The 138201-nt window shown below is 45.6% G+C and overlaps 3 protein-coding genes and 1 pseudogene across 6 annotated transcripts; 2 read left to right on the forward strand and 2 right to left on the reverse strand.

The window, feature by feature from the left end:
• The first annotated feature begins 538 nt into the window (after nucleotides 1-538).
• On the forward strand, nucleotides 539-8496 carry LOC122922050 (annotated as a pseudogene).
• Nucleotides 8497-23906: 15410 nt separating this feature from the next.
• Nucleotides 23907-32286, reverse strand: LOC122921958 (protein max-like). The gene is made up of 2 exons (XM_044272306.1): nucleotides 32166-32286; nucleotides 23907-24445 (listed from the first exon to the last, which is right to left on the reverse strand). The coding sequence occupies exons 1-2, from the start codon at nucleotides 32239-32241 to the stop codon at nucleotides 24258-24260; spliced, it is 264 nt and encodes an 87-aa protein (XP_044128241.1). The 5' UTR covers nucleotides 32242-32286; the 3' UTR covers nucleotides 23907-24257.
• Nucleotides 32287-60693: 28407 nt separating this feature from the next.
• MAX (MYC associated factor X) lies at nucleotides 60694-93904 on the forward strand. 4 transcript variants are annotated; one of them, XM_044272314.1, is made up of 6 exons: nucleotides 60694-61037; nucleotides 70919-70945; nucleotides 85187-85294; nucleotides 87740-87757; nucleotides 87871-87994; nucleotides 90810-93904. In XM_044272314.1, the coding sequence occupies exons 1-6, from the start codon at nucleotides 61002-61004 to the stop codon at nucleotides 90995-90997; spliced, it is 501 nt and encodes a 166-aa protein (XP_044128249.1). In that variant the 5' UTR covers nucleotides 60694-61001; the 3' UTR covers nucleotides 90998-93904. The 4 variants fall into 4 exon arrangements, with proteins under 4 accessions (XP_044128249.1, XP_044128251.1, XP_044128250.1 ...); XM_044272316.1 differs by lacking the exon at nucleotides 70919-70945 and having other exon boundaries at nucleotides 60702-61037; XM_044272315.1 differs by lacking the exon at nucleotides 87740-87757 and having other exon boundaries at nucleotides 60705-61037.
• Nucleotides 93905-96699: 2795 nt separating this feature from the next.
• LOC122922104 (galectin-related protein-like) lies at nucleotides 96700-100398 on the reverse strand. Its single transcript, XM_044272576.1, has 3 exons — nucleotides 100319-100398; nucleotides 97909-98059; nucleotides 96700-97420 (listed from the first exon to the last, which is right to left on the reverse strand). The coding sequence occupies exons 1-3, from the start codon at nucleotides 100372-100374 to the stop codon at nucleotides 97277-97279; spliced, it is 351 nt and encodes a 116-aa protein (XP_044128511.1). The 5' UTR covers nucleotides 100375-100398; the 3' UTR covers nucleotides 96700-97276.
• Nucleotides 100399-138201: the final 37803 nt, after the last annotated feature.

Genomic DNA, 138201 nt, shown 5'->3' on the forward strand with positions numbered 1-138201 from the left:
CAAGTGTCAGAACGTCCACATCCCCTGTCTGGACAGTCACAATCGATCGAGAACTCTTCAGAAACGTCTAGAATAAGAACCTGGTGGCCAACCTGGGCGGTGGTGTCATCTTCTCCACGATACTACTAAATCCACTGGACCTGATCAAGATCCGCTAAGCAGGTAAAGCCACAGTGCTTATATCATCCATCATGGAGGTGAAGGACATCTGGCACATCACCACTGCCTCTATGTAGTGTTTCTGTAAACCCATGGTGGGCATGCTGGGAGTTGTAATCCTCTCTAACAGTTTAATGGTGTTATATCACAGGGAAATAATATTAATTACAATATTCGGGGGCACCTTGCTATGCAGAACGGGCAGTAACTGGGAGAGATGGGGCACTGGAAATGAATGTTTCATAAGTGACGGCCTGTAAGCAGTGCGCCCTGTCATGGCAGCAGTTTAGCGTTTCCATGGTTACGCCACGCCGCAGTTTGTGGCTGTGACTCAGCTGATCATCCCCCAGTATTAGGACTGCATGGCACAGATAAGTCTCCCCGCGCTCCTCTCTCATCCTCCTTACTGTTTATTTCTAGGCGAGCAAAAACTTTCCATCTGACATCCGCGCTGATCAGCGTCGCCAGCACCAGCCCCTCGTCATGACCGACATCTGCACAAACGTGAGTAGGGGACAATGGCGGCATCAGATCATTGACCAAAACCCAATATAAAGTTCTGCTACTCTCTATTTTCAAGATCTCTGCTTGGTGTCAGCGACTGAGAAGATTCTTGTCTACATCTAGAGGCTAAAAACCCATATAGACATAACACTTCTCAGAGCTGATGATTTGCTACAATTGCATCTTATCTAGATATTGCCAAAGTATGCCTGAATACAACAACAACTACATCTATAGGTCTGCGTTCACATACGCCTATACATTGGGATACGTCCCAGCCGTCTGTGGGAGATCCTCCTAAAATACATCTCAGGGTTCAAAGGTGGTGTGAACAGAGTCTTACCTGATATATTCCAGCAACCGGATGAAAGAGACACCTGTGCTTTGAATGGACTGCATTTAAAGGGGTTGTCCCATTTTGGACATTTGGGGCATATGGCTAGGATGTGCTCCAAATGTCTGATAGGTGCGGGTCCCACCTCTGGGACCCCCACCTATACTTAGAACGGAGCTGCAAAGTGCCGGAGGGTGCGCCGCGCATTAGCGCCGCTGTCCATTCATCCATATGGAAGATCCAAAAATAGCCAACTGCTGGCACAGCTATTTCTGTCAGCCCCATAAAGGTGAATGGAGCGGTGGCCACACTTGTCAATTATTTAAATGGAACTGCCAAAAATGGCTGAGCGTGCCACTCCAATAGGAATGAATGGAAGGTGGTCGCGCATGAGCGGTTCGCCCTCCAGCACTTTGCAGGCTCCGTTCTAAGTATAGAACGAGGTGGAACCCGCACCTATCAGACATTGGGAGCACATCCTAGATGTCCAAGATGGGACAACCCCTTTAAATGCAGTTCATTCACAGCACATTTCTTCTAAAACTGGTGCAAAGAAAAACTGGCTTAGTTGCCCATAGCAACCAATCAGATTCCACCTTTCATTATTCAGAGCTCCTTTGGAAAATGAAAGGTGGAATCTGATTGGTTGCTATGGGCAACTAAGCCAGTATACCAGGATTGTAATCAGGTTAAGCTGTTAATATCAGATTGGAGGGGGTCCGACACATCAGCTTCATCCATTTACTTCAGTGGGAGCAGCGCTGCAGTTACCAGCTCCGTCCACTACACAATGGAGGGAGCTGTAGTTCTGGTGCGGACTTCCAGCACTGGAGTTACTCTGAAACAGCTGATCAGCAGGGGAGCCTGGTGTCGGACCCCTGCCGATCAGTTGTTGATGGCCTATCCTGAGGAATGGGTCCGAATCCGTGATATGGCCGCAATACGGGCGCGGTCTGATCCCTCAGACTAGGCATATTGCTATTAGGCTGACCTCTGGTGGTTCTTTATCAGTAGGACAGGTTCATATTCACTAAGACTGGGCTAATTAGTATGAGCATAAAAATGTTGCGCAAGTGAGTTAAAAATAGTCACACGTCTCCATGAAAGGGGCGGCCGTCTAAGAACTCATGCACACAACCGTATGTATATTGCAGTACGCAAAACACGGATCCACAAAAAACACGGATGACGGATCCATTGTAACCATGCGTATCCTTGTCCGCAAAATGGACAAGAATAGGACATGTTCTATCTTTTTTGCGGAACGGCCATGCAGACATATGAAAACTGAATACGCAGTCATTTCCGGCTTTTTTGTGGACCCAATAAAGTGAATGGTTCTGCAAAAAAATAAATAAAAAAACGGAACAAACATGGAAAACAAATACGTTAGTGTGCATAAGCCCTAAAACAGCATATATCGCAGACACAATCATAAATGTGCCCTAGTGTTTTTTGTCACAAGTTCAAATATCATGTTTTTTTTGTTGTAGGAGCTTTTGAAAAAATATTTTTCTGTAATTGTCACAAGAAAGCATCAAAACCTGAGAGTAAAAACGTGGATAAACAGCGGCGAAAATGACGCGTGAATCAGCTCTGCCTTTAAAATCAGCAACATGGGCACTTGGTACTGACTCGCAAATCACCATAATCGTCAGTGGGTCATCATTTATATCAGGTTAGTCTTTTTCCCACCAGAAATAGCTCCACTTTTGTCCATTAGGTTGGGTCCGGTATTGCAGTGCCGCCCAATTCACATAAATGGGACTGAGCTGCAATACCAGGTACAGCCTTTGAACAATAGTGGCGCTATTTCTGGAATTCTCTCATATTAAATCCTGTTGGTGAAACTGCCCAGAGCTGCAGCATAAGTGACCTTATTGCCTATCCACAGTGAGCGGAGTTCCTGTTTTTCCAGTGTGAAAGGTGGAGCGTGCACATTTCCTTCCATTCAAGGTCTATGGCACTGACGAGGATTGCCGAGTACAGTGCTCGCCTCTCTGGCAGTCCCGTAGAGTCGGTAAGGAGCAGCATGGTGCAAGCTTGACCACTGTTCCATTCAAACAGAGGATGTTGGACACCCATTGACCCCGGTAACAGGACACTGCATATACTTCTTGTGTTCTTGGAGTCAAAGGCAGGGTAGGCGGGAGATTTAAAAGCTAGTCGTCCTTATCTGTGACCGCCATTAGGGGGGTGATCTTTGTCTCTAGGGCTTACCTCACTGTGTCCTCCCTAGTCTTTATTTCAGAAGAACCTAAAAACTTAGCAAGCTAAGCCCAATATCTCACCCTTCGCTCTAAAGTCCTCGTCATAGAGGTCCAGGAAGCTGAGGTCTAGGCTGCTGTATACAGGATCCTTGCACTGAAGGACTGTGAGGTGGAAGGAAAATGTTGTCACCCCGGAATATCTTTTACTGGCCAACAGGACTAATGAGACACTATAGTTGTAATGAGACTCTATAATAGAAGAAATTGGACTTTTTGTCACATGTTCAGAGAACATACACAAAAAAAGCATCGAAAATGCTTGGTTTTATGTTTGTTTGTTTTTATGAAAATTTTTGGTGGCGCTTTTAATTTAGTATCATCTTGTACATGTATTTAATTCCACTGGCCTATGGGAAAAGTGCAAAACTGTGCCATCAGCTTTTAGACAGAATTTTATTAAAGGGGGTGATCAATAACTGATCGGTGGGCGAGAATGTCCTATATAGGCAAAGAAATAGTCAGGAGCAGTGATGGTCAGTTTGCAGTGTTTGCCAGCGAACACATGCGGGCTGCCATCTTTAGTAAGGTAGACTCACCCGTCCGGCGATGCACAGGTAAGCCCTTACCTGTGCCTGTGTCGGTCTGAAATCAAGTCACCGGGAGCAGGCAGTTCTGAGAACAGCCGCCGGGGGCCTTCATCGGGCTGTTCTCGGAACTGCCTGCTCCCGGTGACTGCATTTGATTTCAGACCGGCTCCCGGCACAGGTAAGGGGTTACCTGTGCATCACCAGACGGGTGAGTCTACCTTACTAAAGATGGCAGCCCGCATGTGTTCGCTGGCGAACACTGCGAACTGACCATCACTGGTCAGGAGAAGTGGATTAAGATATGGGAGGCTTGGAAGCCCTAATCCGTCTTGCCCCCAAATTGTATGTTTCTACTATTGTCTGAGTGGGATCATGGAGGGCCTTTGAGACGCATCGCAAGGGTAGGGTGGTTTGGGAAATGGGTGATTACGGGGAATTGAAAATAATAGTAATTTTTTATTGTAATTTTCAATGAAAAATTTTAATGGTTTGTATATGTCTTTTTTTATTAATAAAGACTGCTAAAAAAAAATGATCGGTGGGGTTCTGATTCTCGGCACTCTCACCGATCAGCTGTTTGAAGAGTCTCGCGGCCTCTTTCTAGGCCAGTGATGTCACGATCATCGTTCACATGGCCTGGGTGCGGCTCAGTCCCATTCAAATGACTGGGCCTAGGCTGCAATACCATGCACAGCCACTATACAATGTATGGCACTGTACTTAGTAAGCTGCGAGGAGGCTGCAGCCTCTTCAAGATCATGGGGGTAACGGGAGTCAGATATTGATGAGCTACCTTGAGGACAGACCATCAATATTAAACTCCCGGGCAACTACTTTAAGCCAAAGCACAAAATAATTAACATGACACATACAATTACAATCATTCCCTCCTGATAAAGCTAATTCCTCAATGTATTCAAATTGAAGGGAGAAAAATATGTTGGTGATATCAAAGGAGGGATGAAACCAGCCATGAAGATCACCATCATGGGAGTTGTAGACGTCAGACCCAAGAGGTAAAAGAAAAGCAGTACATTTCATATGGTAACATCTGTCTGTAGAGTTAGTACAATTTTTTTATTAGCCTGTTTTGGGCCATCGATATACGTTGTTCTTACAGGGGGTGTATACAAAAAGGCAGGGGAGTTTTATAGAAAATGGGGCCTTGGGGGACTAGACAAATTAGGGCCCTCTCTCGCCATTTTTAGACAGTTTGAAAGGGCTAACCAGGGTTAAAAAACATGGCTGCTTCTTCCAACAACAGGGCCACTTTGCCTGAGATTTCTCTGGTATTACAGTCCACTGAAGTGGATGGGGCTGAACTACAATACCTAGCACAACCTGTGGACAAACTGAGTGCTGTTTATAGTAGAAAGCAGCCATGTTTGTCTAACCCAGGTCATCCCTTGTAAATGTAAGGGCCAAAACCGCAATATACAGCCCACTAATATAATAATTCAGTCCCTAAAAAATACTACTACAATAATACAGGATGATTTTAGCTTGCACCCGGGGTTCCCATCTTCTAGATGCCCCCCCTAATATCAGCCCTGTAAAAGAAATGGGTTAAATGGGGATAGCAAAAAATCAAAACTGGACCATCGTCCTATGTCTTGTAGGACACCATCAGTGGCAAAAGAGGGGGAGAGGCGCTCATAGGGTAATAATTTTTGGACAATTGGTTAAAAGAAGTGATTATGCTCACCTTTTGGTGTGGTGAAAGCATAGGCACAACACTAGTGTAGACGTGTATTTAAGTAATGGTCGCTGCTGCCGGTATCGTTCGCTCCTCACTTGTGGATTTGCCAATCCTCCAGAGGAGTGATGAGAGACAATAAAAGGGGTGTGGAGTAATGGGGTCCACTGTTTTCGATACTTCTTGGCACAAAAACCATGACCTCGAATGATTGGAGACGGTTGTATTTTATTAACATATATGTGACAACGCGTTTTGGAGTTGAAAAGCACTACTTTTTTAAGTCTAAAAGGTGATGAGATTCCATAAATTAGGAAAAATAATATTATGTATAAAAAAGGGACAGAAACAGTAAGATAAGGTGCACACGGATACATATATATCTGTGTTATATATATATATATATATATATTTATATACACACGTGTGCACCTTACCTTACTATTTCTGTCCCTTTTTTATACATAATACGTGTTGTCGCCTATATGTTAATAAAATAGAACCGTCTCCAATCCTTCGAGGTCTACGTTTTTTAGCCAAGAGGTATCGAAAACAGTGGACCCCCATTACGCCACACCCCTTTTATTATGTCTTTTAGGAGAAAATTATGGAAGGATTGGCCAGGAGGTGGGTTCCATTTTTGCTAATGTTGAGTTGCCTGTGCAGAAAGAAGTACTAAAAGGTGCACACCACCCACGAGGAGCCACCAGCTGAAGCAACCTTTCTAAAGTTGGTTGCTTCCTCTGGTAGACACAACTTTGATGGATTCTTCCATCAGCCCATCACTATCCCATTCGTAAGACTTACTAAGGGTATAAAACGTGATAGTGGGGGCTCCAGGGCTTAAATCTTCATTGCAAATGTTCTACAGAGGAGTTTCCTAACCAATTTCTGGAGTTTCCTTGGAACCTGCTTAGGGGTTCTCTGAAAGGCAACCAGCAGTTATAAGTAGTTTGGGGGTTCCGCAAAAATTTACCATAGGATGTCCTGCTGGCATGACCACAAGTGAGCAGCTGTAATATTTAAGAGATGACTTCAAAAAGTGTTCAGTTACTCTGTAGCATCACATAAGAAAATAGAACATTACACAATAACCAGTAAAATTAATCGGCTGTCGATGTAATACATGGATGTTCTAGATCAGTGTTCCTCAACTCCAGTCCTCAGGGCCCACCTAATGATCAGGTTTTCAGGATTTTCTTAGTATTCAGCAGGTGAGAATTAGTTTCAATGCATCAGAATTTACCACAGGTATTCATTCTGTGGGATAGTCTCAAATCTTGACCGTTAGGTGGGCCCTGAGGACTGGAGTTGGGGAACACTGTTCTAGATCACTGACTACTAAATTAGGGTCCCCAGTGGGAGAACCGCTCTATTAATTTGGTTTTCTAAACCTATGCAGATAAACAAAATGGATCATAGATAAAAAACTGAGTGCAAATAATCAGGTGCATGTTCTAACCCAAGATCTCAGAGCTTCACCTACCTGTGTATAGATGGATAGCATATCAGTAAGTGTTTAGTCCTTCATTTGGGGGAGCATTGATCATTTCAGTTCTGTCCACAGCTTTACAGTCAGTTTGCTGTGCAGTCCCGAAGATGCGAAGTAAGACGTGGCTCTCCTACTGACAGTCAACTTCCAAGACAGATCTATAATCCGAAATGCCAAGTTTGCAGGAATTTGGGGTGCAGACGAGAAAAAAATTCTATATTTCCCCTTCACTCCTGGAAACAACTTTAAGGTAAGGCTCCAAACATTACTAGATATTACTTGACTAAAAGACCACTGATCTATAGTTATGCTGCCCACATCTGAACCCTCTCCAGGTCTATGACATTGTTCTCCAGGTCCCAGTAACAGCAGCTTCACAAAATATAAGGAAAAATATGAATATTTCATGGGATTATAGGAACATGGGTTGGGATGTTTGATTCCATGGAGGAGGAGCCAAAAATTGTGTATATCGGGCTACAGTCAATGCAGAAGTTAGGTGGAGGCAAAAGGGGCAAGCTGCTGAGTAAGTGCATATAGAGGGGAGCCCTGGGGGTTGACTTAGCCTTTACCAGCACATGAGCCCTATAGAACCAGATCATTGCCATCCCCTCGTTAAACGCAAAGTATACAAAACTTTAGAAAGCTCTTACAGAAAGTAACGGTCTCCTGTATCATGTCCGTGTGTCTGATTTGCTCCCGGAGTAATAAGCTTATTGTTTTCATTCTAGATGGAGATCCTCTGTGAGCACCAACAGATGCGGGTTCTATTAGATGGACAAGGACTCTGCGACTTCACACATCGTGTCCCACAGCTCAAAGCAGTGACGGGTCTTAGGGTCACAGGAGACATTAAACTTACAAAGGTGGCATAACACTAAAGCCCGGGGCACTTGGGTTGCAGTCCCCTATCTACTTGGTACCATTCTACTACTTGCTTAGTACCAGTCTGCTATCTGCGTGGTACCACTCTACTTATTGCTTAGTACCAGTCTGCTATCTGCGTGGTACCATTCTACTACCCTTTTGGTACCATTCTACTACTTGCTTGATACCATTCTACTACTTGCTTGGCACAAGTCCAATATCTGCCTGGTGGCATTATACTATCTGATGCCAGTCCACCGTTTGCCTGGCACCATTTTACTACTTGCTTGGCACAAGTCCAATATCTGCCTGGTGGCATTATACCACCTGATGCCAGTCCACCATTTGCCTGGCACAATTTTACTACTTGCTTGGAACTTGTTCGCGGTCAGTCTAAAAGCTAAATTAACTTGGTTCATCTATGAGACATCATAGTGTCATTATAAATTACGGACCCCAGTGACGCCTATCAGACCCCATGGACTCCAGTGGCTTCCGGCATCCTGCCAGACAAAATGCTGCTGCCTGCTTTTTCTCAGAATCCACAGCCGAGGGTCCTATGAAACCTCTGCCACTGATCTGAGCCTCATGTATTTGGTCACAAATAACATAATAAACAGTTTTTGTGCTAATATCGTCATCTTGTGCTCTCTCTTAATATTGTGAATTTTTTGTACTATTACTATGCAGTAAGATGAATAAAAGAAAACCTCTTCTATTTCACTCGAGTCAATGCTCAAGGTAATTATATTAATTATAGAAAGATTTCATAATCCTAGTTGTTCCCGGGGATAAATATTGGTGCAGCAGTAATGGTTGGCAGTATGGCTGCTGCAGGAATCGCACGCCTGCTGGGCTGCTGTCTTACAATACAATGTCCTTGCCATAATTTGGATGACGGCGGTTTCCTCCCTTCCAAATACCAAGAATCACTGAGCACGTGAATGTATTTTCTGTCTCAGGCTTCGGTATTGCGGTAATGATGCTGCTCTCTGCTGTGTGTGAATGCATACTAGGGATACATTAGGGGGTAATGCTGCAGGACATGTGACTGTCATAACTGCAGGTCACCATTTCTACAAACATAGAAGCAGCATAAAAAGTAGGCATTTAGGCTAGGGCTACACAACGACGTGTGTCGCACTGCAACATGCGACTGTCGCAGTGTGACACCATAGACTATTATTATAAAAATTGTTGCGCGACACATGTTGCAGTGTAGTTGTGCCCTGTGTGTTGCGCGACACATGTTGCAGTGTAGTTGTGCCCTATGTGTCGCACGACACATGTTGCAGTGTAGTTGTACATGTCGTCACGTAGCCCTAGCCTTACACACCGGGAGCAGCCCTGCAGTAACCAGCTTCGTCCACTACACAATGGATAGGAGCTGTGTAGTTCTGGTATCAGAGCTACCCCCCAACTGCTGATCGGTAAGATCTGATCTGATATTGATGGCCTATCCTCAGGATAGGCAATCAATATAAAAATCCTGGAAAATCCCTTTAAGCCAAGGAGCATTAAAGGAGTTCTCCAAGATTTTTATACTGTTTACCTATACTCAGGATAGGTCATCAGTATCTGATCGGTGGGGGTCCACCAGCTGTTTTGAGAAGGCTGATGCTCCTGTGAGTGCTGCGGCCTTCTCGCAGTTTACAAAGCACCTGTACATTGTATAGCGGCTGTGCTTGGTATTGCAGCTCAGCCCCATTCACTTCAATGGGGCTGAGCTGCTCCTAGGCCACGTGATGGATGAACATGTCATCACTGATCTAGGAAATGCTGAGAGAAGGCCGCTGCCTTCTGAAACAGCTGATCGGTGAGGGTCTCGGGTGTCGGCCCCCCACCAACCAGATACTGATTACCTATCCTGTATCTGACGGAATGCATTTGCGGAAAAAAAAGCATCATTAAATAGTTTTTCATGTATTCCTATGGAGTTTAAATCAGTGTTGTGGATCTTCTAAAGCCCCATTTCTCCATTGATTTCAATGGGATACCATAATCCTCAAAGAAATCGCAAGAGTCTAAAACACGCTCTTGTAAACTTCAGTGTGTATGAAGGCACCATTACTGGTACAATCTCCTCTAGAAACAACGGCGTACAATGGAACAGGTATATATTTCTATATAAAGAGATATGGAGACCTCCTATAGAGTTCTACAGGTACCAAATTATGACCCCACACCGCTGAACGTAACTGTAACATCCCAGAGTTATGTTACTATACCTTTACCCCGCTACAACCTGTTAAGTGTATCTGCATTGTCATCCTGTGTAATTTAACATCACATTCTCACAAATGTGCATATTCTAAGCCTGTTACATGTAATTTGCTGTAATTTCCATGTACACCAGCAGGTGGCAGCAATGTGTTACCAGGAACTTAGTTCAGTTTAGCATTTCTAGACTGGAATAGTACATTCCAGTTTAGCTCCCCCCTCTTTGAGGAGGTGTGGAATGTTCCCACATCCTGCCTCATGGGTGGGGAAGAAAGTTAGTGTTAGAGTGTGCCAGCCACCCCGGCTAGGGGGAAGGCTGTGCTGGTAGGAGCTCCCAGTTCTAGGGATCCCAACCCAGGATCGTGTCTCGGCTGAGACCAAAGATCTTCATTCCCAGTCTGAGCCCTTCAGCCTCAGCTGGTGACAGGCAAGCAGCTACCTCCAGAACTCCAGGAAGAAGCATACCCTGTGAGCACAACTGAGAGTACCAGGAGAAGCCAAACCCAGGAGAAGCCAAATTCCTCCTCAGCTAGTCAGTCCCATACACAGCAGAAGATAGCCAGAGCAGAATATATAGTAATCCCTGCCACATATTGCCAATACCTGCTGGGACCCAAGACTATTGCTGTATCTCTTTCGGATTAATGCTGCCTCCAGTAAAGACAAGTTGAATTATATTCCAAGTCTGGATCTCATTTGCTGCTACTAAATCCCTCAATTACTCCTACTAGCAACACTCATTTTATTGCAAGTGAGCCAGGATCCAGGAGTCCAGCCGTACCAAGGTAGGAGACACCGTTGACACTATACCCTCTGCTATAGAGACATTACACCACTCTGGCATTCCTCACCTGGTACGTGAGTTGCAACACCTTAAAGGGCCCGAGACTGTACCCTGCGCACGCTGCAATTGGCGTCACAAACAAAACTATTAACTATCATTTACACCTGACCCAGTCATTGCATATTATAGCGTCAGTGTGCATTATTCCAATCCGGCTTACTGCATAACCACGAAAGAAAATCAAGCGCAGTCCTAGAAGGATAAAATAAGATTTTATTTATAGTTTTATTGTAAAGGTGAACATTAATTGGAGATGGCCAATTGGGCTTATGTACAATATACCTAGTACACTACGTGCAGAATTATTAGGCAAATGAGTATTTTGACCACATCATCCTCTTTATGCATGTTGTCTTACTCCAAGCTGTATAGGCTCGAAAGCCTACTACCAATTAAGCATATTAGGTGATGTGCATCTCTGTAATGAGAAGGGGTGTGGTCTAATGACATCAACACCCTATATCAGGTGTGCATAATTATTAGGCAACTTCCTTTCCTTTGGCAAAATGGGTCGAAAGAAGGACTTGACAGGCTCAGAAAAGTCAAAAATAGTGAGATATCTTGCAGAGGGATGCAGCACTCTTAAAATTGCAAAGCTTCTGAAGCGTGATCATCGAACAATCAAGCGTTTCATTCAAAATAGTCAACAGGGTCGCAAGAAGCGTGTGGAAAAACCAAGGCGCAAAATAACTGCCCATGAACTGAGAAAAGTCAAGCGTGCAGCTGCCAAGATGCCACTTGCCACCAGTTTGGCCATATTTCAGAGCTGCAACATCACTGGAGTGCCCAAAAGCACAAGGTGGGCAATACTCAGAGACATGGCCAAGGTAAGAAAGGCTGAAAAACGACCACCACTGAACAAGACACACAAGCTGAAACGTCAAGACTGGGCCAAGAAATATCTTAAGACTGATTTTTCTAAGGTTTTATGGACTGATGAAATGAGAGTGAGTCTTGATGGGCCAGATGGCTGGATTGGTAAAGGGCAGAGAGCTCCAGTCCGACTCAGACGCCAGCAAGGTGGAGATGGAGTACTGGTTTGGGCTGGTATCATCAAAAATGAGCTTGTGGGGCCTTTTTGGGTTAAGGATGGAGTCAAGCTCAACTCCCAGTCCTACTGCCAGTTTCTGGAAGACACCTTCTTCAAGCAGTGGTACAGGAAGAAGTCTGCAAGGTAAGAAAAACATGATTTTCATGCAGGACAATGCTCCATCACACGCGTCCAAGTACTCCACAACGTGGCTGGCAAGAAAGGGTATAAAAGAAGAAAGTCTAATGACATGTCCTCCTTGTTCACCTGATCTGAACCCCATTGAGAACCTGTGGTCCATCATAAAATGTGAGATTTACAAGGAGGGAAAACAGTACACCTCTCTGAACAGTGTCTGGGAGGCTGTGGTTGCTGCTGCACGCAATGTTGATGGTGAACAGATCAAAACACTGACAGAATCCATGGATGGCAGGCTTTTGAGTGTCCTTGAAAAGAAAGGTGGCTATATTGGTCACTGATTTGTTTTTTTGTTTTGTTTTTGAATGTCAGAAATGTATATTTGTGAATGTTGAGATGTCATATTGGTTTCACTGGTAAAAATAAATAATTGAAATGGGTATATATTTGTTTTTTGTTACGTTGCCTAATAATTATGTACAGTAATAGTCACCTGCACACACAGATATCCCCCTAAAATAGCTAAAACTAAAAACAAACTAAAAACTACTTCCAAAAGTATTCAGCTTTGATATTAATGAGTTTTTGGGGTTCATTGAGAACATGGTTGTTGTTCAATAATAAAATTAATCCTCAAAAATACAACTTGCCTAATAATTCTGCACTCCCTGTATTTCGAAGATGGGGGGGGGGGACGACAAAAGATAAAAAGTATCATCATTGTACTGGGCACAGAATTTCATGTGTGCAAAGAAATAATAAATGAGAATTTATCTATTCATCGACATCAAACCAATAACGATGTGAGCGACAAGCTCGGCCGCCTCTTAGGCAGTTGTGGTTCTAGTCGCAAAGACCAAAAAATGAAATAAAAATGAAAAAAAAAAAAAAACCTGCAGTGACCGAGTGTTTGACAACTAGACACAAATATGGCCTATGTGGAAGGAGAAGTAATATATCTCAAGCATGAACGCCGGTAGGACACACATACCGGGATGTCCTCTCAGACTTACAATGGAAAATAGCTGCCACCGATTTCATCCGATGCTATATAATAGCGGACCCCAATGGAGGATTTGTAAGCCAGTAGAAGTTCATTGCTTGTGTGTCACATGACGGCGCACCTCATACAACAAGATATTAGATATACCGATATATAGAACAACCACATTTCATTTATTTTCCAGAATTTATATTCCTATGCCGTACAGAGATGTCCAGGGCAGAGAGCCCCCCCCCCTACCAGCAAGTAATAGTCCTCTACTGGGACGGCCAAAATGGCCACTATAGGGGTTGTCACGTTGTGTAATGGAAACAAGGGGACGACACGGAGTAACTAAGCATCTTTAGCATTCAGTAGTATGGGAGAGCTGTAGGATAACCCCTAATACAGCTGAATAAGGGTAGGTTCACACCTCATTTTAACCGATGCAGGGGTTCACTGGATCAGGCCTAGCCAAATACTGCCATTCAACGCCAGACCCCATTGGCTTTAATGGGATCTATCTGCTTTCTGGCATGAGTCCCAGATGTGCCAACCCCTTTAAGAAGGGAACCTCCTCTAGCAAATGGCGGATTTCACAGCCAAAATACATCACGATGTAAAACACTCCAAAAAGACATAATAAAGAAAAAATACAAACTGGAAAAATAACATCAACATAAAGCTGTAGTTTGGAATAGACTTTTACAAGACATACGGGCAACTGCTCAAACAGCAATCCCCTAATATGGTCTAATACCAGAAAAAGCTTAGTTTAGGAACGGGGGTGAAGGGGGGTATTATATCGATATCCAAACTGCACAAAGTCAGCGGCTGCCCCCTTCACACTACAGAAGTAGCCGATCACTGATCAGCCGATCATCCTGCTTTGGATCTGACTGTCGAAGGCGATCAGACTATATTGGGGGACTGCCCTTTAAACAACCCCCTCTCTATTGAGTGGAGCTATGATTTACAAGTAGGGGGTGGGCTGCACGTGACTATAGACTTCCATTGAGGACACTCCGGTCGGCATTCGGATACTCTGCATTGAACACTACACAAGACTACTTCCTGTCACATACAACAAAATTTAATTTGGCAAATACATACAGAAACACACACAAATGGTTTTCAATTTGAAAGTTGGTCAAATCTCAGGTTTCTTGATGCAAGTAGTAGTATAATACAGTTAAAGTCTGAGGACACATCTGAAGCCGGGGCTTCCCGAGCGTCACAATGGACGACGCTCAGCGTTGGGAAGTGCACCATTCGCTGCTCGATAGGATCCAATGGATGCAGCAATATCGGTCTTGGCAGAACGGGATTCATTACAGATCGGGGGCCAAAGGGTATAAATCAATACTAAGAATCCCAAACCCCTTGTGCAGACTACGAGTGGACACCACCAATACATTCCCAATTTCATTACGGTGCCATATTTGAAGACATTTGATGTACGTGAAAAGAAATGCAAATAAAATTAAAAAAAATGCTGAAAAAAAAAAAGCGTTTTTCAAATGGATTCAGAAATGTGAAAATTAATGCTAATAATCAGCCAGGAGGTCGCCGGCAGCAGCACCAAGTACTTGGAATTTCTTACGTGGCACGGCAACACCTCCGCTTTTCTGCAAAACTGATCCTAATGGAAGCGTAAATGACTCTGTGTAAAAAATAAAAAATAATATATATATAAAATACACGTATTTGGGTGTTTTTTCAAGTTTCCCCAACCTGCTTTCTTCACCTTGTGATACCTGTCGTACGAAGGTCAAACTGCAGACAAGTATTGCGGGTAATAACGCGTCAGTGACGACGCGCCAAGTGCAGATCTGTATAATGGCGAGCATGGACGTGTCAAGGAGGTTTTTTTTTTTTCTTTTTTTTTTTTTTATTGGGAAAACTACAAAACATTTACAGTAAAGAAAACAGTTTTTACAATCTCTCAATTCCTAGTGACCCAACTATTTATAACTAGATGTGATTATAAATATATTCAGCTAATCTTTTCATAGCATTTAGAAAACCCTCCCCCCCCCCTCCCCACCCAATTTGTGGTGCGTCAAAGTCAAAGTAGGACCCCTATACATAATTCGACCTGACCTCAGCTAGTCAGACCTCCAACCATTCCATATCCTACTCCACTGATATTCAATTTCCCTCCGTCTGTATATTATTTTCTCGTAGTTCTTTACCTTATCAATTAATTTTGACCATGTATTTATATCTGGAATGGATCGGGCAAACCAGGTCCGACTAATCAGAACTCTAGCCAACATCAGTATTCTACTCAGGAAGATCTTTTGGTACTTATGATTTTTTAGTTTGAAAAATCATTAAGAACAAATACTTGTGGTTCAAAGGGAATTCTAATTTTTAGTTTACACATAATATAATTATTGATGCCATTCCAATAATTTATAAGTTTTGGACAAGTCCATATCATATGGAAAAAATCCGCTCCCACAGTATCACATTTGGGACAATTGGACGTAGCTCTTAACCCACATTTATTCATCCAAAGGGGAGTGATATATAATCTATGACAAATATAGAATTGTATTAAAACATGGTTAAAGTTCTGGGACAATAAAGATAAATTCCCAAAAATATTCTCCCACCCTTCTCCCTGTAAATTCGGACAGTCCACCTCCCAAAGTTTTTGTCCTGGTGAATGTATATCACTAAACCGTGCCTTAACTAATAACTTATATATATTTGAAATTTTTATTCTAGAAAGTGTACCCCCTACCCAATCATTCAGAAAGGATAAATTATCTATATCCAACAACCGCTTATCATCCAGACTGGATAGTACAGATCTCAGTTGAAAGTACCTAAACCATGAAAGATTTTTTATATTATGTGCCATTTCTATATAAGGTTTAATTTCTCTATTTTTAACTACCTGTGAAATATATAAAATTTTGTTCTTCTGCCAAAATTTGTCGGCTGCAATTTCATTCAGCCTTTGTAAATATAAATTGTGCCAAAGAGGCGTAAATGTGAGTGAACCCTTAACCTTCAACCATGTCCTAATTGTAGCCCACACCTTAAGGAGTAGTTTTATAGTCTCTCTATAGCCTTGCTCATACCTCTTCAATAAACCAGATTCCAACAAAGTAAAGATGTTATTGTGAGCATAGCTAGCTACCAACTTCCCCAACAATGCACTGTTCTCTATTTCATAGCACTTCAATAACTGGGCTGCAATAAAATACCCCTTAAAATAGGGGAGATTTAAACCCCCGCAATCCACTGATTTATACAAATATTCCAACTTAATTCGCACTCGCTTTCTTCCCCATATTAGGTCATTTATTATTCTTTCCATAAGTTTAAAATATTTGTCTTGTATCCAAATAGATGTATTCCTGAGCACATAAAGAAATTGTGGTAATATCACCATTTTTACCAGTGAAACTCGATCAGCTCTAGATAGGGGAAGTTTCAACCAGATCCCTATTTTAGCTCTAATCTTTACCATGATGGGGATCAAATTAAGTTCTACAAAGTTTTCAACCCTAGATGATATAGTCAAACCCAAATATTGAAAAGTATCAACAATATCCAACTGAGTAACAGGGACCTCTTTCTGTGGCAGGGGGTCTATTGGGAGCAGACTAGTCTTGGCCCAGTTTATAAGAAGACCAGACACCTCACCAAATACTTTAACCATTTGAATAATCCTAGGGAGAGTAGTTTCCGTATGATCTATAAAAAACAGAACATCATCTGCGTATAATGAGATGCGATCTTGTATTCCTAGCGTACCAAATCCTTTGACCTGATCGTCGTGCCTGATGGCCATCGCAAGGGGTTCAATATATATATCGAATAGTAAGGGAGATAATGGGCAACCCTGACGGGTGCCTCTGTTTAACTCGATACTACTACTCAAAATTCCATTAAGACTCAATTTAGCCCTTGGAGATCCATACAATACCCTAAGAGTGCGTATAAACCTTTCTCCAAAGCCCATCCTAGCAAGAACCTTCCAAAGGAAACGCCACTCCACCCTGTCAAAGGCCTTAGAGGCATCCAATGACAGGATGGAGCGGGCGGTCCCCCCAGGGGCCTGGATATTTGAAAAGAGCCGATGTAAGTTATGATGTGTGCCCTTATTTTTAATAAAACCACTCTGATCCGGATGGATTATGGAGGAGACGACCCCAGAAAGCCTTGTAGCAAGGACCCTCGCCAAAAGCTTTACATCTGCATTAAGCAGTGAAATTGGTCTATAGGATTCTAAATCTAGAGGGTCCTTGCCTTTTTTTGGAATGAGTATCACTGTAGCCTCCATCATTGAATCTGGCAGCATCCCATCCTCCATTGATTTGGCAAAAACCTCCAATAGTCTAGGAAGAATACAATCCCCGTATTTACTATAGAATTCATATGGAAGCCCGTCTGAACCAGGAGTAGAATTAGCTGAACATAATTTAATAGCTCCCTCAAGTTCATGAAGTGAGACCTCCAGTTCTAATGCCTTCTTTTGCATCTCAGTGATAGTTGAAAAGTTGATCCTATCTAGATAGAGATCTATCTTATCATCTGTAATATTAGAATCAGCCTTATACAAATCTAGAAAATAATCAACAAAGGCCTTCTCCACCGGACCCTGTCCAGAAACTATCCTACCATCCCTCATTCGAACCTTGTCTAAATATTTTTTGGGTTGTTGATTGGAGATTACTCGGGAGAGGAGTCTACCGGGTCGCCCAGACTCTGAAAAGTATTTTTGCCCTTTAAAAATAAGATTCTGTTGAGCTTTATCCAGTAGAAAATTAGCATATATTTGTGTGGCTTTTTGCATATTTTCCCTATTATTCTCCGTCTTATTTATATGGAAGGATTCTGTCGCTGACACTACATGTTTTTCTAGATTTTTCTGTGTTTTTCCATATTCCCTTCTAAGATTCGTGATATTGCTAACCATCAATCCCCTCATGTACGCCTTAAAGGTATCCCATACCACTTGAATTTTTGCTGAGCCGTAGTTAATATCCCAGAATCGGCCTATATAATTTCGAATTATTTCATGTGTCTTTATAACTGATAACCAGTAAGGGTTTAGTCTAAAGGGAGGTCTTAGTGTATATCTTTCCGGAGACAAGCATAATTCTAGTACTAACGGGGAATGGTCGGATATTGACCTTGTTTCATATTTCATTCGTTTTATCAATTTCACATATTTACTATTTATCAATACAAGGTCTATTCTGGACAACGATTTACCTGCTTTACTAAAGCATGAAAAAACCCTTTTCCCCTGTCCCAGATATTCCCAAGCGTCCTCAAATCCAGCCTCCAGGCAAAACCGTGCGAGGGGAGACCCCTGGACCGGACTGACACTCTTAGCACTCATAGAGACCCTATCACGTAGAGGATCGATGACACAGTTAAAATCGCCAATAATCAGTGTTGGACATTCTGGCCATTTATCCATAAATAGTAAAAGAGAATTAAGAACCAAAAAAGAAAATGGCGGAGGGATATAGACAAAAGCCAAAATACATAACTCTCCCCCTAACCTGCAATATAAAAAAATAAATCTCCCCTGTTGGTCGACAGAGGATGCCTCACAAACGAAGTCAATAAGTCTGTGTATCAACACCGTAACACCTCTCGAGTAGTTGGAGAGGGTAGAATGGTACCTATGCACAGCCCATCCCCTGTCGACCATTCTAGTGGACTCCTCAGTGAGATGGGTCTCTAACAGGCATACTATTGCTGGTAAATGGGCCTGAGTCAGGTCGAAAACCGCTTGTCTCTTACCTCTTTCCCCCAAACCCCGTACATTCCAAGCAAAAATTCTGATCATCGTCATCAACAATGATTAAATAGAGGACCAGGAGAGAGGGAAAGAGGAAAAAACAAGAAGAAAAAAAATTAGTAAACCAAAAAAAGGGGAACCACATCCACTCTGACGCACCACAACCCAACCCCCCCCCTCACCCCCCTCCCACACCCCCCTCCCACAAACAATCCACCACATATGGTAGTAGATTTCTTTCCTAAGACCAACCCCCGACCCTCCCCCCACTCAGCCACCCCCACACCGCCAATAAGAAGCAAAGAAAACTACATTTAGGGGTATAAGCCCCTTATAATACTAATTATTCCCGCCAGATCATAACCCAGTTATATCATCGATTGTTTCGATCAAGCCAATCCGCGGCTTCTTCTGCGGTGTCAAAAAAAAGGGTTTTATCATCAAAAACAATCCGCAATTTGGCCGGGAATATAAGAGAATATTTAATATCCCTTTCTCTTAGCTTCTTTTTAACAGTCATAAATGTGCGTCTCTCTTCTTGTATTTCTTTCGAAAAATCAGGAAAAAAGGCCAGTCTAATCCCATTATACACAACCGGTGAGGATTCCCTCGCCCTTCTCAGGAGGACATCTCTGTCCCCTGTAGTCAGTATCTTAGCCAGGATTGTCCGAGGTTGTCTCCCTGGAATTGGTTTTCCTCCTGGGACCCGATGAGCTCTTTCAATCATGAAAAGAGAAGAAAATGACTCTTTACCAAAGTTCTCAAGAATTAGTTTCTGTATGAATTGGGTTGGATTTTTCTCTTCCACACCCTCTGGAATCCCTATTATTCTCACGTTGTATCTTCGTGACCTATCCTCCAGGTCCACTACCTTTTTCTTCAAGAGATTATATTCCACTTTAAGTGTAGAAAGTTCCGTATTTATTTTTTTGGATTCATTCTGTATAAGGGTGACGGAGTTTTCAAGGGTGTTACCTCTGTCTCGCATTTTAGACAAATCATCTTTTATTGATCCCACATCAACTTGAATAAATCCAAGTTAGGTTGTGACCGCCTGTATTAGATCCCCGTTCTGTTTAACCGCTAGGAGTATTTCTTCCAGCGGGGAAGAGTTATCATTAGGGATTGCTTCCCCCATTATACCGTCTTCCTCTTCCTGGTATCTAGCGCCTTTTTGTATTTCTGGCTTAGTTACCTCTGGTTCATAATTTATTTTTGCAAAAAAATCCTTTTGTCCGCCCCTCGTATTGACCCTTGGAGACTTCAGAAACTGATCCAGTTTTGTTGGTTCAGCAGTTTGGACCCGTGTTTTCTGACTTGATAGATCAGTCGAACGCCTAGGGGCTTTTGGGCCCATATCTTATTTCTCTTTATTCTACTATATTTATTTTTTAATTTTTATTTTCTTTTGCTGTCTTTTTTTTTTTTTTTTTAAATATCTTTATTTGGTTTTTTTCTTTTTGTTTTTCCCCTTATTCCGCTTATTCCGCCTCCTCCTCTCCTTTGGGTATATATCTTTTCTTCTTTGCTCTCCTTTTCTTTTTTTTTTTTTTTTTTTGTTCCTTTTGTTTTTCTTTTCTTTTACCTTGTCCCCCTTCCCCCTTTTTTTTTTTTTTTTTTTAATATAGTGTCTTCTTAGTTCTGTTTTTCTGTTTTTCTTCTCCTTTTTTTTTTTTTTTGTCTCCTCCCCCTTTTTTTTTTTTTTTTTTTTTTGTGTCCACTCTTCTTTATACTCTTTCTTCTCTTTTTTTTTTTTTTTTTTTTTTTCCCCCCTTTTCTTCTCCACTTTATACTTTAAACTCTATAGTTTCAGTTTGTTATACTCATATGCAACTTGGCAATCTCCAGTCAAGATTAACTGGGATCAGCAGACATGTAAGATTAGTCACTATAACATCAAAAAAGGAGGCATAACGAAACGGAGAAAGAAACTTATCGTCTTCTCCTACAAACCATCAGGTATGGGGAACACAGAGGTTACTCACTGACACCCAAGGGGGGGGTAGCAGATTTACAGGAACCGGAGGCACATTCCACCAGGGTAAGGGAGAAGAAGCTCCAGACAGCAGACTGCACACACCGACACGGAGGGCAAGACCGGAGGGAGGAACAGCAGGAGCAGCAAACCCGGGAACGGCAGGATCGGGAAAGAGCCGGAGGCAGCCCCCACATCCGAACCCAGCAAACGATATCTGCAGCGTGAGGATAACGAAACCAGGGGTCACCAGCGCTAATCGGATGGTCAGACGGTCACAGAGAGGGTGCAGGGAGGATTCAACACGAAGACGCCAACATAATCAAAGCAGCGAGGTAGCGGCGTGGTAGCTGAGCAGCAGGGAAAGCCGGGGGCGCGACGTCCACTACGTCGTCACGTCATCACGTCATCGGGAAGGGTGGAGCAGACCCTTGGACTTGGCTGGACCAGATGGGCCAGATGGCTGGATTGGTAAAGGGCAGAGAGCTCCAGTCCGACTCAGACGCCAGCAAGGTGGAGATGGAGTACTGGTTTGGGCTGGTATCATCAAAAATGAGCTTGTGGGGCCTTTTTGGGTTAAGGATGGAGTCAAGCTCAACTCCCAGTCCTACTGCCAGTTTCTGGAAGACACCTTCTTCAAGCAGTGGTACAGGAAGAAGTCTGCAAGGTAAGAAAAACATGATTTTCATGCAGGACAATGCTCCATCACACGCGTCCAAGTACTCCACAACGTGGCTGGCAAGAAAGGGTATAAAAGAAGAAAATCTAATGACATGTCCTCCTTGTTCACCTGATCTGAACCCCATTGAGAACCTGTGGTCCATCATAAAATGTGAGATTTACAAGGAGGGAAAACAGTACACCTCTCTGAACAGTGTCTGGGAGGCTGTGGTTGCTGCTGCACGCAATGTTGATGGTGAACAGATCAAAACACTGACAGAATCCATGGATGGCAGGCTTTTGAGTGTCCTTGAAAAGAAAGGTGGCTAATTGGTCACTGATTTGTTTTTTTTGTTTTGTTTTTGAATGTCAGAAATGTATATTTGTGAATGTTGAGATGTCATATTGGTTTCACTGGTAAAAATAAATAATTGAAATGGGTATATATTTGTTTTTTGTTAAGTTGCCTAATAATTATGTACAGTAATAGTCACCTGCACACACAGATATCCCCCTAAAAATAGCTAAAACTAAAAACAAACTAAAAACTACTTCCAAAAGTATTCAGCTTTGATATTAATGAGTTTTTGGGGTTCATTGAGAACATGGTTGTTGTTCAATAATAAAATTAATCCTCAAAAATACAACTTGCCTAATAATTCTGCACTCCCTGTATTTCGAAGATGGGGGGGGGGGGACGACAAAAGATAAAAAGTATCATCATTGTACTGGGCACAGAATTTCATGTGTGCAAAGAAATAATAAATGAGAATTTATCTATTCATCGACATCAAACCAATAACGATGTGAGCGACAAGCTCGGCCGCCTCTTAGGCAGTTGTGGTTCTAGTCGCAAAGACCAAAAAATGAAATAAAAATGAAAAAAAAAAAAAAAACCTGCAGTGACCGAGTGTTTGACAACTAGACACAAATATGGCCTATGTGGAAGGAGAAGTAATATATCTCAAGCATGCACGCCGGTAGGACACACATACCGGGATGTCCTCTCAGACTTACAATGGAAAATAGCTGCCACCGATTTCATCCGATGCTATATAATAGCGGACCCCAATGGAGGATTTGTAAGCCAGTAGAAGTTCATTGCTTGTGTGTCACATGACGGCGCACCTCATACTACAAGATATTAGATATACCGATATATAGAACAACCACATTTCATTTATTTTCCAGAATTTATATTCCTATGCCGTACAGAGATGTCCAGGGCAGAGAGCCCCCCCCCTACCAGCAAGTAATAGTCCTCTACTGGGACGGCCAAAATGGCCACTATAGGGGTTGTCACGTTGTGTAATGGAAACAAGGGGACGACACGGAGTAACTAAGCATCTTTAGCATTCAGTAGTATGGGAGAGCTGTAGGATAACCCCTAATACAGCTGAATAAGGGTAGGTTCACACCTCATTTTAACCGATGCAGGGGTTCACTGGATCAGGCCTAGCCAAATACTGCCATTCAACGCCAGACCCCATTGGCTTTAATGGGATCTATCTGCTTTCTGGCATGAGTCCCAGATGTGCCAACCCCTTTAAGAAGGGAACCTCCTCTAGCAAATGGCGGATTTCACAGCCAAAATACATCACGATGTAAAACACTCCAAAAAGACATAATAAAGAAAAAATACAAACTGGAAAAATAACATCAACATAAAGCTGTAGTTTGGAATAGACTTTTACAAGACATACGGGCAACTGCTCAAACAGCAATCCCCTAATATGGTCTAATACCAGAAAAAGCTTAGTTTAGGAACGGGGGTGAAGGGGGGTATTATATCGATATCCAAACTGCACAAAGTCAGCGGCTGCCCCCTTCACACTACAGAAGTAGCCGTTGGTCAAATCTCAGGTTTCTTGATGCAAGTAGTAGTATAATACAGTTAAAGTCTGAGGACACATCTGAAGCCGGGGCTTCCCGAGCGTCACAATGGACGACGCTCAGCGTTGGGAAGTGCACCATTCGCTGCTCGATAGGATCCAATGGATGCAGCAATATCGGTCTTGGCAGAACGGGATTCATTACAGATCGGGGGCCAAAGGGTATAAATCAATACTAAGAATCCCAAACCCCTTGTGCAGACTACGAGTGGACACCACCAATACATTCCCAATTTCATTACGGTGCCATATTTGAAGACATTTGATGTACGTGAAAAGAAATGCAAATAAAATTAAAAAAAATGCTGAAAAAAAAAAAAGCGTTTTTCAAATGGATTCAGAAATGTGAAAATTAATGCTAATAATCAGCCAGGAGGTCGCCGGCAGCAGCACCAAGTACTTGGAATTTCTTACGTGGCACGGCAACACCTCCGCTTTTCTGCAAAACTGATCCTAATGGAAGCGTAAATGACTCTGTGTAAAAAATAAAAAATAATATATATATAAAATACACGTATTTGGGTGTTTTTTCAAGTTTCCCCAACCTGCTTTCTTCACCTTGTGATACCTGTCGTACGAAGGTCAAACTGCAGACAAGTATTGCGGGTAATAACGCGTCAGTGACGACGCGCCAAGTGCAGATCTGTATAATGGCGAGCATGGACGTGTCAAGGAGGTTTAAATAACATATAGGGGAGGGGATATAGAGGGGAAAAGAAAAATGCTGTCTGATAACTCACTGATAAGGGGGGAAAGGAAAGGCGGCGTTGGACAAACAAAAACATTAGGCAGAAGTCCTTAAAGGAGTTGACCAGGGCCTATTTACGGGCGAAGGAGGGCCTGACGTGGATAAGCTTGGTACAGGCTGCTGGTTTTATTGCTTGTGTTTGCTTAACTCGCTTCCATCCGTAGCTTCTTTCTGCTTTGGGGTTCCTCGGGTTCGGACTCGGAGCTTGAGTCGGATCCTCCGTCAAAGGCGGATATGGTGCTGCCATTGGGATTGGTGTAAAGGCTGCTGTCAGATGAGGAGTAGTTCGACTGAAGGCGAGAATTGGATTTCGCTTTCTCCAGTGCACGGACTGTAAAGACAGATCAGACGGTGAGTAATGGACCTCTGAAACCTTAGGGCAAATATTCAAAAATGTGGATTGGTGAAACAAAACAGAAACCCAAAAACCTGCCCCCCCTCCCCAAACCGCCAACAGGTTTACAATGATAATCGTCTTTCTTCTGTCGGTATCTGAATAACGTAGAACAAGAATTTCCATTCAAGCTTCCAGATGCTAGTGAAGTAGTCATGAGGACAGAGACGCTCTCCTGAGGAGTCACGCTGGCTGAACTCCTTCTTCTAGCTTGATTAAAATGCCATGACGTTAAAAAACCTCCTAAAGTGGCATTCAGTACATGCGCAGTGAAGCGGCCACATCTTTGGGGATGTGTCAAATGTGGTTTTAGAGGACTTGTGATGGTGTACCCGTCTGTAGGATGTTAATCAGGTCAGGAGAAGGACCGGCCAGCATGACTCCTTGGGAGAGCAGCTCCACCCCCATGACTCCTCACTGGCATCTTTTTCCTAATTATGGAGAAGAAAGAAGATTATGATGATAGATAACAGGTTGGTGGTGGTTTGGGTGGGAGCTATAGTCTGATGACAGGTTCCCTTTTAGAGGAGAAGTTAGCTATTTCCTCCTTTGTGTTGATGTCACTACTACGGTGACGTATCACATCTGTCTCCACAGGCATTGACTAAATTCAGTCACTGGACAGTAAGAAGGATGGGACAGATTCCAAAGAAGACTATGAGTGGGGAGACCCTCTAAGCGACCGGATCTAAGACAAACGCAGCTCCTGGACAGCCAATATGGCTACAAATCGAATATGGGAGATCTTTACTCCTCATCCCAGAAATTTAAGGCCTGGGCCTACAAGCTTACAAGACACACGTTTCACACAGTTCCTGCAGATAAGGATTTAGGAGCAAAGTCAAGTTCAAATTTCAGGAGGTTGGTAGATTTTTAAAGGGATTGTCCCATTTCAGCAAACTGCATTTATCATGTAGAGAAAGTGAATACAAGGCACTTACTAATGTATTGTGATTGTCCATGTTGCCTCCTTTGCTGGTTTGAATCATTTATCCATCGCATTATACACTTTTCATTTCCACAGTTACAACCACCCTACAATCCAGCAAAGGTGGTCGTGCTTGCACAATGCAGGAAAAAGTGCTGTTCTATGTGCTCTCACACGGTACCAGCCACCAGAGATGTCAGCGCTATTTCCTATAGTAATCACGGCCACCACTGCTGGACTGCAAGGTGGACGTAACCATGGAACCAAGAAGGGTATAATGTGATGGGAAAATGAATAAAGCCAGCATCATTATTTGTCTTCAGTTAAAGGGGTTGTCCGGGTTCAGAGCTGAACCCGGACATACCCTTATTTTCACCCCGGCAGCCCTCCTGAGCCTGGCATCGGAGCATCTCATGCTCCGATGCGCTCCAGTGCCCTGCGCTAGATCGCGCAGGGCACAGGCTCTTGTGTTTTCAATAACACACTGCCGGGCGGTAACTTCCGCCCAGCAGTGTGTTCGGTGACGTCACCGGCTCTGAGGGGCGGGCTTTAGCTCTGCCGTAGCCGTTTTACTGGCTAGGGCAGAGCCAAATCCCGCCCATCAGTGCCGGTGACGTCACCGGGCTGCCTGTCAGCCCCATAGAGAGCCCGGTATGTCACCGGAACTCAGAAAAATGCCTTTGCCCTGCGCGATTTAGCGCAGGGCAAAGGAGAGCCTCGGAGCATGAACTGCTCCGATGCTCATGTCAGGGGGGCTGCCGGGGTGAAAATGGAGGGATGTCCAGGTTCAGCTCTGAACCTGGACAACCCCTTTAATGAAATGTTGTCACTAGACTAATAGTTGGTGGCCCTGTCCCAAAAAAATAAAATAAAAAACAAACCAAACCAAACCTAGCCTATACATCTAACCTGTCCATAGACTGTTTATCTAGACGTAATCCCCCAAAAAATAAAGTGTTAAAGGGGTTTTCTGGGCACCAGCGAGTCCCACAAAACCACCTTAATTACACAGAACACACTTGCAGAAGAAAGTTTGTAATATACTTTGTTCCGATGTTGCGTGGAACAAAATACATTAGAAAGTGTCTTGTATTAACTTGGTCTACATGATACATGCCATTTGCTGACGTGATACAACCCCTTTAAGGCTACAGACACCTAAATGTTTTTATTAAAACGGTTTCTTGTTTGGCTTCTGCACCTTCTACGTTTCACAGTACATTGAAGGCTGCAGAAGCCTCGCCCCTGATAATCGGCCCAACTATCGGCACCGTGTGCGAGTCAAGCCCCCTGTTGGTCACTTGTTTAAATGCGAGAGTGAAATCTGATTCATATGTGTTGAGAGGCAAGCAAGTAACTACTGAACGTCTGGTCTCCAGGAAATGATGCTGGAAGACAGTAGATAACTAAAATATAGATTTTTTTATTACACTGAAATACCCCTTTAAAGGTTGGTGGCCCTGTCCCCCCAAAAAACATGCCCTGGTTTTTACAATGGCTGAACGTTTGAGCCATGATCAAACTGTGCCGCAAATCAAAGCATAGCTGCGGCCTACATGAAGTAATAATCGTAGCACTGAATGAGGCTAGTTTCACACCAGCGTTAGGAGATTTGGCGCAGCAATACTTGTCCAGCCGATTCTCTGCATATTTACCGGGTTGAGGCCGGATCTCGGCCGGTCTCCATTATAGGGCATTCAGGAAGCGTCCGGCAATGCTGGATCCACAGAGCCTGCCGGATCTCTGAGTGCTAGCGTGAAACTAGCCTAACCCAGATGTATTCAGGGTCCCAGAAATAGTGCCTTCACACGTGGCAGACTATACTGCAGAAATTTCCGTAACTGAAAATTAGTTCCATTCATCTGATTCACTGGCACGTGACTTTCTGGTTGTTGGCCTCAGAAATTTTGCAATAAAATCTGCAGTGTGCGAAGGCACCCTTAAGGGGTTGTTCCATGTCCTTGGGAGACTCATTAGGGAGACCGAGCTGATGTATAAGTCTTATTTACAGGCAATGGTCAATGGGAGGCAAAGATGAAAATTACTGTGTGAAGGCACCCTAAGGTGCTGACTACAGACTATGCTCCATGCAAAACAAGACTACAGCCACACCACAGACACCCATCAGTGGACAGCTATTTTGGGGTTCTTGCCCCTCCCCAATACAGAGCACTATTAGGCTGGAAGAGATGCTTGTGATGCAGCCCTGGAGTAGGGGACATGTCCAGACCAGGGGCGTAACTAGAAGTGACTGGGCCCCACAGCAAATATTTGTAAGGGCCCCCCTCAGCGCGCTTCGCATCTCCCTCCTCCTGTGTAAACCCCACTCCTTTGGCACAGTGTAGCGGTATACTGTATATTGTGAGGCACAGTGTAGAGGTATACTGTATATTGTGTGGCACAGTGTAGAGGTATACTGTATATTGTGAGGCACAGTGTAGAGGTATACTGTATATTGTGAGGCACAGTGTAGAGGTATACTGTATATTGTGTGGCACAGTGTAGCGGTATACTGTATATTGTGGGGCACAGTGTAGAGGTATACTGTATATTGTGTGGCACAGTGTAGAGGTATACTGTATATTGTGTGGCACAGTGTAGAGGTATACTGTATATTGTGTGGCACAGTGTAGCGGTATACTGTATATTGTGGGGCACAGTGTAGAGGTATACTGTATATTGTGTGGCACAGTGTAGCGGTATACTGTATATTGTGGGGCACAGTGTAGAGGTATACTGTATATTGTGGGGCACAGTGTAGAGGTATACTGTATATTGTGTGGCACAGTGTAGAGGTATACTGTATATTGTGGGGCACAGTGTAGCGGTATACTGTATATTGTGGGGCACAGTGTAGAGGTATACTGTATATTGTGGGGCACAGTGTAGAGGTATACTGTATATTGTGGGGCACAGTGTAGCGGTATACTGTATATTGTGTGGCACAGTGTAGAGGTATACTGTATATTGTGGGGCACAGTGTAGAGGTATACTGTATATTGTGTGGCACAGTGTAGCGGTATACTGTATATTGTGTGGCACAGTGTAGCGGTATACTGTATATTGTGTGGCACAGTGTAGAGGTATACTGTATATTGTGGGGCACAGTGTAGAGGTATACTGTATATTGTGTGGCACAGTGTAGAGGTATACTGTATATTGTGTGGCACAGTGTAGCGGTATACTGTATATTGTGTGGCACAGTGTAGCGGTATACTGTATATTGTGTGGCACAGTGTAGAGGTATACTGTATATTGTGTGGCACAGTGTAGAGGTATACTGTATATTGTGGGGCACAGTGTAGAGGTATACTGTATATTGTGGGGCACAGTGTAGAGGTATACTGTATATTGTGTGGCACAGTGTAGCGGTATACTGTATATTGTGTGGCACAGTGTAGCGGTATACTGTATATTGTGGGGCACAGTGTAGCAGTATACTGTACATTGTGGGGCACAATATAGAGGTATACTGTACATTGTGGGGCACAGTGTAGGCTATATGTGTATAACATAAACATATTTCATATGAACACTTACAATTTCTTGGCTTGGCCCTTGGGGATCTCGGACGCCACTTCCACACTTTGGCCGGGGGCTCGGCGGAGCTGATGTTGTGTTTTATCCTAATGAGAAAGATTTCATAATAAGGATTTGGAGAAGGGGCAGAGGGATAGCAGAGCAGGGGGAGGCCGGTGCTGATACTAGGGGGTCATACCATGGGGGAGTAATAAAGCCCACCATAATGCCCCCCAGTAGAAATAATTCTCCTTATAATGTGACAGTGCAAAAATACCCCCTTGTAATGCCCCCAGTTGAGCTAATGTCCCCATAGTGCCCCCATAATGTGCCAGTATAAAATACCCCTATATAGTGCCCCCAGTAAATTCCCCCATAGTGCTCCTCTCCCCCTTCCTGCTAGTGCCCCCCATAATGTACCAGTATAAAATGCCCCATATATAGTGCCCCAGTAGATGCCCCTCAGTGTCCGGCCTCTGATAGGCTGCCGGCCTAGTGTCCCCCATAATGCCCCCAATAATGTGCCAGTAAGTGTCCCCATAGATGCCCCCCCATCATGTGCCAGTATCAAGTGCCTCTCCCCCCCCCCACATGTCCCAGTATTATAGTGCCATCTCCCCCCATGTGCCAGTATCAAGTGCCTCTCTCCTTCCCACCCCCCCATGTGCCAGTATCATAGTGCCAAAACCCCCCATGTGCCAGTATCAAGTGCCTCTCTCTTCCCCCCCATGTCCCATTATCATAGTGCCATCTCCCCCCCAAAAAAGTGCCAGTATTAAGTGCCTCTCCCCCCCATGTGCCAGTATCATAGTGCCAACCCCCCCCCCCACGTGCCAGTATCAAGTGCCTCTCTCCTCCCCCCCCCATGTCCCAGTATCATAGTGCCATCTCCCCCCACCCCCACAAAAAAGTGCCAATATCAAGTGCCTCTCTCCCTCCCCCCTCCCCATGTGCCAGTATCAGGTGCCTCTCCCCCCCCCCCCATGTGCCAGTATCAAGTGCCAACCCCCCCTCTCCCCTCCAGGTGCCAGTATCAGGTGCCTCTCCCCCCCCCCATGTCCCAGTATCATAGTGCCATCTCCCCCCCCCCCACAAAAAAAGTGCCAGTATCAAGTGCCTCTCTCCCTCCCCCCCCACCCCATATGCCAGTATCAGGTGCCAACCCCTCTCCCCCCCATGTGCCAGTATCAGGTGCCAACCCCCCCCCAGGTGCCAGTATCAGGTGCCACTCTCCCTCCCCCCCATATGCCAGTATCAGGTGCCACTCTCCCTCCCCCCCCCATATGCCAGTATCAGGTGCCAACCCCTCTCCCCCCCCATGTGCCAGTATCAGGTGCCTCTTCCCCCCCCCATGTGCCAGTATCAGGTGCCAACCCCCCTCCCCCCAGGTGCCAGTATCAGGTGCCAACCCCCCTCCCCCCATGTGCCAGTATCAGGTGCCTCCCGCTCCCCCATGGCAGTAACAGTCGGGTATTAAAAAAATAATAATAAACACTTCTACTTACCTCCATGTCAGCGATGCGATGCAGCCTCTTCCTGTGTCCCGCCTTGTATGTCCTTATATGGAGTCAGTGCTTGTATTTGAGAAAAGATTCTGCTGGGATTCGAACCCACAACCTTCTGCTTCAGAGGCAAAGCAGCTAACCACTAGACCATACTTGCTGCGTTGCTGCTGACTGAAAAAATATGAGACTTCTACTGTTATAGCTGGCTAAGTGTACATCTATACACATGACAGCTGCTCATATAAAGAGATATAGCAGAGCTGAATGTGCTGAGACAGCTGTCATATACAGATATAGCAGTATCTCAGATATATCTCTATATGACAGCTGTTCCAGCACACTCAGCTCTGCTATATCTCTATATATGATAGCTGCCCCAGCAAACCCAGCTCTGCTACATCTATGCATATGACAGCTGCCCAAACACACCCAGCACTGCTATATCTCTATATGACAGCTGTCCCAGCACACTCAGCTCTGCTATATCTCTAGATATGATAGCTGCTCCAGCACACCCAGCTCTGCTACATCTATATATCTCTAAGTATTGCTATACAGTAGATAGATATATAGAGATATAGCAGAGCTGAGTGTGCTGGGGCAGCTGTCATGTGTATAGATGTAGCAGAGCTGGCTGTGTTTCGGCAGCTGTCATGTGTATAGATGTAGTAGAGCTGGGTTTGCTGGGGCAGTTGTCATATATAGAGATATAGTAGAGCTGAGTGTGCTGGTGCAGCTGTCATGTGTATAGATGTAGCAGAGCTGGGTGTGTTTAGGCATCTGTCATGTGTATAGATGTAGTAGAGCTGGGTTTGCTGGGGCAGCTGTCATATATAGAGATATAGCAGAGCTGAGTGTGCTGGTGCAGCTGTCATGTGTATAGATGTAGCAGAGCTGGGTGTGTTTGGGCATCTGTCATGTGTATAGATGTAGTAGAGCTGGGTTTGCTGGGGCAGCGGTCATATATAGAGATATAGCAGAGCTGATTGTGCTGGGACAGCTGTCATATAGAGATATAGCAGTGCTGGGTGTGTTGGGGGCAGCTGTCATGTGTATAGATGTAGCAGAGCTGACTGTGTTTCGGCAGTTGTCATGTGTATAGATGTAGTAGAGCTGGGTTTGCTGGGGCAGCTGTCATATATAGAGATATAGTAGAGCTGAGTGTGTTGGGGGCAGCTGTCATGTGTATAGATGTAGCAGAGCTGGCTGTGTTTTGGTAGCTGTCATGTGTATAGATGTAGTAGAGCTGGGTTTGCTGGGGCAGCTGTCATATATAGAGATATAGCAGAGCTGAGTGTGCAGGGACAGCTGTCATATAGAGATATAGCAGTGCTAGGTGTGTTTGGGCAGCTGTCATGTGTATAGATGTACAATTAGCCAGCTATAACAGTAGTAGTCTCATATTTTTTCAATGAGTTGTAATGCAGCCTTTATGGCTGTGAGGGTAAATGCTTTGCCACTGATTCACTGCTAGATTGGAGGTTGTGGGTTCGAATCCCAAGGAGACAGTAAAATTAGATCACACTAGCGGCTGCTGTGAAGGGGCCCTGAACACGATATTTAACTAACTTGAAAATAAACTGTCACACACGCTGCCGGGGCGCCGGGCCCCGAAGCAGCTGCTTCCCCGGTAGTTACGCCACTGGTCCAGACGTGGAAAACCTCAGGATGGACCTCGTGAACCTCCTGGAATACACGTCCATACCTTGTTGTTCTAACAGAGAGTTTTGTCTCTTTAGGTCATCGATGTCTTGCTGGTGTGTGTGATTTTTCCTTCTCATATACTGTATATATTCTGTTGCTTTGTCCAGTATTTGAGCCCGTGAAGCCTTGAAGGGATGAAGTAAAAGGGTTACACCTGACCACTTTTATCAACATTATTCCTCCTAAGTTAATGAAAAGTTGTCACTAGACCAATACCGTTCAGTTAACGAATACCAACCTGTCCATAGACTGTGTTAAAAGGAGTTTTCCAGGACCCAGCGAGTCCCTCAAAGCCACCTTAATTACACAGAACACACTTGCAGGAGAAAGTTTGTAATATACTTTGTTCCGAAGGTGCGTGGAACGTGGTTATGTGACACTCCTCTTCTGAGGATCCAGCTTCCGCTGTGGTCGCACCCTTTACCAGGTTTCCAGTCTGAGCTATGGGAGGGACCAGAATGATTCCTCTTCATGGCGCATACACAAAATCCTGAATCCTTATCTTCGCTTGGACCAGGGAGAGCTACAGTTCTGGTCCCGTCCACAGAAGAACGACATCCCATCCGAAGCCCAGAGGCCAAAAACTTAGTAAAGGATGTGACGTTGGTGGATCTAGGATTTTCAGAAGAGGAGTGTCACGTGGCCCGGTTCCCATGTGGCTGATCCACGCAACTTCAGAGTGGTTAAGTATATAACAAACTTTCTCCTACAGGTGTTTAACGGACTAGGTCCCGGAACACCAATTTAATTGCCATATGATTGTCTGGAATATGGGATCACATCACCGTCACTGTGCGGATCAGCCTAGTCCACTATGCTTCTAACAGAAAAAGTCCATACCTTTTCCAATGTGAGTCAATGGCGGACATATGTAAGTGTACAGACATGATATTCAAACTGTCCCGATGAGAACAATTCACAAAGCTGGCATGAACCTAGTCTGAGGCCATGTCTACATATGCTTTATGGAGGACACTGCATGGCATGGAGAACCTGCCTGCTTCCCGGAGAGAATGCAAAGGATTTGTGCAGCTACAAATAAGGGATGCAGTTATTTGGCGTATATGGCGGAAGGTTCTCCTAGCATATACACCGAGCCTACACTGAGAGGCCGTCACTAGCTGATTGACAGGGGTCTGACACCCCGCACCCCCACCGATCACCTGTTTGGGAGTAAGTCCAGCGCTAAAACTACACAGCTCATCGCTGCAGCACAAATACCACCGACTTCCGTGAGTCAGTGCTGGAGATTCGGCGGCACAGCTGATCGGCAGGGGTGTTGGATGTTGGGCCAAAGCTGATCAGCTAATGATGGCTTATTTTAAGGACAGGCCATCACGTAATAAAAGCTGGACAACCCCTTTACGCTGGGTTCAGACCTGAGCGCTCTGTATGCGCAATTGTACCGGCGTTTGCAATCGCGCATACAGAGACAAGCGAACGCCCATTGTCGCGCGTTCCCAGAAGTCTATGTACTGGAACGCGCGACAAGACGCCCCAAAGAAGCTCATGTACTTCTTGGGGCGTAGGGCGTTTTACAGCGAGATCGTACGAGCTGTAAAACGCCCAGGTGAGAACAATGCCGATAGGGAAGCATTGGTTTCTCCTTGTTGAGCGTTTTACAGCGCGTAGGAACGTGCTGTAAAACGCTCAGGTCTACAACATTCACCATTCATTTCATCCTCTGGGTCGAGGATTAGAGCGATACAAAACGTATGTAGTGTTTTATTTATGTTTTACAACTTTTGCACAATGACACCACTTAAAAAAATTATTTATGTAGCGTCATCCAGGGACCAGAATATTTTTATTTTTCTATTGATGGTGCCATGTGAGTTGATGTTTTAACTGGTACCATTTTCGGTATCATGGTACTGTATTTTTTTATCCCATTTTTTTATAAAGCACGCTAATCAAAAAAACAACATTCAAACTAGTTCCAGTGATTACAGATGGCAATATTAATTTTTTAAGTTTTCTAGAGGGGGATGGATTTTTTTTATGTTGGATTTATTAATTTATTTTTACATAATTCAGTATTGCAGTGTATTATGCCTGTCATTGATATACTGACAAGCAGGCTATTAGGACCTACCTTAGGCAGGACCTAATAAGCTAACATTTATAAGACTTTAGTAGGCCACTGGCTGCCATGGCTATTCATCAACACCCAGACATCACATCATGGAGGCTGCCAATGGACTTACAGACAGAGCACCTCCTCTGTAAAGCAGGTGGGTGCTGCTGCTGACCATGGCATCTAAAGTGGACTCGGGGTTCTGGAGATCCTGGCCAATAGAGCAGAAGCTTTGTGGTTTTTAAACAGCTTAGGTCCCTTTCACACGAGCGTGATTTCCGCACGGGTGCAATGCGTGACGTGAACGCACAGCACCCGCACTGAATCCTGACCCATTCATTTCAATGGGTCTGTGCACATGAGCGTCGTTTTTCACGCATCAGTTCTGCGTTGCGTGAAAATCGCAGCATGTTCTATATTCTGTGTTTTTCACCAATAGAAGTGAATGGGGCTGCGTGAAAAACGCATTGCATCCGCAAGCAAGTGCGATGCGTTTTTTTCAATGATGGTTGCTAAGAGATGTTGTTTGTAAACCTTCAGTTTTTTATCACCCGCGTGAAAAACGCATCAAAACGCATTGCACCCGCGCGGAAAAAACTGAACAACTAAACGCAGACAAAACTGACTGAACTTGCTTGCAAAATAGTGCGGGTTTCACTGAACGCATCCTGACCTAATCCGTCACGCTCGTGTGAAAGGGGCCTTAGCATACACTACAACCAGAAAAGGTGTGTAGAGCTTTTCTACCCATATTGATGGCCATAGTAAGTAGTGGACATACACGCAAGCTGCCTCTCCATTCAACTCTCAGGGACTGCTGTTGATGGCAGAGCTCAACTACCTCCAACAGTCCCATAGAGCTAATGAATTGGTGGCGTACATATGTGACCGTCACTTCCATTCACATCTTGTGATCTGTGGGGGACCAGTGGTCAGACCTCTGCCAATCAGACCTATCCATTATCCTATGGAATGGGGATAAGTGTTAGTAATGGGACGACCCATTCAAGGATTTTTAAAGGAAGTCAGTCATCTCAATTTACCACTACCACCTGCAGTACTAAATTACCTCCAATCAATACTTTTTATGCCGATACCCCCCACCCCAAAACGCCAGTGAATTAGATTGAGAGGACTCATGAGCTCTGCGTGAGGTCCTCTCGGTTATGTGCGCACGAGTTTGTGAGTCCAACAATCTGATCCAGTGGAGCTTTATGGCAGCAGGGCGTAGGGGTGTAGGGAGGTCAGTGTAAGCGGTCCTATTCATGTAGTCCTTAAAGGGGTTTTCCAGAATTTTTATACTAATGACCAATCAGCTTGAAATAAATCTAGCAGAGCAATAAGTCTGGAGATCTCTGGATCCATGTGAGGTACAGGGCTGGTTCTAATTAGAAAGAGACAGTCATGTATTATATGACGTCTGATTTTCATTTTTTACATTAAACAGCGGGCCCCCTGACATTACAGCTCGATGGCCCCCCTGACGTGATGCACGGGACTTTGCCGACCAGACCCTGTTTTGCTTGGACATAGGTGGTGCCAGATGTGTCTGGCAGCCACATATCTCCGCTTCCCTAATGAATTACATGTAAATTCTGCCGAGCCAAATGTGGCGGTTTATTATAAAGTTGGGAGAGACTGTACGGCCAACATCTATCTAATATGTACGGCCGGCAAACCAGCTGCTTTATTTCACCGTATGAAGGCCAATCTGGAGTGACATAGTAACAGCTAAAAAGTCTCTGCACAAATAAAACTAAAGAAAAAACAAACCGTAAGAAACAAAACAAAACTTTCACGAGATTAACCCCTTAATGACCGGGCCATTTTGCACCTTCGTGACCAGACTGATTTTTGCAAATCTGACATGTGTCACTTTATGTGGCAATAACTTTGTTCCACAAGAATTAAAGGAAAATGGAGATAAAAATTTTAAATTTCACTTTTTTGGCAGATTTTCCATTTTGATCCATTTTTTCTTTAACACATCGAGGGTTAACAGCCAAACAAAACTCAATATTTATTACCCTGATTCTGTGGTTTACAGAAACACCCCACATGTGGTCGTAAACTGATGTAAGGGCACACGGCAGGGCGCAGAAGAAAAGGAGCGCCATATGGTTTTTGGAAGGCAGATTTTGCTGAACTAGTTTTTAGATGCCATGTCCCATTTGAAGCCCCTCTGATGCACCCTTACAGTAGAAAATCCCCAAAATTTTGGAAATTAGGGGATAAGTTGCCAGTTTTATTGGTACAATTTTGGGGTACATATGATTTTTAATTGCTCTATATTATGTTTTTTGTGAGGCAAAGTAACCCAAAAATTGCTGTTTTGGCACTGTTTTTATTTTTTACAACATTCATCTACAGGGTAGATCATGTGCTATTTTTAAAGAGCAGGTTGTTACGGATGCAATGATATCAAATCTGTCTACTTTCTATGTTTGTTTCAGTTTTACATAATAAAGTATTTTTGAAAAAAATTATGTTGTTGTTTCTCCATCTTTTGAATGCCATATTTTTATTTATTTTTTCTGCCGATCATCTTGTGCAGGGGCTCGTTTTTTGCAGGAAGAGTTGATGTTTTTATTGGTACCATTTTTGGGTACATATGATTTTTTGATCATTTATTTTAACACTTCATGGGGCAAGGTGAACAAAAAATTGGTTGTTTTAGCACAGTTTTTATTTATTTATTTATTTTTACAGCGTTCACCTGAGGGGTTATGTCATGTGACATTTTTATAGAGCAGATCGTTACGGACGTGGCGATACCCAATATGTATACTTTCTTATTTATTTAAGTTTTACACAATAACAGCATTTTTTAAACCCCAAAAATGATGTTTTAGAGAGCCATAGCTTTTCTATTTTTGACCGATTGTCTTAGTTAGGGTCTCATTTTTTGTGGGGTGAGGTGACAGTTTGATTGATACTATTTTGAGGGACATACGCCTTTTTTATCGCTTGGTGTTGCACTTTATGTGATGTTAGGTGACAAAAAAATAGCATTTTTTTTATTTATTTTTATTTTTTACAGTGTTCACCCGAAGGGTTAGGTTATAGAGTTGGTTGTTATGGACGTGGCAATACCTAATATGTATACATTTTTTTTATTTATTTCACTTTAACACAATAATAGCATTTTTTAAACAAAAAAAATGATGTTTTAATATGTTCATGTTCTGAGAGCTCTATTTTTTATTTTTTTTGAGCGATTTTCTTATGTAGGGGCTTATTTTTTGTGGGATGAGGAGGTAAAAATAAAAAAAATTCACTTTTTTTGCAGATTTTCCATTTAAATCAATTTTTTCCTGTAACACAGCAAGGGTTAACAGCCAAACAAAACTCAATATATATTACCTTGAATCTGCAGTTTACAGTAACACCCCATATGTGGTTGTCGACTGCTGTACGGGCACACGGCAGAGCTTAGAACAGATTGAGCACAATATGGTTTTTGGAGGGCAGATTTCACTGGAATAATTTTCAGGCGCTGTGTCGCATTTGAAGTTACCCTGAGGTACCCAAAAAATGTGACCCCATTTTGGAAACTACACCCCCTAAAGTATTCATCTAGGGGTGTAGTGAGAATTTTATTATTTTATAGTATTCATCTAGGGGTATAATGAGAATTTATTTTTACATTTTGGAGTTTGTCTAATTTTCCAAATTTTAATTGGCTAATAATATAATGAAATATGGAGTGTTAAAACACAGAGGATTAGATAATAAATTAAAAATGGCCAAAAGTGCATAAAAAGTAAAAAAAAATTAAATTAATGAAATAATTAATCTAGGGTAGTATGGTAAATGCAGAAACACTGCTTAATGCAAAGTCCAGGCTTACCTGGACAGGTGTCACATTGATATGTGGTATCCCGCCGTATCCCATTCTTGTAACAGACCCTACATCTCTTTTGGGCTCTGCTTTTTTTTCGCAGTAGGGGGCACCTCCGATGGGAAGTGTTGCCCTGGGATAATTCTGCTGGCATGACTAGAGGACGCTACCCCACTGCTATCCTGAGGAAAAGTGGAAGAAAAAGAATACCGAAACAAGAGCCGCACATTTAAAATATAATAAATTTATTTAAGGAAACAAACACAAGAAAAAATGGATTAAAATCGTTGTATACAACAAATCAAGGCCATGTGAACCATATATCTGCACATGCCACCCCGGCTCACCACAAAATCATGAACATGCCCCCACATCAATAAATAGATAATGTTATAAAGTAAATGCAATCCATCAACAATGAATAGGAGCTGAAATACTTATCATGGAGAAAGCATGGTGGGGGTATGCGTGGCGGTCAGGAAAGGAGCCCAACGCGTATCACTTGCTGGCTTCCTCACGAGTGCCTGATCCTAAGTATCACATGATCAAATATATATACACACAATAATCAAGTAATAATAGTCTTTACCTGCGTCTCAGGTCCCCATGTGGAGAGTGGGGGCGGCAACCACCTCGCTGACATGGAGGAGGAGGTGGCCGGCGCTTCAGGCCTTCAATAGACACACATGGGTATGGCTTCTAAACAACCCCGAGGCCAACGCCACTGCTATCCTGGCTCTGCTCTCCAAATATAATATTTTTAATGCTTTCTGAAAATCAAGATATGTTCCTTGGTTCCCTGCGTTTTGGAACATGACAAAAGAATTATACAGGGCTACTTGTATAAGGTGGGCTGCAAGTTTCTTATACGAAATGCGGGATTTCCTGACCGCGCTATAGGGCTGCAGCATTCGGTCTGCACGGTCCACCGCACCCATATATTTATTGTAATCCTGTATGCAGACAGGCTGACGGACGGTGGTATTTGTGCCCCGCACAGGGCTGTTACTGTCTGCATGTATAGAGGTCATTATGAGGACAAGTAAGACGTCCATGTAAGACGTCCCCATTGCAAAGGCCCTTTATTTCCCCAGACTTCAATTTTTGGTTCACAAAAGGCTTGGGCAGGGCTCTTTGATTGCGCAGTATGGTGCCACATTTAAATAATTTATAAGGGGCCTAATTTTATAAAGCCTGTCATGGCTGGGGTCATCACGTGGGGGGCCTGTGTGTTGTCAGCGAAATGAAGAAATCGCAGGGTTGTCTCAAATCGCTGTCTTGTCATTACTTCCCTGTACATGGGGGTATCGTACAACACATCAGATGACCAATGAGATCTCATAGTGTTTTTTTTTTTTTTTATGGAGACCCATATTTAGAAGGAGGCCCCAAAAATTTTAAATATCCGCCACAACAATAGGCACCATACGCTATTCTTTGCGTAATATGAGGTGGGGTGACTAGCGATAAATTGAGCAGCGCGTAAATTGGTCGGCTCAACCATCAAATTTACCAGTTCTTCTGATAAGATTTTTAAAAATTCTACCCCCCTAAACCCCATAACATCATAACGGATGACTGTGACAGAATTAAATTCTGGAACAGACGGAGCATATGACTCTGTGGGCATCCATTCAGGGTCAATGGCGCTAGTGCCAGGCTCGTCATCACTAGTGTTAGCGGACGATGACGAAATTTTAAATTGTTCTGTCTCGCTTGCACTTTCTGTATCAGAACAGATAAATGTGTATGCCGCATACATACGCTCAGCCATTTTATATGATGCAAACTACAACGATTATTTTTATTTTATATATATTATTTTTGTATATTTTTCATATATTTTTCTTTTTTTCAAACGCCTAAACTATTTCTAGCAAACTGCCAGTACTCTGCAGGGCCGGTGCAACCATATAGGCGAACTAGGCAGGCATTCGCCTAGGGCACCGGCCTGCTGGGGCTGCAGCCCTGGGCGAGCGGCTCTTGTGCTGCCCCCAGCATCGTTACAGGGGGGCTAGGAGGTGGAGGTCCCAGAGCAGGCATCTGCTTACCCTGATGGCAGGTGCCTGCTCTGCCAGTAAATTACCGGAGGAGAGGAGGCGGGCGGCAAGGGAGGCTGTTCTAGCAGCTCCCCACTCCTCCCTCGTGCGCCCTCTGTGATGACGGAATATGGCGTCATTCCGGCCCCGGCATACTAAACGGCGCGCTGGAGGACTGAGGAGCTGCACCACACTGGACCCCAGGGAGGTGAGTGTTTAAGTGTTTGACTGAGTGAGTGTCTGCCTGTGTATTTATGTCAGTGAGTGAGTAAGTGTATGTCTGTCTTTCTGTCAGTAAATGTATGTGTGTCGGTCATTGAGTGTCTGTGTGTGTATGTCAGTGAGTGAGTGAATGTCAGTGAGTGTGGATGTCTATCGGTCAGTAAGTATCTGTGTGTTTGTCAGTGAGTATGTGTATGTTTGTCAGTGAGTATATGTGTGTGTTTGTCTGTCAGTGAGTGTATGTGTGTCTGTCAGTGAGTATGTCTGTCAGTGAGTTTCTGAGTACGTTATTCAGTGAGTGTCTGAGTGCGTGTCTGTCTGTCAGTGTGTGTGTGTGTGTCTGTCAGTGAGTGAGTGACATGAGGGGGCGGCAAAATGGATCTTTGCCTAGGGCGGCAAAAATCCTTGCACCGGCCCTCGTACTCTGGCGAACAAACTAAAACTATCTAATTACTAGAAATTGTCAGCGCGCTTACAGTGTTCTCCTCAGAAGCACAGGCGAGAAGGAGTCACTCTCTCCCTCCCCCCTGTGCCGCTGCTGCCAATAAGAAGAGAGAGGGGCGGGTGCACTGCGCCACCAATGAAAGTTATATACAGTGCTGCCCGTAATTATTCATACCCCTGGCAAATTTTTACTTAAAGTTACTTTTATTCAACCAGCAAGTAATTTTTTGACGGGAAATGACATAGGTATCTCCCAAAAGATAATAAGACGATGTACAAGAGGCATTATTGTGGGGGGAAAAATAAAATTTTCAGCTTTTATTTACATTTGGGCAAATAATCAATAGAAAAGCCTTTATTGGCTATTACAGCAATCAAACGCATCCTATAATTGCAGATCAGCTTTTTGCATGTCTCCACAGGTATTTTTGCCCATTCATCTTAAGCAATGAGCTCCAAATCTTTCTTGCCATCACCCTGATCTTTAGCTACCTCCACAGATTCTCAATTGGATTCAAGTCTGGACTCCAAAACGTTAATGTTGTTGTCTGCTAACCATTTCTTCACCACTTTTGCTGTGTGTTTTGGATCATTGTCATGCTGAAATGTCCACTGGTGCCCAAGGCCAAGTTTCTCTGCAGACTGCCTGATGTTGTCGTTGAGAATCCTCATGTATTGCTCTTTTTTCATGGTGCCAATAAACTGTGATTAGGTTCCCTGGTCCATTGGCTGAAAAACACCCCCAAAGCATTAGGTTCCCACCACCATGTTTGACAGTGGGGATGGTGTTCTTTGGGTTGAAGGCTTCTCCTTTTTCCGCCAAATGAAGGAAACATCATTGTGACCAAGCAATTCAATTTTTGTTTCATCTGACCATAACACAGAAGACCAGAAGTCTTCTTCTTTGTCCAGATAAGCTTTTGCAAAGGCCAAGCAAGCTTTTGTGTGCCTTATCTGGAGAAGAGGCATCCTCCTTGGTCTGCATCCGTGGAACCCAGCAGTGTGCAGTGTCCGTTGGATTGTCTGCCTTGAGACATTGCCACCAGCAGAGCCCAGATTCACCAGGATGGCCTTGGTGGTGATCCTTGGATTCTTTTTCACCTCTCTAACTATCCTCCTGGCAGCACAGGTGTCACTTTTGGCTTCCGACCACGTCCTCTGAGATTTTCCACAGTGCGGAACATCTTGTATTTTTTGCTCAAAGGTAAATAAAAGCTGAGAAAAGTTTTTTTCCCCACAATAAAGCCTCTTGTACGTCGTCTTATTATCTTTTGGGAGACACCTATGTCATTTCCAGTCAAAAAATTACTTGCTGGTTGAATAAAAGTAACTAAGTCAAAATTTGCCAGGGGTATGAATAATTATGGTGTCACGCTGGACAGGATACAAGATACACAGAATACAACAAAACAAATGTCTAGGCAAGAAGCTGGGGATAAAGATCACCTCCTGAAAAATCCCTACCAGCTCTCCCTAGACTTCTATGCCCACATTCAGACCCTGAAGGTAGGAATGAACGTGTCCTTGTGCCTAGGCTGAAGATTCCCTAAAATCCCTAAGATGGTGAAAGGGGAAAAGAGGCAGCCTGCTCCCTCGGAACCTGGAGGGGGCAGGCGTCTCTCTAACAGCCTAGACAGACAATCACAAGAAAACAAAACCAACTTATCTTGTACTGAGCAGGAACAGCAATCCTTCCCTCCTTCCTTCCTCTGAACAAAATAGAAGCTAAAACCCGCACAGGACACTGGGAGTGGGCGTAATTTAAACTCATACCAATGACCCCACCCAGTGCACCTGAAGGGAGGCGGATACAGCTCAACTCCAAAACAATAACAAAAGGCTACACATGTGCTGCTAACCTAGCAGACCTCCGCACATGACCTGAGCAGGGCATGACATATAGGCAGCACTGTATATACTGTGACACAGTGAAGGGTATGGTCTGGGAAAACAGGTAATTTCCTCCTAGTGTGTGCTGCTGGGCTGATTTGCAGCTAGGTGGGGTCAAACACCGGACTGAATTTTAAGTGCCAGTTTGGGTTTTGGCAGCACCTAGCTGTCCTTAAAAGACGGCTAGGCTCAGCAGCAAGGGGTGTGTGCTGGGATCTGAGGCTTGTGCCGTGCCCGAGACCCGTGTGTAGGAGAAACAGGCCCCCTAAAAGCCTGCTATGGACTGCTGGAGGCAGAACTGCCAACAAGGTGATTTTTGCTATGTGGACTTTCCATTGTGTGTGAACTAACACCAAGACTGCAAAGTGACATTTTGTTTAAGCCTTATATGTGAATAAACATGGAGGTTTGATTTAAGAACTGGCAATTTGCCTCTGTACTGCGTCCGCGTACCCTGTCTACCAGAGCCAATCCCCACTATATATATATATATTACACCAAAAAGAACAAAGGCAGCACACTTATATCCGTGAAAAAAGTGGGTAATTTATTAACTCATGTGATAGAAACGTTTCAGCTGTCTCTATGGAGCCTTTGTCAACCTCTTGACAAAGGCTCCATAGAGAGAGCTGAACGTTGCTATCTTATGGGTTAATAAATTACCCACTTTTTTACATGGATATAAGTGTGCTGCCTTTGTTCTTTTTGGTATATGCAGTGTGGGGATGTGCTCGTGGTAGGCTACAGTAGCGGCGGCAGTATTGAGGCAATCACAGACAGTCTTTATGATACACTGTGACTTTATTCACATCAAAGGCATAACAGGCAATGTGCAGACCACACAGGTGCATATCCATAGAAACACACAGGTGCATAGAACAAAAGTCCTTCCATAGAAAATAAACACCAGGTTTAAGTCACCTTGTTTCTGGACAGACCACAGCAGTTCTGCAGGCTTCTAGGCTACCTGCCTTTGTCTCCCTCAGGCCAGAGCCCCTTCGGCTAATAGCACCACAGGTCCCAGGGCTATCCTTCAATGTGCGCTGCGGCCAGACTATCCTTCACCAGCACTGACTCTGTCTGTGGAAATCTCCAGCACAGCAAGACACACCCCACCCCCATCTTCAGCAGGCTGGGTTCTTTAAAGGCCCAGCTCCACCAAAAACCTGGGCTGGCCGTGGGGAACAGGCACCCACCCAGCTCTTTACCTGTTGCCAGTAAGAACCGGCCCGGACACGCTGCGCCAGCAGCATTCCCCGCTGTAACCACAATGATCTGGTTTTTACTCCACCGAGGCCAGGACCTCTGGTGGCACGTATCGTCCGTCCATTATTATCCCGGGGACTCTCCTACAGCAGCAAGACCTTTTTCGTGTGTGTATATATATATATATATATACACACCGTATTTTTCGCCCCATAAGATGCCCCTGCATCTTATAGGGCGAATGCTGACATATTTACTCCGCTTGATACATCGCCGGCTGCGATGTATCAGCGGGGAGGAAGGAGGGGCTGGAGACCGGCAACTCATGGCAAGGCCCGATGCAGTCTCTCTACTCTAATACACCGGGCCCCGCACACACCAGTATTCATATGTAAACTGTAGGCAATCAAGATGTAAACTGCAAGGTAGCGCAATCCACATAGTACTCACTATAAAACACCCATACTAGCAGGCAGGCTCGCCAGTCACTCACTTCCTCACGCGCCTGCTTCATTAATAAAGTGGGAGGAGCAGGCACGTGAGGAAGTGTGTGACTGGCCAGCCTGCCTGCTAGTACGGGCGTTTCATAGTGAGTACTATGTGGATTGCGCTACCTTGCAGTTTACATATGGATTGCCGACAGTTTACATATGAATACTGGTGTGTGCGGGGCCCGGTGTAATAGAGTACAGTGACTGCACCGGGCCCCGCCGAGATTTTAACACCAGTTGCCAGCCTCGACCCCCTGTATTGGGGTCACTATTTACCGTACACAGGGACACTGTTATGGGGGATATCTGTGGATGACACATATAGCATAAGAAGCTATATACGGTATGTGTCATCCACAGATTCCCCCCCCCCCATAACAGTGCCATCCACAGATCCTCTAGCTCTGATTGACATCCCCCTAGCAAGAAGACGCCCCAAGTTACACATTTCTGTCACGTCAGCAACTTTTTCAAATGGTTCTGAGGTTTTTACTGAAAAACAGGAATGGAAAACGTATGAGGTGAGCAACAGGGGCATGTAACTAGTTTTAAAGTGACACTGGTCAGATTTGCAAAAAATGGCCTGGTCCTTAAGGTGAAATAAGGCTGTGTCCTTAAGGAGTTAAGTCTCCGTGAATGCACATCACCCCAACTTGCCGGCAAGTATACTCAACGGACCGTACTAGGGTAGCCCTTACTAGGGTCACCAAGCTCCCTGAGTCCAGCAGCGCCTCAGCTTGAGTGTCTCCCACTTCCACCTGGTATAAGTAGTCTAGAGGTACCTGTAGAACAGTTTCATAGCATACAGTGACTGACGGTAACCATAATTAGTGTCCATGGGCTCAACCTGATGAGGACACTCAGCCCTTATATGGCCAGGTTCCCTGACACCGCCAGCAGATTACCTGGGTGCGGCCCATAGTGGGAACCTCCCAGGTGGGTTTCACCGGCTCATACCGTTGGGCCTGGGAGTTCTGGGGTTTACCTGCCCCCCTCTCGAAAGAACGCCCCTTAAGATTCTTAGAGGCCTCATAGCGTTCCACCATTTCCAGGAGACACCTGGCTGATTCAGAGTGGAGAGGGGGTGGCAGCACTCTCCAGAATATGTCAGCCAATAGTCTATCCAGCATAGCCGTGGGACTCAGAACATCAGGCTGTAGCCACTTTTGCAAAAGGTGGAGTAAGTCATAATACTGGGGTCTCAAGGGCTCAGCCAGCTTAAGCTCCCACTGATGTACCCGATGGGCCCGAACCAACCCATTTACCCCCAGTCTTGCTAAAATCTCACCCTTTACGTTTGGGTAGTCGGCCGCTTGATCGTCCGGCAAGTCAAAATATACGCGCTGGGACTCCGATGCCAGGAAAGGAGCGATGACCTCAGCCCACTGGTCTTGGTGAAGCTTTTCCCTGGTGGCCACTTTCTCGTACATCGACAGGTAGGTTTCGATGTCGTCTGTGGGTGTCATCTTAAGGATCGCTGCAAGGACTGCTTTCTGGGCATCGTGGACGCTTGGGGTTGCTCCTGCTGTTCACAAAGCCATCACGTGTTGTAGCAGCAACTGGTTGGTCTCTTGCTGTTGTGTATTAGCCCCCCGTTGGTGCAGGTTGGTCTCTAGCCGCTGTAGATTAGCTTCCAAAAGGGCCGTTCACAACAGCCTCCATTTTGTCATGGGGTATGGGTTGTAATACCGCTGGTTTGATATACGACATACAACCATGACCAAAAATGCAAAACCAACAAAATATATCTGTGTTCACGCCAGTCTCACTGCGCTTGCCCGCATCCTCCAACAAATGTGGGGATTCGCTCTGGTAGTTAGGATTAGCGAGTGCAGCAGAGGCAAAGTATAAGTTCTTGGTTCAAAACATCAGTGTTTATTCACACGTGAAAGCAAAACAAAAACACAAGTTGTGTAACGGTGCGCCGAAGGCGCACTCGGTCTCCCATCAGCCGCAGACCTGCTGCTTAGCTTTGGGAGCGAGGATCTGTGTTTGGCCTCGTTCCCAGGGCGGCCATGCTAAGCTGGGAGGCTTCCTGCTCCTAGGTCTGCCTTGAGCGCCGAGCTAATCACTCGGTGCTCGACTTGTTGTTTGTCGGTCATGTGACGCTGGCCACGTCACATGACCCTCACTCCCCACTATAAATACAGGCGGCCTCCTGCTACAGTTTGCCTGTGATTTTCGTCCTATAGGCTGTGTACTTTATTGTTATTAAGCTACCTCTGGAATTGAACCTCGATCCGCCTCTTGACACCTCTTCTGCCTGCTCCCTGGACCTTGACGCTACCTCAGATTTTGACCTCGGCTTATTTACGGATTTGTCTTTGCCTCTTCCCTTGTTCTGACGTGACCTTCTGGACTGACCTCGGCTAGTTGACCCGCCTCGCCTTTCGTTTTTGTTCTACCTCTTGTCCTGTTTATTGTAACTTCTCAGTGGCTGTCCTCTTCCCTGCTGTCTCTTTCTCTCTGCTTGCACTTAGTAGGTTAGGGACTGTCGCCCAGTTGCGCTCCGTCGCCTAGGGTGGGTGGTGCAAGTAGGCAGGGACAGAGAAACATAGAAACACAGAATGTGTCGGCAGATAAGAACCATTTGGCCCATCTAGTCTGCCCAATATATCTGAATACTATGAATAGTCCCTGGCCCTATCTTATATGAAGGATAGACTTATGCCTATCCCATGCATGCTTAAACTCCTCCACTGTATTTGCAGCTACCACTTCTGCAGGAAGGCTATTCAATGCATCCACTACTCTCTCAGTAAAGTAATACTTCCTTATATTACTTTTAAACCTTTGCCCCTCTAATTTAAAACTGTGTCCTCTTGTGGTAGTTTTTCTTCTTTTAAATATGCTCTCCTCCTTTACCGAGTTGATTCCCTTTATGTATTTAAAGTTTCTATCATATCCCCTCTGTCTCTTCTTTCTTCCAAGCTATACATATTAAGGTCCTTTTAATCCGTTCCTGGTAAGTTTTATCCTGCAATCCATGTACTAGTTTAGTAGCTCTTCTCTGAACTCTCTCTAGAGTATCTATATCCTTCTGGAGATATGGCCTCCAGTACTGCGCACAATACTCCAAGTGAGGTCTCACCAGTGTTCTGTACAGCGGCATAAGCACTTCACTCTTTCCGGGTGGCAGCTCATGGGGTGCACCTCCACTCTATCTTGATTCCTGTGACTCCATCCGTGACAAGTTGCTTGGTGATCGTTTACACACATGAAAAGTTTATATACAAAACAGTCACCTTTTCTCCTGGGTATTACTTCACACCCTGTTGGAAGTTCTGCTTTGTCATTTCCACAGGCAGGCATTAGGCAGCCTGTTCGCCCTCACAGGAGTCTGAGCCCTGCAGCCCGGCTCAAGCCGCGGATCCCAACACAGCCCTCAAATCACAGCACACAGACCTCCTGAGCTCCATTGTCAGTGCTGGCTGTTTTTTATGCCTGGCATAACCTGGCCTGGAACATGGGGAGTAGTCACCCACCCAGCACTTTGACTACTCCCAGTAAGAGCCATCCCGGATCAGTTATTACAGCCATAATAAGTTTCAAGGTGTCAAACAGCCACGGCTCTTACTCCACCGAGGCCAGGAACAACGGTGAAACGTACCTATCATCCACGATGATTGCTTGTACCTTCTTACAATAGTTATCACTTAACATTCACCATATGTCTACTGTATGCTTTCATCATTTAACATATTTTTTATGTAATTTAATTTTTTTAGGGTATTACACAGCTTAGAATTTTTTTAAAAGACCAATTCAGTTATAAAGTCACTTTGAGGGGGCTTACATATTAGAAACCACCCATAAATTACACCCTCGAAATATTCAAAACTGAATTTAAAAACTTTGCCACGAAATTACCTGGCTGGGCTCCAGACTCTGGCTTCGGCACAGCCGTGGTGGATGAGACGCACTGCCAGGCCATGCCCTCCGGTGATGCAGTTGTGTCCCCAGCAACAGAGCGCAATGCTGTTTCTACCTGCAGCGTGCACTGGGGGAGATCGGTGGGGGCTGAGTGACATCCCAGCTACTGTGTAGGTTGTATCCTGTCTTATGGAGTGCCAAGTCATTAGACCTATCAAGTTCTGATCCAGGGACTTGGCACTCTATTTAAATCCCCTCCTGGCCTTATACCAGGGCCAGTGATAGTCTGTCACTCACTAGCTGTGTTCCTGCTCGTGTATTGGATTACTTGTGTTCTGACCTTGACTTCCCTTTTCGACCTTTTAAGAATTAACAATCAAACAAACCTCAATATTTATTACCTAGATTCCGCAGTTTATAGAAACACCCCACATTGTTCATAAACTGTTGTATGTGGACATGGCAGGATACAGAAGGGAAGGAGTGTCATATCATTTTTGGAGGGCAGATTTTGCTGAAATGGTTTTCAAGCATCATGTCACGTTCGAAGAAACACTGAGGTACCTCTACAGCGGAAACCTCCAGAATATGACACTATTTTGGAAACTAGTCCCCTCACACAATTTTTTGACCGTGTAGTGAGTGCTTTAACCCCATCAGCTTGCCATAAAATTTAGAAACAGGTGGCTGTAAAAATGAAAAATATTTTTTTTTTCCAATTAAATTATTCTTTAGTTTCAGTTTTTTTTTTTTTCACAAAAGGTAACAAGATAAAAAGCAATCCCCAATTTGTTACCCATCTTCTCCTAAATATGGCAACACCTCATAAATGTTCATAAACTGATGTATGGGCACATAGCAGGGCTCAGAAGGGAAGGAGTGCCTGCCATATGGCTTTTGAAGGGCAGATTTCACGTCAATAATTTTTAGTAACCATATTTCGTATGAAGACACCCTGAGGTGCCCCTACAGTAGAAAACCCCAAAAAGTGACACCATTCTGGAAACTACAGCCCCATGGAATTGTTAAAGGGGGTGTAGTGTGCACTTAGGCCCAATTTACAAACACTTGGCCGTAAAAATGAAATGTTGATTTATGCCTAAATTTTTCATTTTCACAAATAAAAAAGGTTTGCACAATTTGTTACCCATTATCCCCTGAATACAGCAACACACCATATGTGGTCATAAACAGCTGTATGGGCACATGACAGGGCTCAGAAAGGAAGGAGCACCATATGGCTTTTGGAGGGCAGATTTCACTGGAATACTTTTGAGGCACTATTTATTTAATGCACTTATATAGCACTACTATTTTCCGCAGCGCTTTACAGACATTAGCATCCAACTGTCCCCAATGGGGCTCACAATCTAAGGTCCCTATAAGTATGTCTTTGGACTGTGGGAGAAAACCGGAGTACCCGGAGGAAACCCATGCAAACACGGGGAGAACATACAAACTTCATGCAGATGTTGTCCTTGGTCGGATTCGAACCTAGGACCCCAGGGCTGCAAGGCACCAGTGCTAACCACTGAGCCACCATGCTGCCCCGATGCCACATTTGTAGAGACTCTGAGGTACCTCTACAGCAGAAACCCCCAGAAAGTAAATTTTTTGAAACTACACACCGCAAGAAATTTTTAAAGGGGTGTAGTGAGCACCTTGGCCCAACAGGTATTTCATAGGTGGCGAGGTCCTGATGGGGTAAGACAAAGAGCAGAGATACTGAGCAAACCCCTTAGATGGTGTTGAATTTTTACCGATACCTGTGGATACAGCCGGGCCCCTGCCACTTATTGTGCTAATGCACCCGCAAATCAGCACGCCGTACATATACACCACTGGTCCCTCCATTTCCATACACTGATACTGGCTACATTCACATTACAGGGCCCCCAGCAGTAATAATGTGCCCATATAGTGGCCCTAGAATTAATAATGTCCCCATAGTGGCCCCCAGCAGTAATAATGTGCCCATATAATGGCGCCTAGCATTAATGTCTCCCATAGTGGCCCCAGCATTAATAATGTCTCCCATAGCGGCCTCCAGCATTAATAATGTCTCCCATAGCGGCCTCCAGCATTAATAATGCCCTCATAGTATGCCAAAAAAGATACAAAATTACTCATCCATTTGCACAGGCCTGGACATTCTTCTCTTAATGCAGAAGGGTCTACACTCCCAGCGTGATAACATCCGTCTGGCCATGAAAAAGGCCAAAAATAGGACATGTGCTATTTTTTGATGGCTTCTATTCATTAAAAAAAACGGCCACATGAATAGCCACATAGACTGCAAAGTTTCTGAAAACCGCCATGCGATGGTCCTTAAACAAAATGGCCACTGATGTGTGAATGTAGCCTGATGCCACTTTTACGTGTAACACCCTGTTTTTTCATAGATTGCAAGCAGGGCCCTCACTCCTCTTAACCCCTTAAGGACACAGCCTTATTTCACCTTAAGGACCAGGCCATTTTTTGCAAATCTGACCAGTGTCACTTTAAGTGGTGATAACTTTAAAACACTTTGACTTATCCAGGCCATTCTGAGATTGTTTTTTCGTCACATATTGTGCTTCATGACACTGCTAAAACTGGGACAAAAAAGTAAATTTTTTTGCATAAAAAAATACCAATTTTACCAAAAAATTGGAAAAAGTAGCAAATTTCAAAGTTTCAGTTTCTCTACTTCTGTAATACCCCCAAAAATTGTGATGACTTAACATTCCCCATATGTCTACTTCATGTTTGAATTATTTTGGGAATGTTATTTTATTTTTTGGGGATGTTACAAGGCTTAGAAGTTTAGAAGCAAATCTTGAAATTTTTCAGAAATTTACAAAAACCCAATTTTTAGGGACCACTACAGGTCTGAAGTCACTTTGCGAGGCTTACATAATAGAAACCGCCCAAAAATGACCCCATTCTATAAACTACACCCCTCAAGGTATTCAAAACTGATTTTACAAACTTCGTTAACCCTTTAGGTGTTGCACAAGAGTTATTGGCAAATGGGGATGAAATTTGAGAATTTATTTTTTTGCCTAATTTTCCATTTTAACCCATTTTTTCCACTAACAAAGCAAGGGTTAACAGCCAAACAAGACTGTATCTTTATTGCCCTGACTCTGCCGTTTACAGAAACACCCGATATGTGGCCGTAAACTACTGTACGGCCACACAGCGGGGCGTAGAGGGAAAGGTGCGCCGTATGGTTTTTGGAAGGCAGATTTTGCTGGACTGTTTTTTTGACACCATGTCCCATTTGAAGCCCCTGATGCACCCCTAGAGTAGAAACTCCATAAAGTGACCCCATCTAAGAAAACTACACCCCTCAAGGTATTCAAACTGATTTTACAAACTTTGTTAACCCTTTAGGTGTTGCACAAGATTTAATGGAAAATAGAGATACAATTTCAAAATTTCACTTTTTTGGCAGATTTTCCATTTTAATATTTTTTTTCCAGTTACAAAGCAAGGGTTAACAGTCAAACAAAACTCATTATTTATGGCCCTGATTCTGTAGTTTACAGAAACACCCCATATGTGGTCGTAAACTGCTGTACGGGCACACAGCAGGGCGCAGAAGGAAAGGAATGTCATATGGTTTTTGGAAGGCAGATTTTGCTGGACCATTTTTTTTTTACACCATGTCCCATTTGAAGCCCCCCTGATGCACCCCTAGAGTAGAAACTCCAAAAAAGTGACCCCATTTTAGAAAGTACGGAATAGGGTGGCAGTATTGTTGGTACTAGTTTAGGGTACATATGATTTTTGGTTGCTCTATATTACACTTTTTGTGCGGCAAGGTAACAAGAAATAGCTTTTTTGGCACTTTTTTTTGTTTTGTTATTTACAACATTCATCTGACAGGTTAGATCATGTGGTAATTTTATAGAGCAGGTTGTCACGGACGCGGTGATACCTAATATGTATACAATTTTTTTATTTATGTAAGTTTTATACAATAACTTCATTTTTAAAACCCAAAAAATGTTTTAGTGTCTCCATAGTCTAAGAGCCATAGTTTTTTCAGTTTTTGGGCGATTATCTTGAGTAGGGTCTCATTTTTTGCGGGATGAGATGACGGTTTGATTGGCACTATTTTGGGGTGCATATGACTTTTTGATCGCTTGCTATTACACTTTTTGTGACGTAAGATGGCAAAAAATGGCTTTTTTTACACCGTTTTTATATGTTTTTTACGGTGGTCACCTGAGGGGTTAGGTCATGTGATATTTTCATAGAGCCGGTCGATACGGACGCGGCGATACCTAATATGTATACTTTATTTTTATTTATGTAAGTTTTACACAATGATTTCAATTTTGAAACAAAAAAATAATCATGTTTTAGTGTTTCCATAGTCTAAGAGCCATAGTTTTTTCAGTTTTTGGGCAATTATCTTGAGTAGGGTCTCATTTTTTGCGGGATGAGATGACGGTTTGATTGGTACTATTTTTGCGTACATGCGACTTTTTTGATCACTTTTATTACCTTTTTTGGGAAGTAAGGTGGGCAAAATTTCTATTTTCTCATAGTTTTTATTTTTTTTATTTTCATGGCGTTCACCATGCGGGGAAAGTAACATGACCGTTTTATAGATCAGGTCGTTACGGACGCGGCGATACCTAATATGTGTAGTGTATTTTATTTATTTTTTTATTCAGTGATAAATGTTTTTTTTTATCTTAACTTTTTTTTTTTTTTATTTTTTGACCCAGACCCACTTGGTTCTTGAAGATCCAGTGGGTCTAATGTCTGTATAATACAGTACAGAACCCTATATAGGGTTCTGTACTGTATTTTACTTACACTGAACAGATCTATGCTTTTAGCATAGATCTGTTCAGCACCATGGACAGCAGGACGCCTGAGCAGGCGTCCTGTTGCCATGGGAACCTTCCCCGTCTGCCACAACTTCGCAGACGGGGAAGGGTGAGTACGGGGCTGCGGGGGGCTCTCTCCCTCTCCATCAGGGGGCTGCAAAGGCACAGCAGCCCACCGATGGGAGAGGGAGGGAGCCCCTTTGACCCTGACAGTTAACCTTTTCCATACCGCAGTCCATACGGACCGCGGTATGGGAAAGGGTTAAACGGCTGACATCTGCACAGATGTCAGCTGTTTATACCAGGGTGTCAGCAATGTGCTGGCACCCTGGTATAACCCACTAGAAGCCAACGAATTTTCAAGGGGAGGCGGGCGGGGGATCGCGATCCCGCCTGCCGCACCGCCCGCCTCCCGCAACGCCCCCACCGCCTGCGACACCCCCCCCCCTGCACCACCCGCCGGCATCAAATCGTGCAGGGGTGCAGGATCTTGATTTTAGGCACTCTAAAGTTTCTGATCCCCGCGGATCAGAAACTGCAAAAAGCGCAGCAAACCGCAGATCTGAATTGACCTGCGGTTTGCTGCGATCGCCGACACGGGGGTATGGAAAGGGTTAAACGGCTGACATCTGCACAGATGTCAGCTGTTTATACCAGGGTGTCAGCAATGTGCTGGCACCCTGGTATAACCCACTAGAAGCCAACGAATTTTCAAGGGGAGGCGGGCGGGGGATCGCGATCCCGCCTGCCGCACCGCCCGCCTCCCGCAACGCCCCCACCGCCTGCGACACCCCCCGCCGGCATCAAATCGTGCAGGGGTGCAGGATCTTGATTTTAGGCACTCTAAAGTTTCTGATCCCCGCGGATCAGAAACTGCAAAAAGCGCAGCAAACCGCAGATCTGAATTGACCTGCGGTTTGCTGCGATCGCCGACACGTGGGGGGGGGGGGGGCATCACACTGACCCCACCTGGCGTTGTGACAGGATGCCGGCTGAATGATTTCAGCCGGCATCCTGTTCAGATTAACCCTTGGGGCGCCGGAATGCCTATTTAAAGTTAGGACGTACCGGTACGTCCTGTGTCCTTAAGGACTCGGGAAATAGGGCGTACCGGTACGCCCTATGTCCTTAAGGGGTTTAAGGGCCTCTGTCAGCAAAGTTGTACCTATGACACCTGTTCCATGTGCGCTTGGCAGCTGAAGGCATCTGTGTTGGTCCCATGTTTATGTGTGCCCGCATTGCTGAGATAAATAATGTTATAAAATATGCAAATCAGCCTCTAGGAGCAACGGGGGCGTTACCATTACACCTAGAGGCTCTGCTCTGTACTGCTGCGCCTTCTCTACTCTAAGGGCTCTTTCACACGAGCACGTGCAGTCCGGAAATCATGTTCCGTGTATGAGAGTGATCCTCCATTCTGGCCACTGCTCGTCTTGCAGGATATACTGATTTATAATGCAGTGTGCCTCAGTTTGATCTTACTTCTACAGAATTATACTGACAGCTTTATGTCAGTATGATTCTGTAACAATAAGGTCAGACAGGGGCACACAGCATTATAAATCAGTGTCCAGAACGGAGGATCACGCTCATACACGGAGTATGATTTCCGGACTGTACTGAAACAGCCCTAACCCTTAGGACCCTGTGATTTTCCCGTTTTTTTGTTTCCAACTCTCTGCCTTCCTAGAGCCATAACATTTTTACTTTTCCATTCACATGGCCTTATGAGGGCTTGATTTTTTGTGGGAAAAGTTGCACTTAATTGGTACCATCTAATATTGTATATGATGTAGCAAGGAGCAGGAAAACAATTCCAAATGGGGTGCAATTGGAAAAACACTCCACCGCGGTTTTATGGGTTTTGTTTTTATGGCGTTCTCTATGCCGTAAAAATGACCTGTTACTTTCATTCTCTGGGTCAGTACGATTACGGTGATACCACATTTGTATAGTTTTTCTTGTGTGTTAAAGGACTTTCAGTCACCCCACTAAACTCATATTTTTTTTGTTGGGTACTTATAATCCCTATACTGCGATATATCTATACATTATGTTATTAATCATTTTCATTCTGTAGTCAAAAAACGTACTTTTATGATATGCTAATTACCTGTCTACCAGCAAGTAGGGCGGCTACTTGCTGGTAGCAGCTGCAAAAAACCGCCCCCCTCCTCTTGTTGATTGACAGGGCCAGCCGCGATCTCCTCCTCCGGCCGGCCCTGTCAGCATTTCAAAAATCGCGCGCCTGTGTTGATTCGGCGTAGGTGCTCTGAGAGAAGGAGGCTCGCCTCCTCAGCATTCCCTCAGTGCGCCTGCGCCGATGACGTCACCGAAAGAGAAGACGTCATCGGCGCAGGCGCACTGAGGGAGTTTTGGTGTCCTTCTGACAAAACTGAGCCAAACGGATCCGTCCTGGCACACAATGTAAGTCAATGGCGACGGATCCATTTTCACTGACACAATATGTCCCAACAGAAAACGGATCCGTCCTCCACTGACTTTCAATGGTGTCCAAGACGGATCCGTCCTGACACACAATGTAAGTCAATGGGGACGGATCCGTCTTGGCCTTGTTAAAGATAATACAAACGGATCCATTCTGAACGGATGCAGACGGTAGTATCATCTGAACGGACGGATCCGCACAAAACGCGAGTGTGAAAGTAGTCTTACAGAGCATACGATATTAAGTGGTATGCCGAGTTCAAAAGAGCACAACTAAGGTAGAGTATAAGCGGCAAATTCTGGAATCCTCCTGTAGGGGCTGCATTGTCTTATATACATCACATTATGGATAGGTATACAAGAAAATAAAGCTAGTCAAAGACCGCACTAGCCCAAAATGGAGAAAGACGACAATGACAAAAACAAAAAAATAGGGCAAAGCGTGTAAATATGACAGACATTTGTTTCGGGCTGATCCTACAATAATACGCGATAAGGTGAAAACAGACATGACATGGTTTACTGTAGATCGAGGTTAAAGGGATTCTGTCACCTCGTTGTTTTACCCTATAGAGCTGCGGACATGCACGGCTAGATCGCCGCTAGCATGTCCGCAATATACCTGTCCTATAGCTCTGTGTGCTTTTATTGTGTTTAAAAAATTATTTTATAGATATGTAAATCAGCCTGGTAAGGAGCCCAAGGGGCTGCACAAACCGTTCTGGAGCCCAGCACCGCCTGCGTCCTCCGAATCTCCTCCTTGCTCACAGTTAGATCGCCGTAATCTCGCGCATGTGCAGTGCCGGCATAGTGTTCCTTCCCTGTGCTGGCATCAGCCTCAGGGAAGGCACTGCGCATGCGCGAGATTACGGCGATCTAACTGTGAGCAAGGAGGAGATTCGGAGGACGCAGGCGGTGCTGGGCTCCAGAACGGTTCGTGCAGCCCCTTGGGCTCCTTACCAGGCTGATTTACATATATATATAAAATCATTTTTAAACACAATAAAAGCACACAGAGCTATAGGACAGTTATATTGCGGACATGCTAGCGGCGATCTAGCAGGTCCGCATCTCTATAGGGTAAAACAACGAGGTGACAGAATGCCTTTAAGGATGGCAATATTGTGACATTATGAGATAGATCCAATTTCACAAAGTGAGACCCATTGGATAGACTATACTCTGCCGGGTCCCCTTGAGCAGAGTATAGTCTATCCATATACAGTCATGTGAAAAAATTAGGACACCCTTTGAAAGCATGTGGTTTTTTGTAACATTTTTAATAAAAGGTTATTTCATCTCCGTTTCAACAATACAGAGAGATTAAAGTAATCCGACTAAACAAAGAAAACTGAAGAAAAGTCTTTTCAAGATCTTCTGTAAATGTCATTCTACAAAAATGCCTATTCTAACTGAGGAAAAAGATAGGACACCCTCACATGTATTCCCTCTTAAATTGGCTCAGATCTCACACAGGTATATCACACCAGGTGCACATAATTAGTAGATCGTTACTCTGCATGTTGAATGAGGCTTGCCCTATTTAAACCTCAGACATTTAGTTTGGTGTGCTCCTGACTGTTGAAGTGAGAGTGAGCACCATGGTGAGAGCAAAAGAGCTGTCAGAGGACTTCAGAAAAAAGATTGTAGCAGCCTATGAGTCTGGGAAGGGATTTAAAAAGATCTCAAAAGATTTTGAAATCAGCCATTCCACTGTCCGGAAGATAGTCTACAAGTGGAGGGCTTTCAAAACAACTGCCAACATGCCCAGGACTGGTCGCCCCAGCAAGTTCACCCCAAGAGCAGACCGCAAGATGCTAAAAGAGGTCTCCAAAAACCCTAAAGTGTCATCTCGAGAACTACAGCAGGCTCTGGCTACTGTTGATGTAGAAGTACATGCCTCTACAATCAGAAAGAGACTGTACAAGTTTAACTTGCATGGGAGGTGTGCAAGGAGGAAACCTTTGCTTTCCAAGAGAAACATCGAGGCCAGACTGACATTTGCCCGAGATAAAGTTGACAAAGACCAGGACTTCTGGAATAATGTTCTTTGGACAGATGAGTCCAAAATTGAATTATTTGGACACAACAGCAGAGGACATGTTTGGCGTAAACCAAACACAGCATTCCAAGAAAAGAACCTCATACCAACTGTGAAGCATGGAGGTGGAAGTGTCATGGTTTGGGGCTGCTTTGCTGCAGCAGGACCTGGTCAGCTCACCATCATAGAATCCACGATGAATTCTACTGTGTATCAGAAGGTGCTTGAAGAACATGTGAGACCATCAGTTAGAAAATTAAAGCTGAAGCGGAACTGGACCATGCAACATGACAATGACCCAAAACATACTAGTAAATCAACCAAAGATTGGCTGAAAAAGAAGAAATGGAGAGTCCTGGAATGGCCAAGTCAAAGTCCAGATTTGAATCCCATTGAGATGCTGTGGGGTGACTTGAAAAGGGCTGTACGTGCAAGAAACCCCTCAAACATCTCACAGCTGAAAAAGTTCTGCATTGAGGAGTGGGGTAAAATTTCCTCAGACCGATGTCGAAGACTGGTAGATGGCTACAAGAACCGTCTCACTGCAGTTATTTCAGCCAAAGGAGGTAACACTCGCTATTAGGGGCAAGGGTGTCCTATCTTTTTCCTCAGTTAGAATAAGGCATTTTTGTAGAATGACATTTACAGAAGATCTTGAAAAGACTTTTCTTCAGTTTTCTTTGTTTAGTTGGATTACTTTAATCTCTCTGTATTGTTGAAACGGAGATGAAATAACCTTTTATTAAAAATGTTACAAAAAACCACATGCTTTCAAAGGGTGTCCTAATTTTTTCACATGACTGTATCTATAGGTCTCAATTTGTCAAATTCTCTGATTCTCATATGAATTCTTGTATTTTGTCATTTAGTGTTTGATAAAGGTCCACGTGGGACCGAAACGTCACATGTACACGAGAACGCTGCCTTGCATATGAAAACCAAATAAAAATCAACACAATACTTCAAACAAATCCTGAGAACGGGATCACGTGACTGTCCCCCCCCCCTGAGAACGGGATCACATGACTGTCCCCCCCCCCTGAGAACGGGATCACGTGACTGTCCCCCCCCCCTGAGAACGGGATCACGTGACCTGTCCCCCCCCCCCTGAGAACGGGATCACGTGACTGTCCCCCCCCCCCTGAGAACGGGATCACGTGACTGTTTCCCCCCCTGAGAACGGGATCACGTGACTGTTTCCCCCCTGAGAACGGGATCACGTGACCGTTTCCCCCCTGAGAACGGGATCACGTGACCGTTTCCCCCCTGAGAACGGGATCACGTGACCGTTTCCCCCGAGAACGGGATCACGTGACCGTTTCCCCCGAGAACGGGATCACGTGACCGTTTCCCCCCTGAGAACGGGATTCAAGTGACCGTTTTCCCCCCCTGAGAACGGGATCACGTGACCGTTTCCCCCCCTGAGAACGGGATCACGTGACCGTTTCCCCCCTGAACGGGATCACGTGACCGTTTCCCCCCGAGAACGGGATCACGTGACCGTTTCCCCCCCGAGAACGGGATCACGTGACCGTTTCCCCCCGAGAACGGGATCACGTGACCGTTTCCCCCGAGAACGGGATCACGTGACCGTTTCCCCCGAGACCGGGATCACGTGACCGTTTCCCCCGAGAACAGGATCGGTTGATAGTCTCCCTGTGAATAGGATCAGTTGACTGTTTCCCTGGCAACAGGATCAATTTTTCCTGAGAATAGGTCAGTCACCATTTCCCTGACAACATGATCAGGCGACTGTTTCCCCAGAACAGGATCAGGCGACTGTTTCCCCAGAACAGGATCAGGCGACTGTTTCCCCAGAACAGGATCAGGCGACTGTTTCCCCAGAACAGGATCAGGCGACTGTTTCCCCAGAACAGGATCAGGCGACTGTTTCCCCAGAACAGGATCAGGCGACTGTTTCCCCAGAACAGGATCAGGCGACTGTTCCCCAGAACAGGATCAGGCGACTGTTTCCCCAGAACAGGATCAGGCGACTGTTTCCCCAGAACAGGATCAGGCGACTGTTTCCCCAGAACAGGATCAGGCGACTGTTTCCCCAGAACAGGATCAGGCGACTGTTTCCCCAGAACAGGATCAGGCGACTGTTTCCCCAGAACAGGATCAGGCGACTGTTTCCCCAGAACAGGATCAGGCGACTGTTTCCCCAGAACAGGATCAGGCGACTGTTTCCCCAGAACAGGATCAGGCGACTGTTTCCCCAGAACAGGATCAGGCGACTGTTTCCCCAGAACAGGATCAGGCGACTGTTTCCCCAGAACAGGATCAGGCGACTGTTTCCCCAGAACAGGATCAGGCGACTGTTTCCCCAGAACAGGATCAGGCGACTGTTTCCCCAGAACAGGATCAGGCGACTGTTTCCCCAGAACAGGATCAGGCGACTGTTTCCCCAGAACAGGATCAGGCGACTGTTTCCCCAGAACAGGATCAGGTGACTGTTTCCCCAGAACAGGATCAGGTGACTGTTTCCCCAGAACAGGATCAGGTGACTGTTTCCCCAGAACAGGATCAGGTGACTGTTTCCCCAGAACAGGATCAGGTGACTGTTTCCCCAGAACAGGATCAGGTGACTGTTTCCCCAGAACAGGATCAGGTGACTGTTTCCCCAGAACAGGATCAGGTGACTGTTTCCCTGAGAATGAGATCTCCCTGTCATACAGTATCCAGCCTGTCACCAGGGAAGGCATACACCCCCATTATGACAGGAATAAGTGCAGAGAATCCCTTTAAGGCTTGTAATGCTCCAAATGTATGGCTGTAGATCTCAAGACCATACCACCAGCTAATCTGGGACTACTGAGCTCAACATCTACACCAAACCCACATCAGTGAGCAGTGCCCGGTCCCAGCACGCTGTCCACATCACAAGCCTGCCACTTTCCCCTTCAGCACTACCCCAGCAACAGCACTGCCCAAAAACACTGCACCCAGCAGCCTCCACGTGTCTCCAGCTGTCTTCCGGGAAACCATCTGAGCGTAAACTACAACTTCCGGCAGCCACCGCGGGGCGCGCGCATGCGCCGTCTGGGCCCCGAGGCCCCGGAGCGCAGTGGGACGTGTAGTTCCGAGCCGCGCACTTTCGTTGTGTGGGAGGGCTCTCGCGCACTACGTTTCCCGGCATCCCCAGCGCTCTCCCGTGTCGGAGGCCACAGCTCTGGCTAATGATCCCTAGCAGTGTCTAGTCACGTGTGGCTTCCGCTGATCTGTTTTCCTGGGCACAGTGAGGTCTCCCCCTTCCTGCAGTTCCCCCTCACTCGGGTTGTTTTGTCCCCTGCGCCTTCGTTTCTTTTTTTTTTTTTTTAGTTTTCTTTTTTTTGTTTTGTTTATTAGTTTCTACTTCGCCCTCACCACGGATCTGCCCCTCCACCCCGTCTGATCTGCCCGGGTCACGGCTTCCTCCTTGCGGGTATATGAAAGCATGAGCGATAACGATGACATCGAGGTTGAAAGCGACGTGAGTGCACATCCGATTTCCGTCTAAGATGGGGGAGAGACTCTCCCCTCGTCTCCCCCCACATTATGTGGTGTGTTCCCCTTTAAGGCCACAAAGGTGGTCGGCTTGTGGCCCAGCTGGATCCCAGAGAGGGGGGGGGGGGTCCCTTTAAATTCTGATGCTGGGGGATCTGAGTAGTCCCTATTAGGAAGGAAAGGCTGTGTTATGATCTAATATTATAGACGTAAGGAGAAAATCCTCTAAATATGCGGTCTGACCGGTCTGGCGTGCGGATCGGTCACCGGTGAGTCGTGACGGCGAATGTGATGAGCGTTCGGCGCTCGTATATATATTTAAAATAATTGGATGGATTGTTAGTTTTTAGGCATGGGGTTACATAGCGATCTTGGCAGTGCAGCCATAGAAATGAACGCGGTCGTAACGCGGCGCGCCCCAAAAATCTAGAAGGGTCTTTTTTTTTGGGTTTGTTTTCGACCCCTCTGATCTCTATGGCTGCACTGCGAACATTTATTATGAGATAATCGCATTGGTCGTCGACTGCCATGATGAAATAATTGGCGCACTCTGGTTTATCGCATAGAGAATCGCCCACCCTGGCCTATGGGGTAGACGCACCATTCTCACTGGCGGGTCGACGTGGTCGGACTACCTCCGCTTCTTTCATTGTAAGGCCTCATGCACACGAACGTTTTTCGGGTGCGGACCCATTCACTTCAATGGGGCCGCAAAAGAGGCGGACAGCACTCCGCGTGTGCTTTCCGCATCCGTTGCTCCGTTCCGTGGGGCCCCCCCAAAAAAATATGTAACCTGTCCTATTCTTGTTCCGGTTTGCCGATAATAATAGGCGGTTATTAGTGTTGAGCGAACTTGTGTTTTAAGTTCGGCGTCTAAGGTTCGGCTTATGGAGGAAAAGCGTTATGGTCCGTGGTAACGCGATGTTTCGATGATGCCGAACTTAAAACACAAGTTCGTTCAACACTAGCGGTTATATTAATGGCTGTCCGTGCCGTTCCGCAAATTGCAGAACGCACACGGACGCCATCAGTGTTTTGCGGATCCGCAAAACGCACAACGGTCGTGTGCATGAGGCCTCTGAGGCATGTATTAATATCATTTTGTATATTTCTTTCCGAAATATAGTATAACTTAATTTTTTTCATGTTTCATGTACGTCGCTATATAGAAACTTCTGGTAAGTGATATGGCGCCCACCGTACCAACCAGGGGCATGATGTCATCTGGCGGTGTCATAGACAGATGGCATCACTTTCTGTATGGATGGGCGCCATCCAGACATGGCGGGTCATAGTGTGCTCTATAGTACTGCCATATCCTACGCTAGAGACTGTAGCGCCATCGTATGCAGGTGCCTTGCCATAGTATTGGGCACCAAGTATGAAGATGATGGGGCACGTGTGGGGTGCCCCGGCTGTCAGTCGTGACGGGTGACTCTCCGGCCTGCACACATATGAGCTCTACCTCAGGGCTTAGCAACCTCCGGTGTGTTAGCTGTTAAACTACAACTCCCAGCATGCTCCATTCACTTCTTTGGAAGTTTTGAGAACAGCTGAGCTAGTGTGCATGCTGGGAATTGTAGTTTGGAGTGTTGAGCGCTGCTGGACGTGCTCTTTTAAGGGGGTTATTAGCAATTACCATGTACCCACAGGATATGTGATAGATATGATTGTTGGGACCCCCACCAGTCACTAAAATGGAGGTCTACTGCCCGGCCCCCATTCCTCCTCACTTCACAATCGGTGGTCACACATGCTCGCTGTGTTTCCATTCAAAGCCTGTAGGACTGACGGCGATAGACAGCACTGACCCTTGTACCCAGCTATCAGTCCTGTACGCTTTGAACGGAGTGGGCCCTGCATTATGGAATGGGGGGTCTCGAAACCGTGGGGGTCCCAGTGATCAAGCATGAATTTGCAGGCGTTTAGAAAAAAAACCCCATCAGAATAAGGCCTCGTGCACACGACAGTATTTTTTCACGGTCCGCAAAACGGGGTTCCGTGATCCGTGTCCGTTTTTGTTTCCGTGTGTCTTCCTTGATTTTTGGAGGATCATCAGACATGAAGGAAATAGACAAAAAATCTAAGTCAAGTTTGCCTTGCAAATGATAGAAAAAAAAAACGGACACGGAAGACAATCTTGTGTGCCTCCGTGTTTTTTCACTGACCCATTGACTTGAATGGGTCCGCGAACCGTTGTCCGTGAAAAAAAATAGGACAGGTCTTATTTTTTTCACGGACTGGAAACACGGACGCGGATGACAAACGGTGCATTTTCCGAATTTTCCACTGACCCATTGAAAGTCAATGGGTCCGCAGAAAATCACGGAACAACGAACACGGGACACAACCACGGTCGTGTGCATGAGGCCTAAGTGCAAGAGTTTAGGGGTTTATCAAAACTGGTGTAAAGTAGAACTGGCTCTGTTGCCCCTAGCAACCAATCAGGTTCCACCTTTCATTTTTCAGAGCTCCTTTGGAAAATGAAAGGTGGAATCTGATTGGTTGCTAGGGGCAACTGAGCCAGTTTTTCCTTGGAATATTTTTTTTTCAGGTGGTTTCATATCACTTTCTTTATAGGGGAGAAACATTATGAAGAAAGCGCTAGTGAGCAAACGCGCTATGCGCCAAAAACACCACAAAAATTGTTGGTGGGATATGTACAGTAAATTATAAAAATACACATGGCTTTAGGCTACTTTCACACTTGCGGCAGGACGGATCCGGCAGGCTGGTCTCCCTGTCGGATCCGTCCTTCTGCTGTTTCACCGGACCGCCGCTCCGTCCCCATTGACTATAATGGGGACGGGGCGGAGCTCCGGCGCAGTACGGCAGTTCGCGGTCATAGACCGCCGGACTAAAAAGTCGGACATGTAGGACTTTTAGTCCGGCGGCCTTTCGCCGTGTACTGCTGTACTGGTTTTATTGACACTAGATAAGACAGCTGTGTGTGTGTGTGTGTGTATGTGTGTGTATATATATATATATATCATACAAACATAATCGAAACCCCTATATAATCCATAGGTAATATCCTAGAAGTAATAATGCTTGTTTCCCTGATTAATAGTCTTTTGTTATATATATATATATATATATATATATATTGGGGTAGTGTCTTATTGTTGTATTTTGTTCTTTGTATGTTAATACTTATAGGTATTAGGGTTTCCAATATGTTTGTGTGATTTTATGTTTTTTATTTTTAGCTTGTTTCCCTATGAGATTTGTCAATAAATCCATGTTTGTAATATATAGGGTCCTGTGCCTTGAGGTAATATTTGACTTTTATATTGATTATTATATTGCTAGGATATGTCAGATAGGTGGGGGTCCCATCTGCTCACACAGTTCAGGAGAGCGCATACATTATTGTGGGAGCGTTGAAAATAGCTGAGCAGCGTGCTAATCTATTTTCGGAAGTCACATAGAAACAAATGGAGAGCACACCACACAAGCACGACCACCGCTCTATTCACTTCAGTGCAAATGCAGAAAATAGCCGAACCACCACTCGGCAGTTTTCAGCACTCCCATAGAAATGAATGGAGGGCGGCAGCGCATGCGTCGGGAGTAGTGTTGATCGAGTACCAAAGTGCTCAGGTGCTTGGGTTGAACACCTTGGGATGCTCGGGTGCTCGAGTACAAGACTTTGGGGTGCTTGTAGGTGAGGGCCTGCTGGTGAGCTGACCCTGTAAAACATTATGGTTGAGGGCCTGCAGGTGAGCTGGCCCTCTAAAACATTATGGTTGAGGGCCTGCTGGTGAGCTGGCCCTCTAAAACATTATGGTTGAGGGCCTGCTGGTGAGCTGGCCCTCTAAAACATTATGGTTGAGGGCCTGCTGGTGAGCTGGCCCTCTAAAACATTATGGTTGAGGGCCTGCTGGTGAGCTGGCCCTCTAAAACATTATGGTTGAGGGCCTGCTGGTGAGCTGGCCCTCTAAAACATTATGGTTGAGGGCCTGCTGGTGAGCTGGCCCTCTAAAACATTATGGTTGAGGGCCTGCTGGTGAGCTGGCCCTCTAAAACATTATGGTTGAGGGCCTGCTGGTGAGCTGGCCCTCTAAAACATTATGGTTGAGGGCCTGCTGGTGAGCTGGCCCTCTACAACAGGCATGGCCAACCTGCGGCACTCCAGCTGTTGTAAAACTACAACTCCCACCATGCCCTGCTGTAGGCTGATAGCTGTAGACTGTCCGGGCATGATGGGAGTTGTAGTTTTGCAACAGCTGGAGAGCCTCAGGTTGGCCATCCCTGCTCTACAACATTAGTGAGGGCTGACTAATAAGCATGTTGATGTGATGGAAGAGGAGGTCGGAGGAGGACGAGAAAAGGAAGATTGAACCATCTGCCCTTTTGTGGTGGAAGGGGTGCATGGGAATGCAGTGTATTCAGTACATTATGAAAAAACACATGTAAAGTCCCTTTATGTTCATCCGCTTTCCTCTGGTGGAGTAGAGAAGTCAGGGGCAATCCAGGCCTTGTTCATTTTTATAAGAGTCACCTGTCAGCATTTTCAGTTGACAGGCGGATACGCTCATCAGTTATTATGCTCCAGCAGCACTAAATACCGCTCGGACAAAACGCTGGCGGCAGGGCAGGCCAGCACCCCCAAAGCGTAGAGCACCAGTTCGTGCCACGTGTCCAGCTTGGACACCCAGTAGTTGTAAGGCATTGAGGACGCTGACACGGTCTGCTCTGTACTCCTTCACCATCTTCCAAAATGTTTCCCTCCTTGTGACACTAGGCCGCTCATCAGGGTGAGGGTGCTGGCGGGGTGTCATGAAACTGTCCCAGGCTTTGGAGAGTGTTGCCCTGCCTCTGTTGGAACTGCTGTGGGTTCCCTTCATCTCCCCTCCTCGGTTGCCCAAGAAACTACGTACTCTGCACCCAGTGTTGTCAGCTGGAAATTTTTGGAGCAATTTTTTCACAAGGATCTTCTGGTATTGCACCGTTTTGCTTGTCATCTCCACCAGAGAAATGAGAGATGAGAAATTCTCTTTGTAGCGGGGGGTCGAGAAGGGTGAACAACTAGTAATCGGTGTTGTCCAAAATGTGTAAAACACGCGGGTCAAGGTAAAGGCAGCCTAACATAAAGTCAGCCATGTGTGCCAGAGTACCAAAAGGCAAGACTTCGCTGTCGTCATCAGGAGGATGACTCTCAATCTCCTCTTCCTCCTCTTCTGCCCATCCACGCTAAACAGATGGGATTAAACTTTCATAGATACTACCCTCTGTAGCGGAGGCAACCGTCTCCTCCTCCTCCTCCTCCTCACCATCATCCAATTTGCGCTCAGAAGACGAACTGAGGGTGGTCTGGCTATCACCCTGTGTAATGTCTTCCCGGATTTCCACCTCTTCCACATGCAAAGCGCCGGCCTTAATTGTGAGCAGCGAGCGTTTGAGTAGACACAGAAGTGGGATGGTTACGCTGATAATAGCGCTATCGCCGCTCACCATCTGTGTTGATTCCTCAAAGTTTCTTAAAGCCTCACAGAGGTCAGACATCCATGCCATTCCTCGCTTGTGAATAGCGGAAGCTGACTGGAAAGGCGACGACCATGTTGCAGCTGGTATCCCCCTTCTGCCCTCTGGTGCTCACAAAGCCTGGCCAACATGTGGAACGTCGAGTTTCAGCGTGTGCTCACAGCGCATAACAGTCGGTGAGCTGGCAATTGTAAGCGCTGCTGCACCGTTGACAGACCGTCAGAAGCTGTCGATGACTTGCGGAAATGGGCACACACGTGGTGCAACTTCACCAGTAGATCAGGGTAGGTTTTGAGAAACTGCTGAACCACTAAGTTGAAGACATGGGCTAGGCATGGGATTTGTGTCAGCTCTCAGAGCTCCAAAGCCGCCACCAAGTTACGACCATTATCGGACACAACCATGCCTGGTTCTAGGTGGAGTGGCGAGAGCCACAGCTCAGTCTGGTCTCTTATCCCCTGCCACAGCTCTGCGGCGGTGTGCTGTTTGTCACCTAAGCAGATCAGCTTAAGCACGGCCTGTTGACGCGTCGCCACTGCAGTGTTACACTGCTTCCAGCTACCGACTGATAATTGACTGGTGATGCTAGAGAATAATTTTGAGGTGGAAGTGGAGGAGGTGGCGGCGGAGGAGAAGTGGAGGTTGGAGCCACTAATGTAGGTGGTGGCGGAAACCCTGATGGAATTAGGGCCCGCAATCCTTGGTGTCGGTAGCACCTGTGCCATCCCAGGGTACGACTCGCTCCCGGCCCCCACAACGTTCACCTAGTGTGCCGTCAGGGAAATGTAGCGCCCCTGTCCGAAAGCACTTGTCCATGTGTCAGTGGTTAAGTGGACCTTCCCAGTAACTGCGTTCGTCAGGGCACGGGTGATGTTATGGGACACATGCTGGTGTAAGGGGGGCACAGCACACCGTGAAAAATAGTGGCGGCTGGGGACTACGTAACGGGGGAAGGCCGCCGACATCAGGCTGCGGAAGGCCTCAGTGTCCACAGGCCTAAATGGCAACATTTCCAGGGCCAGTAATTTGGAAAGTTGCGCATTTAGTGCTATGGCCTGTGGGTGGCTGGCTGGGTATTTCCGCTTGCGTTCAAATGCTTGGGGTAAGGACGTTTGTACGCTATGCTGGGACACGGAGGTGGATGTGGTTGCTGATGGTGCTTGCAAAGGTCCAGGTGCAGGGCGGGAGGCATCCGGGCCTGCACCTTTGACAGGGGATTGGCCAGCACGTAACGCAGGGGAAGAGGAGGCAGTGGTGTGACCCGCACACACAGATTGTGGACCCAGGTGTTCGGCCTACCTATTATGGTGCTTTGATGACGTGGCGGATCATGCTAGTGGTGGTGAGGTTGCTAGTATTCACGCCCCTGCTCATTTTTGTATGGCACAGGTTGCAAATTACAGTTCTTGTCGTCCGCACTTTCCTCAAAAAAGCGCCTAGTCGGGAGCTTTGGCCTAGAGATAGGTGCGGGTCCAGATTAGATAACCCCCTAAAGACCTTTCACACCCCAGCAGAATGGCCTTTGGGCTATCTCCACATTGTTGTAGTACAGCACTGGTTTTGGATGAGGGAGCACATAGGACTGTTCGGGGCGCGACTTTACATAGCATGCCTTGAATTTACAGGTTTTTCTGTCAGATTTCATATAATCTTGCCCTGTTCCATCTCTTGTCGTATTTATGGCGCTATTCTCCCTTGATGCCTAAAATATGTCAGAAAACTCCATTAGATTAGAGATGATATGCGCCAGTGTGAACGAGACCTTGCATTCAATCATGATTAGATAACTGGCCTGGATGTTAGATATGGCCTCGTGAGACTTCATGATTTTAAGGGCTCATTCAGACGGCCGTATGCTATCCGCAGAAATGCGGATCCGTTTTTTTGCGGATTAAATGCTGACCCATTCACTTCTATGGGGCCCTTTTCTAGTCTAGGGTTCCGCAAAACAAATGAAATATGTCCTATACTTGTCCGTGAAAATCAGGACATGGGCCCCATTGAAGTCTATGGGTCCGCAAAAATACTGAATGCTATGCAAACAAACGGATAGCATTCAGTATTTTTGCAGACAGCATACGGCCGTCTGAATGAGCCCTAATAATAATCTGTATATGGATATCGCTGACATATTTTCCATGGCTGTGTGTACCGAGATGCCAAAAATGAACAAGCCCTTTATTTTCTTTCAGCTTCCTTTTGTGCGCTTTATATGGATTTGTGCATGTTGTCACCGAATCCGGTACATAATTTGAAAATGGCGCTATATCGACCAGTTGTACTCCATCTTTCTAATAGTACAGATTAGAAACCACCACGCAAATAAAACTATGACTAACTTGTGGTACGCTATTGTAATATGGGAAAATATGGGGTGTGGTAGTCAGTGGCCTTATTGCCATAGCAACCTATTAGTGATGAGCTTTCATTTTGTAAACTGACAGGAAAAAGTGAACCGTGGTCTCTGTGGCCGCAATGGCCGTCTGCTGAGCTTCACCTACAGTAAATACGGCCCAGAAGTGAAGGTGTTGCTCATGGCAACCAATGAGATTGCTGCTTTCACCTGTTAAGCTGCATTTGGGAAATGAGAGCTGGGTTCTGATTAGTTGCTAGGGGCGTCGCATCACATTTCTGTGCCGTAGTTTTCATAAGTGAGGCCTTGTCTGTCCACAGATTGACTGGAGGGAAATCCTGTATTTTATGTCTATATATACCATGCCTGCAGATAGGATTCACCCCCATTTAGAATTGGTTGGTCAACTTGAAAATGGCTGCCCCCGAGTGACCTGACAGAAATGGCGGGAGACTTGTTTCACAGCCCTGGAGTCAGACAAGTGTAATGGCTGCACTGAGTGTGTACAGCAGGAGTCAGCAACCTTTAGCTCTCCAGCTGTTGTGAAACTACAACTCCCAGCATGCTTCATTCATTTCTATGGGATTTCTGAGAAGGGCAGAGCAATAATGCATGCTGGGAGTTGTAGTTTCACAATAGCTGGAGTACCGCAACCCCTGGTAGAGACCCTTATGCGTGTAAAAACGCTTGATGACCTCCATTGTGAATCCGTTTTGCTACAGCCATATTATATCTGTGTTTTGTGTGGCACACGTGGCGTAAAAGCTGTAAAGTTGCACACGGAAAATCCGCCACATTTTTAGTAGCAGCGAGAATTTCACAAATGACCTCAACACGATTCTGACATTTTCACCCATGCCAAGGGTGAAATCCGTGGCCAACCCGCAGAATTTCCGCGACAGAATCTGCATCTTTTGGTTACTGCGGATTTTTCGGTGTCTATAATCCGCAGGGGACTCATCACACATGGCCGTACTATAGAGGGCATGTTCACATCTGCATTGGGGGGCCTGAATGGACATAAAACAGACCCCATTATAGTCAGTGGGGTCTGTTCTGTTCCATTGATTTCAGTTATGTGCCAATTCCGGCACTTCCGTTATTTTCATCGTTCTCCTCCTCTAACAGAGCAGAACAACAGAAATAACTAGCGGTGCGGAGAACGTTTAAAGGGGTTATCCCATGATTAATGTAAAAAATATAAAAATCCTTTATCATATAGTACCAGCTTGTACCTTCCTTGGATCCCGAGATCTCCCCATTCATTGCCCTCCTAGATTTATATCAAGGGGAGTGTCCTTCCTGCAGCAGCTAATCGGGGGTGTCCTTCCTGCAGCAGCGCTCTCTATCATAGCTCAGGGGGGCAGTTGAAGGATAAAACTGAGCATGTGCGGCCATCTTGGAGTGTTGGACAAAGAAATAAGGAATAGAACAAACAGCAGGTGGCGCTATACAGATACGTTTTATTGAATTACTCAGTGGCTATGCTAAATGTTTAATTACATGCAATTAGAAAAGTATTCCGATCCACGTGCTGGTTTGAAAACTGTAGAATGTTTTTCGGGAGTCAACCCCTTTAATGGTAATTTCACAAGCAAAATCCAGGTGTTTTATGTGCATTGTCCTGCCGATTAACCGTGGATTTCGCCCATACTGCATTGAAGGTGCGACATTTCAGAGACAGAACTTTCTGTACTGAAAAAATGTCCCCCATCCACATTAACGTGTGCAAATCCACAGACAAAATCAGCAGCAAATCGACACGTGAATTCACCCTAATGGCGTTTTGCTAGCGGTACACCATGCCTGCACCACGCCGGTTTCATACACTATTGAGACCACAATATATGGCGGCGTCTGTCCGGTATTAACACCTCATGGGTGACCGATACCATGCTTGCCAGGTTCCACCTAAATTACTATATTTAATTTAAAAAAAAATATTATGTTGAGAGTGTAAAAAAAAAACAAAAAAAAAACTAACGGAGGTCTCTATATGTATTTTTTTTTTCCCCTTTTTGTTTTAGGATGAATCTTCGAGATTTTACTGCTCGGTATGTGAATTCCCCCGTTCTCGTCTTTAAATTTAGTGTTTAGCTCTTGTTAAGGGTAAGTTCACACGCGGCAAATCCACTGCCGGATTTCAGTTATGGAAATTCAGCAGCAGGTTTCTCCGAAAACCGCCACTGCAATAAAAAGGCCAAAATGGGCTGGTTTTCAGGTGTCGTCACATACGGGATCGCAGCAGGTCTTCCGTTGCTTTCCACCTGCGCGTTTCAAAGTGTGAAAGCAAACTGATTTCCGTGCATTTAAAACCCACAGTGCAAGTCCATTTACAGCGCATTTTTATTTTTGCAGTGTGCGGATGACATTTTTAAAAATGTCATCCACCTGGCGTCTACTGTACACGGCAAAATTAATTTCTGTGGGTCCGGAAAAACAAAATCACCCATGTGGTCGTTCCGCAAATTATAGAACATATCCTATTCTTTTCCATATTGTGGACATAAATAGTAATGGAAGCGGGAAAAATGTGGATTGCCCGCGGGAGATGTCCGTATTTTGCGGGCCACCATATGGACCTGGTAAAATACATGAGACCTTACCGTGCTGCTGCTGCTGACTTATGTGCGGCAAATTCTCTGCTTTGTACAGTAGCAGCAGAGTGGATGCGATTTAAAGATATCTGACCCACATGCTGCCAAAATCCGCAGCATAAATTGATCTACAGTGCAGATTTTAAAGGGGTTGTCCGACCCGGAGGTCTCTCAGGCGGACCCCCCCAGAATAGCCGGACCTGCAACTCTCCTCATGTCAGCATCCGGTTTGACACAGGTTTATGTGGCTGCTGCAGCCAGTGGGAGACAAGTCATCTCTGGCTGCAGTGGCTACATAACCATATCAAACTGGATGTTGTAGTGAGGAGAGCTGCAGAGGGGGGAGAAAAGGAGCCGGAACCCAGAGGCGGGAATCGGATAAGTATGCCTTCCGCAGGTCCGGTCATGCTGAGGGTTCTGATGGACAGGCCAACCATCTTTAAAGGGGTTGTCCGCTTTTTTTATATTGACGACGTATCCTCAGGATAGGTCATCAATATTACGGTGCATATTGAGACGGTGCGTTTGCCACTCAGTTTGAATTTTTTCACAAAATGTTGTCGGATCCCATTTCCGATTTGGTGGGTTGGGAATGCAGCACATTGCAACGACTGCCATAGTATGATCCCTTGTGTGATTTACAGCAGCTCCGGCTCATATCTGTCCATAATAATCCGTTACATCTGTCACCCCACTAAACTCATATTTTTTTTTTTGGGGTACTTAGAATCCCTATACTGCGATATATCTATACATTATGTTATTAATCATTATGTTATTAATCATTTTCGTTCTGTAGATAAGGGAAAAAACGTACTTTTCTAATATGCTAATTAGTTTAGTGGGGTGACAGAAGCCCTTTAAGGCCAGCTAGGTGCTGCCAAAACCCAGACCGGCACTTCAAATCCAGTTTGGTGTTTGATCCCACCTGGCTGCAAATCAGCCCAGCAATACACGCTGGGAGGAACATACCTGTTCTCCCAGACCATACCGTTCACTGTGTCACTATATAACTATATATATATATTACTGCCAATAAGAAGAGTGAGGGGCGGGCTGAAAAAAAAAAAAAAAAAATATATATATATATATATATATATATATATATATATATATATATATATATATATATATTTTTTTTTTTTCAGTCCGCCCCTCACTCTTCTTATTGGCAGCAGCGGCACAGGGGGGATAGAGAGAGTGACTCCTTCTCGCCTGTGCTGCTGAGGAGAACACTGTACGCGCGCTGACAATTTCTGGTAATTGGATAGTTTGTTAGTTGGCCAGAGTACTGGCAGTTAGCGTTTTGAAAAAAAAAATAAGGAAAAATATACAACAATAATATATACCGTATTTTTCGCCATATAAGACGCACCCTCCCCCAAAAGTGGTGGAAAAATAGCACTGCGTCTTATGGGGCGAATGCTGCAATTTTACACTGATATATTGCTGCCTGCTGCACAGCGCGGCCGGCATGTGTATCAGCGGGAGGGAGGAGGGTTTGGGGGCCGGCATCTCGTTTTGTGATGGCAGCGGGGCCCGCTTACTGTAGTAATCATATAGGCAATGTTAATTCATCTCCAATCCAGGCTGTAGTACGGTACTTACTACTAACATCCATAGCAAGCAGGAGGCCGGGCGAGCGGGCGGGAGCTGACAGCGTAACTCACTACATCACGGGCCTGCTCTGCCCACTTTATAAATGAAGCAGGCAGCCCCTCTATTGGGGGTCATTCACTACACAGGGACACTGTTATGGGGGGAAACTATGGATGACACATAGCATAAGATGCTATGTGTCATCCACAGATTCTCCCCCCCCCCCCATAGCAGTGTCATGCACTCCCCAGATGCCCCCATAATAGTGTCATCTGTCATCCACAGACCACCTGTAGTTCAAAACCCACCAAAAGCACACCTTTCTGATTCAATTTTTTTCCCTTATCTCAGTCCTCAAAAACCTAGGTGCGTCTTATAGGGAGAAAATACGGTATATAAAATGTTTAAAAAAAAAGTTGTAGTTTGCATCATATAAAATGGCTGAGCGTATGTATGCGGCAGAGGAGGCATACGCATTTATCTGTTCTGATACAGAAAGTGCAAGCGATGCAGAACTGTTTCAAATTTCGTCATCGTCCACTAACACTAGTGATGCCGAGCCTGGCACTAGCGCCAGTGACCCCGAATGGATGCCCACAGAGTCATATGCTCCGTCTGTTCCAGAATTTAATTCTGTCACAGGCATCCGTCAGAGGAACTGGTACATTTGATGGTTGAGCCGACCAATTTATGCGCTGCTCAATTTATCGGTAGTCACCCCACCTCATGTTGCGCCAAGAATAGCGTATGGTGCCTGTTGTTGTGGCGGCCATTTTAAAATTTTGGGGGAAATAAAGGGCCTTTGCAATGGGGACGTCTTACTTGTAAAATATTGAGACAAAAAAGATGTCCTCATAATGACCTCTATACATACAGACAGTAACAGCCCTGTGCGGGGCACAAATACCACGTCCGTCAGCCTGTCTGCATACAGGATTACAAACCAAAAAAGACAAGGTGGCATTAGCAGGAGGTGCTCAAACCCACATGCAGTCGTGCATATATATAGGGGAGCAAATCCTGCACTTGTGGCCCGTTGCTAATGGCGATCCCCAGCAATATGCATACGGTGGAGGATGCCCGCGGCGAACCACAAGTACCACAATAGACATCTCACACAAGGTAACAAGTGCGGATGTAATAATCAATATAACAATATAACAAAACAACAACAAATACAGGTGCACTCTGTGGTCTCACTAAACCCTCAAACTGATTTTAAAATTGAGAGATTAGTCAACATGTCCTACTGTGTAGAACATGTCTAAGCCCGGGCACCACGTCAAGGTTTCTCAAGTAGCCCAGGACCTAACGCTCTCCTACCTGCGCCGTATGGGCGATACCAGGAGCCAGTGGGCAAATTACAGGAGCATGAGGCCGACTCACAAACAGCTCACCAGTTACCTCCTGCATGTAGCCATGCTTGCAATGGGAGGAGGGAGGAGTCTGTGAGTCCCACTCAAGACTGACTGATATGGCCCAGGCCATATCAGGTCCTGGGCTACTTGAGAAACCTTGACGTGGTGCCCGGGCTTAGACATGTTCTACACAGTAGGACATGTTGACTAATCTCTCAATTTTAAAATCAGTTTGAGGGTTTAGTGAGACCACAGAGTGCACCTGTATTTGTTGTTGTTTTGTTATATATATATATATATATATATATGCATACAGGATTACAATAAATATATGGGTGCGGTGGACCGTGCAGCCCTATAGCGCGGTCAGGAAATCCCGCATTTGGTATAAGAAACTTGCAGCCCACCTTATGCAAGTAGCCCTGTATAATTCTTTTGTCATGTTCCAAAACGCAGGGAACCAAGGAACATATCTTGATTTTCAAGAACAAAGCATTAAAAATGTAATATTTGGAGAGCAGCGCCAGGATAGCAGTGGGGTAGCGTCCTCTAGTCATGCCAGCAGAATTATCCCAGGGCAACGCTTCCCATCGGAGGTGCCCCCTACTGCGAAAAAAAAGCAGAGCCCAAAAGAGATGTAGGGTCTGTTACAAGAATGGGATACGGCGGGATACCACATATCAATGTGACACCTGTCCAGATAAGCCTGGACTTTGCATTAAGCAGTGTTTCCGCATTTGCCATACTACCCTAGATGAATTATTTCATCAATTTACATTTTTTATATATATATATATTTTTTTAACTTCTTTTGGCCATTTTTAATTTATTATGCAATCCATTGAGTTTTAACACTCCACATTTCATTCTATTATTAGCCAATTATAATTTTGGAAAATTAGACACCCCTAGATGAATACCATAAAATAATAAAATTCTCACTACACCCCTAGATGAATACTTTAGGGGTGTAGTTTCCAAAATGGGGTCACATTTTTTGGGTACCTCAGGGTAACTTCAAATGCGACACAGCGCCTGAAAATAATTCCAGTGAAATCTGCCCTCCAAAAACCATATTGTGCTCCATCTGTTCTAAGCTCTGCCGTGTGCCCGTACAGCAGTCGACAACCACATATGGGGTGTTACTGTAAACTGCAGATTCAAGGTAATATATATTGAGTTTTGTTTGGCTGTTAACCCTTGCTGTGTTACAGGAAAAAATTTATTTAGGCCCCTTTCACACGGGCGAGATTTCCGCGCGGGTGCAATGCGTGACGTGAACATATAGGGCTGTGCACACGAGCAGTGATTTTCACGCATCACTTGTGCGTTGCGTGAAAATCGCAGCATGCTCTATATTCTGCTTTTTATCACGTAGGCCCCATAGAAGTGAATAGGGCTGCGTGAAAATCTAAAATGGTCCTTAACCACCTCCCGTCCGCCCGTTGACTATAAACGTCCGGGAGGTGGATCTCTTGTTCTGAATGGACGTTTCTGAACGTCTATTCAGAGATGGCAGCTGCACGCTAATCGTGCAGCTGCAAGGCGGGGGACCCACTGTCAGTGACAGTTTTCAGGTGTCCCTGCCTTCTAGATCGGGGGCCGGGAGAGTGCAGGAGCTGTTGGCTCTTCCATAGACCTCGATCAGCCCTGCACTGAGGCTGTACAGCGCTGTATTCTGCTCTACTGCCTCTCTGGGGGTGTATTTCCCCTGTAACTGGGGCTACTATTTCAGCCCCAGTTACAGGGGAAATCAATAGTGGGGGAAAAAAAGTGAAGTTAAATGTCCCCCAAAGTCTTGTATGACCTTATGAGGGACGCAAAGTGTAAAATTAAAAAAATTAAAAAAAAGTTTCACATGTAAAAAAAGAAAAAAAATCCCCCAAGTAAGGAATAAAAAAATGTTAAAAATAGAAAAAATGCTCTATTATTGTGTGTATTTTTTACACAACACAGGCCCCATAGAAGTGAATGGGGCTGCGTGAAAATCGTTAGCATCCGCAAGCAAGTGCGGATGCAGTGCAATTTTCACGCATGGTTGCTAGGAGATGATCGGGATGGGACATCATTATTATTTAATAATAGCATTCTTAAAGGGGTTGTCCGGGTTCAGAGCTGAACCCGGACATACCTCCATTTTCACCCCGGCAGCCCTCCTGACTTGAGCATCGGAGCAGTTCATGCTCCGATGTTCTTCTTTGCTCTGCACTAAATCGCGCAGGGCAAAGGCATTTTTTGGAGATCCGGTGACGTACCGGGGCTCTCCATGGGGCTGCCAGGAAGCCCGGTGACGTCGCCAGCACTGATGGGCAGGATTTAGCGCTGCTCTAGCCAGGTAAATGAGGGATGGAGGGGTTAGAAAAAAATGTATATATTAAACTCACCTTAGCCACTTGTTTGCGCTGTCCGCCTTCTCTTCTTTCTTTTTCTTTGATGACCTGGGATGAAAAGGACCTTTGGTGACGTCACTGCGCTCATCACGTGGTCCATCACATGATCCATCACCATGGTGATGGATCATGTGATTAGCGCAGTGATGTCACCAAAGGTCCTTTTCCTTCCAGGTCATCAAAGAAGAAGAGAAGTCGGGCAGCGCGAACAAGTGAGTTTAATTTATAAAAAAAAATTTTTTAACCCCTTCATCCCTCATTTACTTAGCATTCTGTATTAAGAATGCTATTATTTTCCCTTATAACCATGTTATAAGGGAAAATAATACAATCTACAGAATTCAGTGAAGAAGTCTGGGTACCACATGCCACACACATTAAAACGCTTTGCACTCGCGGGGAAAAATCGTGCATTTTCCCGCAACGCCCATGTGTAAGAGGCCTAAAACATAATTTTTTGGGTTTAAAAAATTCTGTTATTGTGTAAAACTTTAATAAATAAGAAAAAGTATACATATTAGGTATCGCCACGTCCGTAACAATCTGCTCTAAAAATGGCACATGACCTAACCCCTCAGATGAACACTGTAAAAATAAATAGATAAAAACTGTGCTAAAACAACAAATTTTTTGGTCTCCTTGCCCCATAAAGTGTTAAAATTAATGATCAAAAAATCATATGTACCCAAAAATGGTACCAATTAAAACTTCAACTCTTCCTGCAAAAAACGAGCCCCTGCACAAGACGATCGGCAGAAAAATAAAAATAAAATATGGTGTTCATGGAGACACAAAAACATAATTTTTTTTCAAAAATGCTTTATTATGTAAAACTGAAACAAAGAAAGTAGACATTTGATATCAATGCGTTCGTAACAACCTGCTCTATAAAAATAGCACATGATCTACTCTGTAGATGAATGTTGTAAAAAAATAAAAACAGTGCCAAAACTTGCCTCACAAAAAATGTAATCTAGAGCAATTAAAAATCATATGTACCCCAAAATAGTACCAATACAACTGGCACCTTATCCCCTAGTTTCCAAAATGGGGTCACTTTTTGGGATTTTCTACTGTAAGGGTGCATCAGGGGGGCTTCAAATGGGACATGGCATCTAAAAACTAGTTCAGCAAAATCTGCCTTCCAAAAACCATATGGCGCTCCTTTTCTTCTGCGCCCTGCCGTGTGCCCTTACATCAGTTTACGACCACATATGGGATGTCACTGTAAACCGCAGAATCAGGGTAATAAATATTGAGGTTTTTTTGGCTGTTAACCCTCGATGTGTTTAAAGAAAAGAAATGGATTAAAATTGAAAATTTGCCCAAAAAGTGAAATTTCAAAATTTGATCTTTATTTTCCTTTAATTCTTGTGGAACACCTAAGGGGTTAACAAAGTTTGTAAAATCAGTTTTAAGTAACTTGAGGGGTGTAGTTTCTACAATAGGGTCATTTATGAGGGGGGGGGGGGGGGTTATCCACTATGTAAGCCCCACAAAGTGACTTCAGACCTGAACTGGTCTTTAAAAAGTGGGTTTTAGCAATTTTCTTAAAAATTTTAAGAACTGTTTCTAAAATTCTAAGCCTTCTAACGTCCTAAAAAAATTAAATGACATTTACAAAATGATGCCAACATAAAGTAGACATATGGGGAATATTAAGTAATAAATATTTAATGAGGTATCACTTTCTGTTTTAAAAGCTGAGAAATTGAAATGTAGAAAATTGCTAATTTTTCAACGTTTTTGGTAAATTTTGGGATTTTTTTTTATAAATAAAGGTGAAATATATTGACAAAAATTTATGACTATCATGAAGTACAATGTGTCACGAGAAAACAATCTCTGAATCGCTTGGATAAGTAAAAGCATTCCAAAGTTATTGCTACATAAAGTGACACGTCAGATTAGCAAAAATCAGTCTGGTCACGAAGGTGCAAAATGGCCCGGTCATTAAGGGGTTAATCTCGTGAAAGTTTTGTTTGATTCTTAAGGTTTGTTTTTCTTTAGTTTTATTTGTGCAGAGACTTTTTAGCTGTTACTATGTCACTCCAGATTGGCCTTCATACGCTGAAATAAAGCAGCTGGTTTGCCGGCCGTACAGTCTCTCCCAACTTTATAATAAACCGCCACATTTGGCTCGGCAGAATTTACATGTAATTCATTAGGGAAGCGGAGATATGTGGCTGCCAGACACATCTGGCACCACCTATGTCCAAGCAAAACAGAGTTTGGTCGGCAAAGTCCCGTGCATCACGTCAGGGGGGCCATCGAGCTGTAATGTCAGGGGGCCCGCTGATTAATGTAAAAAATGAAAATCAGACGTCATATAATACATGACTGTCTCTTTCTAACTGGAACCAGCCCTGTACCTCACATGGATCCAGAGATCTCCAGATTCATTGCTCTGCTAGATTTATTTCAAGCTGATTGGTCATTAGTATAAAAATCCTGGAAAACCCCTTTAAGGACTACATGAATAGGACCGCCTACACTGACCTGCCTACACCCCTACGCTGTGCTGCCATAAAGCTCCACTGGATCAGATTGTTGGACTCACAAACTCGTGCGCACATAATCGAGAGGACCTCACGCAGAGCTCATGAGTCCTCTCAATCTAATTCACTGGCGTTTTGGGGTGGGGGGTATCGGCATAAAAAGTATTAATTGGAGGTCATTTAGTACTGCAGGTGGTAGTGATAAATTGAAATTACTGACTTACAGAACTATGTAAACCCCCCCCCCCCCCTCCGAAAAGTTTAAAAATTAATATTGCCATCTGTAATCACTAGAACTAGTTTGAATGTTGTTTTTTTGATTAGCGTGCTTTACAAAAAAGGGCTAAAAAATGATACCATGATACCAAAAATGGTACTAGTTAAAACATCAACTCACATGGCACCATCAATAAAAAAATTCAAATATTCTGGTCCCTGGATGACGCTACATAAATACATTTTTTAAGTGGTGTCATTGTGCAAAAGTTGTAAAACATAAATAAAACACTACATACGTTTTGTATCGCTCTAATCCTCGACCCAGAGGATGAAATGAATGGTGAATGTTGTATACAAAAAAAAAACAATGGCAGAATGTTTTTCCAGTCCTGCCCTTCAAAAACATGTGTATGTGTCACAGAGTGTCATTAGGAAATTGTTATGCAAAAAACAAAGTTGCTAAATCGACAAACGAAAAAAGTTTTGGCCCTTTGCATGCAATGATGAAAAAAAATTGAAACAAAAATTGTCTAGACATGAAGGTCCAAAATAGGCTAGTTACTGGTTAACAGGATTTTTTGGAACTCTTTTGGTCCTGAAAACCTACCTTGAAGAGGACCTTTCACCGGTCCTGATGTTACAATGTAAGTACCTGGCAGTGTAGGGCATATTGAGGAGATGTGATATCGCTTATTTTTTTTCTGATGGGCTTCTCCATTCCCCCGTTGTGGTTTCCCTCCCTGCTTGCTAATCCATACCATCGGTACAGGGAGGAGGATACAGCCATGTTTCTCAGTGGTCTTCTCCCTGGCTGTGAGCTGGTTAATCACAGTGGACAAGAGGGGCTTTTTTTCTGCCTGGCTGTGAGCTGGCCAATCGCAGCTCAGAAGGAGATGCCCACTCAGAAACACGGCCGTCTCCTCTTCCCTGTACCAATAGTATGGATTAGCATACAGGGCGGGAATCCAGAACAGGGGGATCGGGGCAGCCCATTGGAAAAAAAAACTAAGCGATGTCACATCTTCTCAATATGCAATACACTGCCAGGTACTTACATTGTAATGTCAAGACCGGTGAAAGGTCCTCTTTAAAGGAGAGACTTTTTAAAGGGGTTTTTCGGGTTCTTAGCTTTATCCTCATTTTCACCCAGGCAGGCCCTCTGACATGAGCATCGGAGCATTTCATGCTCTGATGCTCTCCCTTGCCCTGCGCTGAATCGCGCAGGACATGTGCTGTTTGTTTGTTTATATTTTTTACACTGCTAGGCAGAGACTTCTGCCTAGCAGTGTTCCCGGTGACGTCACTGGCACAGATGGGTGGGCTTTACTGCTGCCCTAGCCGATTTACAGGCTACGGCAGAGCTCAAGCCTGCCCATTAAAGCCATGCCCACATACCCAAGTCTGTGTGACACCTGAAAACCCTATGATAGTCAGGGGACACGACCACCGGCTCCCTGCACTTAAGGCCTCTTTCAGACCGGCGTTGCGGGAAAATGTGTGGGTGCGTTGCGGGAACACGCGCGATTTTTCCGTGCGAGTGCAAAACATTGTAATGCATTTTGCACTCGCATGAGAAAAATCGCGCGTGTTTGGTACCTGAACTTCTTCACAGAAGTCCGGGCTTGGGATCGGTGTTCTGTAAATTGTATTATTTTTCCTTATAACATGGTTATAAGGGAAAATTAATAGCATTCTGAATACAGAATGCATAGTACAATAGCGCTGGAGGGGTTAAAAAAAATATATAATAATTTAACTTGCCTTAGTCCAGTTGATCGCGCAGCCCGGCTTCTCATCTGTCTCCTTTGCTGAACAGGACCTGTGGTGAGCATTCATTGCAGGAACAGGACCTGTGGTGACGTCACTCCGGTCATCACATGATCCATCACCATGGTAAAAGATCATGTGATGGATCATGTGATGACCGGAGTGACGTCACCACAGGTCCTGTTCAGCAAAGGAGACAGACGAGAAGCCGGGCTGCACGATCAACTGGACTAAGGTGAGTTAAATTATTTTATTTTTAACCCCTCTAGCGTTATTTTACTATGCATTCTGTATTCAGAATGCTATTATTTTACCTTATAACCATGTTATAAGGGAAAATAATGATCGGGTCTCCATCCTGATCGTCTCCTAGCAACCGTGCGTGAAAATCGCACCGCATCCGCACTTGCTCGCGGATGCTTGCGATTTTCACGCAACCCCATTCATTTCTATGGGGCCTGTGTTACGTTAAAAACGCACAAAGAGGAGCATGCTGCGATTTTCACGCAACGCACAAGTGACGCGTGAAAATCACCACTCATGTGAACAGCCCCACAGAAATTAATGGGTCGGGATTCAGTGCGGGTGCAATGCGTTCAACTCACGCATCGCATCCGCGTGGAATACTCGCCCGTGTCAAAGGGGCCTAATACGGACGGAGTCAGGGTCACCTAGAATCAAGCCAGCAAGGAAACGCAATAAAGTAAAGGACTTATCTGCGCAAACAGCAGAAGCAGCCTCCAGCAGTGAACGCTTCATCCAGGAAGTAGTATAAACCGCAAAGTGAGGCAGTATGGGAGGGAATATAAAGGAAGACGATTAGTTTAAATAAGTGACACCTGGCAGAAGGAAAGGAGATGAGAAAGTGAAACCAAAACAAAGAACATCATACAAGAGGTAGAGAAGAACATCTGCCAGACCTTTTTACAGAACTGGCGGTGACAACTAGGTTTTAAGTAGAAAACATTCCGATTTACTAACATACGTCTTGTTTTCCTCTACTTCCTATTTCCTGACTGCTGCAGTGATGTAAATATTTTGCTTGCTCTGGAGTTGCCATGGTAGCGTCAACTAGAGTAACCTTTGCCCTTCACTTAGAAAAACACATTCATAAAAGTAGAGGTCACGCGACGGTTTTCAGGATATCGGAGGACGGAGGGAAAACCAAAATAAGGTGTATATTAGGAAACCTCGTTATTCTCAAATCTGTTTAACATTAATTGCTATATGTTACACACTATGGTACCCCTTTAAATTGTTAGTGTGGAAAGTGTGCCATATGTTTATAGATGTGGGATATGTCCATAGGGTCCAGTGCACTTTTACTGTGTGGCTGACCTCCTGTGAACCACTTGATTGCATCATCACCGATCATATCTCTCCCCTCACATCTCCACCCTCCTTGATTGTCTGTATGTCCTTGTATGCACACAGCGCTGCTCAAGAAATAATTTCTGCCTAATCCAAGAGACTAGAAGTGCAGGGGTATTATAGGAGTCCCTCCTGTGATTAGCTGCAGTTATAAAACTCCCCCGACTCCTAATGTGTCTATAATAACTGTGTGCAGAATACCCAGTGTATTCTGAGAGACGCAGCTTCACACTGCTCTCCTGCTTCTTGTAAGAACTGATAGAAAAGCCTATCACAAGCAGCAGGCAGGGGAGACGGGCTGAAGCTGTGTCGCATAGAATAGACAGTGATGTCACTGATCCATCACTAGCTGACCGTAATTTGATGAAAATCCACTCCAGGGGCATGATGGGAAATGTAGGGTATATATATATAGAGAACCATATTTGAGGGGGGAAATGACAAAGATTGGAGACAACTTGTAAATGACACTTCAACTAAGGTCTGCATTATTTTTTAATAATAGCCTAGCTCAGGCATGCTCAACCTGCGACTCCAGCTGCTGCTAAACTACAACTCCCAGCATTCCCGGACAGCGTACAGCAGGGCATAGTGGGAGTTGTAGTTTTACAACAGCTGGAGGGCTGCAGGTTGAGTATACTGTATACACAGCAGCCTGTCGGTCATCGGCCTGAGGGGAGCGCTCACATCATGAATACATTGGATTCATAACGGAGTCCGCTGTGTCCTTCCAGAGCTCCCATTAGGCCTCATGCTGACGACCATCTGTATTGTGCAGTCCACAAACTGCGGATCCGTAAAATATGGATACCGCCCGTGTTGCATCCGCTTTTATTGTGGACTCGTTGACTTCAATGTTTCCGTGGTGTGCATTTGTGTGTTTTCTGCATCCGCTTGTCCGTTCCTCAAAAAGATAGAATATGCCTGCAAAATGCAGACCACAGACCCATTGAAGTGAATGGGGCCACAAAAAAATTAAATGGCCAGCGGCACACGGACCGCATTCGTGATTTGCAGAATGCAAAATGGATACGGTAGTGTGCATGAGGCCTTAGTCAGCACAGAATATTATTTGTCACCTGTTGACTTATAAAGGGGTCTATTGGGGTATGAAACCTGCTGACAGTCCATAAACAGGGACCCCACAAAAGGACTGATGGGGGTCCCTGCAGCCGAGCTGCACATTTCAATGGTATTTGTCACAAGGGGAGCACCTTTACCTTAGCGGCTACAACATTCCCATTATAGAGAACACCTGCTCCCATGATGGGGTTGGGGGTAGGACCTGCCTGTCAGTCCCTTCTCTTACTACCCTTATCCCCCCAGTTGGCATCATGTCGTCTTATCACCAGTACGGATAAGACCGCCATGCCGTCTTAAGGATTCTCTGCAGTGCATCCGCGCTCTCTCCGTCCTATATTTCACTTCCCTCCTGTCCTCAAAGCCTGAGGCATTTTCTGCATCAACATCTGTTGCAGAGCTTTAGTGCCGTTACCACGTGAAAGGTCCTTAATTATTAACCCTGTGTGGGCAGGAGAGGTACGAGCAGCGCCTCCACAGAGCCAGGAAGAGCCAAGTACCCTATAGAGTTAATGTGCATGAAATACTTGGAGAATTGTGATTTATTCATAAAGCTTGTGGTGGGAGAGGAGCAGCGTGTGAATTTGTTAGGCATAGCCGCCTATCTCCGTCTGTCTCTGTGTGGTCGTCTGGTCTGCTTAGGACTGCCGAAAGGGCATCGAAACTGGGGCACAATGCCGAACAATAGAATATTTGTGTTTCTCATTTTGATTATGGAAAAGGGGGACACCGTTTTATAGCGCCGTAATAGGGGTTTCGTTATTCCCCCGTGTGAATGGAGCGGTGTACAGGTGTGACCAGCGCTCCATTGGGATATGTGGGGCGGCTGAATACAACAGTGATAATAAAAGTGAATGGAGCGCTGGCCACGCACTTGCACTACAGCGCCGTTCATGCAGAGGACTTATGGACACCCAGTCTCATTCTCCGCAGTCGGACCCCCAGTGATGATACATTTATCACATAAGCGGTGGACAGGCACTTTCACTACAGCGCCGTTAATTCAAGGCACTCAGGGGCCGCTCGTTCTCGTTCTCAGCATTTGGCCAATTTCATGTCGCCTGCCAACTATGCAAATGAATGGCCATCCATGGGTTCATCACATAGAGGGGGGTCATGAGTGGGGTACCTGACTCGCCATTTGGAAGCTGTCGTCATAAGAACTCTTGGCCGCCGCCAGTAGAGGTGATCTGTATACTGCCATGTACTGTCGATATTCCCTTGATCAGGAACTGCAAACAGGTCAGTCCCGAGTGCGAGTGGGGAGTGTTTTAGGAAAAAGCTTCCCCCTCCTTTCGCTTTAACTAATCATGGCGGCTGAAATAATAAAAAGCAGCTTCTTTGTGGGGGATCGCCACCAGGATAGTCCGGGGAGCACCAAGCCGCTGAATCACGCTCCATATTTTATATTTACAGGCAGACAAAAGAGCACACCACAATGCACTGGAGCGCAAGCGCAGGGACCACATCAAGGACAGCTTTCACAGCCTAAGAGACTCCGTACCTTCACTCCAAGGCGAAAAGGTGAGCTGAACATCGTATTCGAATGTGTGATATGTAAGGGTTAGGCTAGTTTCACATCTGCTGCTGTCCTCCGGCCAGACAAAAACAGTTGCGTGAAGTAGTTTTTGTCCAGCCGATTCCCAACAACGTGGCCGGTCTTCTGGGGTCCGGTGGGCAGTCGGCAGTATCTGGAAATGCAGAATCCGGAGAACTCCAGCTGTCTGCCGGGACAGCCTGCCGCAGATGTGAAACTAGCCTTAGCGCTTAGACCTTAGAGGACATGTCCCCTCTCCTGACATCCGTTTTAGTAACGACTTGCATTCCCCATGTAATAACAATTCTGGAGCATCTCTTCTTACGACTCTATGATCTTCCATTCCTTTTTTCTATTTGTAGTAGAAGTTTATTAATGATTTGCAGACAAGGTTGGTGGATATTACCATGTTAGGGGGTCTGAGAATATCCAGTCAGTTCTGCTGGTGTCAGACTGTGCATGGACACCCCCCCAACTGGTTACACTCATCTGAACCTTCATTAGAAACTGCTGGCATTTCCTTCATAACTTGTGGATGGAACAACACAGCAATGGTGTAAGAATAGATGCTCCAGAATTGCAATTACATGGGGAACTGCAAGTAGTTACTAAAACAGACAGAGGTTAAAATTAGATGGTATTAGGCAGTCAGCAGTTTTGACTCGTCACGGTGATAGGGGGAGCAGTGTGAGCATACCTGGGGCGATGCTGATGCAGATTGCATGACCACAAGTGCCATGGAGGCGGTCGCCCTCAGCTCTGTGCACTGAACACCTCGTCAGCCCCTCCCCTCTGCTGTGAGTGACGGCTCTCGCTGTTTCCTGATTGGATGAAAGAGCTGTCACACAGAAGGGCGGGGCTGGCGGAGTCTTCAGGGGCACTGAGCGCATCGCGGGACTAAGAGTTGGATTTTTTTAGTCCTACAACCTATATGATCCTCGCCCCAGGTATGGCTTTACACTGCTCCCCTGTCACCTACATGGCGCGGTCAGCAGTATTGAGGGGTCAAACCTGCTGATAGACTCTCTTTAAACCCCAGAAGCTTTGATTTCAAATGCGGGTGTAACACTTATATTTGAAGTCTGGGAGCAGCATTGAAATTTGTAGTTCCTGGTTGTGTCTGTGTGTAAGGGAGGTGGGGGGAGGGGTATGATGCAAGTAACGGCAGGAGTCAAACAGCACGTTTTACTTTCGTTTTCATTTTACAATCATCGGGAGGGGTTTGAACAAACACGCGATCATTCATTCCACACCCGCCTTTCTATGTCTTAATTAATCTGACAGACATTAAAGGGGTTGTCCAGCTTTTATTAAGTGATGGCCTGTCCTTAAAATAAGCCATCATTAGCTGATCAGCTTCGGCCTAACATCCAACACCCCTGCCGATAAGCTGTGCCGCCGAATCTCCAGCACTGACTCACGGAAGTCGGTGGTATCTGTGCTGCAGCGATGATCTGTGTAGTTTTAGCGCTGGACTTACTCCTATACAGGTGATCGGTGGGGGTTCGGGGTGTCAGACCCCTGTCAATCAGCTAGTGATGGCCTCTCAGTGTAGGCTCGGTGTATATGCTAGGAGAACCTTCCGCCATATACGCCAAATAACTGCATCCCTTATTTGTAGCTGCACAAATCCTTTGCATTCTCTCCGGGAAGCAGGCAGGTTCTCCATGCCATGCAGTGTCCTCCATAAAGCATATGTAGACTTGGCCTCAGACTAGGTTCATGCCAGCTTTGAGAATTGTTCTCATCGGGACACTTTGAATATCATGTCTGTACACTTGCATATGTCCGCCATTGACTCACATTGGAAAAGTATGGACTTCTTTTTGTGTTAGAAGCATAGTGGACTAGGCTGATCCGCACAGTGACGGTGATGTGATCCCATATTCCAGACAATCATATGGCAATTAAATTGGTGTTCCGGGACCTAGTACGTTAAACACCTGTAGGAGAAAGTTTGTAATATACTTAATCACTCTGAAGTTGCGTGGATCAGCCACATGGGAACCGGGCCACGTGACACTCCTCTTCTGAAAATCCTAGATCCACCGACGTCACATCCTTTACTAAGTTTTTGGCCTCTGGGCTTCGGATGGGATGTCGTAATTCTGTGGACGGGACCAGAACTGTAGCTCTCCCTGGTCCAAGCGAAGATAAGATGGATTCAGGATTTTGTGTATGCGCCATGAAGAGGAATAGTTCTTGTGCCGCCAAAAGCTCAGACTGGAAACCTGGTAAAGGGTGCGACCACAGCGGAAGCTGGATCCTCAGAAGAGGAGTGTCACATGACCACGTTCCACGCACCTTCGGAACAAAGTATATTACAAACTTTCTCCTGCAAGTGTGTTCTGTGTAATTAAGGTGGCTTTGAGGGACTCGCTGGGTCCTGGAAAACCCCTTTTAACACTTTTTTTTTTTTGGATTACGTCTAGGTAACAGCTTATGGACAGGTTGGTATTCGTTAACTGAACGGTATTGGTCTAGTGACAACTTTTCATTAACTTAGGAGGAATAATGTTGATAAAAGTGGTCAGGTGTAACCCTTTTACTTCATCCCTTCAAGGCTTCACGGGCTCAAATACTGGACAAAGCAACAGAATATATACAGTATATGAGAAGGAAAAATCACACACACCAGCAAGACATCGATGACCTAAAGAGACAAAACTCTCTGTTAGAACAACAAGGTATGGACGTGTATTCCAGGAGGTTCACAAGGTCCATCCTGAGGTTTTCCGCGTCTGGACATGTCCCCTACTCCAGGGCTGCATCACAAGCATCTCTTCCAGCCTAATAGTGCTCTGTATTGGGGAGGGGCAAGAACCCCAAAATAGCTGTCCACTGATGGGTGTCTGTGGTGTGGCTGTAGTCTTGTTTTGCATGGAGCATAGTCTGTAGTCAGCACCTTAGGGTGCCTTCACACAGTAATTTTCATCTTTGCCTCCCATTGACCATTGCTTGTAAATAAGACCTATACATCAGCTCGGTCTCCCTAATGAGTCTCCCAAGGACATGGAACAACCCCTTAAGGGTACCTTCGCACACTGCAGATTTTATTGCAAAATTTCTGAGGCCAACAACCAGAAAGTCACGTGCCAGTGAATCAGATGAATGGAACTAATTTTCAGTTTACGGAAATTTCTGCAGTATAGTCTGCCACGTGTGAAGGCACTATTTCTGGGACCCTGAATACGTCTGGGTTAGGCTAGTTTCACTCTAGCACTCAGAGATCCGGCAGGCTCTGTGGATCCAGCATTGCCGGACGCTTCCTGAATGCCCTATAATGGAGACCGGCCGAGATCCGGCCTCAACCCGGTAAATATGCAGAGAATCGTCTGGACAAGTATTGCTGCGCCAAATCTCCTAACGCTGGTGTGAAACTAGCCTCATTCAGTGCTACGAATATTACTTCATGTAGGCCGCAGCTATGCTTTGATTGGCGGCACAGTTTGATCATGGCTCAAACGTTCAGCCATTGTAAAAACCAGGGCATGTTTTTTGGGGGGACAGGGCCACCAACCTTTAAAGGGGTATTTCAGTGTAATAAAAAAATTTATATTTGTAAGCCCTTAGCAAAATCTATATTTTAGTTATCTACTGTCTTCCAGCATCATTTCCTGGAGACCAGACGTTCAGTAGTTACTTGCTTGCCTCTCAACACATATGAATCAGATTTCACTCTCGCATTTAATCAAGTGACCAACAGGGGGCTTGACTCGCACACGGTGCCGATAGTCGGGCCGATTATCAGGGGCGAGGCTTCTGCAGCCTTCAATGTACTGTGAAACGTAGAAGGTGCAGAAGCCAAACAAGAAACCGTTTTAATAAAAACGTTCAGGTGTCTGTAGCCTTAAAGGGGTTGTATCACGTCAGCAAATGGCATGTATCATGTAGACCAAGTTAATACAAGACACTTTCTAATGTATTTTGTTCCACGCAACATCGGAACAAAGTATATTACAAACTTTCTCTTGCAAGTGTGTTCTGTGTAATTAAGGTGGCTTTGTGGGACTCGCTGGTGCCCAGAAAACCCCTTTAACACTTTATTTTTTGGGGGATTACGTCTAGATAAACAGTCTATGGACAAGTTAGATGTATAGGCTAGGTTTGGTATGTTTTTTTTTTTTTTTGTTTTGTTTTGTTTTTGGCACAGGGCCACCAACTATTAGTCTAGTGACAACTTTTCATTAACTGAAGACAAATAATGATGCCGGCTTTATTTATTTTTCCATCACATTATACCCTTCTTGGTTCCATGGTTACGTCCACCCTGCAGTCCAGCAGTGGTGGCCGTGATTACTATAGGAAAAAGCGCCGACATCTCTGGTGGCTGGTACCATGTGAGAGCACATAGAACAGCACTTTTTCCTGCATTGTGCAAGCACGACCACCTTTGCTGGATTGTAGGGTGGTCGTAACTGTGGAAATGAAAAGTGTATAATGCGATGGATAAATTATTCAAACCAGCAAAGGAGGCAACATGGACAATCACAATACATTAGTAAGTCCCTTGTATTCACTTTCTCTACATGATAAATGCAGTTTGCTGAAGTGGGACAATCCCTTTTAAACGTCTACCAACCTCCTGAAATTTAAACTTGACTTTGCTCCTAAATCCTTATCTGCAGGAACTGTGTGAAACGTGTGTCTTGTAAGCTTGTAGGCCCAGGCCTTCAATTTCTGGGATGAGAAGTAAAGATCTCCCATATTCGATTTGTAGCCATATTGGCTGTCCAGGAGCTGCGTTTGTCTTGGATCCGGTCACTTTGAGAGTCTCCCCACTCATAGTCTTCTTTGGAATCTGTCCCATCCTTCTTACTGTCCAGTGACTGAATTTAGTCCATGCCTGTGGAGACAGATGTGATACGTCACCGTAGTAGTGACATCAACACAAAGGAGGAAATAGCTAACTTCTCCTCTAAAAGGGAACCTGTCATCAGACTATAGCTCCCACCCAAACCACCACCAACCTGTTATCTATCATCATAATCTTCTTTCTTCTCCATAATTAGGAAAAAGATGCCAGTGAGGAGTCATGGGGGTGGAGCTGCTCTCCCAAGGAGTCATGCTGGCCGGTCCTTCTGACCTGATTAACATCCTACAGACGGGTACACCATCACAAGTCCTCTAAAACCACATTTGACACATTCCCAAAGATGTGGCCGCTTCACTGCGCATGTGCTGAATGCCACTTTAGGAGGTTTTTTAACGTCATGGCATTTTAATCAAGCTAGAAGGAGGAGTTCAGCCAGCGTGACTCCTCAGGAGAGCGTCTCTGTCCTCATGACTACTTCACTAGCATCTGGAAGCTTGAATGGAAATTCTTGTTCTACATTATTCAGAAACCGACAGAAGAAAGACGGTTATCATTGTAAACCTGTTGGCGGTTTGGGAGGGGGGGCAGGTTTTTGGGTTTCTGTATTGTTTCACCAATCCACATTTTTGAATATTTGCCCTAAGGTTTCAGAGGTCCATTACTCACCGTCTGATCTGTCTTTACAGTCCGTGCACTGGAGAAAGCGAAATCCAATTCTCGCCTTCAGTCAAACTACTCCTCATCTGACAGCAGCCTTTACACCAATCCCAATGGCAGCACCATATCCGCCTTTGACGGAGGATCCGACTCAAGCTCCGAGTCCGAACCCGAGGAACCCCAAAGCAGAAAGAAGCTACGGATGGAAGCGAGTTAAGCAAACACAAGCAATAAAACCAGCAGCCTGTACCAAGCTTATCCTCGTCAGGCCCTCCTTCGCCCGTAAATAGGCCCTGGTCAACTCCTTTAAGGACTTCTGCCTAATGTTTTTGTTTGTCCAACGCCGCCTTTCCTTTCCCCCCTTATCAGTGAGTTATCGGACAGCATTTTTCTTTTCCCCTCTATATCCCCTCCCCTATATGTTATTTAAACCTCCTTGACACGTCCATGCTCGCCATTATACAGATCTGCACTTGGCGCGTCGTCACTGACGCGTTATTACCCGCAATACTTGTCTGCAGTTTGACCTTCGTACGACAGGTATCACAAGGTGAAGAAAGCAGGTTGGGGAAACCTGAAAAAACACCCAAATACGTGTATTTTATATATATATATTATTTTTTATTTTTTACACAGAGTCATTTACGCTTCCATTAGGATCAGTTTTGCAGAAAAGCGGAGGTGTTGCCGTGCCACGTAAGAAATTCCAAGTACTTGGTGCTGCTGCCGGCGACCTCCTGGCTGATTATTAGCATTAATTTTCAAATTTCTGAATCCATTTGAAAAACGCTTTTTTTTTTTTTTTGCATTTTTATTTTATTGTATTTGCATTTCTTTTCACGTACATCAAATGTCTTCAAATATGGCACCGTAATGAAATTGGGAATGTATTGGTGGTGTCCACTCGTAGTCTGCACAAGGGGTTTGGGATTCTTAGTATTGATTTATACCCTCCGGCCCCCGATCTGTAATGAATCCTGTTCTGCCAAGACCGATATTGCTGCATCCATGGGATCCTATCGAGCAGCGAATGGTGCACTTCCCAACGCCGAGCGTCGTCCATTGTGACGCTCGGGAAGCCCCGGCTTCAGATGTGTCCTCAGACTTTAACTGTATTATACTACTACTTGCATCAAGAAACCTGAGATTTGACCAACTTTCAAATTGAAAACCATTTGTGTGTGTTTCTGTATGTATTTGCCAAATTAAATTTTGTTGTATGTGACAGGAAGTAGTCTTGTGTAGTGTTCAATGCAGAGTATCCGAATGCCGACCGGAGTGTCCTCAGTGGGAGTCTATAGTCACGTGCAGCCCACCCCCTACTTGTAAATCATAGCTCCACTCAATAGAGAGGGGGTTGTTAAAGGGCAGTCCCCCAATATAGTCTGATCGCCTTCGACAGTCAGATCCAGAGCAGGATGATCGGCTGATCAGTGATCGGCTACTTCTGTAGTGTGAAGGGGGCAGCCGCTGACTTTGTGCAGTTTGGATATCGATATAATCCCCCCCCCCCTTCACCCCCGTTCCTAAACTAAGCTTTTTCTGGTATTAGACCATATTGGGGGATTGCTGTTTGAGCAGTTGCCCGTATGTCTTGTAAAAGTCTATTCCAAACTACAGCTTTATGTTGATGTTATTTTTCCAGTTTGTATTTTTTCTTTATTATGTCTTTTTGGAGTGTTTTACATCGTGATGTATTTTGTCTGTGAAATCCGCCATTTGCTAGAGGAGGTTCCCGTCTTAAAGGGGTTGGCCCATCTGCACCTATAGGCTGTCAGTGTCAGATAGGTGCAAATCCCACCTCTGGGATCTGCTCCTTTCTAGAAAGCGGGACCCCCTGAAGTGACGGAGAGCCGCGTGCTCTTCATTCATCACTATGGGAGTTCTGAAAATAGCCACTAGAGCGCGCTCCTCTATTTTCAGAAGTCCCATAGACGTGAATGGATAGTGCACAGTGCAAGCTAATAAATTAAATATTATTTCATGCTCATCATGAAGACTGAATAACACTCCACGCTGCATAGGAAATCTAAATTCTTTCATTGCCCAGTTTGGCTCTTCACCGTGACCTGCCTAGCCGTATCCTGCCGATCATCACCGGATGCCATTGACTATAATGGGATCTGGCTGCTTTCTGGCACCAATGTATGGCTGAAACCTGGGACTCATGCCAGAAAGCAGATAGATCCCATTAAAGCCAATGGGGTCTGGCGTTGAATGGCAGTATTTGGCTAGGCCTGATCCGGTGAACTCCTGCATCGGTTAAAAAGCGGTGTGAACCTACCCTTATTCAGCTGTATTAGGGGTTCTCCTACAGCTCTCCCATACTACTGAATGCTAAAGATGCTTAGTTACTCTGTGTCGTCCCCTTGTTTCCATTACACAACATGACAAGCCAGAGTGACAACCCCTATGGGAGTTGTAGTAGCGGACATTCTGGCCGTCCCAGTAGAGGACTATTACTTGCTGGTAGGGGGGGGGGGCTCTCTGCCCTGGACATCTCCGTACGGCATAGGAATATAAATTCTGGAAAATAAATGAAATGTGGTTGTTCTATATATCGGTATATCTAATATCTTGTAGTATGAGGTGCGCCGTCATGTGACACACAAGCAATGAACTTCTACTGGCTTACAAATCCTCCATTGGGGTCCGCTATTATATAGCATCGGATGAAATCGGTGGCAGCTATTTTCCATTGTAAGTCTGAGAGGACATCCCGGTATGTGTGTCCTACCGGCGTGCATGCTTGAGATATATTACTTCTCCTTCCACATAAGGCAGCATTAGGCCATATTTGTGTCTAGTTGTCAAACACTCGGTCACTGCAGGGTTTTTTTTTTTTTTTTGGTCTGAGCGACTAGAACCACAACTGCCTAAGAGGCGGCCGAGCTTGTCGCTTACATCGTTATTGGTTTGATGTCGATGAATAGATAAATTCTCATTTATTATTTCTTTGCACACATGAAATTCTGTGCCCAGTACAATGATGATACTTTTTATCTTTTGTCCCCCCCCCCCATCTTCGAAATACTAGGTATATTGTACATAAGCCCAATTGGCCATCTCCAATTAATGTTCACCTTTACAATAAAACTATAAATAAAATCTTATTTTATCCTTATAGGACTGCGCTTGATTTTCTTTCGTGGTTATGCAGTAAGCCGGATTGGAATAATGCACACTGACGCTATAATATGCAATGATAGTTTTTGTTCGTGACGCCAATTGCAGCGTGCGCAGGGTACAGTCTCGGGGCCCTTTAAGGTGTTGCAACTCACGTACCAGGTGAGGAATGCCAGAGTGGTGTAATGTCTCTATAGCAGTAGGTATAGTGTCAATGGTGTCTCCTACCTTGGTACGGCTGGACTCCTGGCTCACTTGCAATAAAATGAGTGTTGCTAGTAGGAGTAATTGAGGGATTTAGTAGCAGTAAATGAGATCCAGACTTGGAATGTAATTCAACTTGTCTTTACTGGAGGCAGCATTAATCCACATGAGATACAGCAATAGTCTTTGGTCCCAGCAGGTATTGGCAATATGTGGCAGGGATTACTATCTCTTCTGCTCTATCATATGCTTGTAGAATATGGCAGGAATCTATATCTTCTGCTCTGGCTATCTTCTGCTGTGTATGGGACTGACTAGCTGAGGAGGAATTTGGCTTCTCCTGGTACTCACAGTAATGCTCACAGGGTATGCTTCTTCCTGGAGTTCTGGAGGTAGCTGCTTGCCTGTCACCAGCTGAGGCTGAAGGGCTCAGACTGGGAATGAAGATCTTTGGTCTCAGCCGAGACACGATCCTGGGTTGGGATCCCTAGAACTGGGAGCTCCTACCAGCACAGCCTTCCCCTAGCTGGGGTGTCTGACGCACACTAACTGTAATTTCCTTCTCCTCCCCATGAGGCAGGATGCTGGAACATTCCATACCTCCTCAAAGAGGGGGGAGCTAAACTGGAATGTACTATTCCAGTCTAGAAATGCTAAACTGAACTAAGTTCCTGGTAACACATTGCTGCCACCTGCTGGTGTACATGGAAATTACAGCAAATTACATGTAACAGGCTTAGAATATGCACATTTGTGAGAATGTGAATGTTAAATTACACAGGATGACAATGCAGATACGCTTAACAGGTTGTAGCGGGGTAAAGAGTATAGTAACATAACTCTGGGATGTTACAGTTACGTTGAGCGGTGTGGGGGCCATAATTTGGTACCTGTAGAACTCTATGGGAGGTCTCCATATGTCTTTACATAGCGATATATACCTGTTCCATTGTACGCCGTTGTTTCTAGAGGAGATTGTACCAGTAATGGTGCCTTCATATCACACTGAAGTTTACAAGAGCGTGTTTTAGACTCATGCGGATTTCTTTGAGTATTATGGTATCCCATGGAAATCAATGGAGAAATGGGGCTTTAGAAGATCCACAACACGTACAGATTAGTACACTGATTTAAACTCCATAGGAATACATGGAAAACTATTAATGATGCAGATTTTTCCGCAAATGCATTCCGTCAGATACAGAATAGGTCATCAGTATCTGGTTGGTGGGAGGCCGACACCCGAGACCCTCACCGATCAGCTGTTTCAGAAGGCAGCGGCCTTCTCTCAGCATTTCCTAGATCAGTGATGACATGTTCATCCATCACGTGGCCTAGGAGCAGCTCAGCCCCATTGAAGTGAATGGGGCTGAGCTGCAATACCAAGCACAGCCGCTATACAATGTACAGGTGCTTTGTAAACTGCGAGAAGGCCGCAGCACTCACAGGAGCATCAGCCTTCTCAAAACACCTGGTGGACCCCCACCGATCAGATACTGATGACCTATTCTGAGGATAGGTCAACAGTATAAAAATCTTGGAGAACTCCTTTAATGCTCCTTGGCTTAAAGGGATTTTCCAGGATTTTTATATTAATTGCCTATCCTGAGGATAGGCCATCAATATCAGATCAGATCTTACCGATCAGCTGTTGGCGAGTAGCTCTGATACCAGAACTACACAGCTCCCATTCATTGTGTAGTGTACGAAGCTGGTTACTGCAGGGCTGCTCCCGGTGTGTAAGGCTAGGGCTACACGACGAAATGTACAACTACACTGCAACATGTGTCGCGCGACACAAAGGGTACAACTACACTGCAATATGTGTCGCGCAACACATAGGGCACAACTACACTGCAACATGTGTCGCGCAACACATAGGGCACAACTACACTGCAACATGTGTCGCGCAACACATAGGGCACAACTACACTGCAACATGTGTCGCGCAACAATTTTTATAATGATAGTCTATGGTGTCACACTGCGACTTACTGCGACAGTCGTATGTTGCAGTGCGACACAATAGACTATCATTATAAAAATTGTTGCGCGACACATGTCGCTGTGTAGTCCTAGCCTAAATGCCTGCTTTTTATGCTGCTTCTATGTTTGTAGAAATGGTGACCTGCAATTATGACAGTCACATGTCCTGCAGCATTACCCCCTAATGTATCCCTAGTATGCATTATCACACAGCAGAGAGCAGCATCATTACTGCAATACCGAAGCCTGAGACAGAAAATACATTCACGTGCTCAGTGATTCTTGGTATTTGGAAGGGAGGAAACCGCCGTCATCCAAATTATGGCAAGGACATTGTATTGTAAGACAGCAGCCCAGCAGGCGTGCGATTCCTGCAGCAGCCATACTGCCAACCATTACTGCTGCACCAATATTTATCCCCGGGAACAACTAGGATTATGAAATCTTTCTATAATTAATATAATTACCTTGAGCATTGACTCGAGTGAAATAGAAGAGGGTTTCTTTTATTCATCTTACCGCATAGTAATAGTACAAAAAATTCACAATATTAAGAGAGCACAAGATGACGATATTAGCACAAAAACTGTTTATTCTGTTATTTGTGACCAAATACATGAGGCTCAGATCAGTGGCAGAGGTTTCATAGGACCCTCGGCTGTGGATTCTGAGAAAAAGCAGGCAGCAGCATTTTGTCTGGCAGGATGCCGGAAGCCACTGGAGTCCATGGGGTCTGATGGGCGTCACTGGGGTCCGTAATTTATAATGACACTATGATGTCTCATAGATGAACCAAGTTAATTTAGCTTTTAGACTGACCGCGAACAAGTTCCAAGCAAGTAGTAAAATTGTGCCAGGCAAACGGTGGACTGGCATCAGATAATATAATGCCACCAGGCAGATATTGGACTTGTGCCAAGCAAGTAGTAAAATGGTACCAAAAGGGTAGTAGAATGGTACCACGCAGATAGCAGACTGGTACTAAGCAAGTAGTAGAATGGTACCACACAGATAGCAGACTGGTACTAAGCAAGTAGTAGAATGGTACCACGCAGATAGAAGACTGGTACGAAGCAAGTAGTAGAATGGTACCACGCAGATAGCAGACTGGTACTAAGCAAGTAGTAGAATGGTACCAAGTAGATAGGGGACTGCATCCCAAGTGCCCCGGGCTTTAGTGTTATGCCACCTTTGTAAGTTTAATGTCTCCTGTGACCCTAAGACCCGTCACTGCTTTGAGCTGTGGGACACGATGTGTGAAGTCGCAGAGTCCTTGTCCATCTAATAGAACCCGCATCTGTTGGTGCTCACAGAGGATCTCCATCTAGAATGAAAGCAATAAGCTTGTTATTACTCCGGGAGCAAATCAGACACACGGACATGATACAGGGGACCGTTACTTTCTGTAAGAGCTTTCTAAAGTTTTGTATAATTTGCGTTTAATGAGGGGATGGCAATGATCTGGTTCTATAGGGCTCACGTGCTGGTAAAGGCTAAGTCAACCCCCAGGGCTCCCCTCTATATGCACTTACTCAGCAGCTTGCCCCTTTTGCCTCCACCTAACTTCTGCATTGATATTGCATAGCCCAATATCCACAATTTTTGGCTCCTTCTCCATGGAATCAAACATCCCAACCCATGTTCCTATAATACCATGAAATATTCATATTTTTCCTTATATTTTGTGAAGCTGCTGTTACTGGGACCTGGAGAACAATGTCATAGACCTGGAGAGGGTTCAGATGTGGGCAGCATAACTATAGATCAGTGGTCTTTTAGTCAAGTAATATCTAGTAATGTTTGGAGCCTTACCTTAAAGTTGTTTCCAGGAGTGAAGGGGAAATATGGAATTTTTTTCTCTTCTGCACCCCAAATTCCTGCAAACTTGGCATTTCGGATTATAGATCTGTCTTGGAAGTTGACTGTCAGTAGGAGAGCCACGTCTTCCTCTGCATCTTCGGGACTGCACAGAAAACTGACTGTAAAGCTGTGGACAGAACTGCAATGATCAATGCTCCCCCAAATGAAGGACTAAACACTTACTGATATGCTATCCATCTATACACAGGTAGGTGAAGCTCTGAGATCTTGGGTTAGAACATGCACCTGATTATTTGCACTCCGGTTTTTTATCTATGATCCATTTTGTTTATCTGCATAGGTTTAGAAAGCCAAATTAATAGAGCGGTTCTCCCACTGGGGACCCTAATTTAGTAGTCAGTGATCTAGAACAGTGATCCCCAACTCCAGTCCTCAGGGCCCACCTAACAGTCAAGATTTGAGACTATCCCACAGAATGAATACCTGTGGTAAATTCTGATGCATTGAAACTAATTATCACCTGCTGAATACTAAGAAAATCCTGAAAACCTGATTGTTAGGTGGGCCCTGAGGACTGGAGTTGAGGAACACTGATCTAGAACATCCATGTATTACATCAACAGCCGATTAATTTTAATGGTTATTGTGTAATGCTCTATTTTCTTCTGTGACGCTACAGAGTAACTGAACACTTTTTGAAGTCATCTCTTAAATATTACAGCTGCTCACTTGTGGTCATGCCAGCAGGACATCCTATGGTCAATTTTTGCGGAACCCCCAAACTACTTATAACTGCTGGTTGCCTTTCCGAGAACCCCTAAGCAGGTTCCAAGGAAACTCCAGAAATTGGTTAGGAAACTCTGCTGTAGAACGTTTGCAATGAAGATTTGAGCCCTGGAGCCCCCACTATCACGTTTTATACCCTAGTAAGTCTTACGAATGGGATAGTGATGGGCTGATGGAAGAATCAATCAAAGTTGTTTCTACCAGAGGAAGCAACCAACTTTAGAAAGGTTGCTTCAGCTGGTGGCTCCTCGTGGGTGGTGTGCACTTTTTAGTACTTCTTTCTGCACAGGCAACTCAACATTAGCTAAAATAGAACCCACCTCCTGGCCAATCCTTCCATAATTTTCTCCTAAAAGACATAATAAAAGGGGTGTGGCGTAATGGGGGTCCACTGTTTTCGATACCTCTTGGCTCAAAAACTAAGACCTCGAAGGATTGGAGACGGTTCTATTTTATTAACATATAGGCGACGACACGTATTATGTATAAAAAAGGGACAGAAATAGTAAGGTAAGGTGCACACGTGTGTATATAAATATATATATATATATATAACACAGATATATATGTATCCGTGTGCACCTTATCTTACTGTTTCTGTCCCTTTTTTATACATAATATTATTTTTCCTAATTTATGGATTCTCATCACCTTTTAGACTTAAAAAAGTAGTGCTTTTCAACTCCAAAACGCGTTGTCACATATATGTTAATAAAATACAACCGTCTCCAATCATTCGAGGTCATGGTTTTTGTGCCAAGAAGTATCGAAAACAGTGGACCCCCATTACTCCACACCCCTTTTATTGTCTCTCATCACTCCTCTGGAGGATTGGCAAATCCACAAGTGAGGAGCGAACAATACCGGCAGCAGCGATCATTACTTAAATACACATCTACACTAGTGTTGTGCCTATGCTTTCACAACACCAAGAGGTGAGCATAATCACCAACTTCTTTTAACCAATTGTCCAAAAATTATTACCCTATGAGCGCCTCTCCCCCTCTTTTGCCACTGATGGTGTCCTACAAGACATATGATGATGGTCCAGTTTTGATTTTTGCTATCCCCATTTAACCCATTTCTTTTACAGGGCTGATATTAGGGGTGGCATCTAGAAGATGGGAACCCCGGGTGCAAGCTAAAATCATCCTGTATTATTATAGTGGTATTTTTTAGGGACTGAATTATTATATTAGTGGGCTGTATATTGCGGTTTTGGCCCTTACATTTACAAGGGATGACCTGGGTTAGACAAACATGGCTGCTTTCTACTATAAACAGCACTCAATTTGTCCACAGGTTGTGCTAGGTATTGTAGTTCAGCCCCATCCACTTCAGTGGACTGTAATACCAGAGAAATCTCAGGCAAAGTGGCCCTGTTGTTGGAAGAAGCAGCCATGTTTTTTTAACCCTGGTTAGTCCTTTCAAACTGTCTGAACATGGCGAGAGAGGGCCCTAATTTGTCTAGTCCCCCAAGGCCCCATTTTCTATAAAACTCCCCTGCCTTTTTGTAAGAACAACGTATATCGATGGCCCAAAACAAGCTAATAAAAAAATTGTACTAACTCTACAGACAGATGTTACCATATGAAATGTACTGCTTTTCTTTTACCTCTTGGGTCTGACGTCTACAACTCCCATGATGGTGATCTTCATGGCTGGTTTCATCCCTCCTTTGATATTACCAACATATTTTTCTCCCTTCAGTTTGAATACATTGAGGTATTAGCTTTATCAGGAGGGAATGATTGTAATTGTATGTGTCACGTTAATAATTTTGTTCTTTGGCTTAAAGTAGTTGCCCGGGAGTTTAATATTGATGGCCTATCCTCTAGGTAGGTCATCAATATCTGACTCCCGTTACCCCCATGATCTTGAAGAGGCTGCAGCCTCCTCGCAGCTTACTAAGTACAGTGCCATACATTGTATAGTGGCTGTGCTTGGTATTGCAGCCTAGGCCCAATCATTTGAATGGGACTGAGCTGCACCCAGGCCATGTGAACGATGATCGTGACATCACTGGCCTAGAAAGAGGCCGTGAGACTCTTCAAACAGCTGATCAGCAGGAGTGCCGGTGTCACGGAAGGTGTACAGGAAACTAGAAGACACAAAATGAATATCCGACTCACTGGATCCAAAACTAAGGAACAAAAGGGAGAGCCCTGCATCAGACCTGGCTCTTTCCCTGACTGCTCAGCCTATGCGAAAATCCCAATGGTAGATGATCGCATATCCTCGTACCTCGACTGTATAACACCTGAACACCCTATAATAGTGAGGGGACACGGCCACCGGCTCCCTACACTTGATACGGAGGGAGTCAGGGTCACCTGGGATCCAGCAAACAGAAAAACACAAATGAATGAACAAAACTTATCTGTAGAAGACTCAGAAGTAGGATCAGCATGCACACACTCCAGGAAGGAATATAAACCGCAAAGTGAAGCAGTCTGGGAAGGGATTTAAAGGGATGCAATCAGTGCAACTACATGACAGCTGAGAGAGGCTAACGAGATGAGAAAATGAAAGCAAAACAAAAGGAAGCTCAAGGAGGAGGTTCTCAGATGTCTGGTGGTGACAGCAATAGTAGAAACATACAATTTGGGGGCAAGACGGATTAGGGCTTCCAAGCCTCCCATATCTTAATCCACTTCTCCTGACCAGCGATGGTCAGTTCACAGTGTTCGCCAGCGAACACTTGCGGGCTGCCATCTTTAGTAAGGTAGTTTCACCCGTCCGGCGATGCACAGGTAACCCCTTACCTGTGCCTGTGCCGGGAGCCGGTCTGAAATCAAATGCAGTCACCGGGAGCAGGCAGTTCTGAGAACAGCCCAATGAAGGCCCCCGGCGGCTGTTCTCGGAACTGTCTGCTCCCAGTGACTGCATTTGATTTCAGACCGGCTCCCGGCACAGGTAAGGGCTTACCTGTGCATTGCCAGACGGGTCAGTCTACCTTACTAAAGATGGCAGCCCGCATGTTTTCGCTGGCAAACACTGCGAACTGACCATCAATGCTCCTGACTATTTCTTTGCCTATATAGGACATTCTCGCCCACTGATCAGTTATCGATAGCCTATCCTGAGGATAGGTCATAATATTTTCCTGCTAGAAAACCCTCTTTAATAAAATTCTGTCTAAAAGCTGATGGCACGGTTTTGCACTTTTCCCATAGGCCAGCGGAATTAAATACATGTACAAGATGATATTAAAAAGCACCACCAAAAATTTCCATAAAAAAACATAAAACCAAGCATTTTCAATGCTTTTTTTGTGTATGTTCTCTGACAAAAAGTCCAATTTCTTCTATTATAGAGTCTCATTACAACTATAGTGTCTCATTAGTCCTGTTGGCCAGTAAAAGGTATTCCGTGGTGACAACATTTTACTTCCACCTCACAGTCCTTCAGTGCAAGGATCCTGTATACAGCAGCCTAGACCTCAGCCTCCTGGACCTCTATGACGAGGACTTTAGAGCGAAGGGTGAGATATTGGGCTTAGCTTGCTAAGTTTTTAGGTTCTTCTGAAATAAAGACTAGGGAGGACACCGTGAGGTAAGCCCTAGAGACAAAGATCACCACCCTAATGGCGGTCACAGATAAGGACGACTAGCGTTTAAATCAACTTTCGATGTTCTTTTATGCGCTTACCATGGTGATCACGGGTAGCGGGGAGGTCAATGGATGAAATTAAATGTAATCGAGTGGAAATGTGGGACAAAGTATTGAAGCAGAAGCTTCCAAGTTAAGGAGGGGGCACGCGGCAATTACCCACTCCTGACTCGTGGAGGTAGTGACGATAAATAACAATACAGGACTCTTAAGATGCCCTGTTATTGGAATGATTAACAAAAAATTATAGGGAATGTCACAGGGGTTTTGGGGATTTTGAAATGTTAGACAGCTTGTTGACTCTAGATAACTTCTGCCTGATCGCACATCCCCGTGACGTCCACGATCCATTTTGATATCTTCTCTATCAACTTTCGATGTTCTTTTCTGCGCCTACCATGTTGATCACGGTTAGCGGAGAATCAGGGTTCCACGCCGGAGAGGGAGAGTGAGAAAGAGATACTACATCCAAGGGAGGTCAATGGCTCCAATGTGATCAAGCGGAAATGTGGGACAAGTTGTTAAAGTTGAAACATCGAATGATAGGAGGGGGCGCGCGTCAATTAAAGACGAATTTTTGAAATTTAATTCCCTGTCACCTATGCAGAGCAGGGGTTTTTCATAGCCAAAAATGGGTTAACGTCACCCACCAATGGAACAGACGATTTTTAAAAATTTTGGTTTCCCTATCAACTATACAGAGCAGGGGTTTATTCACGGGAAAACTGTGTTCATGTCACCCACTAATTGAACAGACGATTTTACAAATATTAGATCCCTGTCACCTATGCAGAGCAGGGGTTTGCATACGGCAAAATTGGTAAAATGTCACCTGACAATGTAACTGACGTTTTTTTTAAATTTATGTCCCTGTCATTTATGCAGAGCAGGGGTATTTTCACGGCAAAAATTGTGAAAAGTCACCCAAGAATGTATCAGACGCTTTTGCACCCTGCTCCCACTTTTGCTGTGCTGGTGCCTCTGTGCGACCAGCGCCTCTTCCTCCGAACTAGACAGGTCACTCGCATGACCTTGATTCCATGTGGGGTCTAGTATCCCATCATCCTCCACATCATCTTCCACTCACTCTTTACCCCTGCCCTCCTTGTCGGTCTGCAGACTGCATAAATCTGCAGCAGTTTGCATCTGTTGGTGGTCTTCCAATGTCCTCATCCTAAAACATAAGTGGTTGGGCATCAGTGCACTCAATCTCTTCCACTTCTGGAGCAGGGCTATGTGTATGGCCCATGGAAACCCTGCCAGCAGAGTCATCAAAAAGCAGAAGAGACTGCTGCATGACTTGGGGCTCAGACTGCTTGGCTGATTTGCAAGGGGGTGAGGTGAAAGACTGATGGACATCGGCTGCAGGTGCCAACTCATCTTTCTGCAGGAGACTGGGTGGGAGACAATGTGAAGGAACTGGAGGCACTGTCAGCAACCCAATCTACTATTGCCTGTACTTGTTCTGGCCTCACCATTCGTAGAATCGCATTAGGCCCGACCAAATAACGCTGAAGGTTCTCTCCTCTCCCTGCAATAGGAGCTCCACCAGCAGCACCACGACCGGGGCCACTTCCCTTATTTGACTCTCTCCTCCTCCTCTAAATCTGCGCAAATTTATGATCTTGCCCAAAATGGGTGTTTTTTAAATAACAGAATATAACAGCAGTATCTAAAGCATGTATTTCACACTGGCAGATGCAGCAAAGGCCGCAAATATTGTATTTTGCCCATAATGGATGTTTTTTTAATAACAGAATATTATTGCAGTATTTCAAGCTTGTATTTCACACTGACAAATGCAGCAAAGGCCCCATATGTAGGGTATTGCCAAAAAGGGCTGTTTTTTTAAACCCAGAATAATATTGCAGTATTTCAAGCTTGTATTTTTACACTGAAAAATGCAGCAAAGGCCCCAGATGTAGGGTATTGCCAAAAATGGGTGTTTTTTTTTAAACCCAGAATATAATTGCAGTATTTTAAGCTTGTATTTGACTGTCACAAAACAAGCTAACAGACGGATAAAAGTTATTTTTCTGTGTCACTGGGCTCAGGGCAGGGTAAAAAACTGTGCACTGCACCCACAAAACTAAATCGCTGTAGATCGCTGAGTTTAACAAGCACTTCTAATAAAAGATTTTTTCCTATTCTCTCCCTCACAGCAGCAGCATCCTATCCCTACACTAATAGGAGCAGAGTGACGTGCAGCGCTACGTGACTCCATTTTATATAGAGGCTGGGTCACATGCTGCACTGGCCAATCACAGCCATGCCATTATTAGGCATGGCTGTGATGGCTTCTAAGGGCACACGAGTTAAAAGCTTGTTGATTGGCTGCTCTGCAGCCTTTCAAAAAGCGCCATTAACTCGCCAAACCCTGAACCCGAACTTGTACTGAAAATTTCGGGTTCGGGTCCGGGGTCCAAAAATCCTAAAGTTCGGTACGAACCTGAACATTACAGTTCGGGTTCGCTCAACTCTAGTAGAGAGATATCAAGGTTTCAGCTAAAGGTGGAAATCCAGGATTGGTAAAGTATAAACAAACGGGTGTACTAACAAATCCTCATGCATTTTCCTCTGTAACTAATTATCTCTTGAATCACTTCTAAACCAAGAACTTGCTCTGTTCATGAAAAAAAACTATGTCAAATTGAAAATACATGGTAGTATGATTTCTTTCAGCATAGGGTGGAAAGATGTATGTGCTTATATTTGTTATACAATATATTATAGGCGCAAGATGGCATTGAAGATTGTTCCTGTTATCTAAATCGTCCTGGTCTTGGGGAAAGAGTTCCATGCTGAACCAATCGCTGTACCAGGCCCTGGCATCTGGGATCATGCTGCAGAATACCACGGGATTGATCTTGACGAATAAGAGGATTCTATCCCAGAAGATCTACGTCAGTTTGGATCCACGCATCTTGAAAGACAGTTCAACATTTCCGAGATTTAGTCTCCAGAGATAATGATGTGGTATCAAATGCACGTCGGTTAATCCCAAGAACGGATTACACAGATCCTGGAGCAGACAAGAAAGACCCTGACCAGGGACCAGTTTTCTATGAGTCAACGACCAAAGCGTTTCATTTCTGCGATTGCAGCCGCCATAATCTTTGGCGTAATAGGCACTGTCGTTGCTACTGGTGTATCAGGTGCTAATTCCCTCTCTACTTTGGAACTTGAGATTGGTTCGCTAAAGAAGAATCTGATGAATATTCATGCAACATTTATCAGACTTACAGTCAGGTCCATAAATATTGGGACATCAACACAATTCTAAAATTTTTGGCTCTGTACACCACCACAATGGATTTGAAATGAAACGAACAAGATATGCTTTAACTGCAGACTGTCGGCTTTAATTTGAGGGTATTTACATCCAAATCAGGTGAACGGTGTAGGAATTACAACAGTTTGCATATGTGCCTCCCACTTGTTAAGGAACCAAAAGTAATGGGACAGCATAATAATCATAAATCAAAAAAACTCATTGGTTACTTTTGCAGTATGCTTTGGGTCATTGTCCATCTGCACTGTGAAGCGCCGTCCAATGAGTTCTGAAGCATTTGGCTGAATATGAGCAGATAATATTGCCCCAAACACTTCAGAATTCATCCTGCTGCTTTTGTCAGCAGTCACATCATCAATAAATACAAGATAATATTTATTAATGATCTTGTAGAAGGCTTGCATAGTAAAATATAAATTTTCGCAGATGACACTAAACTGTGTAAAGTAATTAACACTGAAGAGGACAGTATACTACTACAGAGGGATCTGAATAGATTGGAGGCTTGGGCAGATAAGTGGCAGATGAGGTTTTAGACTGACAAATGTAAAGTTGTGCACATGGGAAGGAATAATGCAAGTCACCCGTACATACTAAATGGTAAAACACTCGGTAACACTGACATGGAAAAGGATCTAGGAATTTTAATAAACCGAAAACTAAGCTGCAAAAACCAGTGTCAGACAGCTGCTGCCAAGGCCAATAAGATAATGGGTTGCATCAAAAGGGGCATAGATGCCCGTGATAAGAACATAGTCCTACCACTTTACAAATCGCTAGTCAGACCACACATGGAGTACTGTGTACAGTTCTGGGCTCCTGTGAACAAGGCCAGGGCCGCCATCAGGGGGGTACAGCCGATACCCCGGTAAGGGGCCCGGACCCTGGGGGGGCCCCGGCCAGTTCCAATAAAAAAAATAATAATTCCCCCCTCCCATTTGTCAGTGACTTGAGTTGAACTTTATTGCATCGCTAGAGGGGGGCAATTGATTATTCCTTGCTAGTGATGTCCGGTTCATTTGAATCGATTCAGTTCACTAAACCGTTAGAGTTGATTCCTCTGACTGAGCGGATCCGAGTGAAACAGCTCAGTCTGACCCAGCACACAATAGCAGAGCCGCTGGCAGCAGGGAGGGGAGGGGCTCGGGAGGAGTGTAATCTGATCCTAGAGTGGAAGCGGCTTCTGCCAGCCCCTCCCCTCCCCGCCCACCAACCAATCAGAGCTGAGGCAATGCAAGCACTAGCAGCTCTGAGTCACTGACACAAGTACAGGGAGGAGTGTAATCTGATCCTAGAGTGGAAGCTGCTTCTGCCAGCCCCTCCCCTCCCCGCCCACCAACCAATCAGAGCTGAGGCAATGCAAGCACTAGCAGCTCTGAATCACTGACACAAGTACAGGGAGGAGTGTAATCTGATCCTAGAGTGGAAGCTGCTTCTGCCAGCCCCTCCCCTTTCCGCCCACCAACCAATCAGAGCTGAGGCAATGCAAGCACTAGCAGCTCTGAGTCACTGACACAAGTACAGGGAGGAGTGTAATCTGATCCTAGAGTGGAAGCTGCTTCTGCCAGCCCCTCCCCTTTCCGCCCACCAACCAATCAGAGCTGAGGCAATGCAAGCACTAGCAGCTCTGAGTCACTGACACAAGTACAGGGAGGAGTGTAATCTGATCCTAGAGTGGAAGCTGCTTCTGCCAGCCCCTCCCCTCCCCGCCCACCAACCAATCAGAGCTGAGGCAATGCAAGCACTAGCAGCTCTGAGTCACTGACACAAGTACAGGGAGGAGTGTAATCTGATCCTAGAGTGGAAGCTGCTTCTGCCAGCCCCTCCCCTTTCCGCCCACCAACCAATCAGAGCTGAGGCAATGCAAGCACTAGCAGCTCTGAGTCTGAGTCACACACTGTACAGGGAGTCTAAGAATCGAATGAGTCTCAGGTTAAAAGAATCTAAAGATCCGACTGTTAGAGACTCATTCGATTGTTTGAGTTAAAAGAACCGTCAGACTCTAGAACAGTTTACACTGAGGCTGATGACCGGCTGCAGCAGTGATGAGGTTAAGGGACAGGAGCAGAGAGATAAGAGAAGGGACAGATGACTGTGAAGACCACGCGATCTGTCGCTCAGAAGCCATGAGATTGTAAGGCTACTTTCACACTAGCGGCAGGACGGATCCGACAGGCTGGTCACCCTGTCGGATCTGTCCTGCCGTTATTTCACCGGACCGCCGCTCCGTCCCTATTGACTATAATGAGGACGGGAGTGGAGCTCCGGCGCAGAACGGCAGTGCACGGCGAAAGGCCCCCCCCCCCCCCACTCCGCTGATTCCCATATTATACCTGGTATACCGGCTCCGGCCCCATTCCCCTTTAAAAGACTCTGAGCCGCTGCGCAGAGGAATGTAGCTGCGCAGCGGCAGGTGACGGCAGACGCTGTCGCTGCCTGCTGCCGCCTCATGCCGTGACGCCGCCTTCAGATTAGCGCGCCGCAGTTTGCCTGCCACTGCCAGACACCGTCCATTCTGGTTTGCAGGCTTGCAGCCAGGCGCGGCGGCGGGAACTTCTGTTCTGGCCTCTGGGAGTGGGACTGGAATCGAATCTGGAAAGAATTGTGGTGGAAGCCTGCCCAGCTGCCCTAGTGCCCTCGCCCCTCGCCCCACTTAGCCAGCCCAGGAAGGAGTCAGTGCCGGCTCCATGCTCCACTCCATCACATGTTGGACCGGACGGACCCCAACGATTCATTAAGCTCCATTAGGTTACTGGTTTCCATAAATAATGTTAGCATTTTACTGGTAATGGTGGCATACAGTATTTATCCAAAGCAGAACACACAGCTAAAGAGCTGGGGCTGGGTGGCCTGGCAAGGGAGGGGTTAATAACAATAAGTGATGGAGGATCATGGCCTTGTGGGATAATCCAGAAAACAGCTTTGCATTTTACCCCCGAGCAAAGACCACACAACATGGAGCTGCCGAGCCAAGGAGACAACATAAGGATCAATATGAAAAGAAATAATGTGGAGCCTTTGAAATCGCTCAGCGCAGTAAGGCGACTGTCACACCTGCACCTTATTTGTGTCAATGTAAACGGATCCGTCCCTATTGACTGACATTGTAAGTCAGGACAGATCCGTTTGGCTCCGCACCGCCAGACGGACACCAAAACGCTGCGCCTCCAGAGCGGAATGGAGGCGGAACGGAGCCAAACGGATGCATTCTGAGCGGATCCTTATCCATTCTAAATGCATTGGGGCAAAACTGATCCATTTGGAACTGCTTGTGAGATCCCTGAAACAGATCCCACAGGCGGACCCAGAAACGGCAGTGTGAGAGTAGCCTGTGCCGCATACTGCGCTGAGCGATTTCAAAGGCTCCAAATTATTTCTTTTCATATTGATCCCTATGTTGTCCACTTGGCTCGGCAGCTCCATGTTGTGTGGCCTTTGCTCGGGGGTAAAATGCAAAGCTGTTTTCTGGATTATCCCACAGGGCCAGGATCCTCCATCACTTATTGTTATTAACCCCTCCCTTGCCAGCCCACCCAGCCCTATTTAGCTTTGTGTTCTGCTTTGAAAAAAATGTTTAGGCCATGAAGGGGTTAATTAAGTGTTGGAGGGGGTGGGGGGTGTTATTGTGCATATTGTGTTTGGGATCCATTTAACAAGTTTGACCAGTTGGGTTTGAGAGTGGTTGAGTGTCATCCACAGATCCCCCATAAAAGTGTCATCCACAGATCCCCCATAACAGTGTGTCATCCACAGATCCCCCATAACAGTGTTCGTCATCCACAGATCCCCCATAACAGTGTTCGTCATCCACAGATCCCCCATAACAGTGTGTCATCCACAGATCCCCCATAACAGTGTTCGTCATCCACAGTCCCCATAACAGTTTTAGTCATCCACAGATCCCCATAACAGTGTTCGTCATCCACAGATCCCCATAACAGTGTTCGTCATCCACAGATCCCCCCATAACAGTGTTCGTCATCCACAGATCCCCCATGACAGTGTGTCCTCCACAGATCCCCCATAACAGTGTGTCATCACAGATCCCCCATAACAGTAAGTCATCCACAGATTACCCCTAACAGTACGTCCTTCCACAGATCCCCCATAACAGTGTGTCCTCCACAGATCCCCCATAAACAGTGTGTCCTCCACAGATCCCCCATAACAGTGTGTCATCCACAGATCCCCCATAACAGTAAGTCCTCCACAGATTCCCCCCATAACAGTGTGTCCTCCACAGATCCCCCATAAAAGTGTGTCATCCACAGGTCCCCCATAACAGTGTGTCCTCCACAGATCCCCCATAACAGTGTTCGTCATCCACAGATCCCCCCATCAACAGTGTTCGTCATCCACAGATCCCCCATAACAGTGTTCGTCATCCACAGATCCCCCATAACAGTGTCGTCATCCACAGATCCCCCATAACAGTGGGGCCTCCACAGATCCCCCATAACAGTGTAGTCATCCACAGATTCCCCATAACAATGACTGTCAGCCACAGATCCCCCATAACAGTGTGTCCTCCACAGATCCCCCATAACAGTAGTGTCCTCCCACAGATCCCCCATACAGTACGTCATCCACAGATCCCCCATAACAGTCAGGTCCTCCACAGATCCCCCATAACATTGGTGTCAAGATACCCTAACCCAGATATCCCAGCTCCCCATAACAGTAATGTCCTCCACAGATCCCCCTTATAAACAGTGTGTCATCCCAGGATCCCCCATAACAGTGTGTCCTCCACAGATCCCCCATAACAGTGTGTCATCCACCAAGGTTCCCCCATCAACAGTAGTGTCCCTCCACAGATCCCCCCATAACAGTGTAGTCCTCCACAGATTCCCCCCATAACAGGTAAGTCCTCCACAGATCCCCCATAAAAGTGTAAGTCATCCACAGATTCCCCCCATAACAGTGTGTCCTCCACAGATCCCCCATAACAGTGTTCGTCATCCACAGGATCCCCCATCAACAGTGTTCGTCATCCACAGATCCCCCATAACAGTGTTCGTCATCCACAGATCCCCATAACAGTGTTCGTCATCCACAGATCCCCCATAACAATGTGTCATCCACAGATCCCCCATAACAGTGTGTCCTCCACAGATCCCCCCATAACAGTAAGTCATCCCACAGATTCCCCATAACAGTACGTCATCCACAGATCCCCCATAACAGTGTGTCCTCCACAGATCCCCCATAACAGTGTGTCCTCCACAGATCCCCCATAACAGTGTGTCATCCACAGATCCCCCATAACAGTAAGTCCTCCACAGATCCCCCATAACAGTGTGTCATCCACAGATTCCCCCCATAACAGTGTGTCCTCCACAGATCCCCCATAAAAGTGTGTCATCCACAGGTCCCCCATAACAGTGTGTCCTCCACAGATCCCCCATAACAGTGTGTCATCCACAGATTCCCCCCACAACAGTAAGTCCTCCACAGATTCCCCCCATAACAGTACGTCATCCACAGATCCCCCCATAACAGTACGTCATCCACAGATCCCCCCATAACACTGTAACAGTAAACCTTGTGCTTTTAAGGTGTTTTTTCTTAAATGTGCCAGGGGAGGATTTCTAGGGCAGATTAGAACAGGTAGTGCAGTTAGTGTTAGTGGAGGGTCCTGCTTAAGAGTCTACCTTGCCGTGGTAGCAGGCTTCATATTATTTGGTCAAAAATTAATTCCTTACTGAAATCGCTGATTATCACTTTTTACTGTCTTTGTAGTTGTAAAAAAATAATAAATTGGGGGTAGGTCCTTGGGGGTGGAGGGGAGGTGGAGTCAGGACGGATTCTAAAGGGGCGGGGTAGGAGGGGGGGCCCAGGCCTTGAGCTGTGTAAGGGGCCCCAAAATTTCTGATGGCAGCCCTGCTGGTCACAGCCCCGCACCTGCTCAGGTGAGCACACTGCCCCCTGCTGGACTGACTGGTACTCACACACTGCTGACCTGTGACAGCACCCCCCCATACCAGTGCCATCCACAGCGCCCCCATAACAGTGCCATCCACAGCGCCCCCATAACGGTGACCTCCAGAGCGCCCCATAACAGTGCCATCCACAGCGCCCCCATAACGGTGACCTCCAGAGCGCCCCCATAACAGTGCCATCCACAGCGCCCCCATAACAGTGCCATCCACAGCGCCCCCATAACGGTGACCTCCAGAGCGCCCCCATAGCAGTGCCATCCACAGCGCCCCCCCATAACAGTGACCTCCAGAGCGCCCCCATAACGGTGACTTCTAGAGCGCCCCCATAACAGTGCCATCCACAGCGCCCCCCATAACAGTGACCTCCAGAGCGCCCCCATAACGGTGCCATCCACAGTATTAGACTCTTATTATTATCATCACTATCTATCTTATTCCTATAGATTGTTGCTGCTGGTGGTATAAGAGCTTGTTGCCGTCCATCACCGGCAGAATGGTCGGAGGATGGTCCAGATGATGTTCTTCTTTCCTCTGAGGTTGGTCTTATTGTACTGCTGGATGGACTGCTGGCGGATCCTCTGTCTTCTTCCTGCCTGGTTTTGAACTTTTCTCATAGTCTTGGTCTTTTTATCCAATTTTTCTTTGGACTTATTCTCAGTACCGGTAGTCTCATCTTCCTGCTTCCGGGATGACTCTGAGTTTTCTCGCTCTCTCTTGTCCTCCTCCACCTTCAGGTCCTTGCACAGTTGGCTTTCTGTCATCAGTGCAGGTTCTGGATCATCTACCTGGCCAAGACAGGTATTTCTTATGAGCTTCGTAGTTGGTCGGCATGAGGTGCCAAGAGCAGATTCAGTCAGTGGTCTATGAGGCGTTCTTATGAAACCTTCCCATCTATCAACAGAACATGGAAGAATTGGGTATATGGACAGCATGATAGGCAGTAGGGTCACTAACCTCCATCTTGAAGATTGTCGATGAGAGGAATCGCATGCAGTAGATGAGGAGATGTAGGTCTCTCTCCTCCACGGTGCAGGGATACGTTGTAGAGGGAAAGACAACCAGACAATGGGTGGAATTTATTATTGCCCCCACGTCACTTATCTGGCTTAAAAAGTGTGAAACGCAGTGTTTGAGAATTTTCAAAACTCCACTTTCAACAATTTTGGTTATGAGTGTTTTTTCTGCACTGCCCTTACCACTTTCAAAAAGTGAACATGGTGATGGCAGGGAGGGGGAGTGGTAAGGGCAAGGACGGGTGGGGCATCTGGACCATCACATTTTCTTCTTTTACACTAGTTTTCTGGCATAGAAGAAGACTGAAATCAAAGGCAGCTCCAAGCTTCCATAGATTTCAGATTAGGAGCCAGCACCTCTTCATAAATTAGATGCATCCTCCGGCAGAGCAGTGGATCTTATAGACCAGCTAAATCTCCCCCAATGAGTTTTTCAGACCAGTCTAAACCTAGAGTTCAGATCACGTTTTCATAGTCAAATCTTATTAGCAATCATACTGACTTGAGAAGGGTCCGAGTCCACATGCAGTCCTGTCGGTAGTAGATGTCCTGAGAAGAAGAGAATACAGTAAGTGACCACTTACCACTCCTCATGGATGACAGGAAAGGGCCTCAGTTTACCATGAAGCCACTGACCTCCAGAGTCGTCCTGCCCACCGCCACCCTATACTCGTCCAGAATCGGAGACGTCCTAGCGCCGTCTGTTAACCAGTAAAAGAGACTTAGTCACCAACACCGGCTGCTCTCCCCATGTACGGATTGTGATGTCCGCCAAAGTGTAGGACATGTCAGCGAATGGTCACTAACTTAAAAAAAAAGTGGCCCACTTTACACGACTTCTATGTAGGAAATAGAAGATCACGATATTGCTCAGTGCATTTACACCACACAACTGGCATACATCCAATGATAAACCTCCTCCATACATACTGTGTCTCCTCCTTCCCTTCATATAGTAAGTGATATAACTGTCTGTCTGCAGGCACCACTAGGGGGAGCTCAGTGCATTGGACTATATACAGTTACCATTGCATGTAATGGAAGCTGTAAAAATATCTTTGCACTGAGCTCCCTCTTGTGGCAGCTGCTGGAAATTGTCATGGATCTATGTCAGGAACACAAGAAGAGGCAGTTCAGTGCTGGGCCTCCCTCTCCCCAGGGTGTCCCATAGCCGCCCCTGCTTTATTTGAGATAGTGGTGCACCAGCTTTTTGGACATAGGTCACTCCCCTTTTATTTACAGGACTCCCTCCCTGGCATGTAATTACACCAGCTCGCTCCTATCCGATCAGGACCCAGGAAGAACAGCCGGCAGCCTGTGTGACCGCAGCAGAGACAGCGGCACTGGTGGAGAGAGGGGCGAGTAAGTATCAACCAAAAGATCCTTCTTCCACAGGATAGTGCAAAGGACTTTAAAGGGGAATGGCTCATCAAAGAATTACACTCTGCTTAATGATATATTCCAGGAATTTCATGTTATTCCCTTTATACAGGATAGGGGATATATATATAAGATTGGTGGGGGTCCCACCACTAGGACCTCCACTGACCACGAGAAGAGGGTACTCATGACCTGCAGGCTCCTGGAATGAACTGAGCGGCAGGATGGGCATACCCACTGTATGGGACTGCTGGAGATAGCGCTGCCCAGTACAGCTATTTTGGGGGGCTCTGTACAGGGCCCTCTGTTCTTGTGACTAGTGGGGTCCCAGTACTAGGACCCCCACTGATCTAATAGTTAACCCCATCATGTAAAAAGGAGAAAACTTGATATTATAGAAGCACCACTTTAATGAATTATTACAATGGGAAGTGTTACTTTTTATTGTAGTTGCAGCAACAAAATGAATGCAGGAAAATTCCTTTAATCCGGCATCAACGGAACCTGACAGATGCCGAATTAGCAAATATTCTAGATTATTGGCTGAATTTAGGAGATAAAACATACAAATACTAAACCGAATTCTCTATCACAGGCCTGTCCCACTTCAGATCTCGCCTGGAAACAAGTGGCGGATAATCAGACCTTCTGGATTATTAGATGCCGGATTACAGAAATTTCTCTGTAATAGGTAACTCAGCGTCCATGTAATAAATGATTATCAGAATCAGGCTTGTCTATGGTTTTTACATTCATCTTTATTACAGAACATCTGGACTGTGGCCGTAGAATGGGATTGTGTGAAATAGTAGAATTTCTCTCTTTATTGGTTTCCAGCAGGAGGTGAGAGACGTTCTCATAGAGCAGTGAGGAGATGCGGCAGGCGGGGGGCACTCCTAGCACGTTGGGGGCTGTGTCCTGGTAGAAGTGGTGGAAACCTTTCCTATAAGACAGAAGAGACAGGAATAGGACCTCATGTTGTAAGGTAGCGCCCCGTCCTCTCTGTTAGCGGCTGCACATCAGTCTGTGTAGTCTGGCCCGCCCCCAGTCATTTGTTATTGGGCAGCTAGGGGGCGCTCCAGACTACATGTAGAGACTGCAGATTTCTCCCATTAAATTAATACTAGGGGAATCCTCTGGAGAAATCCCAGCACCCCCAAGATGTGGATTATGTCCTCATGTACACAACGGTATTCCAGCTCCCTGCAACCTCCCAGTTACATCATGTGGCACCTAAAGGAGTCTATGGGGCCTCCTACATCTCCATACGCTTCAGATTTCATACTTCATTGTATCTTAGATTACGTATGAGACAAAGGCGACAAAGCCGTAGACCCCCATTCACCTGCCTGAGGCCTGACCACAGCAGACTGCACTTTTCCATACAGTGGGCCACCCCCAACATTTTACCATTGTGAGCTGGTGTAGATTTCACTTCTGTCACACGGACCTGCCAGGCAGTGTCACAATCATTAGGAGGCATGAAGATCTCCGTAATTGTGGTGCATCTGATGCCAGCGGGACAGAGATTAGGACCAGTGTATAAATCACCGCTTCTAACACATGTTCCCCCCTTTACCATCCTAGAGCACAGCTCACACCGACTTACCTCCATGTCTATCTGATAACATCTATGACCCTCCAGCATTCATTATGGGGTAAGTAGCGTCACAGCAAATGTCCGCGACGAGGCAGCCATTGTGAAGTATTCCGAGGTGTGGTGTAAAGGTGGTTCATATTGACTTGAATGGGTCCGCCATCTGAAACATACAGCCAAAGATAGCACATGTTCTATCTTTTTGGGGTGCGGAGGCACGGATCAGAAGCCTATGGAAGCGCTTCGAAGTGCTCCCATGGTGCACCCAATCTGTGCCTCCGCTCCACAAAAGATAGATGAAGTCCTATCTTCGGTCGTATGTTGCAGATCATGGACCCATCCGCACCACATAGTTCACACAGGCACTGGATATTTGCGGACCCGCTGTTTGTGGGCCACAATATGGGCACCATGGCCATACGGTACAGTACAGTTATATCCATTGACTTACAGGTAATATCTCTGATTGGAGTCGTTCACTTTCCATTTTCTTCTCCTTCCGGCCCAGACTGCCATGAAGACTTCTTCCAGCCACCACTTGTGTCTGCAGAGTATAAAGCACAGACATAGTTAAATCTATTGCTTTCCAGCGTCCTCTGTACCTTTTTCCCACCTCAATGCTGACTATCTATTGTGCCCTAGATGGTAAAAATGCCCCGTATTGTGCCCTACACAGTAATAATACCCTATTTTATGCCACACACAGTGGCAGTGCACCTTTTCTATCTCTATACGGTATAATAATGCCCCCCTCCCCACTGTGCCAATAATAACCTCCTCATATGTGCATCTATATGATAATGTCCCCCTACATTACTATTATCCCCTTCATGCCTCCTGAGGAGGCGGATACATTTATACCTGGCACTGTGGATCTGGACGGGCCCCCTGCCCCTCCTGGTCTGGTCGCACCCCTGTGACGGTTACACCACTGCTCAGGAGACCTACCACTCAGGATAATACATAGATAATGAGATGGGTTATTACCAGTTTGGGTCACTGGGTGGATGTAATTCTTCTTATAATGTATCTTCAGTTCCTCGTAGGACATAACCTGGAGGGCCCAGTGTGACGTCTCCAGCAGGCCTGGTACAAACCCCTACAAATACAGGACATGATGGTGACGGATGGAAAAGCCTGACGTCTGCGATGATGGTAGGACATTATAGACACCGGTTACCTTGTCCAGGAGGGAATTCCTTCCTCCTATAGATTGCAGCCAGAGCCGGGAACGTGTCTTTGTATTGTCATCTTGAAGAGTCTTCGTCATCATCGTACTGAAGAGCAAGACGAGTCTGTAACCCATAATGGGTTAGTACAGGGAAGGGTTAAGGCACCTGCATGATAGAAATGATCCTCACAAGGTACAAACCAAGAGCAACAATTACCGTACCTGATAGAGTCTAAATATGACGGTGCAATGGTTGAAGCTGGACCAGGGCTTTACCTGCCCCCACGTGATCTGTTCTCCCGGGGTGTAGTCACACACAGAAGATTTTCTGCAGAGATTTCTTCTGAATGGAGCTTGCAGAAATCCAGGTGATTGCCGCCAAAACAACTGATTTTCAGTCACAGAAATTTCTCCACCAAATCTGCTGCACTTTCCATGCTTGGGGGAATTGACTTTCTACAGCTTTTTCCTGGTGAAGTCATGAAGGACAGGTCCTCAGTTTTGTAGTCTCCATCCTGCTTTTCCCAACCCTACACCAACTCCCCATCCTGCTGATACCCTCAATTCTGTGCCTGTTGCTTCCCCATCTGCCCCTGTTACTGCACCTGTTGCACCGCAAGGTGCCCCCAAGTATTTTACTTAATATTATTGCCCCTTGTGGCCCCTGAATAAACATGAACGCCCCTTGTGGCCCTTACATTTTGTACTTAATGTTACTTATTGTACTCCATTTACTGACAGGAGCAGAGATCTTGAAATTGGTGAGGGCTTTAAGTACAAATTGTATTTTAATGTAACCTGACTTGTCATTAAACTGTTAAGTGGGACTACAAAGCTCAGGATGCCCCCCATAGATTTACAGAAAACACTCCATAGAGGCAGTGGTGATGTGCTAGATGTCCTTCACCTCCATGATGGATGATATAAGCACTGTGGTTTTACCTGCAGAGCGGATCTTGATCAGGTCCAGTGGGTGTAGTAGTTGCATGGAGGAGATGACACCACCGCTCAGGTCGACCACTGGGTTCTTATTCTGGACATATTGAAAGAGCCAAGGAGGTAGTAGAAGGTAACAGCCGGTCTAGATGGAGCGAGCATGTGGATGTCCTGACACTTGCACTGCGCAGACGTCACGTGAAGGACCGGACTGGGATTCACATGCAGCCAGTGCAACCCAACATGCCTCCCCAGCAGTGCCAGACAAGCAGCACATTGCAGCACAGAGTGCCTCCCCAAATGCCACAAAGGAGCAACATTGTACCCCTTCCCACCCCTCCCTCATTGGCAGCAGCATTTTCCCCTTTCCACATCTCCCTATTGGCAGTAGCATTGTACTCTTCCCCCAATAAAAGAAGATTTCCCGTCTCTCCCCCACCAACAGAGCATTTTCCCCTTTCCCACCCCTCCCCCACCAACAGAGCATTTTCCCCTTTCCCACCCCTCCCCCACCAACAGAGCATTTTCCCCTTTCCCACCCCTCCCCCACCAACAGAGCATTTTCCCCTTTCCCACCCCTCCCCCACCAACAGAGCATTTTCCCCTTTCCCACCCCTCCCCACCAACAGAGCATTTTCCCCTTTCCCACCCCTCCCCCACCAACAGAGCATTTTCCCCTTTCCCACCCCTCCCCCACCAACAGAGCATTTTCCCCTTTCCCACCCCTCCCCCACCAACAGAGCATTTTCCCCTTTCCCACCCCTCCCCCACCAACAGAACATTTTCCCCTTTCCCACCCCTCCCCCAGTAAAAGAGCATTTCCCCCTTTCTGGTTCTCCCCCCACTAACAGAGCATTTCCCCCTTTCTGGTTCTCCCCCCCACTAACAGAGCATTTCCCCCTTTCCACCCTTCCCCCACTGATCGCAGCATTGTCCCCCTTCCCATCTCTCCCCTACTGACAGCAGTATTGTCCTTCTTTCTTCCCCTCCTCCACTGACAGTAGATTTTCTCCCTTCCTACCTACTGGCAGCAACATTCCCCATTCCCACCCCCCAGGAGCACAAATGTTGCTGGAGGTGGAAGGGAGAGTGTCAGGAGAGCTATCCAGGCTTCCCCAGAACTACTGGGTGCAGGACCTGTGGTCAAGAGAACATGATGTCACCACAGGTCCTTTACTTCTTCTGACCATGGAAACTGCACTGATTATACCGTACTGACATTATTAGTGCAGTTTCAAATTGACCAGGGTGGTGGGCCCCCTGACTGACAGGCCAACCGGGAATCGGTCCTGTGGGGGAGATTACCAGTCCAGGCCTGATTTATCTCTCAGGAGGTAATGTTAAATACAGTCAACTATTCTGCCGTCAGTGTGTCTGCCTGCCTGTTGCCCAAAGCAAAAATGACTACATGGGCAAGAAAACAATTTAGTATGGGCAAAGTAGAAAAAAAAGATGGCCGTCTGACAGTCAGGATGATGCAAATTATGGCATCTACAAAGCTTTCACTCGGGGCATGTGCAGTGTTGGAGAGAGGAGCCCTCGATAGTTCCCTATATGAGGGTGAAAGTACAAGAAATCTGCCCAGAGGTGAGGCTCGGAGAGAGGACTGTCCATGCCGCAGTCATTTATAACAAGGTACCAAATCGGCAGGCAGAAGAGTAGTCAAGCAAGCAAAGGTCAGGGCAGGCGGCAAACAGAGTAATAAAACAGGCCGGGGTCAGGGCAGGCAGCAAACAAACATGGTCTAAAAACAGGCCGGGGTCAGGGCAGGCAGCAAACAAGAATAGTCAAAAAACTGTCCGGGGTCAGGGCAGGCAGCAGTCAAAAAGCATAGTCCGTTAGTCAAGCCGAGGTCAAAACCAAAAAAATCAATCCGGATAACAGCAGTGTGCTAAGATGGTACTCGCACGCTGCAGGGAGCTTCACCACTACATTACTATGCAGCAGCAGGAGGTACTCAGACTCGGACCATAGATGTGCTGTTTACTCCCCCTTACTCCACAAAGTTTCTGGATGGCATGGCTTTCATGATCTCCCGAGCCTCGTAACTGATAGGGGCGCCTGGTCTGGTGTCATAGCGCGGTCTCGCAGTGACACGAACGCGCGGTGGTAGGGCGTAAGGCGCACTGCGGACTGTAGATGTTACTTTCCCTGATAACAGTCTCAGAAACCTCCAGATAGATGGTAACCTGGGCATGTGGGGATGGGTCTCTACCTCACCTGGTGTTCTGGTGGGCTTCGGTACCTGATGTCCTTTCTCTTCCTGTGCTGCTACGATGGTCTCGGCAGGTGGTGTTGCCGGCGGTAGTGTTGCCGGCGGTGGTGTTGCCGGCGGTAGTGGTGCTCCTCCCTGCAGTCGAAGGTATCGGCCAGTTTCCTGTCTAGGTGTTTCAGACGGTGATGTTATAAACGGCACGATACCTTCCAATCCTGCTGTCAGATGGCGCGTGTTGAAGCCAGATGTTGTTGGCTTCTGGCCGTACGGGGGCCTCCGGGGACGATAGATATGTCTCCGGGGCTGGAGTTTTCCTCCAGCCCCCGTAGCAGCCATGTGGCTGCCTCTTCCGCCACACACCAATAAAAGTGTATGTGGGGAAGGGGCGGGGGGGATGAAGGGAAAAAAAAAACGGGATAAAGGTAAGAAATACAAGAAATCGCTCGCTAAAAGTGGTCAGCCTCCTCTCTCCGCAATCCTCGCCTCACACTCACCGATCTCACCCAGTGTTCCAGGGCTCAAGGGCAACGCTTCTGTGATGTCATAAAGCCGCGCTCGGCAACAGGTTGCTAATGCAGGTAAACAACGTTGTCGCCCATGGCAACCAAACCCACCCTAGCTGTGTAGGGCAGGAAACAGACATAAGGGGCAGATTTTTAGCAGTGTTGAACCCAATGCGTTTTTATTCCATATTCTCAGTTCCAGGAGGAGCCAGCGGAGATGTTATATTCTTCACAGTCCAGAATTTGCAGGGACTTGGCCTAATTTTTAGAGACAATTCTGGCAAACCAGGGTAGAAAATGACACAAGCCTCGCCCAGAAGCGGGTGTTTACAGATGGGTTTAGTCTGGGGGGTGGGGCTTAGTATACTAAGTATGAAAGTCTCAATCTACCCATGTCTTAGAGTCCTTTCTGACACTAGAAGAGCATGTTGGGAGTTGTAGTGCACATGCCCTTTGCAGTTGACAGCTGCAGTTTGAAAAAAAAGTCAGTTGGATGTTTTCTGTTGAGGGGATGAGAGAGAAGTGATAGCGCCCCCAACAGCTTTTCCTCACCGCCATATGTACTGGCCATGGGTGAGAGGTGGCTGTATTATGCCGCTGTCACCCTGTTTAACACCTTAGCCACCATGGCATTTACGGGATTAGAGAAGGGGCTCCTGATGCTGATGGGTTGCCATGGCAGCCAGGAGCCCTAACAATATCCCCAATATCTGCCCTTATAGTAAACCTATTAAAAAAAATAAAAATGTATGGCTGTCAGAATATGGTGACACGAAAATGTATATTTTTTTTGAAGTATTTTCACTGTGTAAAAGTAGTAAAATCGACTTCACGTTAATATCTGTGTCATTGTCCCGACCCGCAGAATAAAGGTAACGTATCATTTATACTGGGGTGAAATTTGGAGCCACAGGATCAATATCTGCGAGAAGGTGCCAGATTCTCCGGACAGCAGTAGGAGATGGCTCCCACTGGGCGGTGGCTCTGCAGTGCATGGGGGGGGGGGGGGGGTCTGCCCATTCATCGCTGGTAGATTGGTCACTTTCAGTGGTTGGAAGGTCCGGTAGTGTCATATCAGGTGTGCTGTGAGCAGGTCACGGCATCGGTCAAACGGCGCTGGATGTCACACCAAATACACTTGCCAGCTCGCCATTTTGATGCATTTTTTTTTTCGTTTCGCCTTTTTCCGTATGGGATCAATACTTTTATATTTTGATGGTACGGGCGTTTTCGCACGCGATACCCATGATGGTTTTTTTCTTTTACTTTTTATTAATTTTAAATGATTTTTTAAAAACTTTATTATTTTTTTACACTTTTTTTTATAGTCCCCCATAGGGAACTAAAACAACCAGTCATTTGATTGCTCTTCTCATAGACTCCAGTGCACTAGCATTAGAGTCTAGGATGATTTTACTACTTTCCTATGGAGCCCTATTACAGGCAAGGGCTCCATAGGAAACACTGTGCAGCAGCCTCCTGTCATTCACAAAGACAGGGGCAGCTGCACACAAGCTCCGGCTCCTCCGATCGCCGCGTGGGGGAGCCGGAGCACAACCGGAAGTGCGCACTTCCAGTAATACACGCGATCTGATGCCTGAACGCGGCATCTGAGGGGTAAAATGTCTGTGATCGGCATTACCGCCGATCGCGGACATTAGCCGCGGGGTGTCTACTTTATGAAACAATAGGCACCCACTTTGCTCCGCTCAGGACCGGGCGCCATCTTCAAAGACCCGACATGTGACGAAGTATCATGTCACATGTCGGGAAAGGGTTAATCAGTCATACATTAAGTCACATTAGTGAATAGAAACTGCAAATCTGACGACTGCATGTTGAAGTCCAATTGGGGCCTAAAAAAATAAGTTTTTAATAACATAAAAAATTATATAAAAATTCAAATCACCCCCTTCCCCCATAATTTAAATAAAAAAGAAACAATAAAAATAAAGATCATGGGCACCGCCACATCCCAAAACTGCTTGTAGTATTAACCACTTCAGCCCCCCTAGCTTAAGCCCCCTTAATGACCAGACCGCTTTTTACACTTCTGCACTACACTACTTTCACCGTTTATCGCTCGGTCATACAACTTACCACCCAAATGAATTTTACCTCCTTTTCTTCTCACTAATAGAGCTTTCATTTGGTGGTATTTCATTGCTGCTGACATTTTTACTTTTTTTTACATTAATCGAATAACTACATTTCTAAATACATTTTTCTCTAAATTTATTGTTCTACATGTTGTTGATAAAAAAAAAAAAAATGCAATAAGTGTATATTTATTGGTTTGGGTAAAAGTTATAGCGTTTACAAACTATGGTGCAAAATAAAATAATTTCCGCACTTTGACTTTCTGAGCACCTGTCATGTTTCCTGAGGTTCTACAATGCCCAGACAGTAGAAACACCCCACAAATGACCCCATTTCGGAAAGTAGACACCCTAAGGCAGGCATGTCTAAACTGCGGCCCTCCAGCTGTTGCAAAACTACAACTCCCAGCATGCCCTAAAAGCTGTAAGCTATCCAGGCATGCTGGGAGTTGTAGTTTTGCAACAGCTGGAGGGCCGCAGTTTGGACATGCCTGCCCTAAGGTATTCGCTGATGGGCATAGTGAGTTCATGGAAAGTTTTATTTTTGTCACAAGTTAGCGGAAAATTATATATTTTTTTTTCCTCATCCGACTGGGTCAGAAGCCTGTAGGCCTCTTCAGAAGAATACCCCCTGTTTGACATTTGGGCTTCTAAATTTAGGGGTATTCCCTGAGACTACCCAAGAAAAAAAGCAAGCCTGTCTTACAAATGGGAGGCTAGCGAAGTACCGGAGGCCGCTGCGATTGATAAAAAATATCAAAACTGATTTTTTATCGCCGCAGCGCGTGTAAAGTGATTGTGCAGTGATAAAAAAAACAATAATAATTTTGTCACTGCGGCGGGGAGGGCGTGGGTGAACGCACGTGTGGGCGACCGATCAGGCCTGATCGGGCAAACACTGCGTTTTGGATGGAGGGCGAACTAAGGTGACACTAATACTATTATAGATCTGACCGTGATCAGTTCTGATCACTTACAGATACTATAAAAGTACAAATGCTGATTAGCGATACGCTAATCAGCGAATAAGTGACTGCGGTGCGGTGGGCTGGGCGCTAACCGATCGCTAACTACCTACCAAGGGGCCTAAACTATACCTAAAACCTAACGGCACTCCCGTTGTTCAGCTCACCGCACCGCTCGAAGTTACTTATCTCTGGGGAGAACACGTGATAGACACCAGAGAGCGAGGACGCCGGAAGTAACTTTGAGCGGTGCGGTGAGCTGAACAACGGGAGTGCCGGGGACTTACATATACCGTTAAGCGAGCTTTTTCCCACAGCACTGAGCACCAGAGGTTACGGAGGCTCTCAAACCTCGGATAAAAGGTCCAGACCGCTATATGCGATTCATTGTGGACAGTGAGAAACTGACGGACCTAGTGATATCATTCACCTCCACTTAAAGGGACAGTACCCTCAGCACCAACTATTGGGACGCATATTCTTTCATCTTAAGGGATACTATTATCAGTGACATTGGAGAACCTGTCAAATATAAGATTGTAAAAGTGGAATATTGGGAACACACCCAAGTGATAGGACTTTTTACCCACCAGACTGCTCTATATACAGAGGATCCTCCCTTATATAGGACCCTACCATCAGTGCACTTTTCTTATTTTATATTTTTAGGGGTATTTTAATGTTATTTTATTATTGTGTTGTTTTTATTACATATTTTCTGCTACTTACACTCCATTGTTGAGCTGGCGGCCATTAAATGCTGTTTTGATGTGACCCATATAGTGAGTGCCAGTCATTCTTTATAAATTCTTATTTTCTCTTGACTGATTGGGTGATCAGTTTCCTGACTAGAGCACCCCTACCACACAGAGGAGGGCGGTGAGCTATCCACAACAACCATTACAATATTCATAAATATAGTGTGTTATATGGCTGGTGGTTCGTTATTTTAAAAGTCACCAACCTGCCAGCGGTGATCATTGCCTGGCAGGCTGGTGACCAACTTCTCCTGCCGCCCGCAGGACGCATCCTGGAGGGGGTTAAACAATGTATCTCATATGGCGAACAGCGTAATAGAAAAAAAATCTAAATGGCCAATTCACCATTTGTTGTCACTTTACGCGGAATAAAAAGTGATCAAAAAGTCATATACACCCCAAAATCAGTAAAAACTACAAATCGTCCTGCAAACCAATTAGCCCTCACACAGCTCCATAGACATAGCAAAAAAAAAAAGTTATGGGCGGTCAGAATATGACAATGAAAAATAAAAAGTTTTTTTCCCCCGAAGTTTTCATTTTATTTTTCAGTATTAATCCGCAATAAAAATTATATGAATATGGTATCTGTGTAATCGTACTGACCTGGAGAATAAAGGTAACCGGTTTTATCGCATAAGGAACTCCATAAAAACAAATCCCGTAAAACTGTGGCCAAATTGCATTTTTTTCCCCCAATTCCACATATTTGGTATTTTTCCCAGGATCTCACTACATGCACGTATGCAATATTAAATGGCGCCAATAGGAAGTACAACTTGTCGCGCAAAATACAAGGCCTCGTACGGCTGTGTGAACGGAAAAATAAAAAAGTTATGGCTGCGAGATGGGAGCGTAAAACGAAAACACAAAAACTGAAAATTGCTCGGTAATCTAAGAGTTAATAAATATGAATACAGCCCCGTATAAGAGAACTAGAAGTCCCAGCACGTCCAGGCTGGTATTATGGGATATTAGAAGTCATTACTGTTTGGGAATATAGGAGAACTATAACTCCCAGCATGCCCAGGCTATTATTATGGGTTGCAGAGGACATGGCAGAGAGGGAGCATAGGAGGAGAGCACTACAACTCCCCATATCCTCCACATAGTAATCTCTGTAGTGCAGGCGCAGCGGAAGGCACTGTGTACTCTTCTTCTAGAAATCAATGGCGCCACCTGCTGGTAGGTTAGAATAGCGCCACCTCCACCTCGGCTGCTTGACGGACCACTGATATTATGTGATCGCAGTGTCAGCGTGTCACATGATCTCGGCAGGTTCTTGCCTGCTGGTCACATGACCTGCAGGGGTGAGAGCGTCGGGGGCGCGCACGGTTGGCTGTGAGGGCTGGCAGCGGGAGCGTGCCCGGGAGATGTCTCGGCGGGCGCCGTTCGGGGAGGAGGAGGCAGCGTCATTGAGCCGTCTTCGGGAATTCTTCTGCCGGAGTCTGCGGCGGGGGCACTGGGAGCTGGCGCGGGCCTGTCTGCCGCAACTTTCCCGGGGTCCTGATGCTGAAGAAGTGGAGGAAATACTGAGAGGACTGGTCACCAGGGCCGCCATCAGGGGGGGAAAGCCGATACCCCGGTAAGGGGCCCGGACCCTGGGTGGGCCCCGGCCAGTTCCAATAAAAAAAAAAAATTTCCCCCTCCCATTTGTCAGTGACTTGAGTTGAACTTTATTGCATCGCTAGAGGGGGGCAATTGATTATTCCTTGCTAGTGATGTCCGGTTCATTTGAATCGATTCAGTTCACTAAACCGTTGGAGTTGATTCCTCTGACTGAGCGGATCCGAGTGAAACAGCTCAGTCTGACCCAGCACACAATAGCAGAGCCGCTGGCAGCAGGGAGGGGAGGGGCTCGGGAGGAGTGTAATCTGATCCTAGAGTGGAAGCGGCTTCTGCCAGCCCCTCCCCTCCCCGCCCACCAACCAATCAGAGCTGAGGCAATGCAAGCACTAGCAGCTCTGAGTCACTGACACAAGTACAGGGAGGAGTGTAATCTGATCCTAGAGTGGAAGCTGCTTCTGCCAGCCCCTCCCCTCCCCGCCCACCAACCAATCAGAGCTGAGGCAATGCAAGCACTAGCAGCTCTGAATCACTGACACAAGTACAGGGAGGAGTGTAATCTGATCCTAGAGTGGAAGCTGCTTCTGCCAGCCCCTCCCCTTTCCGCCCACCAACCAATCAGAGCTGAGGCAATGCAAGCACTAGCAGCTCTGAGTCTGAGTCACACACTGTACGGGGAGTCTAAGAATCGAATGAGTCTCAGGTTAAAAGAATCTAAAGATCCGACTGTTAGAGACTCATTCGATTGTTTGAGTTAAAAGAACCGTCAGACTCTAGAACAGTTTACACTGAGGCTGATGACCGGCTGCAGCAGTGATGAGGTTAAGGGACAGGAGCAGAGAGATAAGAGAAGTGACAGATGACTGTGAAGACCACGCGATCTGTCGCTCAGAAGCCATGAGATTGTAAGGCTACTTTCACACTAGCGGCAGGACGGATCCGACAGGCTGGTCACCCTGTCGGATCTGTCCTGCCGTTATTTCACCGGACCGCCGCTCCGTCCCTATTGACTATAATGAGGACGGGAGTGGAGCTCCGGCGCAGCACGGCGAAAGGCCCCCCCCCCCCCCCACTCCGCTGATTCCCATATTATACCTGGTATACCGGCTCCGGCCCCATTCCCCTTTAAAAGGCGCTGAGCCGCTGCGCAGAGGATTGTAGCTGCGCAGCGGCAGGTGACGGCAGACGCTGTCCGCTGCCTCCTCATGCGGTGACGCCGCCTTCAGATTAGCGCGCCGCAGCCTGCCTGCCACTGCCAGACACCGTCCATTCTGGTTTGCAGGCTTGCAGCCAGGCGCGGCGGCGGGAACTTCTGTTCTGGCCTCTGGGAGTGGGACTGGAATCGAATCTGGAAAGAATTGTGGTGGAAGCTGCCCAGCTGCCCTAGTGCCCTCGCCCCTCGCCCCACTTAGCCGGCCCAGGAAGGAGTCAGTGCCGGCTCCATGCTCCACTCCATCACATGTTGGACCGGACGGACTCCAGCGATTCATTAAGGTCCATTAGGTTACTGGTTTCCATAAATAATGTTATCATTTTACTGGTAATGGCGGCATACAGTATTTATCCAAAGCAGAACACACAGCTAAAGAGCTGGGGCTGGGTGGGCTGGCAAGGGAGGGGTTAATAATAAGTGATGGAGGATCCTGGCCCTGTGGGATAATCCAGAAAACAGCTTTGCATTTTACCCCCGAGCAAAGACCACACAACATGGAGCTGCCGAGCCAAGTGGACAACATAGGGATCAATATGAAAAGAAATAATGTGGAGCCTTTGAAATCGCTCAGCGCAGTAAGGCTACTTTCACACGAGCGTTCGATCGGATCCGTTCTGAACGGATCCGATCATAATAATGCAGACGGAGGCTCCGTTCAGAACGGATCCGTCTGCATTATATTGGCATATAAAAGCTAAGTGTGAAAATAGCCTCGGACGGATCCGTCCAGACTTTCAATGTAAAGTCAATGGGGGACGGATCCGCTTGAAGATTGAGCCATATTGTGGCATCTTCAAACGGATCCGTCCCCATTGACTTACATTGTAAGTCTGGACGGATCCGCACGCCTCCGCACGGCCAGGCGGACACCCGAACGCTGCAAGCAGCGTTCAGGTGTCCGCCTGGCCGTGCGGAGGCGAGCGGAGCGGAGGCTGAACGCCGCCAGACTGATGCAGTCTGAGCGGATCCGCATCCATTCAGACTGCATCAGGGCTGGACGGAAGCGTTCGGGTCCGCTCGTGAGCCCCATCAAACGGAGCTCACGAGCGGACAGCAGAACGCTCGTGTGAAAGTAGCCTAACGACTGTCACACCTGCATTTAGGTGCGGAGACGGATCCGCGCCTATAATGCAAACGTTGGTGTCCGTATCCGTCTGCATAACTCAGTAAAAAAAAAGTGTAAGTCTAAGTGTAGGTCAAACGGATCCGTCATAACTTTACATTGAAATTCAATGGGGGACGGATCCGTTTGCAATTGCACCTTATTTGTGTCAATGTAAACGGATCCTTCCCCATTGACTGACATTGTAAGTCAGGACAGATCCGTTTGGCTCCGCACCGCCAGGCGGACACCAAAACGCTGCGCCTCCAGAGCGGAATGGAGGCGGAACGGAGCCAAACGGATGCATTCTGAGCGGATCCTTATCCATTCTAAATGCATTGGGGCAAAACTGATCCATTTGGGGCTGCTTGTGAGATCCCTGAAACAGATCCCACAGGCGGACCCAGAAACGGCAGTGTGAGAGTAGCCTGTGCCGCTTACTGCGCTGAGCGATTTCAAAGGCTCCAAATTATTTCTTTTCATATTGATCCTCATGTTGTCCACTTGGCTCGGCAGCTCCATGTTGTGTGGTCTTTGCTCGGGGGTAAAATGCAAAGCTGTTTTCTGGATTATCCCACAGGGCCAGGATCCTCCATCACTTATTGTTATTAACCCCTCCCTTGCCAGCCCACCCAGCCCTATTTAGCTTTGTGTTCTGCTTTGAAAAAAATGTGAAGGGGTTAATTAAGTGTTGGAGGGGGTGGGGGGTGTTATTGTGCATATTGTGTTTGGGATCCATTTAACAAGTTTGACCAGTTGGGTTTGAGAGTGGTTGAGTGTCATCCACAGATCCCCCATAAAAGTGTCATCCACAGATCCCCCATAACAGTGTGTTATCCACAGATCCCCCATAACAGTGTGTCCTCCACAGATCCCCCATAACAGTGTGTCATCCACAGATCCCCATAACAGTAAGTCATCCACAGATCCCCCCCATAACAGTGTGTCATCCACAGATCCCCCATACCAGTGTGTCATCCACAGATCCCCCATAACAGTGTGTCCTCCACAGATTCCCCCCATAACAGTGCGTCCTCCACAGATTCCCCCATAACAGTACGTCATCCACAGATCCCCCCATAACACTGTAACAGTAAACCTTGTGCTTTTAAGGTGTTTTTTTCTTAAATGTGCCAGGGGAGGATTTCTAGGGCAGATTAGAACAGGTAGTGTAGTTAGTGTTAGTGGAGGGTCCTGCTTAAAGGGGTTGTCCAGGTTCAGAGCTGAACCCGGACATACCCTTATTTTCACCCCGGCAGCCCCCCTGAGCCTAGCATCGGAGCATCTCATGCTCCGATGCGCTCCAGTGCCCTGCGCTAGATCGCGCAGGGCACAGGCTCTTGTGTTTTCAATAACACACTGCCGGGCGATAACTTCCGCCCAGCAGTGTGTTCGGTGACGTCACCGGCTCTGAGGGGCGGGCTTTAGCTCTGCCCTAGCCGTTTTACTGGCTAGGGCAGAGCCAAATCCCGCCCATCAGTGCCGGTGACGTCACCGGGGTTCCTGTCAGCCCCATAGAGAGCCCGGTACGTCACCGGAACTCAGAAAAATGCCTTTGCCCTGCGCAATTTAGCGCAAGGCAAAGGAGAGCATCGGAGCATGAACTGCTCCGATGCTCCTGTCAGGGGGGCTGCCAGGGTGAAAATGGAGGGCTGTCCAGGTTCAGCTCTGAACCTGGACAACCCCTTTAAGAGTCTACCTTGTCGTGGTAGCAGGCTTCATATTATTTGGTCAAAAATGTATTCCTTACTGAAATCGCTGATTATCACTTTTTACTGTCTTTGTAGTTGTAAAAAAATAATAAATTGGGGGTAGGTCCTTGGGGGTGGAGGGGAGGTGGAGTCAGGACGGATTCTAAAGGGGCGGAGTAGGAGGGGGGGCCCAGGCCTTGAGCTGTGTAAGGGGCCCCAAAGTTTCTGATGGCAGCCCTGAACAAGGCAGACATAGCAGAGCTGGAGAGGGTGCAGAGGAGGGCAACTAAAGTAATAACTGGAATGGGGCAACTACAGTACCCTGAAAGACTATCAAAATTAGGGTTATTCACTTTAGAAAAAAGACGAAAGAGGGGAGATCTAATACTATACTGTGTATAAATATATCAGGGATCAGTACAGAGATCTATCCCATCATCTATTTATCCCCAGGACTGTGACTGTGACGAGGGGACATCCTCTGCATCTGGAGGAAAGAAGGTTTGTACACAAGCATAGAAGAGGATTCTTTACGGTAAGAGCAGTGAGACTATGGAACTCTCCACCTGAGGAGGTGGTGATGGTGAGTACAATAAAGGAATTCAAGAGGGTCCTGGATGTATTTCTGGAGTGTAATAATATTACAGGCTATAGCTACTAGAGAGGGGTCGTTGATCCAGGGAGTTATTCTGATTACTTGATTGGAGTCGAGAGGGAATTTTTTATTCCCCTAAAGTGGGGGAAATTGTCTTTCACCTCACAGTTTTTTGTTTTTTTTTGCCTTCCTCTGGATCAACTTGCAGGATGACAGGCCGAACTGGATGGACAAATGTCTTTTTCCGGCCTTATGTACTATGTTACTATGTTACTAGAACCAGTTCCATTGGCAGCCATACATGCCCATACCATGACACTACCACCACCAGGCTTCACTGATGAGGTGGTATGCTTAGGATCATGAGCAATTCCTTTCCTTCTCCATACTCTTCTCTTCCCATCACTCTGGTACAAGTTGATCTTGGTCTCATCTGTCCATAGGATGTTGTTCCAGAACCGTGAAGGCTTTTTTAGATGTCGTTTGGCAAACTCTAATCTGGCCTTCCTGTTTTTGAGGCTCACCAATGGTTAACATCTTGTGGTGAACCCTCTGTATTCACTCTGGTGAAGTCTTCTCTTGATTGTTGACTTTGACACACATACACCTACCTCCTGGAATTATTTTTGATCTGGTCAACTGTTGTGAAGGGTATTTTCTTCACCAGGGAAAGAATTTATCGGTCATCCACCACAGTTGTTTTCCGTAGTCTTCTGGGTCTTTTGGTGTTGCTGAGCTCACCGGTGCGTTCCTTCTTTTTAAGAATGTTCCAAACAGTTGTTTTGGCCACGCCTAATGTTTTTGCTATCTCTCTAATGGTGTCACGACAGGTAGGTAACCAAACACGGGAAAACAAACAACGACTAGGCCCAAAAGCTAGGGAGAAAAGGGTCACCTCCTAGCGATCCCAAAAGCTTTCCCTTAACTGCTGTGCCCATGTGCATAACCTAAGGGTGGATATGCACATGCCCTCGTGCCTAAAACCTAAACACCCTGGGCAAACCCTAAGCAGCAGGGAAAAGGGAAGAGGCTGCCTGTTTCTTCAAACCAGGAGGAAGCAAGCGTCTCCCTAGAGGCCTAGATAAAACAAACAAAGGGAAATGAAGGAGAGGACTTATCTTGAGCAGAGCTGGAGCAGACGTTCCACCACAAATCAAGAGCTCCCAGGAAAGAACTATAACCCGCACAGGCCACTGGGGTAAGGAGGGATAAAAAGCCTCACTAACAATGAAACCCGATACACCTGAGGGAACGTGGATCCAGCTCAAACCTAATCAAAACAAACAAAGAAGTCAGACATGTGCGGCCAGTCTGACAGATCTCCGCACATTCACAGAGAAAGGCGTGACAAATGGGTTTGTTTTGTTTTTTCAGCCTAATGGTGGCTTGCTTCACTGATAGTGACAGCTCTTTGGATCTCATCTTGAGAGTTGACAACAACAGATTCCAAATGAAAATATCACACTTGAAATGAACTCTGGACCTTTTATCTGCTCATTGTAATTGGGATAATGAGGGAATAACACACCTGGCCATGGAACAGCTTAGAAGCTAGTTGTCCCATTACTTTTGGTTCTTTAACAAGGGGAGGCACATATGCAAACTGTTGTAATTCCTACACCGTTCACCTGATTTGGATGTAAATATCCTCAAATTAAAGCTGACAGTCTGCAGTTAAAGCACATCTTGTTCGTTTCATTTCAAATCCATTGTGGTGGTGTCACGCCCATATTCATGGTCGTGACTCTTTGGGAGCCGCATGCAGTTGCCCGTGGTCTAGGTGTTTTGTCAACCACAGTCAGAGGCTGTTTGTAGTTTGCCTCAAGTGCGGTTGCCATGGACAACAGGTGTTTGTTGGCAGTGTAGCAGCCTGAGCTGGTTGCTAGGCGTCTCACTGTTAATGCGTGCGGTTGCCTCTGCCTATGTGTGTGTATGTATGCACATTTCTATGTCTGGTGTGCACGGGGTTTTAGTTATGTGTGCACTTCCCCTTTAAGTGGCTTTTTTCCCTTGCCCGGTGTAGGAGAGGTTAACTCCCTTCTTAGTGTGTGAACACTGGGTGTGTCTGTATGTGGGTGTGGCCACTTTTGGCTATAAAGCTTCTGCTGAGATCAGAAGTCTGAGGGGTACTCCAGCCTTCTTGTTAAGCTGGAGTCATCCTCCTGGTTCATTTACCATCTGCCAGTGTGGGCCACCCTTGTGGTCATAAGTTTATGTTCCATAATGTTATTTTATGTTTATGTGGTGTCTGTTATTATTGCAGCTATGGTTCTGGGTTCCTGTGTGTTTATGTGTGTGTGCTGTGTCTTTTTATGTTGGGTGTGGACATCAGCAGTTGAGCACGGGATCCAGTCAGTGTGTCTGTGGCAGGTAGGGGTGGAAGCCTTTCACTCTCCTGCCATATCCATAGGCTGTTGATGTTTCTGTTCCCTTGCAGCTTGGCCAGTTTAGACTCTTGTCCGTCCGTATCCAGGAGAAACAGGTTGTCTTATCCAGCTCCTAGCTCAGGGACCTGTCCAGGGCTAGTAGGGAAGCAAGGTTCCTGAGTATGAGCCCTCCTACCATCAGGGTCGGCTCATACAGCTAGGAGTTAGGATCAGATTAGGGATGCGCTAGGAGGTGACCTGCTCCCTAATTCTGTTGTCCTGGTCAAGCCGATTCTATTTATTTTAACATCACACGGATTAGAGTTACGCCCACTCTAATCCGTGACAGGTGGTGTATAGAGCCCAAATTTTTAGAATTGTGTTGATGTCCCAATATTTATGGACCTGACTGTATATTCTGTTGTGGAGTACACTATCATCACCACCAACTTACATTCAAAGTTATTGACCCACTCAATAAATCTTCTTAAGAGTAACAAACAATTTAAACAAGAACTGATATTCCTAAAGGAGCGTATTGACTTCCATATTCAGGTCTATCATGATAAAATTCTGAGTGGAATGCAGGACCTGAGGGAAGGATGCATTCCCCTGTACTTTGTTTCGTATGATATAATTCACAAAATGCTGCAAAGAGTCAGTGAAGAGAAAGTAGAGGACATCCAACTAAACTTAGTATTCAATATGGGGATTGCCGTACAGTTGTATGTTGATTTCGAGAAAATGGAAGTTTGTTTTCTCCTTTCGATCCCTGTTGTTTCTAAAACAAGCTCATCATTTTATTATCTATAACATAAATTTAGGAGTGTGAGAAACATTCAAGGAGCGCCTAGAAGTCTGTCCTTAATTGGCAAGAAGTGTCAGAATTAATCCCTTTGGCTTTGATTTAGGTTCTAGATGTCAAATGTATAGAATGCAAGATAAAGTCAGACTTACGTAGTTAACTCTTTATAGTATGATGCTAATAGCTTATACAACAGTGCCACCTAGGTATGAGTAGGTGACATTACAACAGAAGTGCATTCTGGGTGATGTAGTGACATCACCACCCTTATCACATGTACACGCCTATCCAACAGTGATTGGAAAGTTCCAAACTGGGAAGGTGTGTCTAACTGATAAGTTTGTGAACATAAACCACACACACATAAAGGAAGGGAACCACCACCAACAAGAAAGAAAGGAGAGACCCCAGGAGAAAAATCCTGATGACCAGAACGTACCTTAGAGCTGACTTCCCTTAGTTCCTGCATATTATCTGTATTCTCGGTAATGTTTGTTTGTTTCGTGTAGTATTGATATAAATTAATCAGCCTAATATTTAGCTAACTTCCCGCTGTTGGCGGATGTATGGTTGTTAAAAGTGCTACATCAATGTTGTTAATATTCAGCAAAGATGCATATTGCTGAATAAAAGACCTAAATATTGATTTCAGAGGTAACTCTCTGATTGGAATAATTTCATTCCATAGTCAATACCAGGCTTGATAATTTAGATCGCTATCCCATTATCCGAGATTTGTCATAGTTTGGTGCAGATCAAGGGTTCGTATCTTTTATTAACGTTATTGAGTTTTTATATCTAAATTTGTGGTTAAGACGGATTGTATTGATTTTGGGTACTATATTTTACTAACTATCATTGGTCTCATATTCATTGTTTTTGATTGTATATAAATTATTGTATAATAAATCATTTATATTTTTGCATAGATGCTTGTACCTTGTTTTACTGATTGCACAATATAATTAAATAACCGATCGAATTATTTTTGAGGAGTCATATATGTCCACCTCGAGGATCAAAATCATTTCAAATTTTTCTTTGATCCTTTCTTTTATATAAAGCCTTTTTCTTTATATCCCTGACAAACAGTGGGTGGGGGAGAAAGCATTTAGGTGATTATCCTATCACATTGTCTGAATATGCATCAGGACAGACCAGAGAGTGTGGAGAAAGTTTTTACTAGACTCCAGGAAAGTTGGGTAGATTTGGGCTTTAGATATGCATGGAAAAATCTTAAGTGCTGCCTTTGTGGATGGTCTTAAGGATCAACTCGAAAGGTCTAGTATTAGCTAGGCCTTAGTGAAGTTCACTATAGCCCTTAATTTTGTCCCTCAATTTTGTTGAAGTTGAATTGAACAAAAGCCTAAGGCGGGCGTGGCTGCCTATCAGTCCTCCCCACTAGAAGGGGAAAGGAAGACTTTGCATGTACTTGCCCACTTCCTTGCCCGTGGGAGGTGTTCAGCCCTTCAAGTGCAATGCCCATAGGGAATTAACAATCCAGAATCAAATGCTGGATCCCTATTATCTATACAATTCTTAGGATCTAATTCCATTGCCTCATAGCAAAAGTGTTCCATGATCTCTCATGGCTAAGGGTAGTATCACATGTGTAGGAGTAGATAGTAATGCAGTTCCTACTCCTCTCACCAATTGCTCACCACCTTAAGTGTGCACAAATTTGGATCCCACTACTCTGCTGCCTCTGGAGGGGGGAGGGAGTAGTAGTGCCTTCCCACCTTTAAAAAATAAAAATGTAAATTCACATGACTGTCTTCAATTAATAGCCACATTTTTGAGTTTTTGGTAGATCATTTCAGGTTCTTGGAATATGGATCATCTTGGAAAGGTTATGCTGTTCCTACTTAATCTGATGTTGTCAAGAAAGAACCACTCCTTCCAGCAATGTTAGTGCAGAAGACAGAGCTGAAGACACTCGCTGAGGTTTGTAAGATGGCTGAGAGTAAGACTTCTAACATCAATATTAATCCAGGTATGCCTTCGGTATCACTCATTATTATGGTCCAATCTGGTGAAGCAGAGATTTTGTTTGATCAATGGGTAAGACCATCAATATTTAAGGCCGAGTGTATGAAAGATGTTTGATGCCCTGATGCTGCCTGAGAAGGTAAAGGCTAAACTATTACCTGAAGTCTACGCTAAGTGGAAGTCTGTGTGATACAGGATGGCTTAGGTGCAGTAGACTTCATCAAGGTTATCTTTTTCAGATACAGGCTGCAGAGGCTGAAAGGAAACATCAAAGGATAAAGGTAGAAGTGATGATTGAGAATGGACTCTGGAGGGTTGGTAAGAAACTTTTCCTTTAGAGAGCACTCTACCTAAAGAGGATGGATTTAGAACATGGGCAAATCAAAAGAGAGAAGGTGTGATTGGGTTCTGTGGTGGATGGCTCCTGGGTTCAACAATGCTGCTACTAGGTGTCACGGCTGGGGATGGGGGAAACCCTCAGCCGTGTGATGCCAGGTGATGTAGGGCTGCTCGGCCAGGAGAACAGGATAGGGAGCAGGTCACCTCCTACAGCATCCCTACCCTGACCCTAACTCCTAACCTGCATGGGCTGACCTTTAAGGTAGGAGGACCCATGCGCAGGAACCTCAGAGCCCTGTCTTACCCTCCACAGATCCCTGAGCTAGGAGCTGGGTAAGACGACCTACTCCTCCTTGGCACGGAGGAGCAGGAGTCTCAATGGCCAAGCTGTTGGGAAAAGGGGAACTCATACAGCCTTACGGGTATGGCAGGCGAACTAGTAGTTCCACCAACCTGCCACAGCCATGCTGACTGGATCCCTGTGCAAACAGGAATCCAGAACCATAATCTGTACCAAATCACATAGAAAGGTCCCAACAGAACATCACATACAACATCACACACAGAAGACATAAACATAACAACAATTTCTTTATGACCACAGGGGTGGCTCTCACTGGCAGGAAATATGCACAGGAGGCTGCTCCAGCCAAGCATGACTGAAGCAACCTCCTGAGCCATGCCAAACACCAAGGCTATATAGGCCAAGAAGCCACACCCCACAGTCGGACACACCCAGTGACCTCACACACACACTGGGAAGGGAGTTAACCCTTCCAGCACCACAGAAGGGAAACTCACATAAAGGGGAAGTGTCCAACAGTAGCAACACACTGTGGTTGTTGCCGCTGGCAACGACATGGGTGGCAACCGTGTCCTGGGAGATAGCCCGGAGGCCGGGACACTGCCACCACATGTACAGACAGCCAGACGTTGCCACGGGCAACCACAGTGCAGGAAAAGAGTCAGTGTACACCACACATACTACACAGAGTGCACACAGACCTACAACACAGTGAACACAATACACACACCTAACATAGAGGTTGCTAGGTGCAACCGCATGCACAGCAGGAAAGCTGCCACATACATACGTTGTCAGCGGCAACCACAGGTGAGGCAAATACCACTGCCCTCAACTGTGATTGACAACAAAACCAAACCGCTGACCATCGCATGCGGTTGAAGAGTCACGGTCATAGCCATGGCCGTGACACTAGGTTAGTTGAAGATAAGTGCTGTAATAATGATGAGAGAACTATGGGAGTTCCAGGAAGGCATATGCCAAGGTCATTATATCCATTTCAGAGACTGCGGATTGACTACATTCAGAACAAAGGTGGAACAGTGTGAAAATGTCTTCCCAGGATATTCGATTTGGCCTGTAGCAAAGGCTACAGCTAAAAGATACTGACTGAGGTGAGAGTACATACCCCTGGGGCTTTTCTCCATCCGGTACACACCTAACCAGAAGATAGCCCCTAGATTAGGTCTCTATTTCCCAACAGCTCCAGATGCAGCATAGTGGTTTTCCAAATTATGTTGTATGTTGCACAAATTGACTGGCTAATGTGTATTTCCAAGTTTTAGTTGTTTTTTAGAATCCAGACTGTATAGAAACAATTCATTCTTTACAATCATGAGATTGGGTAGTGGTGAAACGAGAGACATGCGGAAAGTCCTAGAGCTACTGTTTGAAGATCTACATCAAGTCCTGATAACCACCACCACTGCTGTCGAATTGGAAGGAGAGCCTGATTGGATCTACGTGTCATATTGCAATCAAGTACCAGGACTATAAGAGCCATAATGTTTTTGCATGTCGTATTGTTTGTTTCATATTGTACAAGGGGGAAATCACAGTCAAATCAAATTCCAACGGTGTTATATTATCAAGATGAGTCAGGAACAACTAAGTTTACTTTTGCAGTATAGTGGACTGTAAGACAGATGACAGATAGGACACTTGGTTTTGGTCTGATAAGTACATCTGTGTGACTGAAACCGACCCAGTCTATGGTAATTGTGTTTAGATATGACCATACCAACTGTGGATATTGGGAATTAACAGAATAGAGTACTAGTCTGAAGTGTTGGGAATATAAACCAGTGGAAGCTACCTCTAGAGTCAGTAAAGGTGAAGGTTTGTCGCAAAGGATGACTGTCCTGAAGGGAACACCACCAAACAGTTGTAAACATAATGAGTGTAATCGTCTGTTCCTGTCCATTAGAAATCTTATCCAACAGGATTCGGGGATATATGTTTTAGAAGCATGTGTAAGTGACAAAGATCCCCTAGGCGAATTTAGAATGTTGGTAAGGGAAAAACCTCAAAGTTCAGTTGCATCT

The sequence above is a fragment of the Bufo gargarizans genome, chromosome 11 (assembly GCF_014858855.1).
Source record: "Bufo gargarizans isolate SCDJY-AF-19 chromosome 11, ASM1485885v1, whole genome shotgun sequence".
Taxonomy (NCBI): Eukaryota; Metazoa; Chordata; class Amphibia; order Anura; family Bufonidae; genus Bufo; species Bufo gargarizans.

Bases quoted from the DNA above. Each gene is read 5' to 3' on its own strand.
- MAX (XM_044272314.1), top strand. From the start codon at position 61,002: ATGAGCGATAACGATGACATCGAGGTTGAAAGCGAC. The intron at 61,038-70,918 runs GTGAGTGCACAT...TTTTTGTTTTAG, and splicing joins ACATCGAGGTTGAAAGCGAC to GATGAATCTTCGAGATTTTA. The intron at 70,946-85,186 runs GTATGTGAATTC...TTATATTTACAG, and splicing joins CTTCGAGATTTTACTGCTCG to GCAGACAAAAGAGCACACCA.
- LOC122921958 (XM_044272306.1), bottom strand. From the start codon at position 32,241: ATGAGAAGGAAAAATCACACACACCAGCAAGACATCGATGACCTAAAG. The intron at 24,446-32,165 runs GTATGGACGTGT...CTGTCTTTACAG, and splicing joins CTCTCTGTTAGAACAACAAG to TCCGTGCACTGGAGAAAGCG.
- LOC122922104 (XM_044272576.1), bottom strand. From the start codon at position 100,374: ATGAAACCAGCCATGAAGATCACCATCATGGGAGTTGTAGACGTCAGA. The intron at 98,060-100,318 runs GTAAAAGAAAAG...TTTTCTGTGCAG, and splicing joins GTAGACGTCAGACCCAAGAG to TCCCGAAGATGCAGAGGAAG. The intron at 97,421-97,908 runs GTAAGGCTCCAA...CTTTCATTCTAG, and splicing joins CTCCTGGAAACAACTTTAAG to ATGGAGATCCTCTGTGAGCA.